The sequence below is a fragment of the Hemicordylus capensis genome, chromosome 2 (assembly GCF_027244095.1).
Source record: "Hemicordylus capensis ecotype Gifberg chromosome 2, rHemCap1.1.pri, whole genome shotgun sequence".
NCBI lineage: Eukaryota > Metazoa > Chordata > Lepidosauria > Squamata > Cordylidae > Hemicordylus > Hemicordylus capensis.
Window position 1 is genome coordinate 115,721,284 of NC_069658.1, and position 144,179 is coordinate 115,865,462.

Here is a 144,179-nt window from a genome sequence, read left to right on the forward strand (position 1 = left end):
AATCAAATTATTAATAATAATAATAATAATAATAATAATAATAATAATTTTCTTTATAAGATAGTGGCATGACACCCACATTTTTCCCCCTTTGGAACTATGATTCTTTGAACTGGGCTGGTTCTCATATTAAGCTGGGGCAAATTTTCCATTCATGGATGCTATCCCTCCAGCTGCATTCATATATGCAATGAAATCTATCTGACAGTAGCTCACAGCTGCAGGCGATGCCACATTTGTAAGTTATTCATCCAGAGGTGGAGCCAGGCTTCTCACAAAAGAGCTGCTCGCCAGAGAGGCTGCTGTTTAAAATGGCACTATTAAAATGAATAGCTTATACAGTTGCTGCTAGACTAGATAAATTGTACATGGATTGTGCGGCCACTACAAGCCTGCTGTGCTAGAAAATTAGTTATTTGTTTACAAGTAGTTAGCAGCCACTCTTCTGCCACTCAGAATGGGGACTGCTTTTCATTTGACAAATCGTTAATAACATGCTCTAATGCCATAGCTCCCTGTTGCTGTGCAAGATTTCATCCTGCGCCGCTCTTGTAATGTTTTTATTTTCAGAAGAAAAACAGAATGCCATTTCAGGTCAGGCTGAAATCAAAGAGAACCCAATTGCACTTCCTGGAAGATTGTATTCATCTTTGTTATGAACAACATAAATAGGAACAGTCAAGGGTAATGATATGCCTCCTACCTTTAAATACTTGCCTACAAGAATAAAAAAATCTATTCAATTTTTAAATGGCTGCACGATAGATTAAAATATAATTCTTTCGTCTTTTCATTCTGAATCCAACATGCAGGAAGCAGATCAGGGTCAGTGCTCAGCTGTCTGAAAGACAGCATAGAGCTGCTGAAAGTTTATATTGCTACAACAACAGTATCATAATCATCTTGGGTCATTAGAAGGCCATCAATACAGCAAAATGGCAATTCCTAATATGTACATTCCCTTGGAAACATGTTAGCAGTTAGGGGAACCAGATTAATCTTTGCTCTCTGTGTGATTGCTTCATTAGAATGATCCCAAGGATATTTTAAAGTCATTTATATTTAATTATTACATATGTTTTGCAGAAGGGCTCTTAAGTTAATATGTCAAAGAAAGGGGTCATGTAATGTCTACAGATCCATGGGTTTGACCTTGGAAGGCAAACAGTGAATCATGTAATCTAGGAAAGGGTGTTAAAATATTCATGAACATGCCTTCTTTAGATATAAATCCATCATGATACCATCCATGACCCCATTGATTTGTTTTGCATGAACATTAATATTAAAACATTTTTATTATCTCCTTCAAATATAAAGCAGGAGCCCATGCAGTTACAGGGCTTGTTTGTGTTCCTCATCCCATAGCCAGTTGTTCACATAATGGGAACTTATTCAAAGTACCCCTCCCCCCTTGTTAGTTATCCAACCAGTCCAATCAGAGGGGGAATGTCCTAATGCTGCACTCTGGAGAGGAGATTTGTTAGTACTGTAGGAGTAATTGTTATGGGCCAAGTGATGGGGCTCCATTGCTCATCTAGACTGCATTGAACTGTCTTGATATGTCTTTTGACACAGAAATTTGTATCTGCATATGTTGACCCCAGTTTCAATCCCATGAGTCTAGTTTCCTAAAACCAGAGTTAGACTGGAACCTGAATGTTCCATGTCCAGGTCAGTAACCCAAAATGTTGGGCTCTGTAAGCAAAATGCGTCAGTTTTTAAAAAATACAAATGAGCATTTCGATTCAAAGCACCAGAATAATTCACAAATAATTTGGGAATAGGCTATTGATTCAGTTTGCTGACATCTGCACCTAAGGTTTGCAATTGTTTCACAAAATCTTATTCCAGTGACAAAATCAGAGATATAATAACAGTTCATTCACTGTATAATTGAGGACCCAGCTTTACATGTAAATCTGCGCATTTAACACCATTTCAGGTTCCTTTCTTAATGCCCGCACCCCAATTACACAGATTTTCCCCAATACTCTTGCAGACCATTGTTATTATTATCCTGCAAGATGAGCTGCAAAATGTGTGTGTGTGTGCGCACACGCATTCCATTTTTATGCAGAAGAAAACCTGCCATCTGCTCCACCCTTTTCTTCTATGGATTCTCTTTGATGAGATTGGCGGCTCTTTGAGCTAAATCCACATCTGGAGACTTTGAGTGGGTTACTGATACCTTTCTATGATACTACATGCACATCTGCTATGATTTTTTAAAGAGTTTGATATTTCCAGATCATGAACACTGGTCTTTACCCTACCAATACATTGAAGTCAGTTCTACATTTCCTGTGAGTTCTCCCCTTATCCCACAATCAACTCTTGTATATCCTTTCAACAACACTAAGTCACAATAAAAATAGTATCCATGAACCATTAAACAATGCTCATACAATCACTATTTTCAAACCCTAACAAGAAGTTGCCATGCCATGATTTTATTTGTCTGTCTATCTATCTATCTATCTATCTATCTATCTATCTATCTATCTATCTATCTATTTTTATTGTTAAATTTATACCCCAACTTTCATTAAGAAAATCCCAAGGCGGCTCACAATAAAATTTAAAAACATGATTATAAAAAAGACACATTAAAATATTGAGCTAAAAAGTATAAAAACAAATCTGGTTTTAAAAAATTACAACAAAAAATAAAATAAAATAAAATATATATTTTTAAAAAATTAAAGAAATTTTTAAAAATGAAAAAATAAAATGTTTTTAAATTAAAAATTAAAATTAAATGCCCTATGATGGGTGGAAGCAAGGATAACTACACCATTCCTATTCATATCCTCTCTATTAGTTGATCAAATTTATAAATACTATGTATTTCATCTTGAAATGTGTGTTTTATTCAGGTGCAGGAAATTAATTGTGCACTGATCCCCTTAACTATTGTCCAGACTTTTTCTTCCCCCTCATATTTTGGCCAATGAGAAGTACAGGACTGGTCTAGGACTTGCAAACTTTATATAATCTTGTAAATAAATCACTCACATTACCAATACTGGATTGGAGCCTGGATTAAATGGTGGAGCTTTAACAAGCACCACACACACACACCACGAAATAAACTCACCCCTCTACTTATCTGCAAAGACAGGGCAGTTCCTTTTTTCTCATCATTCTCTACCCTCTTATAGTGACTTGTTTTCCAAGTTTGGAATCCCAATCCCCAGGAGTGCTGGCCCTAGAAAAATCACACATTAAAGCCACAGCAACACAGCTCAGACTGGAGATTTCCTGGTTGTTGTAGTAGCTGCCACTGCTGAGTCTTCTGAGCTGGCCTTGTGGTAGCAAGCATGACTTGTCTCCATAGCTAAGCAGGGTCTGCCCTGGTTGCATCTGAATGGGAGACTTGATGTGTGAGCACTGCAAGATATTTCCCTCAGGGGATGAAGCCGCTCTGGGAAGAGCAGAAGGTTTCAAGTTCCTTCCCTGGCTTCTCCAGGATAGGGCTGAGAGAGATTCCTGCCTGCAACCTTGGAGAAGCTGCTGCCAGTCTGTGAAGACAATACTGAGCTAGATAGACCAATGGTCTGACTCAGTATATGACAGTTTCCTATGTTCCTAACCCATATAAAAATGAATGTCCTCTTCTTGTACTGGATGAGCAGCCCTAAGTAGTAATAGTGCATTGTCCTGGTTATGCACAGAGGAGAGCTGGTCTTGTGATAGCAAGCAAGAATTGTCCCCTTTGCTAAGCAGTGTCTGCCCTGGTTGCATTTGAATGGGAGACTTGATGTGTGAGCACCGTAAGATATTCCCCTCAGGGGATGGAGCCACTCTGGAAAGAGCACCTGCATGCTTGCATGCAGAAGGTTCCAAGTTCCCACCCTAGCATCCCCAAGACAGGGCTGAGAGAGAATCCTGCCTGCAACGCTGTAGAAACTGCTACTAGTCTGTGTAGACAATACTGAGCTAGATGGACCTAGCAGCTTCCTGGACATATGGCAGCTTCCTATGTTCCATAGCACATAATGTTCTCATTTTGTCAGGGACTATGTGTCATATGCTGACATTATATACCTTACATAATTTAAAACAATGTTTTTTATAAATTATGTAGGGTTAAAACCCTGGATTACTGTAAACTAGGTTTGGCTCATTTGGTTCAAGGTCACACCTAGCATTAAGCTTGGGATGGGCCTGGGATCGGTGTCTATATCTGTATCTATAAAGGTAAAGCTGTGCCATCGAGTTGGTGTTGACTCCTGGTGACCACAGAGCCATATGGTTTTCTTTGGTATAATACAGGAGGGGTTTACCATTGCCTCCTCCCACACAGTGTGAGATGATGCCTTTCAGCTTCTTCCTGTTGGAAAGTTAAAGGACTTTGCACTGTCTCTTGCCTCAGACAGTGGAGGACAGACTAGTAAGTCAGAGGGCTAGAGGGTCAAGACATTGGTCATCACCTCTCCACTGCTCTGATGCTATCCCTTTGATGTGTAGATTGCTAATCTCAGGGACTTTCTCCTTCCTCTCTCTCTTGCTACCTGGCTGCCTACCTTGCAACATGGCAAGGTTCTTTCCCTGCACCATTTGTGCAGAGAAGATGGAGAATCCATCTGCATCCACTTAGATAGATAGATTAGAGATCCTAAATCCTCACTTTCCTATCTAGAATGGAGTTCCTTAATAAATGCCTTTTATATTGATTTGAAACTAGGAATTGGCTCCAAGTTACATTACTCTCAGCACACACGCATGCCTAACTAATCTACCGCTGTGTTTGTGCCTCTGTGCACTCTGCTATATTGAGAAAGGGATTCTCTCACCACAGAGAATTTCCAACACTTCCTGTATCTCTGCTGCCCATTATAGGTGTTTCCCATAGTCTGAGAAACATACCAGCGGGGATTCGAACCAGCAACCTGTTGCTCCCTAGGCAAGTTATTTCCCCACTACACCATTAGGTGGCTATCTTGATCTTGATCTCTCTCTAAATCCAGATTCTTTGGTCTGTCAGTGAGAACAGGATTATATGGACTGAATGTGATTCCTTGGTTGCTTCAACAAATGGTCAGTACTATGCCCCTAGGAGTGGTCTTGTTGAAACAATTATTTTCTATTGCAGAGCAAAACGCATTACAGGTATCCCACCACATAGTCTCATGAACCAGTGCTATCACACACTGGTCATCAAACATAAGATGTATTATGTCTGAGCAACAGGTGATTCATGCTATATGATCTCTTAAATCCCTTCCAACACCAGAAGATCACTTCTACATCGTTTTGCCCTCAAGCAGGACCAACGATATCAAAGGCTTTCCCTGACATTTGTATTTAGCCCAAATCTTTACAGATAAGAATTCCATGATTACATTACAAAAAGGCCCCTTTACCAATGAGTTCAACTGACTTATTTTAAGTTAGACAATTCTGTCAAATAATTACCATCAATCTGTCCTCCTGTTTATCTTCTTCTGTGCTACCCTTAGCAGCTTCATGAAAAATTGCTTTGATTATAGCACTTACATAGCTGTCTTTCCTGAATTTCAATGGCCATCTACTTGTAGGCAAACTTGAAAGCATGGGCATAGTAACTCTCATGCGTTAGAAAACAGTGAGTGGCGCTCTACTATGTAAAGACTCTCATCACTCCAAATGGCTCATTGTCACCAATCCTGTCACTTTTCTCCATGACACCTCCATCTTGCTTTTCCAAAACAACTGAGAACACAGAAAAGTCTGATTTGTACAAATAAGAATACATACATGTGCCTAACTGATGCTGAGAACAGGATTAAGGTTCCTTAGGTAAAGAATATGGAGGTGGAGAGTAGGGATGTGCATAAAACCGGTTCTCCCGGTTCGGTTCGGGTCCGAACCGGGTCCGGACCGGACCGGGGTGGTTCGGTTTTGGTTTTGCCAGACCACCCCCCCGGTCCGGTTCGGTTTCGAACCGGTTCGGATCCGAACCGAACCGGTTCGGATCACAAAAAGTGGCTGGTTTTGAAGGGGACATTGTGTTCTACCTGCCACCCAAATTTCAAGTCGATTGGACCTTCCTCTGATTTTTTACAAATTTTTTTCAAAAAATAAATTTTTGCCCATAACTCACAATGTGGAGCCCTTAGGGGCAAAAAAGCTGGGGTGGGTGGTAGCCACCCATGGGTGTCCTCCACCCCAAAAATCCCAAGGCAATTGGTGGCTCCTAGTATTATTGGTGAATTTCTGAAGAAATTTTTTTTTCCCATTGGCTAGAATGGGGGTTCGGGGCTGCCCCAGACCCACCTCTGTGGGGTGGCAGCACCCCCAAAGTGGGTCCGGGGCCATGGCAAAAATGCCCTCAGTCCCTCCCAGCAATCCCCGTAGAGATAGGAGTGATGGTTCTGTTGTTTTTCTGAGGTATTCTGAGTGTAGATTCTATGATAGCTTATGAGATTTCCAATGAGACACCATGAATCCACTCTCATTTGCTATCACAGAATCCACACTCACTCAGAACACCTCAGAAAAACAACAGAACCATCACTCCTATCTCTACGGGGATTGCTGGGAGGGACTGAGGGCATTTTTGCCATGGCCCCGGACCCACTTTGGCGGTGCTGCCACCCCACAGAGGCGGGTCTGGGGCAGCCCCGAACCCCCATTCTAGCCAATGGAAAAAAAATTTTCTTCAGAAATTCACCAATAATACTAGGAGCAACCCAACAATTGCCACCCCATCTTTTTGGCCCCTCTCTCTGGGCGCCCTAACACGTAACACCTAGTCAGTCCATCTTAATGCCTACCTACTACCACCACTCCTATCCAAGCAAGTAAGAGGAGGACACTCAGAGAGACAACACCCACTCTCTGATCTAACAAAAAGGCCACTGCTGTGCTGCCTGCCAGCACAGCAGCAGCAGCGGAGCAGCACACTAAGCACAAGAGCAGCACACACAGAGAAGAAGCAGGAGGCGGAGCAGCAGAGCAGCAGACCTGCCGCTCTGCATGATGGGTGACGTGATGCCCAAAGGAACCACCGCCTCACTCAGTGCCTGCCACTGACTAGGCCCGACAGACAGAAGCCAGCCAACCTGCTCTGCTCTGCTCTGATGCTCCCCATGGATGATGCACACACACCCTACATCTGCATCCCAATGACCAGACCAGACCAGACCAAGTGCGCAGAGTCAGCACAGGCCAGCAGCCACCAGCCCAGCAACAACAACAGCTACTACTGCTACCACCACAACCAGTGTTGCCGCTACAATAACATTCCCAGTCCAGTCACGCGCGCCACAGCCTGAGCCTAGCACACAGCCAACAGCTGCTGCCAGCCAGTGCCTGGCAAGCCCAGCCAACATGAGGAGGAGAGAGCTAACAAGTAGACGACGCACGCACATCACCAACCCATCACGACGGCGCAACTGCAAGGGGAGAGGGCACAATTACAGGCAGGAGGAGGAGGAGGAGGAGGAGGAGGAGGAGGAGGAGGAGGAGGAGGCGGGCGAGGCAATCCTAGCACAGATTTGAAAGTTTAAAATCCACCAGGACATCTTCTAGAATCTAGACTTCTGTTTTTTCTACCACCAGCTGTAGTGTCTAGTTAGTCAGTGTGCTGTGCAGCTGAGCTGAGCTGAGCTGAGCTGCATGTGAGGAAGGGTGATTGTAGCTAGTTCTTTAGTTTCAGCAGACTGAGCATTGAGCATGGGCAGTGGCCTTGGGAAGCAACACAATTACACGACACTCACCTGCTGCTGCTGGTTCTAGAAGTTGCCTCTTCTCGTCTTCACCTCTTCGTGTGTGTGTGTGTGTGTGTGTGTGCAGTGAGTGCATGCCTTTTGCCTTGCTGGAAAGAAATGCTTCTCTGGTCCACCACCACATATCTGCTCAAGGACACAGAGGCCCAAGGCAGAGGTGGTGGCACCAGTGTGAGTGCATGTGTGCTGGTGGTGTTTGCCACCACAGGTGTTTTGTGTGTGTATGTGTGCGCTGCTAGCTAGGAGGGGGGAGGGAGGCAGGGAGGGAGGCTGGGAGGCAGGGGGGAGGAAAGGGGAGGGGGAGAGGGATGTAGAGGGGATTGAAGGGGGGAGGGTCCGGCTCAGAGTTGGTCAGCCACATATTTGTGCACACACGTGCTCACGTGTGTGCTTCGGTGGGAGAGACCAGACTCTCATCATCTGCCAGACCGGGGTTGGGGGCAGGTGAGGCGGTGGTGGGCTGGAAGGGAGGGAGGATGGAAGGTGGTGAAGAGGAAGGGGAGAGGATGAGAGGGGAAGGATGGAGGGAGGCATGGGGGGGAGGAAAAAAAACATGTAGACAGACACACACCACACTACACACAGAAAGCATCCACACACAGAGACAGTGCTAGGCATCCATTCACACAGACAGACAGACAGACAGACACACAACAGGAAGAGACAGACTGAGCCTGCACCACACACACACACACAGACCCAATTCCCCCCCTGCACAGTTATCAATCAATATGTTGTGTTGGCAGCCAGTTCATTGCTATTCTGATGGTTTTGGGTTTTTTGCCATCAGCCAACATCAACAGTGACCACAATCAAGATGAACATAAGATGATAATAATTCATTCGTTTCATTTCAAAAAATCACCCAATCATCTTCTCCATGTAAACCAAGCCCCCCACACATGATTTCTGGTGACATTTTCAATAAAATCAATTCATTTGGCATTCATCATTTTGTTCTCCCTTTGTCACCTTTTTTTCTTTCTTTTGCATAATTTTGAGGCTTGATTGTGACATGGGGTTTTTAAAGAAAAAATTATTTACATGTTTATTTACATACAGTATTTACATATCTACACTGCATTTTTGAACGTATACCCGCCGCTGCCGCTAAGTCTAGTACTCCGTGGGCTGTGCTACTTTGGGGGGGTGTGCCGTGCCCACGCCAGGTCCCCAAATGCTGACAGGTGGATAGATAAAGGGCCTGTGCTGGTCAGCATTGGGTTTCTTTTTAGGTGGGCGTGGGCATTGTAAACATCTGGCCAGTCGCAGCACTACAACTACTACTACAACTGCATCTCTGTGTGGGCACACTACACGCTGCGACTGGCTGGCACGGCTCAGCATCTGTCACGTCAGCTCAGCTAGAGGTGGAAGGGGGGAGGGTAGGGATAAGCACAGAGTTCGAGCCAGGCAGGTGACCAACCATGGGGCAACCCACGGTAATCACTCGCCCGTCTCAAACTGCAGCTTGGGGTAGCCCAACAGGGGGAGGTTCACCTTAAGGAAGACCAGCTGCTCCACCAGACCAGGGTCCAAGCGGGAGCGAGAGGGTGTCACCACGTCCCCGGCACGTGAAAACACCCGCTCGCTCTGGACACTGGTTGGGGGGCAGGAGAGGAGGCGCACAGCCACCACCGCCAGGTCCGGCCAGACTTGGCGGCGGCTCGCCCAGAACTGTGCGCAGTCCACGCCGTCTCCCTCCACAGGCTCCTCCAAGTACTGCGCAACGCATTGCTCAGCACTGGAGGGGGGCCTGGCAGGTCGAGCCTCCCGCATACCAGGCATGGCGCCATAGCAGAACCGCTGAAACCACTGGGCGGATCTCGAGTCGGTAGCAAATGGCTGCTGCGATGGCGCCGCCTGGGATGCCGCGCTGCTGGACTGGGAAGAGGGAGGGGAAGGGGAAGCTGACGCCGGCTGGCCGCCCATGCTGCTGCTGGGTGCGGGTTGGGCTGCGAGGGCTGCCCCCGCACCACTACCAACACCCTGGTCTCTGCGGGCCCTAGCGGCCTCCTCCTCCCTAACCTTCTCGACCAGGATGCCCTTCCACCTGGGCAAGTCGTCGGCACTCACGGCATTGCCCTTGAGGGCTGGGTGACAGAGACAAGCGAGGACATACTCCTCCCTGTCTCCCAGCACATCAACGAGCCGCTTGTCAACCCCAGACCTCAGCCTCCCAGCCAGAGCACGACCCTCTGGCGTGGTCAGAGAGATATGGAGTCCACCCATCAGCTTCTCGAGACCAACAGCTGTGGGCAGCGCTTGGCTCAAGGGAGTGGTGTCGCCACACAAGCCCTTCGTGGCAAGCTGGAAGGGCTCGAGTGCCGACACCGCCTCGGACATCTGCTTCCACTCTGCGTTCGAGAAGTCGCAGACATCCAAGGACTCGTCCCTCGCCAGGGCGACAAGGGCTCTCTCCTGCTCCAACAGGCGCTGGAACAGGAGGAAGGTGGAGTTCCACCGCGTCTCCACATCCGTAGGGATGAGATGGCGAGGAAGGCCAAGGTCATCCTGCTTCTGGCGAAGCAGTCTCCTGGACTTCTCGCTGCGGTGGAAGTGGGCGGCCAGCTTGCGGGACTTATCCACAAGCGTAGCCGTGGCAGCAACAGCACCTGCGATGGGGCGGGCCCCCTTCTCCTGGGACGCCCTCAGCTCCTTAAGGCCAAGGGCGTCCCTGACGGTCAGATGGAGCGTGTGTGCCATACACCGTATGTTCACACAGTCCATGACTGTCTCGACAGCGGCGGTAACGTTGGCTCCATTGTCGGTGACAATGAAGCCGCGGGAGAGGTGTGGACACCCGCCAATCCACTCCTCTATCTGGCGGTCGAGTACGGCCGCCACCTCCTCCGCGGTGTGCCTCGTGTCCATCGTCTCCACGTGCAGGACGGCCCACCTGTGCCGTAGTGCATCGGGAGCCGCGCCGGACCCGGAAGCATCGCCCGCGGAGGTCCCCTCACTCTCCGGTCCCCACCAGTGGGCAGTGAGGGCCAGGAAAGAAGCGTGCATCCCACTGACACTGGTCCAGAGGTCAGTCGTGAAATGCACGCTTGTCCCGGCCGGAGCTGCACGCAGCTCGGCCGACACGAGCTCCCTGCACCGGCGGTACAGGGAGGGGACCACGTTCCGGCTGAACGTCGTCCTTGAGGGGATGACGTATTCGGGAGCCAGGTATTGGAGAATACGGCGGAAGCCGTTGTTCTCGACCACCTGAAACGGCTGGTCATCGGTGGAAATCATCTCCCCTATGAGGCGGGTGAGGTGATGATGGTCCACGCGAACAATACGCTGGCTGCCCGAGGACTGCGTCCACCGCTGGACGGGCAGTGTAGCCTGCCTGCTGGCTGGCACACTGCCGCTGCCCGCCCTAGTGGCAGATGCACAAGGCGCACTAGCGCTGCCAGCCTGTCCCCTGAGACCTGGGTGGTGACGCTCTAGGTGTCTCCACATAGGCGTCGTACCCAGGTGCGCAGGGTCCCTTCCACGGCTGACAAGCATCCTGCAGTGGACACAGCGGGCGTGGAATGGGGCATCTTGAGGGACCTCAAAATGCACCCATGCACCACTGCCCTTGGCCTCCTGCGCCCTGGGCGCCGTCCTAGGCCGTTTCTCGCAGGGTGGCTGCAGTCCTAGGGGGGGGGCGGCCGCCGCTGCCTGCCCACTGCTGCCACCCAACCCGCCCCTTCCGCCCTCCACAGCGGAGGAAGGGCCCGGCTCAACTGGCATCGGAGAGGCAGGCCTCTCCTCCACCACCTCGCCAGACCGCTCCCCACCAGAGTGTCGGGCTTCACGAGGGGGGGCCCCACTGAGCGGCGAAAGGATAGGGGGAAGGGGCCCCAGAGGGAGGGAGAACCTGGCTGCATCGCTGCCAGCCGCACGGTCCTCACCGCCCTCTACCTGCTCTTCCAACTCCACAGTCTCCTCCACCTCAACAACTGGCGGTAGCTCAGCAGCACCTGGTGCCGCCGGCGAGGAGGGACCCGCCACAGCCCTAACAGTGCCTCTGCCTCTGCCGCGATTGGCGGCAGCAGGCGTGGGGAACTGAATCCTGCGCACCAAAGATGGGGCCGGAGCAAAGAATTCTCCAATGGGGAGAACTGGGGTGTCCTCAGGCTCCCCGCGTCCTCTCCCTCCCCGTGCCGCAGGCGCACCCCGCACCTGGCCTCTCCCACCTCTGCCTGCCAGCCTTGAGCGAGCCCTGCCCGCCACACGGCGCTCAGACATGCTGCTAGGTCAGAAGGAGGGAGACTTTAGGAGGAAGGCCAGACAGGGTCAAAAAAATAATTTGGAGGGGCTTAGGGGCCAAAAAAAAGGCAGCTGATTTGGAGGCGGCGGGGGGGAAGTTTGTTTTCAAAAAAGGAAGCCAATTGGGGGGAAAGGAAGACTTTTTGATATGGGGGGGGAAGCCAATCGAAGTGAGGGGGAGGGTGTCCTTTTTGAATTTGGGAGTCAACCACCAAGCCAATTGGGGAGATGGGTCTGGGAGGGTTTTTTTTTAGAAAAATAGGGGGTTAAAGGGTGGAACCCCGGTGTGGGAGGGTGGCACGGGCAGTTGGGTGGAGTAGTTGTGGTGTGGGTGGCAAGTTTTTAGCTTTTTGGGGGGGGGAGAGTGGATGGGGGGAGGGCACAGCACCTACCGGGGGTGGGGGAGGGATGCAGTCAACGCTTGGGAACCTGCAGATCAAAGGAGGAAACCCTTATTTAGTGAACTGGAACACAAAGTGTGGGTTCTGGGGGGTGGTTCTCAAGTAATGCTCCTGTGGGGGGAGCATCAAACTCAATGCAGCCTATTTAGTGACTCTAAATTGCACACAACCAAAACCAGAACCCAGTCACACCAACACAGAGGTTGAACCCACCCACTCTGTGACTCTGCCTGCCCAATGCCATGGCAAGCAAGCAGCAGCAAACACTTGATGGCAGCCTCATGGATTGAACATCATGATCATCATCATACGTGTGTATTGGCCCAGCATGTAGTGGCAGCATCAGAGCCCAGCCAGGACCCCACTCAGACTGCCCCAGAGGCAAGGAAGCACTCTGGCATGGCATGGGCCCAGCATGTAGTGGCAGCATCAGAGCCCAGCCAGGACCCCACTCAGACTGCCCCAGAGGCAAGGAAGCACTCTGGCATGGCATGGGCCCAGCATGTAGTGGCAGCATCGCATCAGAACCCTGGACCCCACTCAGACTGCCCCAGAGGCAAGGAAGCACTCTGGAAGGCACCTGTTCAAAAACCACCTGCAAGACGCATGCAATGCAACGCAACACACAGCAGCAATTTCTTTACTGGGCATGGGCATGAAGACACAAGTTTTACAACAGTACATCTCCTCTCCAAGGTTCCCTCCCTCCTCCCCACACCCAAATGCATTTCAGAATAGGGGTGTCCCTATTTAAAACCGCCAGCTAGGGAGAGAAAGGGGCAACAAAAGGTGCACAATCGCACACGCACTAACCCCTCTTCTTCCGGTCCTTCTCCTGCCACTCACTGCTGGTCACGGATTCGCCGCCGCCAGCCAGCCACCCTGGGCTGAGACACAGCAGGGCGGCCACACGAGGCACACAGGCAACCGGGGTAGTTCAACAACGATGGAGGGGCAGAAGTGAGGAGACAACACTATTTGTGTCGCTCAACTCACCCCCAAGCAGAGACAAAATCAACCAAAAACTATAAAAAGAAAAAAAAAACCGATGGCAGCCGCCAGGTGGGTAGGCTACTGTGTGCGGCTGCAGCTGTGGGAGAGGAGGTGGAAAGTGAAGGGGAGCAGAGAGAGAAAAGACTAAGAGAGAGAGAAAAGAGAGGGGGGGCAGGGACAAAGAGAAAGAGAGGAGAGAGAGAGAAAAGAAAGAGAGAGAGAGGAGAAAGAGAGATGATAGAGAGAAAGAGGAGAGAGGAGAAGCGCAGCGCAGCAGGGAGGGGGGATTCAGGTGTGGGGGGAGGACACAGCAGTAGCAGCGGTCCAAAGAGGTGGGGGGAGCAGAGAGGGTGTGTGTGGTTGGGGGCTAGTGTGTGGCAGGGGGCCTGGGGTAAGTGGAGAGAGTCGGGGGCAAGGAGGAAAAGAGGTGGGGTGGGGGGAGCAGAGAGGGTGTGTGTGGTTGGGGGCTAGTGTGTGGCAGGGGGCCTGGGGTAAGTGGAGAGAGTCGGGGGCAAGGAGAAAAAGAGGTGGGGTGGGGGGAGCAGAGAGGGTGTGTGTGGTTGGGGGCTAGTGTGTGGCAGGGGGCCTGGGGTAAGTGGAGAGAGTCGGGGGCAAGGAGAAAAAGAGGTGGGGTGGGGGGAGCAGAGAGGGTGTGTGTGGTTGGGGCTAGTGTGTGGCAGGGGGCCTGGGGTAAGTGGAGAGAGTCGGGGGCAAGGAGGAAAAGAGGTGGGGTGGGGGGAGCAGAGAGGCTGTGTGTGGTTGGGGGCTAGTGTGTGGCAGGGGGCCTGGGGTAAGTGGAGAGAGTCGGGGGCAAGGAGAAAAAGAGGTGGGGTGGGGGGAGCAGAGAGGGTGTGTGTGGTTGGGGGCTAGTGTGTGGCAGGGGGCCTGGGGTAAGTGGAGAGAGTCGGGGGCAAGGAGAAAAAGAGGTGGGGTGGGGGGAGCAGAGAGGGTGTGTGTGGTTGGGGCTAGTGTGTGGCAGGGGGCCTGGGGTAAGTGGAGAGAGTCGGGGGCAAGGAGGAAAAGAGGTGGGGTGGGGGGAGCAGAGAGGCTGTGTGTGGTTGGGGGCTAGTGTGTGGCAGGGGGCCTGGGGTAAGTGGAGAGAGTCGGGGGCAAGGAGAAAAAGAGGTGGGGTGGGGGGAGCAGAGAGGGTGTGTGTGGTTGGGGCTAGTGTGTGGCAGGGGGCCTGGGGTAAGTGGAGAGAGTCAGGGGCAAGGAGGAAAAGAGGTGGGGTGGGGGGAGCAGAGAGGGTGTGTGTGGTTGGGGGCTAGTGTGTGGCAGAGGGGTGTTGGGGGGAAGGGGAGGGGGCAACAACAAACAGCAAAGGAGAAACTGGAACAACTCGGGCAGCAGCAGCGATTAGGCTGGATGGGGTGGTTGGGGGAGGAGCTGGGCCTGGGCTAGGGTAGGGTCTGGGAGGAGGGAGGGTGGGGGGGGCAGGCAGGGGGGGGAGGAGGAGGAGGAGGGTAGCAAAATATATAAAGCAATATATATCAAGAGAACACAAGCCAGAAGTTTAAAAAAAAATTAAAAGAAAGACTATAACCAGCAGAAAAAACTTGGGGGTGGGGGTGTGGGGAGGGGGAACCAAACACAGACTCTGAGGGGGGCCACTAAGTGAACAGAGACAATGAAACCACAATTGCTGCAAATTAATAATAGCAAATGAATAAGTGGAACCAAGCAAAGAAAACTGGACTCGGTTTGGCAGCAGCAAACTTGGGAGAAGGCTGGATGGGGTGGGGTTGGGGTGGGGTGTGGTTGGACTTGGAGGGGCAAGTTTGGAGCAGGGAACCAAAACTGATTATATGGGACAACAAGAAACAACAACAGAATCCTCTGGGGGTGGGGGGGAGGGATTCAGGGAACCAACTCGCAGGGCAGCAGCAGTCAGCAGAAACAAACAAAATGGTACAATTTAAGCAAAACCAGCAAGCAATATATAACTGAAACCAATGGAATGCAATGTGAAAATCAAAAAGTTGGACAACAACAAGGCAGGACAAAGAGCAATAATTAATGGAAGAAGATTTAAAGCAATGAGGATGCAGTGGGTGGGAGTGGGGGAGGGGGAGGGTAGGCCCAAAGGATGAGAAGGGAAAGGGGGGGAGGGGGGGGAGAAAAGCAGACAGACAAGGAACAGGGAAAATTGGGGGAAATTAAGAAGAAAGTAAAGTGAAGTAACACACAGTATACAGACAAGAGACAGACAGAGAGAGGAGACACACAGAGAGTCACAAAGGGCAGGTGGACAAAGGATTAGACAGAGCACACACAGAGAGACACAGGACACAGTCAGGACTCACAGAGACACCAGAGCAGCCAGCAAAGGGCAAGCAGGTCTCAGAGATGATCCCACAACTGCAGCCAAGAGAAGTTTCCAGAGAAGAGGCTTGGGTTTATATAGGTTTGAAATTCCCTCCTTTGGGAGCCCCCACCTTTGCACTCCCCCCACGGCCAACAGGGTGCCAGCTCTCAACAGTGCAACAGCCAAGCAGCCTACCAGACCAAAGGACTCATTCTGGCCAATCAAGGATCAATAGCGCAGCCAATACAATGCCTGGAAATAGCATCACAAAATGGATGCAAGGAGGAGCAAAAGTTTCGGGAAGGAGACACAAAATGGAGGACACACTTTAAAGAGACACTGAGTGAGACTCAATTTCATTCCCGAACCGGTTCGGGAAACCCGAGCCGGTTCGGTACCGAACCGGCTCGAATTCGGTCCGGCTCGGTCCCCGGGAGGGCCCGATTCGGTCCGGGATCGAGCCGCCGGATCCGGACCGGTTCGGACGAACCGGTCCGGATCCGAACCGAACCGCACATCCCTAGTGGAGAGGACATATTTTGTATATATAGGATTGTGAAATTTTGAAATCTTGTGACTGATGTCAAGATTAACAAAGCACCAGGCAGCAGAGGAAATATGTGTGCTGCATGCTCCATTCAAAACTAAAGCAGCATAGGCTCTCGCCTGGGGGTGAGATTTTCACTGATGTCCCCTTCTGCCAGAAAAGGCAATCTGTGCCACCCAAAAATATGTCTCCATGAGACACATGACCCATGGGGATATATTTTCAGGTAGCACAGAGTACTTCAAGGAAGGGAAGGTCAACAAAAATCACCTTCCCATCACCACAAATGCAAAAACCACACTGCTATACTCTGGGATGTAGCATGCTCTGCACATGTACTTCATTGGTCTGGATGTCAACTGGTTTCTCCAATGAAGATATCAGGTAGCAGGGTCAGAAAAAGGCCTCTAATAGAGATTCTAGGGAGCTATCAGAAATCATAGTACATAGCACTGAGCTAAATATATCCTTGATCTAACACAGGGTGTGGCAGACATTTATATGCTTAATTGAAGAATAGATAACCATTAAATTGTAGGGCTCCTCTACATTAGCATTTCACGTGTGCCTCTTGTCATGTTGCAAAGTTGTCTCTATTTTCCTTTTTAAAATTTATTATGAAGTCTTATTTTATATATATAGTCTTACCCAAGGGCAGATTCATGCAGGGTTTAAAAGTATTACTTTTTATATTTTTGTAGAGAGCCAGCATGATGTAGTGGTTAGAGTGCTGGACTAGGACAGGGGAGACCCGAGTTCAAATCCCCATTCAGCCACGATACTTGCTGAGTGACTCTGGGCTAGCCACTTATCTCTCAGCCTAACCTATGTCACAGGGGTTGTTGTGAGGAGAAACCTACGTATGTAATACACTGCTCTGGGCTCCTTTGAACTTTAAAATAGGCTTCATCTTCTGTCATGGAAATCAGTGGCCTTAAAAGTGCTTCACTTTGACTAGGTTATGTTCTTATTCTTATTATTTTTCTTGTTATATAATACAATAATGATATGTATTTAAAGACTCAATGCAGTTCCTTACATTAGGTGGACACATGAGTGCAGTTTGGGAGGGTTGCAGAAGTAGGATGCAAAGAGCAACTGGATCATGCACTAAATATGAATTAGAAATAGTATAATAATAACTGTATTTAATATACAATAAATATTCAAATGTTAATAGTAAGTACGATGATGATGATGATACTGCTGCTACTGATGATGATGATGGTTAATTTTCTGCGATCCCCTATTGTATGCTACTAAACTCAGTGGTCCTTCTTCAGTCTGCCTATGTTTACTTCCTTCTATGAACGAATGGTCACTTTATAGCAGTGATCTTGCTGCATTCAGCCTCTCCTGTGTGTTACAACTGGATCTGTAACCCATGCAAGGAATCCTGCCAAGCTGACTTGCATGTGTTCTACAGGGCTGCCATTCCCAAGGGATGAAGCAACAGATGGTAGTTCTTCAAAAACCATGAATGCCACAGTGCAAGCTATTTATTCCCAGCTATGCATTTGTATAGGGAAAGGGGAATACGGCTATAAAGAGAATGAAATGAGCTTCAGTGGGTAATTGAAAAGAAGGCCATAAATAGCCACATATCACAGCATTCAGTAATCCCATTTGACAATACATTTAGGATGAGCGAACACTGTGGCTCTGGAAATTAGTTGATTGCACAGAGAACAATAGATTCAATCCCTGAAAATGCCTTCTTAGCCATCCACAATATCTCCACCACTACCATGATAAACAGCAAGCAAAATCACCTATAAAAATAAATAAGAATCCATCCCCAGGCTTCTGCATCGTCCTACATGGGGTGCTTCATCTATATGCATTTTGCTCAAATGTTACTGAGAACATTTTGTTGGAGATAAGTATTGCATTAATTAAATGCACAGCAATGTCAATAAAAATAACTGAAGTAATCATGAAAGCATGCAATGGGAAAACTACCTGGAAACTGTTGAAAAAGTGTCTAATTGCTTGCCATAGTATGGTTGTGAAACTCCTACTGTTGTTTTTAATATCAGTATATTGCACAAGAAGAACCACCAGAATGTCATCCTGCTGTGTTAGGTTTATACTGGTTTGCTTATTAAATACAATTAGTGTTGCCTTACTTTGCCTGTTGCATGTTCATTCTTTTTTAACCCTCACTGGCTGTCATGGGGTATTTCTGTGCCCCTAGAGGCTCAAAACATTAATTAATTGTTGATTCTTAATTCTAAAATGCTATCCATTTAGGACATTGTCAGTGACACCCAAGTAAACAAAACATGCAAGAGCAGGTTATTACCATAAATGATTTAGCCTCCATGATCAAAGAACTGCTGGGGTACAAGCATGCCCCATTAGGGGTACAGTCATACCCCAAGTTAGTTAACTTGCAAAACACCCACCATATGAGTGAAATATATTCTTCTAGGACTTGGTTTGCATCTTCAAGTTTTGTTTGGTTGACTTGTGAGTCAGGATACATTCAAAGTTCACCATAATGGCAAATTTGCAAAAAGGTTCAGCATTTTTACCTCTTGGCACCTAGCAATGACTGCCCCTTGTGAAACCCTTCAATATGTTTCGTAGGTGACCTATTTGGTCAGGGTGCATTCAAAGTTCACCATAATGGCAACTTTGGAGCAATCTCACCTAGCAATGACTATCCCTTAACCAATAACAATGTTATCTGACCCTTGTGTCACCACTGGACACAGGAAAAAGTCACTATCACCTGTTCTCAAGAGGAAGGAACCTCTTCTTGACCTTGGCGCTCATTCCTAGTCATTTCACTTTTGACCTTTCAAAATAAGAAGTTCCATATCAGCCAGTCATCATTGCCTATAAAACCGGGCTCCATTGCCCCTTTCCTACCAGCAAGGACAAAAAAGCAAGTAAGTGTGAAGATCAAACAAGAGAACAGGAGGAGGAGGAGGAGAGCAAAGCATAATGGATGCTCCTCCCACAGTAAATACTTCTGTGTACCTGTCTGCCATGGTTACCAAGCCTGGCCAATGTGGTATACAGAGTTACCCCATAACAACAATAATGTTTGCATGTTTATGAAATCTGATGAAGGTTAAGATACTTCTCAGTTCAGATCCTAGCCTAATGCAGGATTCTGTCACAATAGCTGCTCCAGTTTCAAACTTGCTCTTATGTTTGGTATTAGTATTTCCTACTCTGGTGCTGGTGCAGTTGTTTTAAGAATGATATGAGTTGCCTGGCAAAATATCTGTGTGCCACATCACATCTACTGTATATCATTTACTTAGCAACAGTCTCAGGTTAGAGCACCTGATCTGAAACAATCTAAACTATTCTGTCTAGCACTCTCAGAGGTATAGCATCACCTGTGAGATATGCATGCATCAGATCCAGTTTAAAAAATAACTTCTGAGGGAAATTCCTTTCAGAAGATCAGACAAGAGCAAAAGGTTATCAATGGCAGTCACTGAGAATTGGGCTATAGCTCAGTGATAGAGTGTCTGCTGCTGGCATCTCCAGAAAGGGTTGGGAAAGATCCCCAGATTGGAAAAGATCCCAGTCTAGAACTGCTGCCAGTCGACAATATTAGATCAGCCTTAGATGGACCCTAGATGGTGAGTGATGGAGGTGATCCCCCACTGCAGGTGGTGATGGGCAGCACGGTGCTTCTCCGAGCAGCTTTCAGGTGCAGGCGAGAGTGGAGGTAAGCACCAGTTCATTTACTCTTAAAGGTGCCTCTTGCCACCCCTCCACTGGCACCCTCACTGGCTGCTACTGGTTAGACATTTATAAACAACATTGAAGCTTCATACTTCTGAAGCTTCGTACTTCCCTGCCATGTTGATACCAAGTGGGCTGTGTGGAGAAGGGCAGAAACAAGAAACATAAATCCAGTCTCAGCAGTGCCTATGACTGGGTCCAGACATGAAGCTCAAGAAGGATGGGATTGGGTAATAGAATGGACTGGAGCACATCAGACTACAGTTGAGGGCTACCACTTTGAATGTCCCCTACTTACAATGAAGGTCCCTGCCAATAGATAACTAGCACCAAAGGGACAAAGGTTCTAGGCCAGTCCTCTACCTGCAGAGCTGGTTTTCTATTTGCAGGAATTTTTTATTTTAGGGGCATGTTAAAAATGCAGTCTGATATAGTGTAGTCTGCTTGACCATTTCAGCATTCTGCTGCTCGGTCTACTTCATGTCTAGACTAGGGCCTTGTTGAAACACATGGGGCCAATCCGAGTGATACATCTGAGCCAGCCCTGCCTCATGCAATTAGGGATGTGCACAAGCATGCCCCACTCCCCACCCACCTAGAGTGTGTCATTCTCCTTCTCCTAATCTCATGGAGGAAGGGTCCAAATATAATTTAATAGGGTATTTAGATTCTGTGTTGGAGGGTGGGGCAGGCTCAGACATCTCATCCAAACTTGCTCATAGCTAGGTGACTGAGACTAGGTAGTTATGGATTACACTTTCATGATATAACATTGCATTTACTCCTACCTTCTTGGTTCAAGCAGGATGGTTCTGCCAAGAATTTGGGACTTTATATCTGGACTTATGTCCTCTTCAGTGATGCAGAACCTCTCCTAAGAACTTGAGGAGTTTCACCCTCATTTTATTGAACTTCCCACACCAAACCTAATTGCCCATATCTTCAGTCTCCAAAACATATTTTTCTCCCCCCACGTGCCTTTCCTCTTCCTGGACAAAAAATTGCATGGAGTTGTTCCTCAAGGGTTATCTCTGCACCCCTGAGCACAGCTTCTTAACTTTGGCACTTTCATGCCTCATCCAGCTACCCCCTAACAGCAGAGCCTGAGAGTTAATTTTTAGCCAATTTTAAATCAATTTTCTTGCAACAGAAAGAATGAGCTCTTTTCAGTCCCCCATATTTTTACTATGATATGGACACAAAGGGAGGGTTTCAGTGTGCATTTTGCTTCCAAAGGTTCTAAAAATCTGAAAAGTATAATAGTATTTACACAAAAGTGACATCATATGTATAACAGACGCTTCTTCAATCTTCAGACATTAGCATTTAAAAGGGGCACACTGAAATAAAAAAAGAGCACACACTAAAAAGACAAAGCACCGAGACAGAAAAGAAAAGAAGGGAAAGAGGAGGTTTTTGAAAACATTGTTTCCCCCACATATTTCATGTTGCTGGCAGGTTGCCAGGGTCTAAATAGGACATACAGATGAAAAGTTAAAAAAAAGTTAAAAGTGCCCTGCTTTTTAGTCTTTATTTAGAAAAGAGGGTGGAAAGTCTAAAACAGGAGTGGTAAAGTGGAAACCAACTATCAGTCCCTGTTGTGCAAGGATCCTATGTACAGAGTATAGATTGAATTAAATGGTCACATTCAGACATAACACCAAACCAGAGGTAAACATGCCAGAGGTTTGAGTCTGTGGCCATCCAAATGCATGACATTGCAGTTTTGTCACACAACCACAGCTTGGTTTTTGACCCTAAACCTGAATTTGAACCTTCAGTTTGTAGTGAGTTTCACTACTGAAACCTCAAGTTCCAAAGGACCATTTTGTCTGAATTCTGTCATAGCCGTAATCTGGATTTTTTTAGAGCAGCCCAGAAATGGGTCAGCTATATGCCAGCTGTGTTTCTCACTGGCTGCCTAAGAGCTGTTGCCCCACCCTCCACAGTCTCCATACTCCTCTTGCCATTGCTTGGCAACAGAGATGCCACACCTCTAGCATCCATCCAATTATAGGAAATAACCACATTAGAGACAGCCATGTTCTCCTGTGTCTTATGCCCCCCTCTGTCTATCTGCACAAAAAGGATGGGATGACAAGGTGGGCACAGCAATTCAGGACTTCAGAGATATGTGTACAAACACATGAAGCCCCAGTAAAACCAGAAATTGAACTAGATTGTTTTCGCACAATTAGTACATGTGCCAGACTGTTGAGGGTGTGTGTGTGTGTGTGATACCATGGCACTTAGCAGAAATACCAATGTTCCAACCTCATACATAAATCTTCAGAAACCCTGGCCATGGCAACCTTCCTGTGCTCCAGTCATATAAAGAAAGAGACAACATCTAGTGTCTGTGTCTGTACATTGGATTGGATTTCTTGAGCAACCTGCAACACACAACTTGGTGCATTGCCAGGCATGCAGGACTTTTACTTGGAACTACCATACAAAATATGCTGACAGCTTCCATCCAGGGAAGGGGAGGGGGCACACGCGCAAGGAACCCTTTCATTAATTACACACCTGACCTAGCATGGCTGCTCAGCAAGGCATGCTTTCAAAGGTGTTGTATGTGATGTCTGGATGGGCAGCAGGCATTGATTTCCCTGGATGCCAGGACAGTGTCTGTATTTTTAAGGTTCCTGTGGATGGTATTGCTCCCTCTAACTCTACAGTGGAGTGCCTTCAACTCTTGGCTTCCCCAGACTGAAGGTGCCCCAGACTGGTATGGTATCATGCATACTGGCAAAGGAAAATCTACCATGTCCAGGATAACCCAAAGTTTGGGTTCAAATAAAGCTCCTAGTTGTTTTCAGTGGTTTTGTTCTATTTTTTTGTTCCAGTTTGTAGGGGAAGGGGGGCACAGCCCCTTTCCCTGTGGTGCAAGCATGCAGTGTCAGCCATACCTCATGAGTGGAACCATCCAATGAGACAAAAGGGACGTCCTCGAAAGTCCTGTGTGATGATAAAACATGCAATAGATGTACATTCCCTTCTCCCAAAGACTGCTCTCGCATTACATGCATATCAAGAGATATGCATGCAGGCTGGAAGGCTGTTGCCACCCAGCCCAGTTGCTAGATCCATGCAAGCCCTGGGCAGCAATCCCTTTCCCGGTCCTGGCAACTGCCATGAGCCAAGTGCCCCCTCTGACTGTCTGATCTCCCCACAACACATATCCTTGGGGTTTCTTTGCCCCACACAGCCACATGGCTTGCCAGGAATTGCTCAAATCTGAGGGTGCCCTGCCCTGGGATGCCCCACGGTGGCCAATTTACATACACTGCAATGCCAATCCCGGTCATTCCCAACTCTCCCCACCCGAAACTGCTCAGACACATGGAGCAGACCGGATCCTTGGAAGTCTGGAAGAGTTGAGTGGAGAAGGGAAGGTATGAAGTATGAGTTCTATTATTAACCAGAGATATTGGGAGTCCTGCATCAGTGGGGACCCTTATAGCTGGATAGCTTACATGCTCATGATGTAGGATATTCAACTATAGGGGTCCCCAATGATGTGGGTCTCTCAGTATCTCTGGTTAATAATAGACCGGAAGCACATTAAGTCTCATGGAGACCCGAAGCACATAGTGGCTCTCATAGTTTCCTCCAATGGACTGGCTCTCTCATGAGGGCAAGTGACATGAGAGCAGGGGTGTGTTGGGGCTTCCTGGACTGTTTGGCCTGGTCTATGAGTCCAACAGCATCCTTTGTCACAGTGGATCAACCCCCAGGATGCTTGCCTTCCCTCATATACATATCCCCTCTTAGGAAGTCATCATCACTATGAGTCCAACAGCATCCTTTGTCACAGTGGATCAACCCCCAGGATGCTTGCCTTCCCTCATATACATATCCCCTCTTAGGAAGTCATCATCATCCCTTCCTGTATTAGTAATTTACTGAATTAGTCATTTGAACAGTTTGTGATTTTGTAAACTTTTGAAATTATTGAATTTTCTTATTAATGCTATTAATTGTTATTGTTTGTTAATCTGGTCCGTGACCGCAATAAACATACTACTACTACATCCCTTCCTGGAGTAACAGAAAACTAATGCCTCTTACCATCCCCTGGTATCTAGGGTAGTGCATGGGCCAAACCTGGCCCAGTTCAGTTCCATGCATGTCGAGCTGGCCCCCAATTTGGTTCAAGGCCAAACTGGTTCAGGCATGGCTCAAGGGGGGTGGATCCAAAAACTCTCTCTCTCTCTCTCTCTCTCTCTCTCTCTCTCTCTCTCTCTCTCTCTCTCTCTCTCTCAATAAAATAAAACCGCCTGGTCTGAAGGCTTCCAGGGGGTCTCCAATGGTTCCCGCTCCACCTGCCGGCTTCCCCCTGGTCTTTTTAGGGGGAGTTCACAACCCAGGCATGCAAATGGCCACTGTGCATGCACGGCAGCCTCCAAAATGGTTCACAGAAGCAGGGATTTTGCTTCTGAACCAGCATAAAAAGACCAGGGTGAGGCTGGTGGGGGGAGCAGGAACAGTTGAAGATCACTCCTTCCCCACAGCCACAGCAGCACCCCCTGGAGGCTGCTGGACTAGGCAGTAAGTTTTCTTTAGTTTTAGAATCTCCAACCTGACCCGGGGATTCAGGTCGAGATCAAGCCGAACTTAACTTAACTGGGCCCAGTTTGGCTTGAAGGTGAACCATTGAACAGGTTCTCACATCCCTACTACTGGTATCAGTAATTGTGCATGTGCAAAACTGTATGGCTGCAGAGTTCTTGCAAGGGCAGTGATGCAAATGGTGTAAGGAAAAGGTTTAAATGTATTTTCCCTGCTGGGAACAGGTGATCAATGCTGAAAAGGCTCAATTGCACTGGGCACAACTCCTTGAAGATCGTGGCCAATGGTTGCCAATTTACTGACGTCCTGACATGGCGATGCATGCAGTATGGAGCTTTCTGGGATGTAGCCTTGGCAGACCAAGGGAGGGGGGGTCCCTCTGCCCAGAAGCCAGAGATTGTGAAACCGTGGTTAACGATCATCTGAGGGATGATTCCCAGCTTCACATATTAACCACAGGTCCATCTACCTGAGGTTTCACGCTATGTCTGAAAGTACCCTCTGGCAATTTACATTAAAATAATTCCCACTGTTTTGCTAAATGCATTCCTGGTTTTGTTGTTGTTGCAATAATTTAAGTGGCAGGATGCTACTACAGTCCCTGGATCACATCCCCACTAAGTTACTCATAAGCAGCCTTTTTGAAATTAATAAGACCATTCAATGGGAGTAATACTGAGTGCTAATTCTGAAGCCTATCAGACAGGTTGAGGGGAGGGGAATGCTGAGCTTCAACATGTAGCCAGTCAGTCAGGAGCAGAGAAGGAACCCTCCTTCTTCCCCTTCTGCACCAGACACATAGTTGAGAACACATCAGCTTTAAGTTGACAATTCTCAGATGGGGAACAAATCATGCAACTACAGTGTGGGGTAGAAGGAGGGCTCTCAGTACCCCGGGAGCCAATCAAGCAGCCCCTAGGGTGCTAGTACCCCCTATTGGGAACCCCTACTTTAACATATCATGGCTTTTGATACTATGAAGTAAAGAGACCCAAACATGTGAACCAGAGACCATTCTTGTTAGTTTCCCTGGTTGACAACCTAATGAAGCACATGCATAAAGAAGGGCTGCAAGGACACAACTGGAGCCTGAACACAACTCCCCATTCTCTACCTACACACACACACACACACACACACACACACACACACACACACAGAGAGAGTTTTATAAGCAGGCAAATTGTCCCTGCTCTTCCTGTGGTCAAGAAAAATTATTATTTCTGAAATATTCTCCATTTAAGAGTGCCACCTTCAAATAATGCGCCTCAGAGCTATCCCATGATAATCTTTTGTTGTATGGAACTGGACAGAGCTCTCGACAAGGGATGGGATCTCTGCTGTCCCCTTTCCCTTTCTTGCCTCAGCCCTGGCTCTAAACCTTCATGACTCCAGGGTTTCTCATAGATGTATTTCCTTACCTTTGCTAATATACCAGCAAATGCTTAATAAATGCAAAAAAAAAAAAAAAGGTGTGTGTGTGTCTGTCAATTTGTTTTTGTTGTTTTTTGGTATATCATTAAAAAACAGAGGACACACAGGGAAGAATAATTGCGGGGACACAACCTGCCTAGAGAGCAGGAGGCTGTTGATTTGAATCTCCGCTAGTGTGTTTTCCACAATATGGGAAGCTCCTATATCGGGCAGCAGCAATATAAGAAGGTGCTGAGAGGCATCATCTCATACTGCTTGGGAGAAGGCAATGGTAAATCCCTCCTGTATGCTACCCAAGACAACCACAGGGCTCTGTGGTCGCCAGAAGTTGATGCTGACTCAATGGCACAATCTTTCCTTTCTTTCTTTTTCCTGTGTGACATGATCTAAGAAAAAAAAATGCAACAGTGATTTTGTCGCTCTAGCTCAAGATGATTCCAACTCAGCTCAGCTGTTGAAATACCAATATTTTGTTTGGTCCAGGAGGAAGGCAGTTCAGTGTATGGGTAAGATTATAGGAAGAATATCTCCAAACCAAAGAACTTCAGAGTATTTAAAACTTCATTTCCTCATTTGAGAGTGTATAGTCATCACTATTTTGTTAAACAACCTGAAATTCTAAGCTTTATTCAGTCATTGACACTATTAATACGATTGCTCAAAACCAGGCTATGGGAGTGAGAACCACCAGATGAACCTGGTGGTTCTCTGGCAGCTAGCCCAGCTAAAAACACCTACCCCTAAACAACGTGAATGGAGCGAGTGCTCAGTTAACCTCGTTCTTTTGCTTGTGTGTCAGCCATGGCTGACACTCTTGGGGTTGGGGGGGAGAGGGGAAGGGGGACCCCAGGAAGGCACCGTGCACTCATGTGGTGCCTTCCTGGGCTCGGGGGGCTGGGGCACCGCACAGCGGCACTCCCCTTCCCCCGGAGCTCCAAACCTCCATGCAGCCAGGCGTGGGAGCAATGAGCAACTGCTTGTGTGCAGGGAGAGTGGGCTAAGTCCTCTCTCCCCAAACAGACCCCATCTGGTGCTTCACACTCACCGTGTGAACTGCCACATTACATTGTACATGTATACTGATGCATATTTTTTGTGCTAATGACTCTATATCTATTCATTTTAAAAGTGAATTTGGTCCAGGCCTCCTCAAATGTGGGGTACAGATTGCATATGTACTACTGTACATGTGTTGAATGCAGCAGGTGAATATGTGTGTACAGTGTACACAGATTGTATGTTCATTGAATATAATGAATGGATGGATGGATGGATGGATGGATGGATGGATGGATAATGTGTGAATAGGACTCTAGAAAAGTACTGAAAGCAGTAGGTGTTATGGTGGGTACCTCTGCTACCCAAGTTAGGGATGAGAGGAACCACTGCAGTGTAGAACCCGAAATGCTTTGCCATTCCAGCCTATCCAGTAGAATCTTGATTGAAAGCACCAAAGTACATTGAATAGTCTTTAGAAAATTAACAGGCTGATGCTCCTATTTTAGATTGTGGACAATGGCCTCTAAAACAGTACTAAACAGTAGCCTGAACCATGACCAAAATGGATTAACAGCTGCTGTGCAAATGTAAGAAAAGGAGAAATTTTCCTTGAGATACTCAAAGAAATTCTTGTGAAAAGCTAAAATATTGTTACCTCCCACTGTTTTTTGACTACTAGTGTTTTTCAGGGTTTATAGTTGCTTACCCTTGGGTAGCCTAGATACAATGTGTGTATTTCTGCCTGAAGCGAAAAAGAAAGGTGGGGGGGGGGAGAAAGGCCTAGAGAAAAATCAGCAGGGAAATAAATCCCATCATCTTCCATCTCTGGAAAAAGAAAGAACATTTCCCAGAAAGCTTTCTCCTTCGTGAAAATGTTTTGGTGCCCATCAGATTAAGCCGCTGAATTTCTGTTGAACAGGAGCATACATAATGAGCTCTTTCTCACGATCTATGAGAATGGATTGAAGGGGTATGGGGAGGAAAGGCTTGAAAAGCTTACTTCCCCGGCAGACAATCCTCTCCTTGTTGTTGGACAGGCGGATTGCCCACCCAGACGATTGCTGGTTTCTGCTGGCAGCAGAGAGGTTTGGGGGCCAGGAGGCCCCCGGAACTCCCATAACACACTGCATGAGTGTGTGGAGCATTATGGGACGTACCTTGATGCCAGCCAGGAGGCTGCTGGTATTAGGGGTGTGCACAAAACTGTCTTGGACAGTTTGGTTTGAATTGAACCAGATTTGAACCAGGGTGGGTAGGTTTGGTTTTGGTTTTGCTTGAACCACCCCCCGCCCTTTGGTTTGGTTCAAATTTGAACCCAACTCGAATTGGTTCTAAAAGGTTCTATATAGGGTATAATGGAGACTTGAACTGGCCCATTATTCCCTATGCAGAGCACTTATGGACACAATACCAGGGTGAGTGGTAGGAACCCATGGGCACCTACCACTCACCAAACCCCAAAGCAATCAGACACTCCTGTGACTTTAAATGATTTTTTGAAATTTTTTACATGTTTTACATTTCCCCCATATGGTACAATGTGAATTTGAGGATGCCCCATCTGCCCCCTGGGAGGGCACCAAAGTGGGTTTGAGGGCAAGGCACATTGTGCCACAACTTTGCCCTGAAGCCCCAGGGCGGTGGGGTTCAGAGTTCACAGCAGTTAGGTTACACACTGTTCTATTTCTGAATGGAGGAACAATTCCTATTCATTGCATTGAAAAAGGCTAAAATATTTTAACAATTATTTTAAAAAACCATGAACTCCACCAGCTTTGGGCTTTCAGGGGGAGTTGTGACCATACCCCAGAACCTAGCCCAGAATTAAAAGCAGCAGCCAGTCAGTAAAAACAGCAAAAAGGAAAGGAGGGCAGGCAGATGAAACAGGGAAATGGAACAGAGAGGCTTGTCAGGCCAAAGAACCTGTGACACACACACACACACCCGGCAGTGAGCACAGAGCAGGAGAGGCAGACACTTACTCAGAAAACAAAAAATCCAGCAGCAGCAGCACAGAAACACAAACACTCAGCCAGGAAACATTTGGAGAAAAGGGAGTGGAGGGGGAGGCAAAAAAAAAAAAAAAAAAAAAGGCAGAGGGAACTTGGGAGACTTCAACACCACCAGCACAGAGGCAGGCATGCAGAAGAAGTTTGCAGCCAAACTCTCTCACCAGCAGCAGCAAGCAGCAAGAGTGATTTTTGTAAGGCCAGGGCTTGCCTTTAAATAGAACTCAAAACTCCCTCCTTTTGGAGCCCCCACCTTTGCCCTCTCCCCTGGCCAATAGGGTGAAATTTTTCAAGGATTGACACCACTGGAAAGCCTATCAGAGAGCCAGAGACATCTGACCAATCAGGGAAGCAGGAACTTGGCAAATGAAATCAAGCAAGACAAGTGACACAAAATGGAGTCTAGGACCTAAAATGGAGGCTTGAACCTTCGAACCTCTTTGAACCAGTTCAAAATGAACCTGGCTCAATTGCTTCAAGTTTGGACAGGCATTGCCAATGCAATGTCCTGTTTGGTCCGAATTCGAACCTTCAAACCAAACTAGTTTGAATTCGAACTGGTTCGAATTTGAGCCTGTCTGCACATCCCTAGCGGGTATGTGGGTGCCACATGGAGCTACGAGGCACCGACACACGATCAGTTAGTCTGGGCTAGTGATGCGTTTATGCCCTTGACCCAGGCTAACAACTGGGTCTCCCTTGCCGCCATGCTGCTTCCACAATTTCTCATATGCAGGAAAAACTGGGCTGGGCTTCCCTAGCCCAGTTATGCCCACATGTGAGATCAGCTGAATAGAGTGATAGCATGATTCAATTAGCTCTGGATGGGGTTGTACTCCCCTTGAAAGAGGAGGTGTTGCTGGCCCTGGCTCTGCTTTTGGATGTTCAGGTGGAGGCGGTGGCCAGGGGTGTCTTTGCACAGCTTCAGCTAGTGAGCCAGCTGCAGCCCTTTCTTGAGAAGGCAGATTTTGCCCATGCGTTAGATATTTCGGAGCTGGATTACTGCAATGTGCTTTATGTGGGGCTGCCCTTGAAAGAATATTTGTAAACTTCAGTTGGTGCAGAATGCAGCTGCCAGGGTTCTCTCCGGAACTGCTCCCTCAGAGCATATTACACTTATTTTGAAAGAGCTGCATTTGCTGCCAGTTTGTTTCTGGATCCAAGTCAATTCAATGCTGGTTATTAACTTTAAAGTCCTTAATGTTTTTGGCCATGGGTACCTAAAGGACCGCCTGCTCCCAACAGTTTCTGCTTGTTCCCAAGGCCTTCTGCGCACCCAGCAAATTCATCAGAGAGTCCTTTGCTCCATGTTTTGATGTAGAGAGAAGCTAAATTGTTGTGCACATTGGACAGGGACTTCTCTGTTGTTGCCCCCAGAATCTGGAATGCTCTCTCAATGACTATCTGGTGTTTGACATCTGTGTGGCTGCTTCTGTCTGTCTATCTATCTATCTATCAAATTTATATACCACCCAAACTTTCGTCTCTGGGTGAAACTAGAGACTGGGCGAAACAGCTAAAGACCTTTTTATTTGTCTGGGCATTTACCCCTTATGGGTTGCCAGGCGTCTCATCTCTCCTGCTTCTGTTGACTTTTTTATGGTTGTAGAGTGTGTGGGGGTGGGGTGGGGGGGGGGTTGTTCTTTTTTTGTTTGTTTGTTGGGTGTTTTATGGTTTTTACTTTTTAACTGATTTTAGGGTTTTAAATGATTTTTATGGGATTTTATTTTATTTTAGCTTTTGTAAACTGCCTTGGGATGCTTTATGAAAGGTGATATAAAAATGGATCGATCAATCAATCAAATATACACCATTCTAGCAGGCTTAAAGGATACGGTTTCTGTGATGGCTTCATGGCTCCCACTTATTCCTCATTCTTTTCTTTTTCCCCAAGCTGGGTTGTGAAGCTGGCAGTTTATTTATTTTTATTTTTTTTACATTTTATATCCCGCTCTTCCTCCAAGGAGCCCAGAGCGGTGTACTACATACCTAGGTTTCTCCTCACAACGACCTTGTGAAGTAGGTTAGGCTGAGAGAGAAGTGACTGGCCCCAGTTTACAGTATCTCCCCATTCCTTTCGTAAAGAGGTGGGGAAAGCTGCATACCAGTCTGTGGAGCTGAGCTGTGCAAAGCTCTGGGGGCCTCTTCAGGTTCAGCCCACTTGCCCCTTTGGCCCCAAGCAAAGTGCTATCTGCGAAGGCCAAAGTGGGTTCAAGGCAAAGAAAAAGGGGCTGAACCCTACAACTCTCCAAAGTTTTGTATTGACCCCCTCCCTCAAAAAGATGAATATAATTAGTCTTTTTGTTTAAAAGGAAAACACAAACCAACCATAATTTCCTTAAGAACCTCACAATTAGGAGAGAATGTTTAATCTATAGGCAAGAAATGGTTATTGTCAATAACACTTGTTCCAATGATTGAGATGGAAGTCTTCATCGTATGTCTTCGTGAATGTTGTATAAGTTGTGTTAGTCCTTTTGTGTTGTGAAACTTGAATAAAAAGTATATTTAAAAAAAAAAAAGAACCTCACAATTAGTACTACAAACTGGATTGTGAGCACATCCCATCTACCCCAGTATATGATTTTGAATTTGTTTATTCTCAGATGCAGAAAATATGGACACTTGAGAAATCTAAGCAAATAATCCATAATCCAAACAACTGTGAAACTAGTTCTATGAGCTGAAGGGAGCTTTAAAATACCTTCTTGAACATTAGGACTGTCTCCATGCTTGCTTCATTCATTCATTCATTCATTCACTTACTTACTTACTTACTTATTAAACGTTTCTTATATACTGCCTCCTCCAAAGACTCTAGGCAGTGAACAACAGCAATACCAACAACAATTTTAAAAAATTAAGGAGTTTGCTACATGGCAAACTCCTTATGAAACTGAAAAGCTTGAAAGCACTTTCTGATATGTCATGGAGAATCAGCTGTTCCAAGGGGAAAATGCAAGCATTTCACCAGCCTAGTATATGAATGTAAGCAGCTCCATCCATCCTGGTCACAGAAACAATTGAGAGCTAAAATAAAGTAAGTGGAGTTCCTTTATTCAGATACTGATTGTGTATGATTGAGCTAGTATGCTGTTGCTTGATAGTAAGAATTAATACCAAAAACATAGTTAATACTCCTGTTATTTAGAAGCAACTATTAGAATAACAGAAATAGCAACTAACAACTCTTTAAGCAAAAGAACATGACCCAAAGAAAAGAAAATATGAATGAACAAATGGACCAGTTCCAGATCTGCACAACTTGAGACCTGCCAAGCCAAAAGTGTAGCCCACCAGTTATTTTTGGTGGTCCATTAGGGAGTAAATATACCTGGTTTTAGTACCTGCCTAGAACTGGAAAAACCAGGGAGGCAATGAACGGGGACTGGTAAGGCACACTTTAGGCAACAAAATACGGCTGGTGGGTAGTACTCAGCTAAGCTGAGTCACTAGTTGTGTGAGCTGGACCTGTCTCACCTGTGATTTCAGAGTGTATGGCCGCCTTCAGACAAAATGCCAAATTGGAGGCAAGCAAGGCAAAGGCTCACGTTCATGGTTGTCCAAATGGGTGAAACTGTGGTTTCGTCACAAAAGTGACCATAGGTTTCACTCCCCAAATTGTGAATTGAACCTTTGGTAAGTAATGAGCTTCGCTGGGTTGTACCTCAGACTTGGAGACACAATCATGTCATCCAAATCCTGCCACCTCTTTAACCTGGGTTTCATGCTGTAGCTGGTGCAAAAACCATAGAGAGGCCGGCTCAAACCAGCCCAGAAATGCAGCAGCTCTATGCCTGCTGCACTTCTTGCTGGCCGCCTCTCTGAGCACTTGCCCCGCCCCCCACCCCCTTCACTGCTATCTCCACACTAGTGATGTGCATGGTCCGGAGAAGTCCGGACCGGCACCGAAGGGGGGCCTTGTTTTTAGGGCGGGGAGGGCTTGCTTAGCCCTCCCGCCTCCTTGCCCCCGCCAGTGCCCGTATTTTCTAGTATAGGGGCGCTGGAAACCAGCCGCCCCCCCCGCCGCCACGGCGAAAGAACTCCCAATGCCAGCCCTCCCTCCCTCCCAGCTAGCTGCCCTCCCGCCCGCTCACCGCTCACCCGCTCACCGGATAGGAAACGAGAGGAGCTCCGGCACAGAGCTCCTCTCGTTTGGAAGGCCTCCAGCAGAATGGTGTTTTGCGCGCGCGCACATGCGCACGCCGCAAAGCACGCCGTTCGCCGGAGGCCCGGTCTACCCGCCGGGAAAGGGCCGGGTAGACCGGGCCTCCGATCGCTGGGTAGACTGGGCCTCCGATCGCCGGAGGCCCGGTCTACCCAGCGATCGGAGGCCCGGTCTACCCGGCCCTTTCCCGGCAGGTAGACCGGGCCTCCGATCGCTGGGTAGACCGGGCCTCCGGCGATTGGAGGCCCGGTCTACCCAGCGATCGGAGGCCCGGTCTACCCGGCCCTTTCCCGGCGGGTAGACCGGGCCTCTGGCGAACGGCGTGCTTTGTGGCGCGCGCATGTGCGCGCGCGCAAAACACCATTCTGCCGGAGGCCTTCCAAACAAGAGGAGCTCTGTGCCGGAGCTCCTCTCGTTTCCTATCCGGTGAGCGGGTGAGCAGTGAGCGGGCGGGAGGGCGGGCGGGCAGCTAGCTGGGAGGGAGGGAGGGCTGGCATTGGGAGTTCTTTCGCCACGGCGGCGGCGGGGGGGGGCGGCTGGTTTCCAGCGCCCCTATACTAGAAAATACGGGCGCTGGCGGGGGCAAGGAGGCGGGAGGGCTAAGCAAGCCCTCCCGCCCTTAAAGGCATACCCCCCACCCGGACCCGAACCAGGCAGGGCCAGACCGGTCCGGCAGTTCGGCCATTCTTTGGAATGGCCGCCGGACCGGTTCGGGCACACCACTACTCCACACTTCTCAGCCATTGCCCGGCAACAGAGAAGATGTGTTGCCACTCACCCAAAGTTTCAAAATATGCAAAAGGGAAAAGCCACATTGGGGGATGCCTACTTTCCACTATGTCCCATCCACTACCACCCCACTTTGGGAAGCTACAGAGAAAAGGGATGGGATGTCAAGATGGGCACTTCATGGTCTCCACAAAGTGTGATCAATTTTCTTGATTCTTTGCTGATAAAGTCACCCACCTTAGGCTAGAGTTGGACTCTACTTCTATAGGATCTGATCAGATAGAGGAGATTCCACCTTGTGACATTATATGGGACACCTTTGACTTGGTTGAGGATACAGACACAATTCTCTCAGGTATGGGTGCGGCAACATGTTGCTTGGACTCTTGTCCCTCCTGGCTGGTTAGAACAGCCAGTGGGTATGTTAATTCTTGGCTACGGGAGTTGGTTAACTCCTCACTACATGAGGGTTTTGTGCCAGCAGCCCTTAAAGGGGCGATAGTTCACCCTCACTTAAAGAAACCCTCCCTGGACCCTGAGGTCTTTGACAACTATAGACTGATCTCCAACCTCCCTTTTTAGCGAAAGTGTTAGAGAGGGTTGTATGTGCCCAGCTTGAGAGGGTCTTCGAAGAAACTAGTTATCTTAATGCTTATCAGTCGGGTTTTAGACCTCGGCATAGCACAGAGACAGCACTGGTCACTCTGGTAGATGACCTTCTTCAGGACCTTGACGAGGGTAGTGTCTCTCTCTTGGTCCTTTTAGATCTCTCAGCAGCTTTTCACACTATTGATCATGCTATCCTTCTTGTCCACCTGCGTGGGTTGGGTATCAGGGGCACTGTCTTACAATGGTGTCCAGTCAGTCTGCATTGAGGACAGATGCTCTGACCCATGGCCACTCCTTTATGGAGTTCCCCAGGGTTCAGTTCTTGCCCCTGTCCTCTTTAACATCTATATGAAGCTGCTGGGTCAGGTCATTTCCCAATTTGGGGTGAGATTTCATCAATACACTGATGATACTCAGCTGTATATTGCCATCCCAGACCATTCTGAGGATGCTGTTTCTGTGCTTACTTGATGCCTGGAAGCTGTTAAGGTCGGATGAATCAAAATAAGCTCAGACTGAATCACACTAAGACTGAACTACTTTTACTCAGCCCTCATACCGGCCAACAGCTGGATGTGAACTTTGCTTTAGATGGGGTGGTGCTGCCCCCAAAGAAGCTTGTACGTGATTTGGGGGTCCTTTTGGACTCGCTCATCCTGCTTGAACAGCAGGTGGAGGCTGCAGCCAGAAGGGCTTTTGCCCAGCTTCATCTGATTCGCCAATTACACTCTTACCTTGATCGGCAGGCATTAATGACAGTGACCCATGCCTTTGTTATCTCCCACTTAGATTATTGTAATGCTCTCTATCTAGGGCTACCTTTGAGGATGTTCAGGAAGCTACAATGGGTCCAGAATGCAGCAGCTCACCTACTCATGGGTGCCAGAAAATATGACAGGGTAACACCTCTCCTGCAGTCATTGCACTGGTTGCCTATTGGCTTCCGGGTTCAATTTAAGGTCCTGGTTTTGACCATAAGAGCCTTGTGGGGTTTGGCACCTGTCTACCTACAGAGCCGCCTCTCCCATCCAGTTACACCCTGTGGTCAGATCATCTCAGATGGCCCTTTTGTCGGTCCCTGATTTCCGAGAGGTTCGGGGTGCTAGGACCCATGAAAGGGCCTTTTCGGTTGCTGTCCCACTTCTCTGGAACTCCCTTCCCCTTCAGATTCATTTAGCCCCTTCCTTACTGATTTTTATATCTCTATTGAAGACTTTTATTTTTCGCCAGGCTTTTGCCCTGTAGTTTACCTATTTGTTGTTTTTTTTTGTTAGTTACTTTAGTTTTTAATTTAGAATGTATTTTTAATGTTGTCTTGCTTTGCATGTTTTTGTACACCGCCCAGAGTCTTTGGAGTGGGTGGTATATCAAATGTTTCTAATAATTTGATGCTTTGGCTCATGAGGGTGCAGTCCTGCAGAAGCTTACGAAGCCTCCGGACCTTCTCAGTGGACTGGTCCTCTGATGAGAGGGCTAATCCGTAGGTAGAAAGCCGAAACAGGGGCAGGAGTATGTTGGATGTTCCTGTCCTGCATTGATTGGGTCTGGCATCACAAGAGCATCCTTTGTCACAGTGGAACAAACCCCAGGAGACTTTGCCCACCCTCATATACATGTAAATATAGAAAAGAGTGCTGGTCTTGTGGTAGCCAGCACGGCGCCCCTTAGCTAAGCAGGGTCTGCCCCTGGTTGCATTTGAATGGGAAACCATATGTAAGCACCATAAGTTATTCTCCTCAGGGGATAGAGCCACTCTGGGAAGAGCAGAACATTTCAAGTTCCCTCCCTGGCATTTCCAAGATAGGGTTGAGAGAGATTCCTGCCCGCAACGTTGGAGAAGCTGCTGCCAGTCTGTGAAGACAAAACTGAGCTAGATGGACCTATGGTCTGGCTCAGGATATGGCAGCTTCCTATGTCCCTATATACATATTCCCTCCTCAGAAATCATCATGGTTCCTTCCAAAAGTAACAGGATAATAGTGCCCCTCTCCACCACCACCCTTACCAGTTAGTTTTGTGTAAGACTGTTTTGGCCATGGGGCTCTTGCGAGGGCAGCAGCACAAGTGCTGTGAGGAAAAGGGTTTAAATGCCATTTAAAGGGTTTAAATGCCCTTTCCCTGCCGAGCGGGCAGCCCACACCAAAAATTCCCAGCTGACAATGAAGCCATCTGGGAAATGAGCTCTGCAGTGCCATGCTGTCCCTTCCAGGTGCTGGCCACACCCCACAGGGGGCATGGCTGGCACACATGGCTGGGGATGCCAGGAAGAGGATTAAACATGAAACCACTCTCCCCTAACTACATACCTGCCAGCAAAAGCCACTGAAGAGAGAGCTTATGCAGAGCTCAAAAGGGACAGTTGCTCTCCCCCGGCTAAATATGAGAGCCATCAGTTTGAAATAGCTTCTTTGCCAAGGTAGCCATGGGTAATGAGTACATAACAGCTGGTAATCTCCAGGCTTGACTTCTGCAATAAGCTCTATGTGGGGCTGCCTTTGTATGTAGTTCGGAAACTTCAGTTAGTTCAAAATGAGGCAGCCAGATTGGTCTCTGGGGCAACCCAGAGAGACCATATTATGCCTGTCTTGAAACAGTTGCACTGGCTGCTGATATGTTTCCGGGCAAAATACAAAGTGCTGGTTATTACCCTTAAAGCCCTGAATGGCTTAGGTCCAGGTTATCTTAGAGAGCATCTTCTTTTGCATGATCCCCACCACACATTAAGGTCATCTGAGGAGATCCATCTCCAGTTACCACTGGTACGTCTGATGGTGACTCAGAGACGGGCCTTCTCTGTAGCTGCTCCTGGACTGGGGAATGCACTCCCTGCAGAAATCTGTAATTTGAATTCTTGATTGACTTTCAGGAGAACCCCCAAAATGTATCTGTTTGGCCTGGCTTTTCGGGGGTTTTAAATTGTTGTAAATGGTTTTAATGTTGTAACTGGTTTTTCAGGGTTTTTACGTTGTTCTGATTGTTTAATTGTTGTTTTTATGGTGTTTTATAATTTTTGCTTTAACTGTTAATTGATTTTTAATTGTTTTGTTTTAAATTGTAAACTGCCCTGAGCCATTTTGGAAGGGCGGTATAGAAACTGAATGAATGAATGAATCAATCAATCAATCAATCAATCAATGAATTTTGACACATGTTGAGGCATACAGAGTAGCTACAAATATCAATTTTGAACAATTTCATCAAACAACTGAAGAACAAAAAGAACTAAATACATATCTCTCAAAAGAGAACATGTTCTCCATAATTTACTCTTGTTGAAAAAGAAGGATTTTAAGTATTTGGCATATGTTTCTCTCTCCTTTAGTTTCACATTTAATACTTGATAACTTGTGAAATGCTCCCTTATGTTGCATTCTCTTTCTTTAGATTATTGTAAAGAACTGTAATTAATGTATTTTAAAAAATAATTTAAACATTTAGAAACAAAAAGTTTCATTATTTTATTTGCGTCTTGCTTTTTCTTGAGGGAAATCAGGGTATACAAGGATTCCAAGTGACCTATCCATGGACTGACTAGATGCTTACCTTCAGTAAGTTGCTAAATCATGTATCTTCAGACCATGCCTTGGGCTTTAAAATAGAACTAAATCTGAATTCCAGCTAGGCAGAGCTATAATACAGATAGGATATGGAGAAACCATCTGAGAAAATTCTCCAGAGTTTTTATTTTAGAGGAATGCTGAAATGTCGTCCAATTTCAGTTCCACAGCCTGAAATTCCTACTTGCAGGAATTCTCATTCTGGCTGACATACTGCACAAAATTGTGTGTGCATTGTAACATAAAGTGCACACAGTTACGCAAGTGCATCCTTGCATAAAAGCAAAAAATGCACAATTATAATTAGGAAATGATGGCTGTACTGTTGTGCAACTTCCTTTGCACAATTTTTGCATTTGCACAGAAGTGCACTTGTACAACTGTGCACACAGTATATTACAGTGCAGAGTATACCAGCCATTCCCTTTGAATTGCATGTTAGAGAAATTTCAGTATTCGGCTGCCCTGTGCTCATCAGAAGCCCCAAAATGTTCAAAAATCAAATGACTGAGACAAAGTTAAGAATTTTCTCTGTGCTATCCTCCTTTTATGGGGATCAAAGAGCTATATTCTGTCCAACAGTGACAGAAGGTTTATTCCTGATTGTTCCACATAATGAAGAACTCACCTGGCTTTTAAGAAAAGACTTTTCAGCATCATATGCACATTGCTTATGAGTCCCAGCATCCATTTCAGCTTGCATCTGAGTATCTGGGAAGCCAGAGGTCATGGGAAAAGTCAAAACAACACGTCCCAGAAAGCATCACAAGGAAGCATGCAAAGCAGGTGGACTGCTTCAATTATCTGAGCTCCATGATGAATGAGGACTGTGTCCGCTCCCAAAAGGTCTGTGGGATGCTGATAATGCTTCAGTCACTAGGACATGAATGGGGAAGAGGGGAAAATTTCAAATGTAGAGCTTGGGTTTGCATAAGCACATACACAGCTAACCATAGAAAAGGATAGAAAAAACATTCAGAAAATGAAGAAATCGAGGGAAATCTGCATCAGCAGCTAAGCGAGTAAGCCTCTTCCTATCCAAATGGTACCTTGAGATAAACCAGAGTCAGTGGCAGATTTACTGCATAAAGCAAAGAGCTTGGGAAAGCAAGGGAATGGAGGCAAAGGAACAATATTGTTATGTACTCTCCATTTCTCCATACAGTGAGAAGCTCCAGGGCAGAATTACTGGGGTTTGACTTCCTTTGGAGGAGGGATCATTGAAGACTTAAGGTGTTTTTGTAATTCCTGGTTTATTTATAAATAGTCAAGTAGAGCATCAGGAACCATGAGAAGATAGCACATCTGGTGCCTCACCTGTCAGATCCCCAGGTGCTTTAGGTGCTGAAGATAGTGTCCCAGTCTAAAAACTGCCATTTCTTTTGTTCGCTGACACACATCTCTTGCAATTGCCTCTCTTTGCTGCTTGAGGTGGAGGGAGTAACCTCTTCCAAGCTTTGGTAGACATTCCAGAGAGAGATCTAGGTTTTTCTCAACCAGCTCCCGTTAAGAAATACCGTATTTTATGGACTATAAGACTCACTTTTTTCCTCAAAAAATATCCGCCAAAATTCAGGTACGTCTTATACGTTTTAACAGTTTAATATGTTAAAACTCTGAAAAACTGGATTAAAATTAAGGTGCGTCTTATAGTCCGTAGCGTCTTATAGTCTGTAAAATACGGTATCTACTGATTATCAGAAATAGAATCTCCTTCACAAAAGAAATGTCTGGTCAGTGTCATTACAATAGGAAGTGCTTTGAGGTGCATATGAGGTCAGTAGCCATCAGGGTGCTATGAGTCATAAGCACTCATACTAGTAGAAATGAGAATCAGAATTTCCTTACTTGATATTCACTGCAAGAAATACTTGTTTTAACAAGGACAAAGGGGGGAAATGCTCATATTTTCATTGACCGTACTGTCTATCCTTAGGCCTCAGTAAGGTGGTATGCCTCAGTTTGGGCTGCCCATTTCAGACTGCAGGGAGAAACTTACATGACTGAATGCAGCTGGTATTCAGTATGCCTCTGAATACCAGCTGCATGGTAGCAGCAGTAGTAGAAGGGGCATGCCTTCATCCAGGGGCATAGCCACCGTTGTGCCAGTGGGTTCAAAGAACCTGAGTCGCCAATGAAAAGGGCCACCAAAACCCTGTGGTTCAGAGTGAACTCGCCCTTCCCACACCTGGGCTGCCGGGAGCCCGGGCGAACTCTCCGTTGGTTATTTCAGGCAGCACTAGACATTTAAAATAGGACGTTTCCCCCCTTTCTCTTCCTCCAGAGAGGGAGAGAAAGTGGAAAGTGGCACTGCCTGAAATGACAAGCTGAGAGTTTGCTCGGGCTCTCGGCAGCTCGGGCCACACCCCCTTTGCATATGGCATCTGGTGCTGCCTGAAATAACAGATGGAGAGTTCGCTGGGGCTCTTGGCAACCCGGGTGTGGGAGGGGCAAGTTCACTCTGGGCTCCTCTGGAGCCCGAGCCATGCCCCCGTGCGTGTGATGTGTGTGTGTGTATCTGGAGGGGGCTGGCGAGCGGGGCCGGACCCAGGCCGCCATTCAGCTGGCTCCATGGTTGCCTTCATCTTTTGCCTGTGGGCTTCCCAGAGACATTTGGTGATCCACTGCTGGGAACAGGACACTGGACTAGACAGGCCTTGGGCTTCATCAAGCAAGGCTGTTCTTAAGCTCTTATATTCCTTTTAAAAAAACAAAACAAAAACCCAAAACTGAACATATGAAGCAGAGGCTAGGCTAGAATAATTCTCCCTTATATTTATTTTTATGTGTGGATGAAATTTATGGTCAAATCTGTTCAGGTGATACTTTACCTGACCAGCCCACCCCACATGCACCATGACCGTGCATGCCTCTCCTCACCATCACATTGTTCTTTAATTGTGTGTGTAGAGTTGTGCGTGTCTAAACTGCTCTTCTACACTTTGGCCAAATACTACTGCAAAATATGGAATGCATGAAGAGAGGCAGTTCAGATGAAACACAGCCCCAAATGATCAAGGGATGGTATGTTAGAGGGGATACATGTGCTCATGGCATGCTCACATCTTTACCATGGCATCTTTATCATGGCATGCTCACATGAGGTTGGTTCATCAGGCAAAGTATTGTCAAACTGGCCCTCTGGAGACTGAAGTGTATTGCCAGATCTGAAACAGGTATACCATCTCAGGGGAGGAACTTAGCCTTACAATTGTATTATGTTATCAAAAGTATGAAAGGAAACATACAGTGGGCTTTTTCACATATCACACAGAACTTTGGTTGAAGCCAGGCTATTGTTTGAAAGTCTCTGAAACTCGGGAACACACACTTGTCCTCCCATTCCCATGCAAGTGTTTGCTTCTTATCTAAGTTAAAATAAACCAAGATTGGTTGTGATGTCCAGATCAACCAATCTCAGCTTATTCTAACCTACTTGCTTCAAATACCCAAGATCCGTTAGTTACTTCTAACTTGCATACAGATCTTGAATTATTTGAAGTAAATCGGTTAGAATAGGGAGTATACATCCCTGTGACTCAGGGATGTCACACAGAGCCCGACCTAATCTGAGATTCCACATGATGCCTGAACCAATGATAATCATTGCTAAGGAAACTACTTGCTTAATCAATCTTTTTGTAAACTCATGTTGGTTTTGGATTAGTTATGAAGGCAAAATTGGCCATTCTGCTGTGACTGGTGGATTTTTAAAGGTAAGAAATTCATCAGGTATTCATTGTTCCATCAGCTTCCCAATGATAGTGTAACACACATGTGATGCATTTGATTTATTAGATTAATAAAGTAGTGGAGCTGCTGCTCTGAACAATTGTTTTGACTTAGAAAAGGTCTTTGGGGAAGGAGCAAGGTGCTTCTGTTTCTCCCAATAGGTGGCAAAGGCTGTGCTGTTCAGCTGATATCAAAGGCTCCCTGGATCCTAAATATCTGTTGTGATCCTCCCTACCCATGCAACTCATTTAATTGTATTGTATCCCCGTCTGCAACTATAACTGTAGTCAGTTATAACATAGTCAGCTAACTATAATATGGTCAGATGAGGATTGATAATGGCTACATTTGCCAACATAATGGGAATGTGAGATCGGGGGACACTTACAAGAGATGATCAGAGGAAGCAAGGAGTGTTTAAGCTACTCCTAGTGCTCCCCTAATTCATCCCTGCTTCAAATGCCTCCAGCATGGTTTGTTTTTCTTCTTCTCAGCCAGGATTATTTCTGGTTTCCGCACAGGTGGAGGAAAATCAATGCAAATCAGCAGGAGGTGTTTATAGAGGAGAATCAGCACTGAGGAAAGGGCTTAAGCAGCCCTTGTGAACCTACCACTTCTCACCAACAAGTGCCCCCCTCCCAATTAACTTGAAGGAGTAAGCAGGGATGGAGGAGGGGCAAAGTTTTGATCCATGATTTCATGCTGAGCCTCCACGTGAGGTCAAGGACAAGCCCTTCCTCCTTTCCCCAGCTTTCTCCAGAACTGGGGAGAAAGCTGGGAGACACATTCTTGCCATTTGTCCTTCAGTCCTCACCCCAGTTTCAGGGTGGAAAGGAGGGCTTTGACTCTGCTGCCAAGGTGCTCTTCATACTGATTGGCACACAACATCCATCAGACCAATCATCCGAAGACTACTTCACATAACAGGAAGAGGTGACAGAGTATCTATGAGTCACTCACACACCCCGTTTCCATATTTCTGACTATTGTACACAGGAGGAAGTTGCACATTAAAACCCTGTCCCCTGCACAAAAAAAGGATATTCATGAACTGTTTCCAAATTGGAAATATACATATTTCTTCACTGGAGAGAGAAGCAATTTTCCTGTTTGCATGGTACCCAGAAAGATGAAATGAGGACGTATGCGTCACTTGTGCATCTTCTTTTGCTGCTTCCTCATAGTGTTAGAAGTAGCCCAAATTCTAAAGTGAATGTTAGATGTACAGAAGAAATTGAGTCTTTTATTTGTCCTCTCCCCGTTTGCCTACAGGCCAAGCCTATATTTGTTTAAACCTTTAGTTAATGCTCTCACTGAAAATATTTATGATTATGCAAATTGCCAAGTGAGTTTATTCCCTTAGGCTGAAGTCCTCAGAATGTTCTCAAAGTGCAATCACATTGATTTTAAAAGAGTTTGCCCTGCCACAGGGTTTTGAGGATTCAGCTACAATTGTACGTCCATTGGATATGGATGGAGTGGGCAAAATGCTGACAGTAAACTGTAAATGTTTAGTTGTGTTATTAATGCTGTTCATCTTGGCTTCAGCTGCATATCACAGAGACATAATTTATTTTAATACTTCCCTTAATCACCAATCATACTCTTTATGGTAAGTCTTTAAATTCTGGCATCCAAGTACCCAAGTTCACCAAGATGCAATAAGAAAGTTTTAGAAAGCCTTTTACGTGTTTTGCTTCATCAATTAATGTTCTTGCATGTCCCTTTATGCGTATAGGTTTTCTTTCTTTCTTTTTCCCGGGCCTTATTGCTAGTAATCAATCATTTCTTCTGATCCTTGCCACTTATTGAAACTATTCTGGCTCCCCATATACAACAACATTTAGTAAACATTACAAAATGATATGATGAGTATATTCATACAGTATAACAGTTACATATTATCACATACTACAGGTATTGCCTTACACCTGGTAAAAGGTCATCATAAAATGCAACCATAATATTAATTAAACAACCAACCAATAGCTGTCAGTGCTCTGTTAGGCCCAGGGTTCGATAGGAAGTGAAACTAGATTGAAACTGTAAAGGGGAAAAAAGAATATTTGACCTGATATCCCAGCTCAACTACCAACCTGTGAAAAGCATGGCAATATTGGAACATTTCTGCTTTAGCTTCATTGTATTATTAAAACAGAGGTTATTCCAGTAGACACTGGAATTATTCCAGGAGAGCACCACAAGGAACTTAAGAAAGGAAAGGGCAGCATCAGAGGTCACTGTTTAATTTTCTGATTTTATTGCTATTAGTTAATAATAGTAATGGGTTGCCCAAAATAGCATCACCATCGTTATATTTAGCCACTCTTCCAGCAAATGTACACTTTAGGCAAAGAGCACTTATCAATGAAGGTCTCAGGCAAGAAAAAACAGTATGTCCAGTTCATTGCTGCTGCATTTGGGTCACATGGTATGCCATCAGGACTATAAAAAAAAGAAGAAGAAGTCTAAGCTAGCTTTGATCAAGTAGTGTTCCATCCATCTTTTCCCTTTGTTCAATATGATGCATTAACATACTAATATCTAATACAGCCCTCAACAGCTTGGGTCCAGGATACTTAAGAGAGTGCCTTCTCTATGATGAGCCCTATCACCAATTAAGATCATATGGAGAGGTCCAGTTATGGTTGCCGCTGGGTTGTTTCATGTTGGCTCTGGACTGGGCCTTCTCTGTGTCTGCTCTGGGGCTTTGAAATATGCTTCCTGTTAAAATAAGAGCATTTCCTTTGCTGTTGGCATTTAGGAAGACCCTCAAGACAAATCTGTTTTCTCAGGCTTTTAAATGAAATTAATTTTAAACTGTTTAATTTGTTTTTATCTTAGTTTGCACTCTTCTACCTCAGTAATAGCCCAGGGAAAACCCTCGAGCTACCTAGAGAGGTCTGTGCTAGCCTGGTTAGGGCTGCTCGTGTTAACAGCCTCATAGAGATGTGCATGGGCTGGAGGAGCGGGGAGCGGTTGCCTTAAGGAGCTCCTTACCTGCTCCTCCCTGGCCCACTGCTTTTCCAGGTGCGGCACCTGGTCTCCAACTGGCCAAACAGGGCTGCAGCACTATTCCCTAAAGCCTCCGCATGATGTTGGCATGCACATGGCCGGCACACATTCACGCCAGCCATTTGTGGCCAGCAACACCATAATGACCACACAAATGTCTGGTAAGTGTGTGCGCTGGCCATAGGCATGCCAATGCCACGCAGAGGCTGCAGGGAACAGTGCCACAGCCCCGCATGGCCAGTTGGGGACCAGGCCCTGCCCCTTTAAAAGCAGTGGGGCAGAGAGAATCAGGTAAGGAGATCCTTACCAGTTCCTTAAGGGAACTGCTCCCTGCCCTGTTGAGCCAGCTAGAACGCCGGTGCCCGAGCCAGTTCGGCGATTCCCAGAGGAGGCACCGAACCAGCTCATGCACATCCCTACAGGCTCATAGAGTATTAAATAAGATCACATAAATCATGTTAGTATACAGCTGAGAACAGTTCAATGCATTGACTGCCTGCTGTCAAAATTCCAAATTAGTGATGTAAAGATACATGTAAATGTAAATAAAAGATTATGACTACAAAGGCTGGACTGTAGTGGTAATGATGGTAAGTATTAGGTTGGCTAGCTAAAAAAGGTTGCTCATGCCACCAAATGCAGGCCTTCAGTTTGAGACCATTTAGGCAGCTTTGCAAATAAGGTTGAGAGAGAAATCATCCATTACTGCTTCAGTCATTAGATTCTAGTGATTTCCTATCAAATGACAAACTGGATTTAGTGGGTCAAGTGTCACAATATGGCTTTTGGAAGACATGCACACTGATATGAGATTTTAGAAGAGAACTCTATATCCATCTTTTTGAGTATACTACCCCAGACATTGCAGCAATGAATTCTGAAGATAAATTCTGAATGCAGACAAACAAAATGTGATGTGGGAGAGCCATGATCAGATCTCTTTTTATTTACCTCAGCTGGATTGGAGAAGTGGCATGGGAGGAGTTGGCTTTAACTCTTTCTCCGACATGTTGTTTTCCAATCTACATTGCCCCCCTGCCCGCCACCAAATAGCTAACAGCCCTGGTGGTAGGGTGGAAGACCCATATTGCATCTGTCTTTATATCCATCAGGGTTAAGAGCAGTGTCAAAGAGGCATTTTTAGAAGAGGCATGTGCACAAGCCTGGTTTTTCCGGCTTGATTCAAATCCAAACTGGATTCAAACTGGGCTGGACCAGTTTTGCCTCCCTCTGGACTGGCTTCCAATTTGGTTGAAATTCAAACTGGTTTTTGGAGCCTTACCAGCAAAGGGGAATATTGGAAGGATTCCCCTTTACTGTTAAAGGGGCAGCGGGAGTGGGGTGCTTCTTAAATGGTTATTTTAAAAGCATTAAAATCAGCCAAAAGTACTGCCACCAGTGATGGCCAGGGGGAAGCTCCCCTGAACCCCACTGGCCTCCCCCCAGGGTGGAGGCTGGCTGCGGCCTGATTAGGGCCCAGTTTGGGTCTTCTTCGGCCCATGGTCCAAATGAGCCTTGAGTCCATTTTTTTTAACCTCCGTGCATGTGCACTGGCTATTTGCGTGACCCAGGTCAGAACTCTCCACCACCCTCCTGCAGCTGCTGCAGTGACCGGCAGCAGCAATAGTACTTTCAGGTAATTTTAATTCTTTTTTTAACCATTTAATAAGCCCTCTTCTCCTGCTGCCCAAGGGGAATCCTCGCCGGATTCCCCTTTGCCAGTAGGGCCCTGAACTGGGCCTGAACATTATTAACTTATAATATCATTTGAAGCTGAGCCACTCGAACCAAGCCACTCAAACCAAACGGACTCTAGTGCAAACTTGCTCTAATGTGAGTGAGTTTGCACATCCCTAGCCATTTTTGCTTGGGTGTAAGCCAGGAGAAGAAGGGGGAAATTCCCCTCCCCCATTTAACAGCCTTTCCCTCCTTTAAAGTAAAGAAAAAAGTAAGCAACTGGGGATGAGTAAATGAAAAGATGTTAAGAGAACCAATAATGGATTCCCTGCACATCGATTTGGCCCTTAGTTAAATGAGAGAATAACTTCTGTCACAGAGATAATCCAAAACATCTCCAAAGCTTAAGGCAGGAAATCCAAATGCCCAATCTCCACCATGCATGCAGTAAAAAATATGATAAACAAAATAATTACAGTGTTCTGCCTTTTTGTGGTTCTCTCTTGCATGATGTGGGCCAACACACCCTAGCTAACAGAACTGGTCTTGCTTGTCCATTTCTCCTTCCTTTCATATCAACTCCCACATCTCAAGAGTTTAGACTACTTTTTTACTCTTTTACTTTAGTTTTCTGTTCCTTTTTCTATTTGCCATTACCCTCCTATTCAGAGACCAGCATACCTGAATGGTAGATCAAAGCTCCGGAAGTTACTGTTTTCCATTAAAGCTTTCTAAAATTCATTTTTGTATTTTGCATGTCGATAACACTGCCATAAGAATACCTTTGTGGACACAGGTAGCCCTCATTATTTGCAAGGGTTCTGTTCTCGCCTATAGGCACAAATACAGAAACAGCAACTAACAAAACTTTAACCAAATGAGAATCCAGGGGTTAGGTTCCTAACAAAAACAAAGGTTGGGGTGGGGTGGGGGGATAAAAAAGCAAGGGAGGCAGAAATAAGAAGAGAAAATAATTGTAGCTTATTCTTCAAGTCTCCAGCTCTCCAGCAATGCTCCCCTCAAAAGCTGTCAAAATATTCACCATTTTTTAAAAGAGCCACAACATAAGTCTTCACTGTAAAATGGTGACTGGAAATGACATCAGAAGTCATTTCTGGGTCATTTCCAGCCACACAAAAATCTGTTTAGGCAAATTTCACCTATTGTTCTACCCATGGATAAAGAAAGTGAATCTCTAAGACTTAACTGCAGATATGTGAAACTGTGATCCATGAAGAGGGGAGCTGGTCTTGTGGTAGCAGGAATGACTTGTCCCCTTAGATAAGCAGGGAATGGGAAACCATATGTAAGCACCGTAAGATATTCTCCTCAGGGGATGGAGCCACTCTGGGAAGAACAGAATGTTTCAAGTTCCATCCCTGGCTTCTCCAAGATGGGGCTGAGAGAGATTCCTGCTTGCAACTTTGAAGAAGCCACTGCCAGTCTGTGTAGACAATACTGAGCTAGATGAACCTGTGGTCTGACTCAGTATATGGCAGCTTCCTATGTCCCTATGTAAGGTACTGACATGATTAAGGGAAATAGTATTTAATCTAAACTTATTGACTCATTAACAGATCCAGGACTGGACTCTAGAAAAAAAGTGAGATGATAAACATGGAATAAAATGGAGGGCATCAGCATTTCCAGGCAGATTCATGTACAGGCCCTTAAGAAGAGCCAAACAACATGCTCTGTTGTTACGCATAGAGTTTGGGCCTGATTAATTATTTAAAGTTAACTAGTTTCTATGTCATGATTGGAGCCACTGCTGTGCATGGTATTTCACGTTTCCCCCTCACAGCATAGTCACAACAGTTGTGTCCTCAAAACTTCATTCATTCATTCATTCATTTATTAAACTTCTATACTGCCCAAATATTTGTCTCTGTGCGGTTAACATAAAAACAATTAAAACACACATAAAAGTTAAAACAATGCAACGATTTAAAAACAGCCATAAAATTAAAAACAGACAATTTTTAAAAGCTGGGAAAGCTTGGGTAAAAAGATGGGTTTTCCGGTATTTTTTTTTAAATTGCCAGAGATGGGGAGGATTGTTATCTCAGCAGGGAGCGCATTCCACAATCTCGGGGCAGCGACCGAGAAGGCCCGTCTCTGTGTAGTCACCAGACGGGTTGGTGGTAACTGGAGATAGACCTCCTCAGATGACCTCAATAGGCACTATGGGACATAGTGAAGAAGACGCTCTCTTAAATACCCAGGGCCTAAGCCGTTTAGGGCTTTATAAGTTACAACTAGCACTTTGTATTTTGCCCGGAAACCTATTGGCAGCCAGTGTAGCTCCATCAGCAAAGGAATAATGTGGTCTCTCCGAGATGACCCAGAGACTAGCCTGGCTGGTCTATTAGCCTGAGGTTTCAGTCCTGGGCATATACAGCTAGCAGCTTCAGGGAAGCCATTTTCATTGGGATCACTGAATGAGGAGGAAGGACAGGGGTAAAGGGAGCTCACCAGTGCCTGTAGGACAACCTGGTGGCTCCCTCCCCTGTATTGTTTTGTGCATGCGCGTGAGTGTGTGTCAGCCATGCCGCTGCGTATGACATCATTTAGAAATTGAATGAATGCATAAACCATTTGCAGGGGGTGTGGCCACTATCATCAAGACAGGCTGTGCTGCCCTTCTGCAGCTTCCAGTCAGCACTTCAATCAAGCATTTTGGGGGTTCATTTTTTTTCTCTGCTCAGTGAGGCAAAGAAGCACCCAGCCAGAGCTTTAATGAAGCCTTGGCTGGGAGCAGCAGAGGGAATTAGTGGCTCATCTTGCTGATAGTGGGTATAGGTGGGAGCCCATCAATATAAGATTGCAGTTAATATAGGAAGAACCACGCACAAAAATCTGGCATGAGATATTACAGATGAAATTAACAGCAGTCCTGAAAGTTTGAGCAGATCGTACCAATGGCTTTATTTAAATTGCATTTTTTAAAGACATGGGAAGCATTTTAAAAATATGACCCTGCATTGCCTAAACCTAGAATTCTACTGTACTAGTCTGCATATTATTTTGCACAATGTACAGCATGATTGTCCGCATTCACAGGCAACAGCCTACTTCTGCAACTGGTTACTATAACCACTCCTCTGATATTTTCACTCATTTACTATAAGATCTACATTAGCTGCAGTGGTGGCCATTGAGAGCTCCGCTGGGGGGCTGGGGGAGGCTAGCGGTACCTTTGAAAAACCATTACCTGCAATACCGCCGCAGCTGCAGGCCGCCGCAAGGAGTGGTGCCCCACCCAGCAATCCACACGGCAGCTGCTGTGGCTGCAGCACTCACCTGGCCTCTGTGTCATGCACAGAGGCCATTTGCATGCACAGCATGGTGTTGCTGGCCAGACAAATGGCCTCCGTACATACGCAGAGGCCAGGTGAGTGCTGGAGCAGTGGCAGCCGTGCGTGGGATGCCAGGCTGGGCAATGCTGCTCGCAGAAGCTTGCAGGTGCTGGCAGCATCACAGGTAATGACTTATTAAAGCTATCTTTGGCTGCCCCGCAGCGCCGCCCTCACCAGCCACCACTGATTAGCTGTATACACAGGCACAAAGGAGTGAGCCCAGAAGAAAAAATGTCTCTCCTCAAAATCACATCTTATTCTTCCTTTAAATATGGATGAGTCATGATGTATTCAACACAGGGAATTGATTTGTGCTAGTTGCGTCTCAGTTGTTCTCTAATCCTTTTGTTTTTTTAAAAAGGAGCATTAACAGCTGCCCTCTGCCTCTAACAGCCACTCTCGCTTCAGCTGATGGCCGCACGCTTTTTAGAGCACAAATGCTTCCGAAGCAAAGTATGATAATTTGTGAAGTTGGACGTATCAGTGTATTGATTCTCCTCCCTCCCCTTAACATGAAAGGACCAAGGAGAAGCTAACAAATGACCAAATGGGAGGAAGGGAATCACAAAAGAGAAGCAAGGAAACATCCCTTTGCTTGACATTTCTCTTTGAATATTGTCAGTTTTCATATAATCTTGCACGCTATTATAGCATCCTCCTTTATGGTTTTATGCGACTGGAGTGCCCTCTGTCTTTTAATGTTGCAGTGTGCACCTAATTAGTCCCCCAAGACATAATACCTTCTTGTTCTTCAATAGAAGAGGCAGAGATCTGGATTTTAGTTTGGACTGTTTCCCACAGCAATATGCTAGCAATTATAGTCAGATTGCTTTCCAATGCTATCTCATTATAAACGTACACAGCGTGATTTATTATAGAATTGATATCAGCCAAGGATTGGTGTCTTCAGACAGACAGGTAATGCTTTCCTGTTTAAGCTCAGTTGGACGAGTTGGGCTACCTCATCTACAAAATTAATTTACATGCACTGGAAGCTGAATTCCTTGGATGCCTCCCATGAAAATTAACATAGGGATTTAATAATATATCCAAAGAATTAATTCTCAGTAAACTACTACTATGTTCAAAGGTGTTATTGCATTAATTAACACTTAATAATTAATACCTTGTGCCAGCAAGTCCGTAGGGTGCTTAGTTGCTCCGTTTTGTTGAAAACTACCTTTCTTCTAGACTAACATCGCATTATATATGCTAAGGAATTATAGTCTCCTAGGCATCCTGTCTGAAAAGCAGTTATGCAAGATAAGTGTTCAAGATGTACAGCAAAGAGATAAACAAATTATGAGCACTAGCCTATTTCCTGAAGAAAAGTGAGCCTCCAAGCCACATGTCAGATGGGGGTGGGGAAGGAAAGCCTTCGAGAAAATCATCTTGAATAATAAACACAAGTGGCAACTTTGTGAAATTGTTGATGCTTCTGTTTTCCAGAAAGGAGATTTCCATTTTTCTTTAAAGTAGCACATGGCCCACAATTTTGATCAAAAGAATGTTTGTGTGTGTGCTAAGACACTGTATATATAGCTTTGCACATGCTTCACACTGTGTGTTTATCATACAAAGGCGATGCACGCCACATGGTGCTTAGAGTTATTATACCACTCTTCTATGGGAATTCATTGTAGCTATCCCACCCCCCACAACACACACACACACACACACACACACACCTCCTTCTCTTCAGAATTAAAGCGTCACCCATGAGAGTTCTGAAAGATGCATGGCTAGAACAAAGGGAAAGGAATCTAGGGCACCGCCATAAAAGACGGTGCCGGCTGGGTTTCTTCTGCAGCCTGTAACAGTGCAAAGCATTAAACATTTACACATCTGCTTGTTATCAAAATCGCTTATCTTGTACTTTTTAAATAATACTTCCTTTGATTTTTTTTATTGCAGAATATGATCTTTTATTTGCAGGCAAGAAAATGCAGGAGAAATGTTCACAGCCAAGGCTAATCTTTTCCCCCTACAGAGAAGTAGTTTATGTGAGAAATCAGTCCCCGCCCCCCCAAAAAGGCAAAACATTTTCAAAATGGAATCAAAATATATTGCTGTTTGCCTCCTCGGTCTGAATCCAATTAGCTTTGTTTATACAATTAACAAATATTAGTTTTTTGTATGAATTCTTAAAGTTACTTGATGTCATACTTGGTTTACAAAATCACAGGTCTAGCCTAAGCATGAATTAAAGGGAAGCTGTAATTTGGGGAAACCACATTCTTGTACTGCAGTCTACCATTTCCTGCCTCTGGCTCTGACCTTCATGTCTGTGGACCAAACGACATGCTGTATTAGACATCATTTGCCTTCATGGTTGTTGGCTTTGGCCAACATCCTAGCTAATGAAACACTGGTGCTCCATGAGATGCACCAGTACTTCAGACAGAATTGACTAATTCAGCATCAGCGCTCATGCAAAGAGGGGGCAAATTTCAATGACAGCTGCTTCTCCCAGAAGCCCTCTGTGTCACCCGGAAATATGCCCTTGAGGGTTGTACTGCTCTCAGGACAGATTTATGGGTAAAACAGAGGGTCTTCTAGGTTAGGGAGGGTCACTGAAATTTGCCCTGAGTGCCAATGCTGCATAACTCCAGGATTCATCTTGAGCACCAGCATGTCTCACAGAGCACGAGTGCTTCATTAGTTAGGATATCTGCCTTGGTTTTTTCCCCTTTTGTAAATAGAAACTTCAGGGAGCCCAAAACAGATCAGGACTTCAGCACAGATGAAGCGGTGTTAACCCTTTCCCCTTGTGCCATATAGTCCCCAATACAAATATATTTAACATACATGCAAATGCACGCACAAGCACAGCTGCTACTGCCATTTTAAGCTCATTCTTCAAAAATAAAGCCCCAGAAGTGTTGTCACATTTTCTTGTCAAGTGTGAAAATGTCCAAGACCACAGTGTTGGAATTGTGAACAGTCTTCTGCTGGTGTCAGATCTGTTTGCTCTTTAACCCATGATAGTCTAAATAAGCACAATTATTAAGCATGGTGGTTAGAGTGCTGGACTAGGGCCGGGGAGACCCGAGTTCAAATCCCCATTCAGTCATGATACTTGCTGGGTGACTCTGGGCTAGTCACTTCTCTCTCAGCCTAACCTACTTCACAGGGTTGTTGTGAGGAGAAACCTAAGTATGTAGTACACCGCTCTGGGCTCCTTGGAGGAAGAGTGGGATATAAATGTGATAGATAGATAGATAGATAGATAGATAGATAGATAGATAGATAGATCTTGACAATTCACACTGTATATTATTTAGCAGTTATGCAAAAGTGAAAATGACTCTTGCTTCAGATCTGTAAAAAAAAAAAAAAGCTTACCTAATGAAAGGATCCAATACCTATACATTTACTATAATGTTCCTGTTGCCAGAAATTGACATTTTGGAAATGTATGTATGTGTGATAGATGCACATGACCATGGGCACCCACGTGCATGCTGATAAACCCTGTTAAAAGATGTCCCTGTATAATCTTATTTAATACTGTTCATTTAAATGGGTTTCACTTAGTCCTGGAACAGAGTCTAAAGCAGGCCTGCTCAGCTTTGGCCCTCCTGCAGATGTTGGCCTACAATTCCCACAATCCCTGGCTATTGGCTGCTGTGGCTGAGAATTGTGGGAGTTGTAGTCCAAAAACAGCTGGGGGGCCTAAGTTGAGCAGGCCTGGTCTAAAGTGAGGGATCCAGACATCAGATCCCTAGCATCCACTTGCAGCAATGAAAGCAGAACACAATCTACACCCTACCGTCAGAAATGGATGTATTTTGGACACTCTCATTGCAGTGCTCAACAAACCTCCTCTCCATTTCCCTAACTTAATGAGATGGCAGGGATGGTTCATAACAAGTCGCACAGTGGCAACAGGAACCATGGAATATAGCGATCATGACTCCCCATATCTATGGATGCTGTGTGAATATATGTGTGGAAGCATGCAGACAAGCTGGAGGCCATGGGACCGCCTTCTCATGGTTCCCAGGACCATTGCAACACTCCAGGTAAGCTCTCTCAGGTAAGTAAAGGAAGAAGGAGGAGATGAGAAGGATTTCTGTTGAGTTCTGCAATATTTCCAGTCTGTACCCAATCAAGCAAAGGGTCTGTCAAATGTCAGTGGGGCAGTCAGTAAAACAATCCAGTTCTCCTAAATCATTTCTAGTGCTGGAGATTTCTATAATCCCACCACCACTATTTTCAATATGACTAGCAATATTTTTCAGATGGATTTTGCTTATCCTGATTTCAAACAAAATATTCCATCACATTTTTATTGAACCAATAAATAAAAAAGGGGGCAATGGTGATTCACAATATATATCAAACGTTATTTAGAGGAAATGCAAGGATTTCTTATTTCACTGGCAGAAGGGATATAATAACACAGAAGTAACTTTGTGGAAAAATGATCCCTTTGCCTGAACTGTAGAGGAAATATTGAATCTTGTAAGTGCAGGCAGGCAAAGGGAAATTACCTGTGGGCACAATGATTTCAGCCTCTGCGTTGGGGATCAAGCAGAGGCAAGTGCTCTATTAACTGCAGGCTGGATCATCAGTTGTTCTAAAAGGAGACTGGGGAAATGATGGAAATAAATGAATGCCAAGTGTGAAATGTTAGAAAGCTTCTATTTTATTGCAAATTTGTGAGTGCTGTCCAAATCATTTTTGAAACATTCCTCTGAAGGGTAAACAAAATCATCACCTCATTTTGTAGTATGCAGTGCCATGTAATTTAAAATTGAATGGAGAATAATTTGAATCTATAGCAAGAGTTAAACAACATAATAAAGAGAACTCTTGCTATCACCATTAGAAAAGTATAATCAGATGGAAAGGTACTGAAGTAAAAATCACTAAAAATCCTTGCTTATCTAAAACTAGAGTTTTGGTACTTTAAAAAAATGAATGTTTAAAGGACTGTTGTTAAACAACCCTGAAAACAGCCACAGGTTTCCTGGAAATTAGGCTTGCTGAATATTCTCATTTTGAAAAAGTGTTCCTTGTTCCAGAATTCCCCACCACTACAGAAGAATTCTATAGATGATGTTGATGTGTGGTTGCAGACTCACCAGTGCTGTTGCTGCCTGCTCCATTGCCAAAGATCCAGTTGGATGGCCTGTCTGCAACTGCTAGCATCCAGAAATGAGAGCGGTTTATGAAGGCAAGCAGGAGGAGGTGAAGGCTGGAAAACTCCCTGGTTGGCTTCAGATCTCTGGGAACAGTGGAGTGGAGAGAGAAAACTTGGTGGACAGATGCAGTCTTCACAGAGAAAGACAAGTGTCCCAGTCCAGACAAGAGGCCAATCCTGAATCAGAGGAGAAAGATAGGTCCTGGCCCTAAGGGTAGAGATAACTCATTGGTTCTGGGGGGATGTTAAGACATCTCGCACAGGCTGCTGCCCCCATCAAAAGGCTCGCCTGGATCATAAAATTTGAGTAATAAGTTATTTCTGTGAGGGAGCACAGGGAGGGCCAACCAGTCTGAGCAAAGAACAGTAATGAGGACAAGGAAGCTCAGATCTTTTTCCACCAGATGACGTGGGCTTCTTCTGAACAAGTACTTTAGTGAACCAGTATGCAAAATAAAAGGGCTTGAAACCTGACCATGGGTCTCCATGTCTATTGCACTTTTCAGCTGGGCAGAATTCAGGGTGTACCTGGAGGGGTTAGTTATTGCACTTTCCTCCCAGCTGAAATTATCCTCACTCTAGAGCACCACTGATGTGTTGAGTATATGTTCCATATATTTTGGGTTTTTTGCTCCCCAATGATCGACCCACCTGACTAGATTGGCTGGGAGGGATTAGCTATATGTGCCGACACTGGCTAAGACTAGTTTTGTTGAGCATTTAGAAGAAGGCCTTCTTAGTGATTAACCCTACACTATGGAACTCACTCTTGACTGAAATCCCATGACTTCGTCTCTCCAAATCATTCATTCATTCATTTAACATATTTTTATACTACCCAAAACTCATGTCTCTAGGTGGTTTACAACATAACAAACAAACAAAAACAAAAAGTTAATCATTAGTTGAAACAAATGACAAAAAAATTAAAGCATTAGTTAAACTAAATGATATAGAAAATGTTAAAACATTCCAACTATTTAAATTTTAGAACAATATTTTAAACAATGTTAAAACTATTAAAACAATATTCAGTTACAAGCCTGCGTGAAGAGATACATCTTTAAATACTTTTAAAAAGTTGTCTGAGATGGGGAGGCTCTTATTTCAGCAGGGAGCATGTTCCAAAGCTTTGGGGCAGCAGCAGAGAAGGTCTGTCCCCGGATAGCCACCAGACGAGCCAGTGGCAACTGCAGATGAACCTCTCCTGATGATCTCAATGGGAAAAAGGCGTTCTTTTAAATACCCAGGGCCCAAGCTGTTTAGGACTTTATAGGTTATAACCAGCACCTTGTATTTTGCCCAGAAACTTATTGGCAGCCAGTGTAGATCTTTCAACACAGGCGTAATATGGTTTCTCTGAGATGACCCAGAGACCAACCTGGCTGCCCCATTCTGTACCAATTGTAGTTTTTGTACTACACACAAGGGCAGCCCCACATAGAGCGCATTGCAGTAATCCAGTCTGGAGGTTACCAGCAGATGTACCACTGTTCTGAGGTCATTTATCTCAAGAAACAGACACAGCTGGTGTATCAGCCAAAGCTTATAGAAGGCCCTTCTGGTCACTGCCTCAACCTTGGACACCAGGGAAAGGCTCGGATCCAGAAGCATCTCCAGACTGCATACTTGTTCCTTCTGTAGAAGTGTGATCCCATCCAGAACAGGCAGATCAAACTCATCTCCTGAGTTTTGACCCGCACAATGAGTACCTACATCTTATCTGGATCCAGTCTCATTTGTTATCCCTCATCCAGCCCATCACCAAATCCAGGCAGGCATTTAGGGAGGCTATGCCCTCTCCTGAGGATGTTGACATGGAGAAATAGATTTGGGTGTCATCAGCATACTGATAGCACCCTGCACCAAGTCTCCTGATGAATCTCCCAGCGGTTTCATTTAGATGTTAAATAACGTCAGAGATAACACAAAGCCCTGAGGGGCACCATACAAAGGTTCAGATTTTGAAGAACAACAGTCTCCAAGGGACACCATCTGGAACCTGCCTGAGAGATAGGAGAGGAACCACAGCAAAGCATTGCCTCCCACAACTGTTGGTTACAGCAGGAGATTAACTGAAGAGCATCACAGATTCCAATCAAGTTTATTTTATTCATTTATTTTATTTTATTTCAAATATTTCTCTACCGCCCAGAACGTACATCTCTGGACAGCTGATGCAGAGAATCTGCTTGGGGCAGGGGATCTGGGCTTCACACACACTCCCGGAAGGCATTTTGAATGGAACCACCAGTACTTCTCCCTTTTCACCTTCCTCCATTAAAAAAAAAAAAAAAAAAAAAAAAAATCTCCGGCATTTCCAATCCCCTTCCAGAGGCACCCTTTCCTTCTCAGCACTTTCAGTTTTCACTCTGTTCAGCCCTTTTATCGTACAACCTCTCTTGGACTCTCTCTGGAACAGTTTTAACCCCTGCTTGGAGTCTCCAACCAATCACAGTTCAGTTGTGTCTTTTCAAACTGAATGACTAGTGTTTTCTCATATGGAACTCTTTCTATTATTCCTTTCAGGAAGCCACCAAAAGCCTCAAGTTCTTAACAAAACTACTGCCTTTATATAGACAGATCTAGAACAAGCCAGCCCCCCAAAAAAGATCCCTTCACTATTTATCTGCTTCCATTCATCCGACATAGGACAAAATATAATTATCCATCAACCAGTTATTAATTAGGGATGTGCAGAACGTTCTGACTCACAATGGGCCATTTCAAATATTCTGAGCTTGGAACAGAACACCTTTCAAATGAAGGGCCTGTTCTGAGCTCAGAACGGGACAACCCCATTCCAGGTTGGAATGTTTTGAGTGTTCTGAGTGCCATTTTGGACCCAAGGTGGTGCTCTTCTAGCCTCTCTGCAGGCAGAGCACCAATTTGTGTGGTCAGTACCACCATTCAAATGATACATTAAGCATTTTGAGTGTTCTGAGCTCGTTTCATAGGAACAACGGACTCAACCGGTTGTTCTAATAGCATATTCTGGGCATTTGCATTATATTCCAAGCTTGGAATGAAACACAAATATTGTTCTGTTCACATCTCTATTATTAACCCTTTATATCATGGAATCTTCACAGCATCATACTAAAGGACTGTCTCCCTTTCCCCTCCATGAAATTGCTGAGCCACAGAGATCATCCAGTGAGTTTCTGCTCCATGTCCCACTACTTTCTGAGGTACAGCTGGTGGGAATGCATGAGAGGTATTTTCTGGTGTGTAAGATAAAACGTGGAATTCCCTGCTGCAGTGGGTCTTTCTGGCTCTTTTGCTTTCTGTTTTTCACCAGTACCTGAAAAGTGTTTTCCCTGAAAAGTGTTTATATTCAGCTAAGCTTTTGGTTTGTCACAGTTTTATGTGACAGGCTTTCCCGGTTGCATTTGACTTGCTTATTTTATCACTGATTAATTTATTTGTTTTTATGGTTCTTTTTATGAATGTTTGCCACCTTAGGCAATCATGTAACTGATCAGACAGGATAAAAATCCATGAATGAATGAATGAATGAATGAAACTAAAATAGATGACCTTAATATTTCAGCCCTGCCTCATTTTCCTATGGATTCATGTGCTGTATCAATGATTGAGTAGTTAATTTTGTCAGGTGGGTCACTGGATCAACAATGGATCAACAATGGATTCCATTTGAGTGAAGAAAGATTCTGCTATTGTTGTGATACATATTTTCCCCTCTGTATCCTAACATTGATCAAACTGTTGGCTATTATCTCTCTCAAAATACCTTAGACTAGCTGTGACCCTATCAGCTTCTGATGTCATTTTATCTTGAGTTGTAACAATAAAGAAAAGGAGTACTTTGAGGGATATATTACAGTATTTGAAAATCTAAGACAACATGCTCTACTCCCTCCCCCCAAACCAAACAAGAGTTACCTGGCAGGGTGGGGGCATTTTCCTTTACTTCTTCCTTTACCTCTCCCATATCAAACTCTGATACTCTAATATAGGTCATAGATTTGAATGAGATTCTCTTCCTTCATGCGTTCAATTCATCAGGCAGTGTTCTTGTACAGATACTGTTGAAATGAACAGGAGCTGAAGAAAATTTGCATATGGCCAGAACTGGGCCATAGGCAGCCACTGCTGGATCGTGCAAAATCTGAAGTTGGGACCAGGAGGGCAAAGGTGATGAACCAGAAGCCATGATCAGGAAACAAGGCAAGAGCTGAATCCAAATCCAGAGGTTGAAGCTGAGCAGATAATAGAACACATTGCAGAGCACTGAGCATGAGAACCAGGAAGATCTTGATACAAAGGAAAAGCCATACACCCAACAAGAAGCATTGATACTCTTCTTGGGAGGTTCCAGTGGTCACAGCCTGGGCCGGGTCATTCTAGGGCCTTGGAGCTCTATATACTGGTAATGACATTGCAAATCAGCAGTCTGCCACATGAGGCAGTAGGGTGCAGAGTCTCAGGTTTGGGGCCTCAACCCTAGCAGTTCATAAGCCATATGGACTCAACCATCCCTGTATGTGCAGCTATTAAAAAGATGTAATGTTTAATCAGACATCACAGCTGATGCCTTCTGGTTGATTCACATAAGCACATTGATTGAAAAAATCTGCAACTATCACATGAAATCCTATCAGAATTGGTAGCAGTATCTGGGGACGTGTCAAATCTGAAGTTACTTCTTCCATGTGGTTGCATCCCTAAGGATAGTAAGGCTGCTCCACCTGGTGTAATTAATATTCTATCCATAGCATTCACACTAGCAAAAACTAGACAACTTCCCCCTATTTCTATTATGGTGAGCTGTTCCTGACACCCTTGAAGATCACCCTTTGCAATGCTAGTTAAGGGAAAACTTTGCTGCAGTGGTATCTTTTAAGTTCTTGATCTGCTTCTGCATAATCTGATTTTTATACACTGTGCATAAATTATAGGCACTTCATCAATGTCTCATTATTTTTCTCCTAACAATTCAATGACAGTGATTAATTTCGGAAGATCCGTAAACAAAAACCTAGCTTGGGAATGCATTAAAGCTGAGTGGAAATGGTTGTGAGCACATCCGCATCCTGCATTAAAAATAAAAAGGAAGTGCATATTTAGCAAGGAAGACAGCAAACAGCAAATTATAGGACACACCGGCATACTTAGGGCTGATTCACACATTGTGATTGCCAGACATAAGAACTCCCCTGCGAACTATTCCCATGATTGAATATGCATGGAAATAATGTGTATGAATGACTCATATGCACAATTTGTTCTCTGATGTTCTTCTGAATTACAGATCTGATTCTGGAAAGTTGCTGTTCATGGGGTTGTCAGCAGAATTGCCTTCTTGCCTTGTCATTAGACTGACTGTATTTATGGGCAAGTAATAAGTATAAGGAGCCCAGAGGGGAGAAGATATCAACTTTGTGGTAACCGTAACATATAAGTAAGCTTTAGCCATCTTCTAGGGGTTATGATGGAGCTCTGAATTCAAAGATGATTACTTCCCCCAAATTCACAGTGAAGAGAAAGATTCAATTTAAGTGCATATATAATGCTGAAATGGCCGCCCTATAAAAGTTTAAAAGAGAAAATTCAAGTAAATGCACAGGGCTCCTCCAACCCTTTATGGCCCACTTGATCCTTTTAAGGCAGGTAATAAGAGAGACTTGTTTAGTGTGGGGGGTTTTATGCACATCCACAAAATATGGTAACTGTCAATGTAAAAATACTATGGCTGCAATTCAGCAAAGCACATGGCCCAGAAACTCAGGAGATTTTCAGAAGTGGCTCATATGAAGCATGGATGGAAGCAGCAAGGAGGGGAAAAGAGGCAACCATTTCAAAAAAAGAAGGCCAGGAAGGTCGCCATATCTTATATGCATATACAAAAGGAATGATGGATCATGGCCTTTGAGTAAATTAAGCAAGCCTTATGTTTTCTCACAAGGAATTTCCCCATATCCACAATGCACTCCAAGGATTAAGATGATTAAGATTATTATATTTTTTCCTCACCTTCCTTCCAAAGAGTTCATAGCAGCATTTTATCCTGACAAGATCCTTGTACAGTTGATTAGGCCAAAAGATGGTGACTTAGCCAAGTGGAACTTGTAGGTAGCAGAGATTTAAACATAGCTGAGAAATCCATACTCAACCCTCGAGCATAGCTTGTTCAAAATTACATCCTTCTGGTACTGCCATTGTTCTCTTTATTTTAAAGAGAACAAAAAAAACCCGCCTTGGGGTTTTCTTTTAACGAAAGGTGGTATAGAAATGTAAAAATAGATAAATAAATAAATAAAGTCCATCTCATTTCAGATATGAGTGACCCTTTTAAAATGTTTAGAGAAGATTTCTATTACTTTTGTTTTTTGTTTTGTTTAGTAAGGTAGACAGACACCAGAGACATACTCAAAAAACCTGTCTAGCAAGAATTTGGAGCTAAGAACATAAGAACAGCCTTGCTGGATCAGGCCCAAGGCCCATCTAGTCCAGCATCCTGTTTCACACAGTGGCCCACCAGATGCCACTGGAAGCCTACAGGCAGGAGTTGAGGGCATGCCCTCTCTCCCGCTGTCACTCCCCTGCAACTGGTACTCAGAGGCATCCTGCCTTTGAGGCTGGAGGTGGCCTATAGCCCTCCGACTAGTAGCCATTGATAGACCTCTCCTCCATTAAGTTACCCAAACCTGACTTAAAGCCAACCAGGTTATTGGCTGTCACCATATCTTGTGGCAGAGAATTCTACAAGATGATTATCTGTTGTATGGGAAAAGTACCTCTGTTTGCTGGTCTTAAATTTCCTGGCAGACAATTTCATGGGATGACCCCTGGTCCTAGTTTTATGTGAGAGGGAGTAGAATTTGTTCTTCCCCCAACCCTTTGCCCCCATTCCCATCTTTATCAGGATTTCCATGAAGTCCCATTAAGATATTTCTCTTGTCTTAACAATACTATTTTTTCTTTACTTCAGACCCCTACAGATATTTTGTCCATTAGGAATTCTAACCCCAGTTCTGGCTAATTTCTACAATTAGCCACTCCTTTTTCCTTTGTCCATCCCATCTAGAATATAAAGAGGCATTTCACACAATCATTTGGATGGAAGGCAGGGTTAAACCTACCTTCCCTCACACGATCCTGGACTGGCCCCAGCTGCGCCGTGCAGCCATGCACATGGTGCATTGGGGGATTTCCCCAGGGGATGGGTGCTCTAGGCCCATATCTAGAGTCAGCACATACTTGAAAGCCAGATTTGGTGCCACAGCAGCACCAGGATCCACAGGCAGGTGTGTGGGGGGGGAGGCGGGGTTAAGCCTACCTTCCCCCACATGATCCCAGACTAACCCCAGCAGCACCTTGCCACTGTGCACTTGATTGACAAACGGTAACCACTGTGGCATTCCAGAGGCTGGGGGCAATTCACAATGCACTGAACAATTAGCATGGTGCATTGCGGGATTTCCCCAGGGGATGGACACTCTAGGCACCCATCTCTGTGTCAGCATGGGTTGCAAGCAACCCATGCTGACACATGATCCTGGAGCCTGGGTTAACTCATTTAACTGAGTTAGCTCATTTAACCTGGGTTAGCTCATTCCTGGCTTTCAAGTGAAAAGCCAGGCTTGAAAACTAGGTTCAGTGCCTGTGGCAGTGCTGGCATCCACGTGGAACCTGGCGGTTCTCATGGGGAGCCAAGCCCAGGCTTGGCTGCCTAAGCTTGGGCGTGGCTGCTCATGAGAACAGCCTCAAGCCTCTAAACAGACTACATCACTTGCAAGTAACTGAATGGGCTCATGTAGATGGTCAAATGGGGGTGGGCTGGAGATGAGGCATGATCCCATCCTATCCCTCCCACATTACCCCCCAACCACCATCACCATTGGATGAGGGCTACCTGCTCAACTTCCACCAGGCTGTCGCCTCCTGCCACACTTTCCAAGAATGTAAGCCAACCTAGGCTGGGTCCTCCAGTATCCCACAATGCACATGTGAGCAGCAGAGAGACAGCCCTAACAGTGCAGCAGCTCTGCTCTTCCTGGCCCTGCAGGTCACAGGAGTCTTTGATAAAGATTATTGCTGGCAGCTGGAGCTGCAGTTATTGCTGACTGCATGTGCAGACGACCAAACTCAAGGGTAGAAGATTAGCTGTTTTTCTCCTACATTGGTTTGGACCTGGGTAGCAAAGCCGGGTTACACAGATCCAAACAGGGCAGGTGTGAGGGAGTTTCATGGGCCCAGATGACAAGAAAGAAAGAAAGAAAGAAAGAAAGAAAGAAAGAAAGAAAGAAAGAAAGAAAGAAAGAAAGCAAGCAAGCAAGCAAGCAGGCCAGGTTTGCTCTCTCCTACCCAGCTTTTATGGCCCCTGCTAACTGAGCAAAGAGGCACCTTTTAAAAAGTGGTGGTGCTCTTGTTTTTAGCAGAGGGAGAGCAACTGGCCCTATCCAGCCCCAGCAAAACATCCCTCCAGTGGCTGTTGCTGGTGTCTATCTTTTTTAGATTGCAAGCCCTTTGGGGACATGGAGCCACTTTATTTATAACTATGCAAACTGCTTTGGGAATGTTTGTTGAAAAGCAGTATATAAATATTCATTGTATTCGTATTCGTATGAAAAGAGCCCTATTGTCTAGTATCTCATGGCAAGTAAGCAACTAACAGAAAATGATTTTTAAAAAAATAAAAGTGGAAAGCACTGTTTGCTTTTAAAAAAAAATCCAGGTTACCCATGTACTAAATAGCTAACATATATTTGTGGGCAAGCAAATAATAATTGTGGGCTAGTAATTAATATGTGCACTTATTTGCAAGACTGATGTAGCAGGCTATTTGCACTAAAGAAATATATAATAGTTATAGCAACTACTTAACAATTAAGATAAACAATTATCAAGAACAATAGGGGTTATTTGGACTAGCATGCTTTCTTTCCGCCTTACATATGTTTGGTTTCGTAATGTCATTATTTAGAGTGCTGTCTGAATTCTGCCATAATCTGGTAAATAATGTTTACTAGTCATTACTCTGTCTGAATGGAATTAAAGACCACTTGGAACTATAGTTATCTGGATCTATTTGTCCTGAATAGTTTGATAAACTAATTCGCCAAGGCAGAACATAAAGTTTCAAATGATGTATTTATTATTAAGCACTACCATGGAAATGCAAAGAATAATTCCCTGGATCCCAATTGTGGGTTAGATGAAAGGTTAAGAAATCTTGATCTCAGTTTAACCAATTAAGCCTAACACTAATTCTGAAGTGGTGAAATTAGTCAAGAGAAGAATTGTAACTACCTCCAGGAGCCCCAAAGGGGTACTCATTTGATATCGAGACAGGCTAAAGGTGCTTTAATAGGGAATCTATGAAGTGTGTAATCACCTTCTCTGCCAAAACCACTTGCAGAGCAACTTTCACAAAACATCTCACAGATCCATTAGTAGCTTCATTCTTTAGTGTTGAGCCCAAAGGGGGGAAAGACAATGGCATTCCAATAAACATTTGTGTAAAGCACTAAATAAATTAATCAGCAATAACATGGATCATGAGCCACAACATATTAATCATCAACTTCATGTTGAAAAAGTGAAGACTACTTCAGATAACTTTTCCTGTCCTCCTGGGGTTTCCTCCCTACAAGCAAGTTGGGTTTTTTGGTCAGTTCAAGCTGGATATGCACATTCTATGCTCGTCTTCTGACTTGATCCATGGTTGCATTTGAGGCAGGCCTTAGCCCTGGAACACTGAAGCACCACACAACAGTCAGCTCATCTCCAGATTCTGGACTGAGCCACTGGATGAAAAAGTCAATTTGGGGTGACAATATACTTTGGGGAAAATCTGGAATAGATGTCTTTTTTCTCTGGAGATTCAGGCAGTATAAACCACCTGCTAAAAGCCATCCCTCACAGTGTGGATTGCAAAATAATTTCCTAATTTGCCCAGCTCAGCAACTGTTAGAAAAACAAAGTTTTAAGTCAGCACAGGTCACATTTACCAGATTTTAGGAACATAGGAAGCTGCCTTATACTGAGTCAGACCATTGGCCCATATAGCTCAGTATTGTCTACATAGACTGGCAGTGGCTTCTCTAGGGTTGCAGGCTGGAGTCTCTCTCAGCCCTATCTTGGAGGTGCCAGGAAGAGAACTTGGAACTTTCTGCATACAAGAATTCAAGTGCTCTTCCCAGAATGGCTCCATCCCCTAAGAGGAATGTATTGCAGTGCTTACATGTAGTCTCCCATTCAAATGCAACCCGGGCAGAGCCTGCTTAGCAAAGGGGAGAATTCATGCTTGCTACCACAAGACCAGCTCTCCTCCCACCTGTGGCTTCAGTCCTCCTCCACACTTTAGACAAATTGTCTACCTTATTCTGACATTCTCACACTTGCTTTTATCCTTGGCAGATTGGTATCACTAGGGATGAAGCATCCTGATTCCCCTCCCTGGAGTCTAGGATCTCCATCCCTTTTACAGGCCTCTGGGGAACATCCTTAGGGTAATGCTGGAAGAAATCACCTCCAATCAAGACATGTTTACCTATATAATAAGGTGCTGTACTAAAGCAGACCACTGGTCCATCTAGGTCAGCTGACTAGCAGCAGTTCTCCAGGGCTTCAGAATATGGCATTTCCCAGGATTGCCTGGAGGTGTGAGGGACTGAACCTAGGATTCCTCTGCATGCCAAACATGGGCTTGACCATGGGTTTCACCATCCTCTACTGCTGGTCCGGTTGGAAGAAAGTATGGCAATATGGATGTTATAAAAGTGCTTCACTTTTTCTCTGTCCTTCGCTAGCTCTCTTCAGATTACAAAAATCTTCAGACATCATACAAATAGGGGACCCCAAACCCATGCTCTGAATCTCTGCCTACTGCTGGCCATAGTTACAGCATTTATCTGCAGAAACAAATGCTGTATTCATGGCCAGATTCTTCCCATGTTGGAATGCTGAGGTGCCTCAGAGTTCTGCATCATGGGAAGAATCTGTCTACAAGTACAGCGTTTGTCTCTGCAGACAAATGCTGTAACCATGGTCACAGGAGGGGTGGAATTCTGAGCACATCAGCATGGGGGGATGCAGAGCATGTTCTTGGAGATTCTGTATATGACTACAGTGTCCGCAGATGCTTTCATGTCTGAAGAGGGCTAGTGAAGGACAAAGAAGAAGAGCTATGTATCATAAAGATGATTTGAATTCTCTCTGAATTCCATGTCAAATGTATGAATCTTCATTTGGAGTGCTCATAATTTTATGTTCACAGCAAGTATACAGCCAACTTAGCAACACAGCTGCTTGGCCACAATAAGCCTACTCAGTAACTCTGTAATTTTAAAATATTTTCCCTCTTTAGTTCCTTCTAAGAAATAATTAGCTCTAGTTAGTCATCATCAACCTGTTACTATCTTTTTAAAAGAAGAAATTAAATGGAAAGGATTATAGCATGAATTAATTGGACATTTTGTACCAGATCAGCAATTATTTTTCACAGAAAATTCTTTACTGAAGTCCATATTTTAGACAAATAGGCGTGGAGGACAAATTATTGGCACTAATAGCGAGATAGAGAATGTGAAAGTGTAACTATTTTTCCACTGACTAATCCAATAAGCAGCTCATGTCAGAACTGAGGGAGAAGGTTGCTGCTCTCCCTGAAACAAGGGAGAGATAACGAAGTAAGGTAAAGTGTGCCGTCAAGTTGGTGGCGACTCCAAGTGACCACAAAGCCCTGTGGTTGTATTTGGTAGAATACAGGATGGGTTTAACACTGCTTTCTCCCACACAATAGGAGATGATGCCTTTCAGCATCTTCCTATATCACTGCTGCCCGATAAAGGTGTTTCCAATAGTCTGGGAAACATATCAGTGGGGATTTGAACCAGCAACCTCTGGCTTGGTAGTCAAGCCATCCAAATTCAACTGGCAGAGCAATTTTAACTGGTCAGTCATCCAAATTTTAATGGATATAGGATCAAAATTTTGCCTAATTTCACTTATAGGAGAAGAGATCCTCCCCCCACCCCGCCGAGAGATAGAAGTATGCTGGCCAAACTGCAACATTATGTCTCACCATGGCCGGGTTCAGACATAGCAGCACACCTGTAGTTCCCGCAGCCTGAGAGATGAAGGGAAGTTTATTTATTTTTTGTATTAATTAATTATATAAAATAAAATAATTTTTATTTATTTTCACATTTATATCTTGCTTTCCCTCCGAGGAGCTCAGAGCAATGTACATGGTTATGTTTATCCTTACAATAACCCTGTGAGGTATGTTAGGCTGAGAGATACATGACTGGCCCAGAGTCACCCAGTGAGTTTCATGGTTGAATGGGGAGTGGAATTCGGGTCTTCCTAGTCCTAGTCCAACACTCTAACCACTACACTATGCTGGCTAAATGTAGTTGGCACTGCAGATGGCCACATATCTCAGTTTGATGGGAGTAGCTGAGCTGAGCCAGAGCTTTGCCCCCTCCACTCATGCCTCTCACTGAGGCCCTGAATGCTATCCCAGCCTGCCTTGTGGTGCCCTTCAACTGGCAAGACTTCCCTAGGTCAGCTGCCTCACAACCATTGATTCCAGTTGCAAAGGGGGTTGATTGCCTGGCATGAACCAGAGAGTCATGAAAAGTATGGGTTCAGACATAGCATGCATCTCTCACGACAAGCAGCACTTGATCTGGCAAGCCAGCTTCAAGCCTTGGTTACACATCTAAGTTTGACATCCTGTGTGAACCTTACATTCCTGCCTTTGTGTGGATCCCGATGATCATGGACAAGTCAGTTACTGACTTTGCAAAAAGGTTCCACAGTGTGTATGAACCAGACTTTGGGTTTGTTACAATTCATTTGTTCTTGAGTGTATGTACAATTTAATTGTGAATCATTGCTGCTAAGTTGTGCCAACTTTAATCTAGAACAGGGGTCCCCAACTGTTCATAATAAATTGTAGCTGGGGATGATGGGAGTTGTAGTTCAGCAACATCTCGAGTACCACAGGTTGGGAACTTCTGATGTAGAAATAATCCACCAGTTGTATACCTGTTATACAGAGGCTATTGAATCAGTATGTGTAAAATAACACTCAAGAATACAAAATATGGTTACCTCTAGTGTTGATTTTGACACAGATTGGCCAGAACTGGATCATGAATTCTGTGTGAAAACACCATAAGATTCACCGTAAAAGACCTTGCACTAATCATCTACATTTTCACTGCTTGTGCAGTCTTGATGAGTGATCTTCAGTAACCATCATTCAACAGTCCCAAGAACTGTTAAGGATATGATCAGCATTGAATCAGAGAAGGAGGCAATAAATATTGGATAGCGTATAGGCAGCATTTTCCTAGGACCGGGGTTAAGTCATCTCCCCAAGCTGGCTCCAGCAACTCATAAATGAGGAACTGTGGCAAAGCAGACCTCTTAAAACATCTTGTGGAAAGAAAAAGGCATGAGCACATTGATGGGAAGAAAGCCCAAGAGCTGTCAGAATGGCACTCTTACCTAACATGGGCTCAGCCAACTTGAAGGACAGTGTACTACTACAGAGGATTCTGGGATATAAGCATCACTGGGTTAGAATCAGCATGAACAATCTCTAAAAACCGACCAGTTCCCATGTAAAACAGTCATTCATTCATTCGGTTGTTTGTTTCTCAATCAATCATATTTATATATTGCCTGACATATGCATCCCTAGATGGTGTACATAAGTTAAAACGCAACCAGTATAGAAGAGGATAAAATGATAAAAACAATTTTATGATATAAAACAGACCATTTAAAATTAATTAATTAAATGCCTGAGAAAATAGGTGTGTCTTAAGGGTCTTTTTAAGAACATAGCCAGAGATGGAGAAGCTCTAATTTTGATAAGGAGAGTGATTTCAGCAAGTGATTTTCACTCAGTGTCTCAGTGTGAGAATCTTTTGAACACATCCACAGAAGGTCATCTCTGTCTGGGCTGGATGGTCTGAGTTAGTGATTTAGCTCAGAGGTGGGCAATCTCAGTCCTTGGGATCATCTTGATGGGCAACATCGAGTCCTCTAGATGTTGAATTGCTGAACCCTGGATTCACTTTTTGAGAGGTTTTTATACCCTGTTTTCAGGGAGCAAAGCTTTGATTCTCATACTGGAATTGTTCAAGGGTGGAGGTTTGGGGGAAGGTTGTCAGACAGGTAAATATAAAACCCCTCCCTATAGATACTTGTGTTAGGCTAGACTTCTTTCTTTTTTCTTTTCTATCTTGTAACCAATTAGGTGGGACCTCCTGGGAGCCCCTTCTCTCAAGCCTTAGTGAAACCGGGAGCTCAGCCCTATTGCACTTCTCTTTTGTCCAGGCCTAGCATAAAGTAAAGTTGTGCTGTCGAGTTGGTGTCGACTCCTGGCAACCACAGAACCATGCGATTTTCTTTGGTAGAATACATGTGGGGTACCTTGCCATCTCCTGCGCAGTATGAGATTATGCCTTTCAGCGTCATCCTATATCGCTGCTGCCCAATATAGGTGTTTCCCATAGTTTGAGAACATATCAGTGGGGATTTGAACCTGCAACCTCTTGCTCCCTAGGCAGGTTACTTCCCTGATGAATCATACCCCACCTAAAATGCAGCTGTGCTGCTTCAATGTATTTTGCGTATTCCCTTCTTCTCCATGTCAGTTAACTCTCTGCCTGTTTCAGAACCACATAACTTTGCCAAGGTAGGAACATAGGAAGCTGCCACAGGCTGAGTCAGACTATTGGTCCATCTAGCTCAGAATTGTCTACACAGATTGGCGACTTCCGGTTCCAACGCTGACCGAGCAAGACGCTTCTCTTTGAGTCTCCAAGTCTCTGAGAGAAGACCTGCAGAAAGTAATTGGGGGGGGGGACTCCATAACTACCCCCACCCCACTAGATTAAAGTGGGAGGTGTAAAAGACTCGCCAGCCCGGAGAAGTCAGCTCCTGTTGCGAAGGTGCGCGGGGAAGCCGCAGACTCTTCGCACCAGTCGAACGACAGGGCTAGAGTCAAGGAGAGTTCTGCAGTGTGGAGTTCAGGCTGCCTGAAAACCAAGCTCGGAAGCGTTGCAATTTCTACTAAATGCCAATGAGGTAACAAAGGGATTTATTAAGAATCTCATCTAAAAGAACAAGGAAAATAATAACTTGCGAGAGAGCTCTACCCAACAATGTTTTCTAGCTGCCTTTGGATGCCAAGGTACAGTTGGGATACTATAGCTCTATATAGAGAGTGATTAAGACTTTACAAGTATATCTACAGAGAAGAAGAGTTCTATCTTTACAGTATTTTCTGAAGAGAGGGAGGTTTCACACCCACTCTAACCTTTATGTTTTCAAACAGCTTCCAATTCTGCTGAAGTAACTTATAGTGAACTAAATCTTCCCCAAACTAGTCAAAGTAGTCTAAGATACCAAATTTTCAGTCTACAAACTCATTTTAAGTGTAAAGATTCGAGGTTGGACAACACGGAGGTGACTACAGCGAACTCCTGGGCGTCTTGTGATGTTTTGAAGAGTGTGAAGTATAGCTTCTACCCTCTTTTTGGTATAGTTGATTCTGGGTGTGAGTCTACAAATACGAACTTGAGGAAACCTGTGTCTATATAACAGAGTGAACAAATGGACACACTTTGAGTAAAGAACTCAAAAGAGTTAAAGGGTGAACTGGATTCAAAGTGGAAACTATACCTCCCCCTTTGAAGTTACAGGAGGGGTATACTGGCTAAAGAGTTAATCTTGTTGTAAATATCCAATTTGTTACTGTAGCCTTATATATCAGAATGTCTAAGAATAAGAATACTCCAACTGGAACCCAAACCCATATGGCTAGAAGACTATCAGTGGGAACGATTCCCCAAGTGGAAAGGTCCACTGGTGAAATTTGGGAGCTGCTTCAAGCCATTAATAGTAAATTAGATACAAATAACAAAGTAGTACAGTCTATGGTTAATGATATGCAAACTCTTAAAGAGGATATACAACAGATAAAACCAGATTCACAGGTCTTAAAGCAAGATATGTTGCAGTTGAATAAGGAGGTACAAGTGATGAAACAAGGGATCATAGACAATTCAAACAAATGTAACAACTTGGAAGAAATAAGTAAGAGACCGGTGGAGGATACTAAGCTAACTTCTAAAAAAGTAGAAGCTGTAAGTCAGGAGATAAAAGAATTGGAAAAGGAAAAGGGAGAGTTAGCTGACCAGCTTGCAATGCTGCAAATGGCACAGAGGGAAAGAATGCTCAGAATAAGGGGAATCCCAGAAAGTACAACTCAAAATTTACTAGATGTTCTGACAAATGAATTAGCTAAACTCTTGCAGGTGGACATACCTAATATAGAAGGACTGGTTGAAAATGCCTACAGAGTAAACAACACTTTCGCAGTCTCCCATAAAGTCCCTAGAGATTGTCTAATTCAACTTAATTCCAAATCTACCCGAGATCGTATTATACAAGCCCATTTTCAAGATAAATGGGAAATTAACGGTCAAACTAGAATGGTGATGAAAGAAATCCCAAAGAGATTTCTTATGAAACGAAAAGAATACAAAGATTTGACTGATATTGTAAAACAAAACAAAATCCCCTTTAGATGGGAGTTCCCTCAAGGGGTTGCCTTTACCTTTAGAAATAAGAAATATAGACTAACCGAAGACTTAAAAGTAAAACAATTTCTTCGTAGGTATAGGAACGATCTTCAGATTTCAGAGGATGTACAAAAGACACAAGGCGCTAAATAAGGGAGGAATTAGCAATATAAACAAATAGTCACTATGGAAATAAAATTCTTTTCTTTAAATGTAAATGGCTTAAATATAAAAACAAAACACCAAAAAATATTTCATGGTTTGAGAAAAAGGAAATTGGATTTGATTTGCCTACAGGAAGCGCATATAAGAAGGAGAGATAGAAAGTATTTACAAAACAAAGCACTAGGTCAGCAATTTGAAACCCTAGATATTAAGAAAAAAAGGGGCATAGTTTTTTATATAAAAGACTTCCTAGAGCCAAAATTGTTATATAAAGATGATTATGGAAGAGTATTGGTGGTAGAGATAAAGGTTGGAGATTTAAAATACATAGTAGTGGGCATATATGCCCCTAATGAGGCAAAAGCAGGATTCAATTGGAAAAACAACTAACAGTGATAGATAGGCAATGGATTATATTAATGTGAGACTTTAATGGAATTATCTCAACGCAGGCTGACAGAGATACAACAGACTTGAGGAAAAATGATGGGAAATTACCAAGAGCTTTTTTCAATATGGTTGAGCATTTCGGTTTACACGACATATGGAGAATTAAAAACTCAGATGCGAGGGAGTATACTTTCTTTTTGGATAGGCACAAGATGCATACGAGAATAGACATGATTTGGGCCAATGTAGACGTGTTGATAACAATTAAAGATATCGATATATTGCCAAGAATATTTTCTGACCATAATCCTATAGAATTAAAGTGGAAAATTGGAATAAAGAAAAATTATCAATGGAAATTAAATGAGTCCCTTTTGAATCAATCTAAAGTTGTGAAAGTAGGTTTACAAAAACTTAGAGAATATTTTGAGATAAATTTAAAGGACGATCTACAAATGAAGACAATATGGGATGCAAGTAAGGCGGTGATGAGGGGTGTTTTTATTCAACAAAATGCATATTGGGGGAAAAAGAAACAAGAGAATAAGGATTTAATCCAGATCCAAATTAAAGATTTGGAAGGGAAACTGATTGGGAAAAAAGGTGATCAAACTTTGATTCAACACCTAAAGGTATTAAAACAGAAATACTCCATGTTGACGGTGGAGGAAATGGAAAGAAATCTAAAAATTTTAAAACAGAAATCTTTTGAACAGGCAAATAAACCGGGAAAATATTTGGCCTGGAAACTAAGAGTTGAATGGCAAAAGAACTATATAACGAGTTTGAGCACCTCCAGTGGTATTATTAACCAACAGTCAATGATTAAAAGAGAATTCTACAAATACTATAAGGACTTTTATAAAAAAAAGAAAGGTTGAGTTAAATAAAGTAGAACAATTTTTACAATTAAGAAACTTACCAAAATTAAATTCTGAACAATGGGAAAAATTGAACTTTCCCATTTCTAATGAAGAAGTTAAGGATGCTATTAAGCGAGCAAAAGGGGGGAAATCGCCAGGGCCAGATGGGCTCCCAATTATATATTATAAAACTTTTAGTGAAGTATTGTCCCAACCACTACAATGGACAATGAATGAAATTATGATGAAGGGTTGGTTTCCTGAGTCATGGTGGCAGGCGACTATTACATTAATACCAAAACCTGGTCAAGATACATCTTTGGTTAAAAATTATAGACCAATTTCCCTGCTTAATAATGATTACAAACTATATGCTTCTATACTTGCTAAAAGAATGGAGGGGGTCTTAGCAGAGTTAATTCATGAAGATCAGGCAGGATTTTTACCTAAAAGGCAAATAAAGGATAATGTACGAACTGTCTTGAATGTACTAGAATATTATGAAAAATATAATGACAAACAATTGGCCATGTTATTTTTGGATGCAGAGAAAGCATTTGATAATATCTCCTGGCAATTCATGTTGAAAACTTTGGAAACTGTAGGGTTTGGAGTTAACTACATAAGGGCGATTGGGTCTATATATTCTGAACAAAAAGCAAATATTAAGGTTAATGGAGAACTTACAGATTATTTCAGTATTCAAAAAGGTACTAGACGAGGTTGTCCCCTATCTCCTTTATTGTTTATATTGGTTTTGGAAATCATGCGTAGGATGATAAGGGAAGAAACTAAAATACAAGGATTGACAATAGGGACACAAAGATATAAATTAAGAGCTTTTGCAGATGACGTAGTGTTATTTTTACAAGATCCTTTAGAATCAATTGATACACTATTGGAGATATTAGAATCATATGGGAACCTGGCAGGGTTCTATATAAATAAAGACAAGACAAAGGTATTAACATAATACATGAACAAAGAAGACAATGAAATATTTGCTCTGAGATTTAGTTTTAAAGTGGAAAAAAAGCTAAAATATCTAGGAGTGACACTTACCACAAACAATGCATTATTGTTTCAAAATAATTATATTAAAACTTGGAAAGAAATAAAGATGGATTTGAGCAGATGGAATAGACTGAATTTATCATTAAGCGGAAGAATTTCTGTTATTAAAATGAATGTTCTTCCCAAAATGTTATATCTCCTCCAGACAGTACCAATAATAAATTCAATGTCAATTTTCATCCAATGGCACAAAGATGTAAGGAATTTTGTCTGGCAAGGCAAAAAACCAAGGATAAACTTTAAAAATTTAACAGATGATAGGAAGAGAGGAGGATTTGCACTACCAAATTTTAAGTTGTATTTCGAAGCGATATGCCTAACCTGGATAAAAGAATGGATTACATTAAAAACTCCAAGATTACTGGATTTGGAAGGATTTGATTTAAGATTCGGGTGGCATGCATATTTATTTTATGACAAGGTAAAAGTAAATAAAGAATTTTTAAATCATTATGTTAGAAAAAGTCTATATATGGTATGGATGAAAAATAAATTTTTGTTAGAAGCAAAAATCCCACTTTGGGTATCCCCATTAGAAGTTATATCTAGAAAACAGAAAAATATGCAACAATCTTGGCCCATGTATCGACAATTGCTCGTCCTTCAAGGTGTAAAATACGAACTTAAAAAGTTAGAACATATGCAGGATTGGAATATTTCTTGGTTCCAATACCATCAAATCAATGCTTTATTTAAGCAAGACTGTAAAAGGGGTTTTAACCAACTAAAGTCAGAATTCGAACTACAGTTGTGCGATAAGGAAGAAAAACTTGTATCCAGGATGTATGGCCTATTACTATTGGAAGATACAAGAATGGAGGTAGTAAAAACCTCAATGATTAAATGGGCCCAGGACCTTGGTTATAACATTGATTTGGAAAAAATGGGAAAAACTTTGGATAAAAAATATAAAATTCACTGCTTGCTCTAATTTAAAGGAAAATATTTTGAAAATGATGTACAGATGGCATCTTATGCACAAAAAGTTGGCCGTAATCTATGTCAAATAAATGTTGGAAATGTAAGAAAGAAGAGGGTTCTTATATACATTTATGGTGGACATGCAATAAATTGAGAGGTTATTGGGACTTAATATATAACAAACTTTAAAAAGTATTCAAAATGACTTTTCCTAAGAGTCAATACTATTAGGAAAAGAATCAATACTATTAGGTATTGATAACCATGCTCTACCAAGGAAATATTGGACCCTCTTCATGTACTTAACTGCGGCAGCAAGACTGACATTTGCGCGCAAATGGAAAGACAGTCAATGCCCGTCTAAAGAGGATTGGATTCTTAAAGTACTAGAATTGGCAGAAATGGTGATATTAACATCACTACTAAGAAATAAATTTGAAGAATTTAAAAAAGAATGGGACCCTCTTCTTGTCTATTTAAAAATACATCACAAAATGGATTTTTGTCAGGCCTTTGAGGGCTAATAACAAATGTCTTAAAAACACCCTAAAGTTGTTTTTTATATGAATTACTGGGGAGAGAATGTTTAATCTATAGGCAAGATCCGGTTATTGTCAACAACACTTGTTCCAATGATGAGATGGAAGTCTTTATTGTTTGTGTTTGTGAGTGTTTGTATCATTTGTGTTTGTCCTTTTGTGTTGTGAAAATTGAATAAATAAGACAAAAAAAGAATTGTCTACACAGATTGGCAACAGCTTCTCCAAGGTACAGCTAGTTTAACAGCAAGGAGGCTGGCTAGGAGTCACAACTTTTATGGTTGTTCCATTCATTCCAAGTGCAGTGTTGGGATGTACTGTTTTTCTGAGCTAACATTTCTCGCAAGCGAGTCTGCTCTACCAATTTCTCCACATTAACAATGTTTATCTTGATTGCTAGTTAATAAATATCTATTCTTTTGCATTAAAATCTTGTGATCTCCCCTTTGTATCATTTCCACATGGACGCTCAGGCTAGCCCTAGCTGTAAAGAAACTGCAACACGCAAGTGTGTAAAGCACGTAAGAGCACCACATGGCAAGTTGACAACTGTTGAGTATATGGGGGCAGAGTCTCCCAATTTCTCCTGCAAATCCTCATGAACTTCCTTCATGGACATGCCCTTCAGGCACAAATACTAGAAGACTGTACACACCTCTGTTTTCTCCATTTTTCAGTTTTTCAGCTTACATGCTTCATAGAAATGTCCGTAGGGTGGAAAGGAACAAAACATATGGATACCAAATTTGCTACAGAGTCCTCTGAAGAGTTGTAGTATGTAGGGGTGTGCACAGAACCGTCTGGCCCGGTTCAGTTCGAGGCCAAACTGGCCTTGAACAGAACCGGGCCAGTTCGGTCCGGTCTCCCATGGACCACCCCCCCCACACACTGGTCTGGTCCCGGACCGGTCCGTTAATTTTTAAATTTTTTAAAAAGTCAATGAGAAGTACCTGAAGCCCCTTTGGGGGGCTTGCTGAAGCCATGGGGGTGGTTTGCGCAGGTTCCCTCTCCCCGCACCAGCCTTCCACATCACCGCCGCGGGCGGTTATGTAAAGCATTTTCGGCCCTTTTGGGCCTCCGTAAGAGTGAGTAGCTATGATGAGGAAGGCTGGCAGGGGGAGAGAGAACCCACATGGACCCCCCCCCCATGGCTTTAGCAAGCCCCTCGAAGGGGCTACAGGTACTTCTCATTGACTTTAAATTTTTTAAAAAATCGCGGACCTGCTGGACCGGACCCGGCGGTCTGGATCCGGTCCGATGGAACTGGGGGTAGTTCGGTTCGGTTCAACCACGAACCCCCGGACCAGACTGCCGGACCGGTCCGCACATCCCTAGTAGTATGCACTAACAAACTTTAATCTCATTTCTTTCTATTTATTTCTATGAAGTCATTGATCGACCCTTGTAAAAACAAAGATAGTGGAGCTGACCTACTGTGAATCCCTCCCTGCAAGTTCCCTTTCAGTTCAACTGCATGTTCCATGTTTTGCTTTCCCCTAAATCCTGGCCACTCCACCAAATCCTGGCCACTCAGTCACCAGTGCATTAACCACAAATTCCATTCTAGCAGCAATATCTATCTATCTATCTATCTATCTATCTATCTTCATTCGTTATTACATTTATATCTCGCTTTTCCTCTAAGCAGCCCAGAGCAGTGTACATGGTTATGTTTATCCTCACAACAACCTTGTAAGGTCAGCCAGGCTGGGAGATACATGACTGTGACTCATGCATGCCTTATCATCTCCATTTGTAAAAGATTTTAAAAACAAACCAACCCGAAGTCTTCCTTACTAGTAGTGATGAACATCATGAATTAAAGATTATGAATGGCTAAACTTGCACAATTCTGGGGATGACATTAAATATCATGCATGATCCCACACATGTTTACTCAGAAATAAGTCCCAAGCACTTCAAGGGGGCTCACTCTCAAATATGCATGTATAAGATTGCAGCCCTTGCGACAGCATATGCATAGTATCAGCATATGCATAAGATTGCAGCCCTAGATTCGAGTATCAGATATCTGGAGCTAGATTTTTTTTTAAGTCTGCACCAAAAATAAACGTGGACACAGAAGGGCAGAGAAAAGTCATTTTCTCTTTCTCTCTCATTCAAAGGACATCTATCCCCTTCATCTTTACCGGAAGATAAGCATAAGGGTTGATCTGTTAGAACAGAACAGAAGTGGGAATGGAGTTTTGAGAAAGAGTGCTCTCAGAGGACTATTCTGACATATGTGATGAGACCAAAACACTGCTAGTTAATACAAGATACAAAATGAGAGTTTTCTGTTTTCTTGTTAAGAAAAAAAAATACACAAACCATATGACACAGAAAATAATACATAACAATAATAAAATTCATAAATAAGCACTGTAAAAATAATCAGTGTAAAAATCACTGTAATAATAAATATATTAATCACATATTTGCAAACTTGTTTTTACAACATTTGCAAAAAAAGAAAAAAAAGGAAATTGCTTTTCACTAAAAATTAAAGAGTAAATATATGCAAACAAATCCAGCTCCAGATGGAAACAATATTCGTTAAATTACAGTAAGGTGAGCTATATTGAAAACATTGATCATGCTTAGATCTTTCATTGAAGAGATACATACTGTTTTATTCTCATTTCATTTTGTCCAAAATGTTACATATAGAGCCTATTCACGCAAAGAGGTTGTGTGGAGCGCCAGGATAGGCCCAGGTTTTTGTCCCAGGCTTTTACTGAGGTAGAAAAGTGTGAGTGCACCTTTCTGCCTCAGATCCCAGTTGTGTGTTCTGCTTGGGCTGGTAGCAGGATTCCTTAAAGGAGCCTCATCATTCAAAATGTTAATTATAACATTTATTTGTTTGTTTGTTCAATTTTTATACCACCTTTCATAAGGCATCCCAAGGCAGTTTACAAAAGTTAAAATACAACAAAAATCCATAAAAATAGCATTGAAAACCTTAAAATCTGTTTAACAGTAAAAACTATAGAACACCAAAAAGCAACCACCATTAAAAAGACAAACAGAAGCAGAAGAGCTAAGAGACCTGGCAGCCCCTAAGGGGTAAAAGCCTGAACAAATAAAAAAAGTATTTAGTTTTTAAAAAAGCAGCCACAGGTGTCAAAGAGTGGACATTCACTGGGAGAGCATTCCAGAGCCTGGGGAGAGCAGCAGAGAAGGCCCTGTCCTGTGTGCACAACAATTTAGCCTCTCTCAACATCAGCATGTGGAGAAAGGCCCCTCTGACAGCCTTGTTGCACAGGCAGAAAGCCTTGGGAACAGGCAGTCCTTCAAGTATTCAGGGCCCAACGTGTTAAGGGCTTTAAAAGTTTAACATGTTAATGTGAATATTGTCAGAATCACATTAATGTTATTAATGTGATTCTGACAATATTTTGTTATTGTTGTGAGCAAGGTGCAGGCCCACGTAGTAAAATACTCCTCCATACAAATATGAATACAAAAATCTCTGCATACAGAAAATGAAAAGTCAGAGAGAATCATTCTAGCCTAGTTAAAAACAGTAAGTCATTAAAAATAACCTAAAAATTGTTGTTGTTATTTTCTCACACTAAGCATTTTGCATGATCTCAAGCTCTGCTGTGCCATTTCTAATTCTGGAAGCTGTTGGGCATAAACTACATCTACCCTAAGCGTAAAAGCATTATACAAGTAGAATGTTAGTAGAAAATGTTAACTGGAAGTGTTTTCTTAGCATTTGATAGACTGACAGTCCTAATGTTGCTTAGAACTGCCACACTGTCTTACCCGATACTATTGTTATTCAGAATCTAAGTGGCCAAAAAGAAGCATGGCCTGGCAGCCGAGCTGTCTCCAATCACATATTTCCAGCTGAGATGTTCTGCCTTTGGGGCTGCCACAGTCCTCCCCCCTACCCGCCACCCCCTGCCCCAGGAGAGCCTGTGACAGGCAGAAATGCAACAATGCTCATCAGCTCATCACAATATTTCCATGTCAGAGAAGACTACACCTATTGAATCTATGCCTACCTTGCAGCTGTCAAAGGCATAAAGAAGTTCTGTCAGGAAAGAGCTGACACAGTTTGGCTGAATGCCAAAACATTGTATTTTTCTGCCCAGGTATCCTTTTGAACTAACTGCTCCCAACCAAGGCTCACTATTAACACTTACTGATGTATACTGACTGATCTATCAGGGAAGGTCAGCTCTGTAACAGCAATCATCACTCCCACTTCTTTTGCCACTGTGTGAGTGCACATATACATATAATTTCCCTCACATTGCTCTGAAGAGGATTCACCTTCCTTCACAGTTTGAAATTGGGCTACCTGTACTATGATTAGGATTTCTGAATGGGCTTGTTTCTTGACTGCAGTTAGATATAGCTCTCCATCTATTTTTCAGCTGGTCTGTGTGCAGCCTTTGATGCAGGAATGCTCTTGTAAATAAATTATTATAAGCTGAATAAATGATAAGGCTGCTTGTCCCATAAACCCAATGACTATTGCTTCCCTTACCTCTCTGTGACCTATTTTTTGCTCCTCTGGGCATTTCATAAGCATCTTCCACCTAATGCTTCCATACTCGCCAACATTTCACAGATGAAAAATACATGCTTGTAATATCTCAATTCTTATACCAAGGATCGATGCCTGCCCTCACCCCCATTGCTAAAGGCTCTGCGCTACCTGCTGCATGCTGTATTTGTTTACTATTCAGTAGCCTCTACTCTGCTGATTTAGAAGCTAAGAAATTGTTTTCCTTTCGGGTAAAGGTGTGCCTTAACACTGCATAGCCATTTATAATCAACAGTTCAAATTATACCACAGCAGAGTGTGAAATGGCTAGTTGCACATTGCATGGGGTCTTAAGGATCCAATGGGTTCTTGATCTAATGGGATAAATAAATATTACATGAAGCTGTGTGTGTGTGTGTGTGTGTGTGTGTGTGTGTGTGTGTGTGTAGTCTAGAATTATCTTCTTATTTTTGTAGCATGTGTAAATTTGATCATTTTTGAACTTATTTATAAGTGGATCTTCTGTGTGCTATTTTAATTGTATATCTCTGAAACATAAACGATTTAAATTGATCATGCGCTAGAGCAGTTTCCCCCCCAGATGTTGTTGGATTACAACTCCCAGCATCCACAGCCACAGTGGTCTTTGGATGATGGGAGTTTTAGTCCAACAACATCCCTGCTAACTTGGCAAAGAGGCACCTCTTAACATGGTGATTCTCTTTATTTAGCAGGGGGAGAGTAACTGGCCCAATCCACACCCAGGACAGTACCTTCAGTGTCTGTTGCTGGTGTCTCTCTTATGTTTCTTTTTAGATTATGAGCCCTTTGGGGACAGGGATCCATCTTATTTATTTATTATTTCTCTGTGTAAACCACCCTGAGCCATTTTTTGAAGGGTGGTATAGAAATCGAATGAATGAATGCATGCATGCATGCAGAGGCATATCTAGGGAAAATAGCGCCTAGGGCAAGCACTGAAATGGCGCCCCCTATCCAAACATCTGACACCCATCTTTAAGATAACTTTACCATAATATCAGCTCAAAAATACAAGTCAAGCTCCTTAATCTTTTAATATTTCAAAAACTATTTAGCAGTGGACATAGCCAGACCAAAAAATGCTGGAAAACTACCAATTTCAGTATGCTGGAAATCATGAAATACCCAAATACTATGTGAAGGTGTACTTGGAAAACTAAACAGAAGTTCCTGCCTAATTCTCTACTATGCATTGTAGCATCACTATTACATAAGTTTTAAAAATAAATGGAGAATTTGACATTTCCCAGATACTCTGAAAATAATTAAAGGATATGCAGAGTAAACTGTCACTGCTTGGAATATATTCTAGTATTTCAGAAAGACAGTTAAAATTAGAGAAAGAGAGCAAGAAACTCCCAGTGGGTCTTAATACTAAGGATTTCACACTGATTCAAAGACAAACTCACCATTAATAGTCATATTATTAAGACATCACATTTAACTCACTTATCACAAGAAGCAAAGTAGAGCAAATGAATACGATCCTAGCTCATACGCTTCAGCTCAGTATTCATAAACCCTGATTCTCTGTACATCGTGCCAAACTAGATATGTGTACAGTGACTTATATTATATTAATTTAATTTTTTTAAAATCTGTAGCCCCTTCAGGGGGCTTCCTAAAGGCTGGGGGGAGTGTCTGCAAAAGTTCCCCCTCCCCCGCTGGCCTCTAGAGCCTCGCAGGGACCATTTGAGCATGTGCAGTGGCCATTTTTAAAAATAATTTTCTTAAATGGCCGCTGAAAACAAAATGGCCACTGTGCATGCTCAAATGGCCTCTGTGAGGCCTGGCATGGCCTAAGGCCTCACAGAGGCCATTTCAGCATGTGTGGTGGCCATTTTGTTCTGGTGACCATTTTTTGTTATTTTTTTAAAATTTTTAAAAATGGTGCCCCCCTTCGAATGGAGCCCGGGGCACGTGCCCTGCCTGCCCCACCCCTAGATACACCGCTGAATGAATGAGTGAATAAACATCCAGGGTCCCAAGGCTGGGAACTCCTGCACTAGAGCCTAAACAAATGTATTCCTCACTCAGAAGGTTAATATCTAGAGGAGGGAAGCTAAACACCGAATCTAGCAATTTGCACAAACAAGATGTTAACCAAAAGCAAAAGAGAGGCACAAAAGTAAGACAATGATTCACCAGGGATGCATCCCAGCAGGTATTAAAAAATCAGGGAAGCAAAGAGAGAAGGTTGGAACACATTTGCAACTGTCTACTATGCATATGTGTAACAGTCTGTTCTTCACAATTATAAGCTATTTTAAAACTTGCCTTTAAAGTGTACATATGCAGTGACTGATGATGCATGGCAATCGGGTGGCAGTGATCATATTTTATTATATCATCATATTTATCCAGATATGCAAATCTAAATGATGATGTGAGCACCGTGAAAGGTTAAGACCAGGGCCTTATTATTATTCTTTCTTGTTTACACAGTCAGACAGGTGTTATTGACTGGTTTGTTTTATCCAGACATTGAGTCCTTCCCAAGGACCTGGGACGGCTGAATTTTATCATCAATACTGTTGGTTATTATAGATATTGTCGCAAAATATAGGCTGTTCCCAGTAAAGCTGCTTTTTGTAATTGGCTGATGGTGATTTCTGTGGCCCCTATGGTGTTGAGGTGCTCTTCAAGGTCTTTTGGGACTGCACACAGGGCGCCATTTACCACTGGTATTATTTTGGTCTTTTTCTGCAACAGCCTTTCAATTTCAATTTGTAGATCTTTGTATTTGGTGATTTTTTCTATTTCTTTTTCTTTTATTCTGCTATTCCGTGGTATTGCTATGTCGATTATTTTGACTTGTTTTTCTTTCTTCTCGACTACAGTGATATCTGGTGTATTGTGTGGCAGATGTTTGTCTGTTTGTAGTTGGAAGTCCCATAATATTTTTACATCTTCATTTTCTTCAACTTTTTCAATTTTATGGTCCCACCCATTTTTGGCTACAGGTAGCTTGTATTTTTTGCAGATGTTCCAGTGTATCATTCCTACTACCTTGTCATGCCTTTGTTTGTAGTCAGTCTGTGCGATCTTCTTACAACAGCTGATCAGGTGGTCCACTGTTTCATCTGCTTCTTTACAAAGGCGGCACTTGCTGTTTGTTGTGGATTTTTCAACTTTTGCTCTTATTGCATTTGTTCTTAGTGCCTGTTCTTGTGCAGCCAGTATTAAACCCTCTGTTTCTTTCTTCAAGTTGCCATTCTTAAGCCATTGCCAGGTCTTGGTGATGTCTGATTTTCCACTTATATTGTGCAAATATTGACCATGCAGGGGCTTATTTCTCCATGTTTCTGCTTGGTTCTTGACTTGTTCTTTCTTGTAGGCCTGCTTTGTTTCATTGGTGTTGAATAGTTTCTCGTTCTTGACCATTTGAAGTGCATCTTCTTCACTGTCCTTGATATATTCTTCAAGGCCTCTTTTCTCCTCCTCTACTGTTTAATGGACTTGCAGCATTCCTCTTCCACCTGAGCTGCGAGGGAGGTATAGCCTACCTACATCACTGCGGGGGTGCAGAGCATGATTGATGGTCATGATTTTCCTGGTCTTACGATCTAGCGTCTCTAGCTCTGCCTGGGTGCAGTCTATTATTCCTGCAGTGTATCTGATAACAGGTATAGCCCAGGTGTTTATGGCTTGTATGGTGTTCCCACCATTGAGTTTGGACTTGAGGATTTTTCTAACACTCCTGATGTATTCACTTCCCATTTTTTCTTTTAACTTCAGTGTGTGCGATGTTATCAGCCTGGAGAATGCCCAAGTATTTCTAAGGTTCTTTCTCTTCCAGGTTCTTGATATTGCTTCCATTGGGCAGTTCTATTCCTTCTGTTTTTCTTATTTTTCCTCTGTTCATTATTAATGCAGCACACATGTCTAGTCCAAACTCTATTGCTATATCGCTGCTGAATATACGGACAGTGTTTAGCAGTGATTCGATTTCTGACTGGGACTTGCCATACAACTTCAGATCATCCATGTACAGCAGATGGTTGATTTGACTGGATGTTTTAGATGTTTGGTATCCAAGGCCTGTTTTGTTTAGTATTTGTGAAAGTGGGGTCATGGCGATTACAAACAACAGAGGGGATAGTGAGTCCCCTTGGAAAATGCCTCTTCTAATGCTAACCTGTCCAAATGCCTCGCCATTGATTGTTAACTGTGTACACCACATGCTCATTGCTTTTTTAAATAAATATATGAATGTTTTTGCTGACACCAGTTGTTTCTAAACATTTTAGTATCCATGTGTGAGGTAATTAATCGAAGGCTTTCTTGTAGTCAATCCATGCAACACTTAGATTTGTTTTTCTTCTCTTGCAGTTTTCTAAAATCATTTTGTCAATCAGCAGCTGGTCTTTTGTGCCTCTGGTGTTCGGGCAATTTCCTTTCTGTTCAACTGGAAGCTGTTTGTTAGTTAATAAGTGTTGCATCACTTCATCTGCTATTATTCCAGTTACTAATTTGAACATGGTTGGCAGGCAGGTTATCAGTCTATAATTACTTGGAACTGCACCTTTTGCTGGGTCTTTCATGATGAGATGAGTTTTCCCAGTTGTTAGCCATTGTTCAATATCACCGCCTTTCATAATGTGATTGAACTGTTTTGATAGTTGTTTATGACGGCTTGTTAGGTGTTTAAACCAAAAGCCATGCAGTTCATCGTCACCTGGCGCAGTCCAATTTTTAATTTTCTTTGCTCTTTCACTTATTAATTCTGGTGTTATTATTAGATCTTGCATTTGTTGGTTACATTTTTTGACCTCTTTCATCCAGCCTTTTTTATTATAATCTATTGGATTGTCCCATAATTTCCGCCAGAATTGCACTGTTTCTTCTTTATTTGGTGTTTCTAGGTTTCTTGCAGTTTCTTCTATGCTTTGGTAGAGATGTCTCTGATTCGACTGGAAATTGGAGATTCTGCCTGTGTTGTGTAATTCTGGCTTCATATCTGCTAATCTTCTTTTACACTGCTGTTATTTGCTGCTTTATTATTTCCAGGACTTCTCTAATTTTCCTTGAATCTAGGTGGTATTTTTGGATCAGGTACTGTCTGGTGTTTTCATTCCTCAGCTTCTTGTCTTTCATATCTTTCAATTTACTAGCATCTGATCTAAGCCTGGAGATTTTATTTTCTAATCTAATCTTCCATTTAGGTGATGTACTGCTTTCTTTTTTGACAGGTCCATTGATCTTATATCCGAGCTCTTGTGTTGTTATTGTTGCTGCACTGTACATTAGTTGGTTTGTTTCTTGCAAATTATTGGTTGTTATTTCTGCAAGTGCAGCATTGACATCTTTTAATGCCTGAGCAAGTTGTTTTTTGGCAACTGTTTTAGAGCTGGAAGTCGAACCCTGGTGGTTGTTTGGTTCATGTGCTCTGTTATTTTTTGCTTTAGTTCTTGTTGCTTTTCTGTTAAATGGCATTCGGGTTTTTGAGGTGAAGGCAAAGGGGAGGTTGCCTGGTTTTGATTTTGAGACAGTTCAGCAACAGCTCCTCCACCTGCGCCTGAGCAACTTCTTCAATTGGTGATAATTCTTCTTCCATATCTTGAGCCTGTGTTGCTCTTTGCAGTTCTTCCAGCTCTACTCCTGTGAATACTTTATTTCTTATTATGAATCTTCTCTGGTCTGCTAGCCTTTGTTCTGTTATTTCTGTGTCTGGATGCTTCTCTTTCCAAATTTGGTACATACTTTTTAAATAACCTCTTCTAGTTGGACTAGACTTGTAATAGCAGATCATTATTTCCTTGTTGGCATTTTTCGTATTTTTTTTTCGGTTAAGCGACTTTTCTTCCAGTAGCTTTGCTGTCTCCAGCTCTGGTTGCTCACCTGAAGATCCTGAGTCCTGTTGCCCACTTGCCACCAGATGTCCAGGGACTATAGCATCTGGCGCGGTCCTTGTTGACCCGGGCGACGACCGATCCGGTATAGATTTATTAAAGTTACATCTCACCATATTGTTGATGGGGGAGGCACTCTTTGTCTGGCTCCTCTGGTGAGACCTGTTATTTATTATTATTATTATTATTATTATTATTATTATTATTATTATTACATTTTATATCCCGCTCTTCCTTCAAGGAGCCCAGAGAGCTCTACTACATACTTAGGTTTCTCCTAACAACAATCCTGTGAAGTAGGTTAGTCCTAGAGAGAAGTGACTGGCCCAGAGTCACCCAGCAAGTATCATGGCTGAATGGGGATCTGAACTCAGGTTTCCCCGGTCCTAGTCCAGCACTCTAACCACTACACCACGCTGGCTTAATTAGACTAACTGAAGAAGGTAGCATCAAGTGTAAATCTTTACCATTAAAGGCAGTACATTTTCAATCATTTAGTTATTATAACCTGGGTCCGGGTCATACATAACATGTAACTGCGGGTCCAATGGCCCTGCAGTTCCATGACCTCCCTCCCCCTGTTCTTCTGTCCGCATTCAGATGCTGTCTCTCTGAAGTCAGTGAGCCTACAGAAAGGAGAGGGAGCTGGCTATACAGGCTTCCTTCTTCTCAGAATGGCAGTCCGCATAGCCAATCGGGCCAGAGGGAGGGAGGAGCTTCCTTCCTCAACTCTGGCTTCATCGGGGCCCAAACTGTGTTACCAACACTTGTATGTAACACTGGTGCCACAGCAATTGACTTTGCGACAGTGTAATTCCACTCTGAGTGAAGGTTCAGAGTGGAGTTTGCTGAGGGAAACTGTGGGTCGCTTCCCCCTAAACTCCATTTCCCCTGGTTCCATTCAGGTTTGAGAACCAAAGGTGAAGGGACCTCAAGTTTCCTGATACATATGAACTGTCTGAGCATCAACATTTTAAAAAAGTGAAATTCAAAGTTGATTTCAGAATTCCTCCAGGAAGAAAAGTTTGAGAATTTTTAAGGGAAGCCAAATGTGTTTCTGCAAGACAAGAGTTTTATAACTGCTCCCCTTGTAGTAAACATGATGAAATCATATGCTGATTTAACTAAGAATTTATTTAGAAGAAAATCCATTTTTCTTCCCTGCTAACTTGGCAAAGAGGCATCTTTTAACATGGTGATTCTCTTTATTTAGCAGGGGGAGAGTTACTGGCCCTATCCACCCCCAGCACAGTACCTCCAGTGACTGTTGCTGGGGTCTATCTTGTGTTTCTTTTTAGATTGTGAGCCCTTTGGGGACAGGGATCCAACTTATTTATTTATTATTTCTCTGTGTAAACCGCCCTGAGCCATTTTTGGAAGTATAGAAATTGAATAAACAAACAAACAAACAAACAAACAAATTTTTCTCCTCCTTTCCCTCCCTTTTCTTTCTGACTCCACCCCTCACACTCTCTACAGGAACCCCACTGAGACAAACCTCCAAACAAGATTACTAGATTTAAGGGCTTACATACAGGTGAAACTCAGAAAATTAGAATATCGTACAAAAGTCCATTAATTTCAGTAATGCAAATTAAAAGGTGAAACTGATATATGAGACAGACGCATTACATGCAAAGCGAGATAAGTCAAGCCTTAATTTGTTATAATTGTGATGATCATGGCGTACAGCTCATGAAAACCCCAAATCCACAATCCCAGAAAATTAGAATATTACATGGAACCAAGAAGACAAGGATTGTAGAATAGAACAATAGAACACCCCCCCCCGATCAAAACAAACAAGGGAACTAGTCATTGGTTCACCTGGTTCACACTCTTGCAGTGTGGAACAGAGAACAAGGCCTCACAAAAATGCATGCCAAGCAGTCCATAAAATCTTCATGGCTGAGACCCCCAAATTTCCTGCTCCCTTAAACAATCCAGTTGCCATGTTTGGGATGCTATCCCAGCAGGGCCAGCCTTTGTGGTGGGTGAGCCGGGTGGTCACTCAGGGTGCCTACTTGAAAGGGTACCAAACAGAGCCTGTGCCCAATCACACACTAACCATGGGGGCATCAAAGGCACCCCTTGTCAGGTAGTATTTATTCTAGGGACAGCCCTGCCTCCCAGATTACCTATGTGATGCCACCTCTCTCATTTTCTTGTTCAATTTCATCCTCATTACCCATCTTCCCATGGAGTCTGACTTGATTTATTAGCCACATTTCCAGCAGAATTGAAGCCTAGGTACATATAACTGTGTAAGATCCTATGCATCCCTTTTTAGCTTTGCCTCCCTGTTGTTTATTATCTGTGCACATTTTTGATTGCAGATTCCTTGCAGCAGGACCTGCCTTCTCTGTATAAAGCTCCATGTTCATTGATGGAGTAACGGCAACAATAACAATGTACTTCACCAAACAGCTTTAATGTAACAATAGGTGAAAACAGAGGTTCAAAATGTCCGTGATAGCACTGTTCGCACTATTAAGAAGAGCCCATCACATTCACTGAGGTTTTTTAGGGCCAGGTGGGAGCAAACACTTAGCAAATAAAGAGACTACATGATGGTTCCTCCGTAAGGATCAACATTCCCATCAATTCTACTAAATGCCAGGAGTGCTGGACTGCAAATCTTGAGCTGTGACCCTAATAAAACAAATCACGCATAGTAAGGCCAGGCATGGTTTCGTTACTACATGCAGACTGGATTATTGTACTCTACATAGGGCTGGCCTTCAGAACAGAAAATTCAGACGAGCAGCAAATACTAGGATCATCTAGCAGATGTATGACCGGCACAAGCAGGTCTTCTCCACAGTGACACATAGCCTGTGGAACTCCCTGCCTTATGGAGGAGAGCTGGTCTTGTGGTAGCAAGCATGACTTGTCCCCTTAGCTAAGCAAGGCCGACCCTGGTTGCATATGAATGGGAGACTAGAAGTGTGAGCACTGTAAGATATTCCCCCCCTTAGGAGATGGAGCCACTCTGGAAAGAGCAGAAGGTTCCAAGTTCCCTCCCTGGCTTCTCCAAGGTAAGGCTGAGAAAGATTCCTGCCTGCAACCTTGGAGAAGCCGCTGCCAGTCTGTGAAGATAATACGGAGCTAGATAGACCAATGGTCTGACTCAGTATATGGCAGTTTCCTATTTTCCTATGTTCCTATGATATCAGGCAAACTCCATCCATTCTGGTGATCTGTCACCTGTTTTCTTTTTCTTTCTTTCCTTCTTTTTTGACCGGACTTCAATCTGCCTGGGAGTTAAGCCCTTTCTGTATCCCTCCAACTATACAGAATTTGATTCTGCCATAGACATTGCCTTTGCTTTTATTGGCTGATATGCTATGCACTGCGCTAGCCCGGGTGGGGCTGGTTGTGAGAACTGCTGGGATCAGGCTCAGTCTTGGAGCTCCTCGGCCAGGTAGCCCAGGTTTTCTACCCAGATAAATGTGAGATGGAAGGGCCCCAGAGGCGTAACTAGGGAAAATGGTGCCCGGGGCAAGCACTGAAATGGCGCCCCCCACCGCGCCCCCCCACCCACCCACCCCAACATACTACATTATACTTAGGTTTTTCCTCACAAGCGCCCGCTGCCGCCAAGCCAGGCCACTGACTGGCCGCCAGGCACCAGCAAAGCAATGGGGGGGGGGCGCAGGCGGCGTGGAAGGGACCGCTCGTGGGGAAGGGGGCACCGACGCACTCCCTTGACTGCTGCAGCGCTGCTGCACTGAACAGGAAACATTTGTATTAACAAGAAATTTTTAAAAAATTGGTCATGGCGGTGCCCCCCACGTGACCAGAAAAGATGGCGCCCGGGGCACGTGCCCCCCCGCCCCCCTATAGTTACGCCTCTGAAGGGCCCACATGTGCCCTCCTACCTCAGGCTGCTGGCAACCCAAGCTTCCAAATTACCAGGTGGTGAGGTAGGAGGGTTCCCTGCTGCTGGGCACTCCTTCTGTCTGGAGTGCCCAGCAGCAGGGAACTCCCCCAAAGTGCCATGCTCCTCTCATGGTGCATTGTGGGATGCAGTAGGATGCCACCTGCTCCCCCCCTCCCTGCAGCTCCAGCATTGCTCACGCAACAGTCATGTAGGTGCACAGCATGAGCAATCCCAGAGCAGCGAGGATCATATGGGGGGAGGTAGCTTGTGTCTTGCCTTCCCCCCAGCCCTCTCCAGCCCCAGCAAAAATGGTTGAGTGAGTGACCTTGGAGTGTTGTGCTGTACGTCAGCCACTGTTTTCTATTGCATTTTTTTTTTTTTAATTCTTTTTATGGTTTGTAGACCACCTGAGCTTCCTGCAGCTAGGACATACAAGCAGAATAACAATTTTAAAAAATAAATGCATAAAAACAGGAGAAGTTGTGAAGATGTTGGTATGTCAGGGCCTGCCCATGGAGATGAAGTTAACATCTTGAGAGCAGTTGCTCTTTACTAGCGATCATAAAACTGGTTAGATAATCCAGCACTAACCCTGCTTCACTTTTCTCTGGAAAAGTGCTGATACTTTGAAACTGCAAGGGAATTAACATTAGGTTGAACACGAAGGTTCAGTTAAATGCTATGTTAATTCTGTAGTAGTGTCTGCATGTCATACATGCTGATAGGCCTCCTCTTGCGTACATACCAGATATTCCCTTGAGCTTATAGCACAGAGTGAGGCTATTCATACACGCATGCAGCCTGGTTTTGCACATGCATGTGAACTGCCGAAATTGGGCCAATCCCAGCGGCACCATGGTGGCAAACCCGCCTATGAAGCCTCCCTTGAAAAATGGGGTTAGGAGAGTGAGTCTGAGGCTGGCAGGGAGGGAAGGGGGGATCCCCATAATGCACCACACACTCATGAGGTGCATTATTGTTGCTCTGTGGGGCAGGACGACACAGGGTGGCCCATCCTGGCACCCAAACCCTCAGAGCTGCCAGCAGCAGCTGGTGCTTGTGTGGGTGGGTGATTCGCCCTCCCAGGGATGTCAGAGAGATCGTCTGCCGGGAGCTTTCAGGCTTCCTCACTGCAAAATGGGTAGCTTTTTCTCAATGGTTGTGAGAAAGGGCTTAGTCATTCAACTCAGTGGTTTATATGGACACAACCCCATATGAGCTTGGACATATGAAATGTTAGCTGATATATCTGGTTCTGAATTCACACACTATAGCACACACTGCTCACTTCTATAACTGAGAACTCTTTCACTTCAAGCCCATAAGAGTAAATATGTGTGAGAATTGCCACCACTTTGAGTGTGATCTGTAGCTCGCTGCCACTTGATGATGACATCATTTTCGTATGCTCCCCACTGAGCCCTGCCATTGGGGCCATTTTAAAAATTTATTTATTTATTCAGTTTATATATCTAAAGTGGCTCAGGGCGGTTTACATTAAAATAATAAAAAACTGAATAACACAATTAAAATAAAATAAAAACATATAAACCAGATTAAAACTCATTAAAATTAAATATCATTAGGTATCAATATAAATAAATGACAGGCTAAAAAGATGAGTCTTTAAGACTCTCCTGAAGGCCTCCAAGGGATATAATCCTCTTACATCCACAGAGAGAGTGTTCCACAACCTAGAGGTGACAACTGAGAAGGCTGGATCCCAGGCCACCACCAGATGAACCCATGACACCTGATGATGGACCCCTCCTCATGATCTTAATGAGTGGTGGGGATCTTGTAGAGAAGGCGCTCTCTCAGGAAACCTGGACCCAAGCCACTCAGGGCTTTAAAGGTAACGACCGGCACTTTGTACTTTGCCTGGGAACATATTGGCAGCCACTGCAACTTTTAAAGAACAGGCTTAATGTGGTCTCTCTGCAATACCCCAGAGACCAATCTGGCTGCTAGGCATGTGCATGAACGGTTCGGTGCCAAACTGGTTCACCTTGAATCAGGCCAGTTTGGAGGTTTGATTGTGGACTGAACCAGGGGAAGTTCAGTCCACAATCATGCTGAACCAAGCCCAGTTTGGGCAGATGGTTTTGGCACCAAAGATGTGGCTGGGGGCGGGTGGGCAGAGAGAGAGGTACTGAAAGGGTCTGCTTACTCACCAAGCGCATTGCCCATGCCGCCACTCACTCCCCCCCCCAAGTGCAGCCCATAGCGAAAGCGTGCACACTCCTTTCTCCTTTACCAAGCCACTAGCTCAGCGGCAGCTTGGTTCTGGTCTCTATGCATGCACAGAAACCATTTGTTTGGTGTCTGCACATATATGGAGGCAAGAACCGAGCCACCGCAGAGTGGGTGGCTTGGTAAAGGAGAGAGGAGTGTGTACACTTTAGTTATGGGCTGCACTGGAGGTGGGGGATGAATGGCAAGTAAGCAGACCCTTTCACTACCTCTCTCACCACCCACCACCCCTTCACAGAAGCCAGGGTCCCCCACCCCTGACTCCTTACCAGTTTCCCCTTTACAAGTATTAGCCGCCGAACCAATTCATTCAAATGGACTGGACTGGCTGGTGGACTGGCTCGACCAAACTGGTTGAGCATAACGCGGCTCAGCTCAAATTCAATTCAAATTTGAGCTGAAGCATGACTTTTGGTTTGTGCACACCCTTACTGACTGCTGCATTTTGGAATAAGTGAAGTTTCTGAACTACATAAAAAAGCAGAGCTACGAACAGCGCATTGCAGTAATCCATCCTGGAGGTTATCAGCTGATGTACTACTGTTTACAGGTCATTCTCCTCATGGAACTGGTGGAGTTTTTAAATCAATCGCAGCTGGTAAAAAGTACTCATGGCTACAACCTCAACCTGAGGTAACAGGATGGGACCCAGTTCCCAAGCTATGAACCTGTTCTTTCTGGGGGAGTGCAATTTCATCCAGAACAGGATGTTCTATCCCATCTTGCAGATTACGACCCCTGCCCCACTGCTGCAAATAGGCACTTCCATCTTGCTAGGATTCAGCTTGTTTATTATCCCTCATCCAGCCCATTTCTGATGGTATGCAGGCATTCAGGGGCTAATACCATTTCCTGATTTTGCTGACAAGGAGAGATAGATCTGGGTGCCGTAAGCATATTCAGAACACCCGGCACCAAATCTACTGATGACCTCACTCAGCAGTTTCATGTAGATGTTAAAAAGTATTGGTGACAGAATGGAGCCCTGAGGGACTCCATATAGAAGCTCCCATTTTGAAAAGCAACTGTCACCAAGTGCCACCATCTGAAATCTACCCAAGACACAGGGACATTAACAATTAACAATTAGTAGAAGGAATTATGTAGTGGTGGTGGTGATGGTGGTGGTGGTGGTGTGTGTGTGTGTTAGTTAAATGCCACACCTCCACTTATATCCAGGTCTGTTACAAAAAAGGGGAACAAAACTACATGTTAACAAGCACAACAACTTAGACAATTACTAAATTGTATATGTACATCATGGAAGTACCTCTTTGGCTGTTTAACCTTTTGTGTATTTTTCTCCAGTGCACTGGATATAGGATGCATACAAGATTTCCTCTTGAAGATTTGTCGTACTTCAAGGAAGAGCAAGATCTCTTTGTAGATCTTTTGTGCTGCCAGAAGCATTTTTTTTAAGAGCTGCTGCTTTGTGTGTAGCACTGACCCATTTCCAGCCGTTCCTCCCCTGCACTGGAGTGCTTTCATTATTTCATAGACAATCAGAGGGTTCACAGGAACCTAGTGTGTGCGTGTGTGTCACCTGCTTCAGAAGTCTCACAGAGGTGAGGTGGGTTAATTTCAATCCCATGTTAACACTGCTGCCACTTCTGCTAATGGGCTTTCACAGCAGGAACCGGTGGTACAACATTATTTAATGAAGACTTACTGTGACAAGATAGGAAACAAACTCATGTCACCACTGGATTTTACCTAGTCAGTCTTTGAATCTTCAGACAAACTGCTGAAGGGTTCCCCCCCACTCAATCCAGCAAGCAGTACATTCTCAATCTTCCAACTGAGGGAGATTCCAACTACAAAGGCAGCCTTTCACACACCAACTTATTGTAAATGTAGGTTCCTTAGCTTGCCTCAGTGCTTGTAGTTACATTGCAGAGTTCTCAAATATATGCTGAGTTTTTCATTTCATTTCATCCTGCTGAATTCTGTCAACATGCTATGTGTTGCCAGCTGCAAGGAGAATTGCACTCAGCTGTGAGAGGACATGATGGCTTTTAACCTAGAATGCCAACTTCGCATGCCTATGCATGCTTCTCCCTAGTACCCATATGTAACCCTTGAGTGAGAACCAAAGGCTAGGTTCAAGCGTCTGGGGGTTACTTTCCTTGTAGAAAGTAACCTTCATTATCCCACAGAGTACTGCCATGCCTCCAAAAGTCTAGAAGCCAAGTCTTTGCTCTTACTCTTTGCTCTTACTCACAGGTAATCCAGGGATGTAGTCTGCACAGGTGACAGCAAACAAATTTCTCCATTTCATCTGGACTTTGTGGCTTCAACCAATTTGGATAGCCCACCAATTTGTAATTCCAGGAGTTCTACCTCAGTATCTGTGAGGGAGAAATTTCTTCCTGACATCCTTGGTTTCTATGTGCTGGGAACTTGATTCTGTTGGAGAATATTCAAATGCCTGATCCCCCATCTACAGTCTGACACAGTACATTCAGGAATGGAGCTATAATTGAATGGACAGGTTCAAAGAAACTGGCTGCCCAGCTCCTGGGAGCTGCCTAATTGACACCCTTGCCCTGTGGCTAGAGCCCCAGAAAGGTTGTGTGAGCCCGCTGGAGTTCATTCCCAGCTGGTGTTTGCTGGCTGGGTGCACTTTTTGTTTGATTTCTCCATGAGGGAGAGAACAAACAAAATGTCCACACAGCCAGCAAATGTTGGCTGGGAATAAGCCTTAGAGGGCTCATGCTGCCCTTCCAGGGGCTCTAGCCACGTCCCTTGTGCATGACATCATGTGCAAAGTGGGTGTGGTCCAAGTGCTGGAGGGTCCACGCGAGCCCTTCAGAACACATTCCCAGCCAGCATTTGCTGCCTGGGTGTGTTTATTGCTCTTTCTCTCCCCGCCCCCTGCATGTAACATCATGCAGGTGTGATGGGAAGAACAGCAACTGCCAAATCCAGTGGTGGCAACTCCTCCTCCTTCCACCCTCCCACTGGCCAATAAGTGAATTCTCTAGAGGCCCACTGATGATGCAGGGGTCTTGGGGGATGCTCCCATATGTAGATGGGGGTAACATGTGGTGACAGTGCAAGTCTCTCAGCAACTTCTGTCACTACTGTCACTGATTCATGAGTCAGCATGGCTGAGTGAGCCTTCTGACAGGCAAGGGGTCTCAGGTGTGCCTGATCGGGATGATGCCTCTGTATGATGCCTTTCTATGTGATAAAGCCACTTGTATCAGCACCATCTGCCCAGAAGCCCTAGAGATCTCAACCACATGATCACAAGGCACAAAGGGGGGGGGGATGATGATGTGGTTAACAGTTACCAGAATTACATGCAGTTCTGCTCACACCAGTAGTTTCCAGTACTAGTGATGTGCATGGTCCGGAGCAGTCCGGACCAGCACCAAAGGGGAGCCTATCTTTTAGGGCGGGGAGGGCTTGTTTACCCCTCCCGCGCCTCTTTGCCCCCGCCAGTGGCCGTAATCTACTGTAAAATTGGGGCGCTGGAAACCAGCCGCCCCAGCCGCCGCCGCTTCCGCGGTAGACCGGGCCTCCGGCAAAAGCTCTATAGGATAAAGAGCTCTAGTGCGTGTGCGCACGCGCCCAAGGCCCCAGTTGGGCCGGAGGCTTCTGTAAGAGAGGAGCTCTGTTCGCGAGCTCCTCTCTAAGTTCTTCTAACTTGGTGAGCACTCGTGGGGGGGTGGCGGGTGGCGGGTGGGGGGGTGGCAGGGCGGCAGTAGCCTTTCCTTGTAGGCAGTAGCCTTTTTTATCTCTAATTTGCTCGCGGGGGGCGCGGCGGAAGCGGCGGCGGCAGCTGGGGCGGCTGGTTTCCAGCGCCCCAATTTTACAGTAGATTACGGCCACTGGCGGGGGCAAAGAGGCGCGGGAGGGGTAAACAAGCCCTCCCGCCCTTAAAGCAATACCCCCCCACCCGGACCCGGACCAACCAGGGCAGAACCGGTCCGGCAGTTCGGCCATTCTATAGAATGGCCGCCGGACCGGTTCGGACACACGCCTATCCAGTACCATGGATAGTTTCAGAATCAGAATCAATTTTATTACAGCCTTAAGCAAATCAGAAGGAAAACAATCGGAAAAACATACAGCAGTACAATAAATATCAATAAGAATATCAAAAATATAAAAACAGACATGCAGATATAACTAGAAACACATTACAGAGAACCATGGCGGGATGTCTGTCTCATAGCCCCATAAATGAACCCAGCCACTATCCTGGTGACTTCATTATTAATGTCAGCCAGGCAGTAGTTAAGATAAAAGGAATCAGGCCTACCAGGGAACTGCTGTAGAATAGCAGCCAATAATTCTCTCCTAGAATCACGATATAAGGGGCAATATAGCAAGATGTGAGTGACAGTTTCAAGGCTACCCTCTCCTCACGAGCACAATCCCGAAGCAGTAGGACGTTTAGAAAACCTGCTTAGGAGTATAGCAGAAGGTAATACTGTACATCCCTAAATGTGTGTTTTATGCTACCCTTTGCCTCGAGACTGGATAGTTTCAGTGCAATTGTGTTTCAACTCAATAGCCACTTACATTGCAATTAAGTTTGTTAATCAATTCTTAATTCTGCTTAGTAAAGTAATCTCTAGCAATGACACAAGCTCAGTGGAACTGCCAATTCATTCTTTTTTATTTGGTGGTAATGATTATTTTATTTTATTATTTTATTCATTTGATTTATATACCGCCTGACTCCAAAGGCTCTAGGTGGTTCACATAAATATGATGATCTTGATGATGATGATGACGACGACAATGCCGACAATGATATTCAAACTTTGGAGGACCTTTTATGCCCCTTTCTCCCTTGCTATACTTCACCATACTTTAATCAGTATTAAGACTGGAACCACATACTCACCAGACTGAAGCAGTAGAATCTTGCAGCGCCAAATCAGCTCATATCACTTCAGAATGAAAATAGATAAATCACATTTTAATGTCCTTCTCCAGAAAAACTCCCTGCAAGCAGAAAACCAGGTAAGCTAGGACATCCCTCTGAACTGCATTGGTTTCTATTTGCACGGAGTTGTGAGTGTATGTGCGTGCATGTGTTTTAATGAGATTTTAAAAAGATATACTCCACCTGCATTCTGAAGTGGTTCAGTCCACTGCCTCTTCAGGACAATTATCATATTGTTCACCTGTAGATCTAAGTCCTCTCCAGATGTTGTAGAAGGGCTTCCATCAGCAACTTATGGACATTCATTAGAATGGATGTAGAACACCCAGTGCAGCTGTGTTCTAATTAACATGTCACTCAGGAGATTTTTAGATTCTGTGTCCTTTGGGGCCAGGGAGCTCACTTATTTATTTATTTCTTAGATAATGGTTTCTGTAAACCACTCTGAGAACTTGGGTTGAAATATATAAGGAGGAAGAGGAGGAGGCGGATCCTGTGATCATGATGCCTCTCTTGCCTTACACGTACCTTTTCCACTCTTCTATAATGGAATAAGATTTGATATTTTTTAACCCTCTGATTATTCCTTCTCCCCACAACATATGGTGCACTTTATAGATGATCCCAAATGCCCTAAAGCAGGGATCCTCAGCATTGGGCCCCCAGATGTTAGTGGACTTCAACTCCCATAATCCCAAGCCCCAGTGGCCTTTGGTTGGGGATTATGGGAGTTGAAGTCCAATAACATCTGGGGGCGCAATGTTGAGGATCCCTGCCCTAAAGCTTAAGCGCCTATTATTATCCTTACACACATATAACATATAATTGTCCTTACACACATATAACATATAGTTAGGGTTATGAGAGAGCTAGTATGTGCTCAAATTTGGAACCTTCGATCACCCGCAGTGATGTTTTAATGACCTTTTAAACAGATAAAATCCCTCATATTCAGGCTGAATTGGATTCCAGATTTGTTGCAGAGTCTACTAGATGTCCAGCAATTCCTCTTAGGAGATCAGATTGGATCATTTTCAGTTTGTGACAGCTGAGGATGTGGACAAGCTGCTTTTAATTGTACATCCAACCACCTGTTCTCTTGAACCTTGCCCAACTTTGCTCATTTCATCTGCTAAAAGTACTATCAGAGAGGATGTTACATATTATAAAACTTCTCTGAGGGAGGGCAGGATGCCTCCTTGCTTTAAGGAGGCTATTATTAGACTTATTTGAAGAAACCTTCACTGGATCCCTTAGAATTAGTCAATTATAGACCAGTCTCCAATCTTCCATGATTGGGCAAGGTGACTGAGAAGATGGAGGCCTCTCAGCTACAGAAACTCTTGGAGGAAACAGATTATCTAGGCCAGGCCTGCTCAACTTAGGCCCCCCCAGCTGTTTTTGGACTACAACTCCTATAATCCCCAGACACAGTAGCCAAAAGCCAGGGATTATTGGAGTTGTAGGCCAACATCCGCAGGAGGTCTGAAGCTGAGCAGCCCTGATCTAGACCTGTTTCAAACTGGCTTTAGGGTGAGCTGTGGAGTTAAGACTTCCTTGGTCAGTCTGATGGATGATCTCCAATTGGCTACTTACAGAAGGAGTATGACTCTGTTGATACTTTTGGATCTCTCAGCAGCTTTCAATACTGGACCATTATATCCATCTGTGTCACCTGAGGGAGTTGAGATTGAGTGGCACTGTTTTAAAGTGATTCCATTCCTACCTATCTGTTAGATTCCAGGTGCTGTCGCCTAGACACTGCTGATATGCAAAGCGAGAACTAAAATATGGAGTTCAACAAGGCTCCATACTGTCTCCAATGCTCTTTAATATCCACATAAAACTGCTGGGAGAGATCATCAGGAAATTTGAAGCACAGTGTTATTAAGATGCTGATGACACCCAAATTCATTTATCCCTATTAACTTCATCAGAAAATGGCATAACTTCCCTAAATGCCTGCCTGGAGGTGATAATGGGCTGGATGAGGAATAACAAACTGAAACTGAATCCAAATAAGATTGAGGTACTGACTTTGAGGGATCAGAACTTGAGAGATGGTTTAGATCTGCCTGTTTTGTATTGAGTTATGCTCCCCTAGAAAGAACAAGTATGTAGCTTGGGAGTGTTCCTGGATCCAAAACTCTCTCTGGTCCAGTGGTGGAGGGAGGCCAGCAGCGGCCTGTGTTCGGCCACTGCCGTGGCCCCCTCGCCCCACCCCCTGTGTCTGATGTCAGACATGGGGAGTGTTTAGCCATGCCCCCGCATTTGACATCAGATGTGGGGGCGTGTTGGGGCCATGAGGTGCAGCACCTGAGGGTCAGTGGCCTGGGTTCTCTGAACCCTGTCACCCGACTCTGGTCTCTCAGGTTGAGGCAATGGACAGGGGCACATTATATCAGCTTCGACTGATACCTAAGCTATGCTCATCTCTGGAGAAAAATGACCTTAAAACAGTGGTGCATGTGCTGGTAAACTACAGGCTTGACTACTGTAATGCACTATGTGGTGCTGCCTTTGTACATGGTCCAGAAACTACAGTTGGTGTAAAATACAGCAACCAGACTGGTCTCTGGGATAATCTGAAGAGACCATATAACACTGATCCTAAAAGAACTTCACTGGCTGCCAATATGCCAAGTGAAGTACAAATTTCTGGTTATCCTCTCTAATAAAACGCTTGGTGTCCGTCCGTGGACGGACACCAAGCGTGTGTTCGTGCCTCCCTGCCCTGTTTTGTGCCTGCGCAAAGCGCAGACGCAGAACAGGGCAAGGGAGACACGACCACCGGCACCCGGTGGCCATCTTGGGCGGCCAGAAGCGGCCGCCCTGAAAAAACGAAGCCTGGCGGTGGACGGCGAGTGGAGGAGGCGGCGGGGGAAAGCCAGGCAAGCGGAGGAGGCGGCGGCGGCGGGCCCGGCCGGAGCCGCCGACTCACCCGGAGAAGGCGGCGGGCCCGGCAGGGGAAGGCCAGGGAAGGCGGCGGCAGCGGCCCAGCGAGGCGAGTGGCCGCCCCGAAGAAGCGAAGCCTGCAGGAGGCGGTGGACGGCGAGCGGAAGAGGCGGCGGGGGAAGGCCAGGCGAGCGGAGAAGGCGGCGGCGGGCCCAGCCAGAGCCGCGGACTCACCCGGAGAAGGCGGCGGGCCCAGCAGTGGAAGGCCAGGGAAAACGGCGGCGGGGGCCCAGCGAGGCGGCGGGGTCGGCTGGGAGAGGGCGAGGGCGGGGGCAGGGGCTACGGGGAAGGCAGAGACGGCAGCGGAAGGCAGCAAAACTCTCCCCTACTAGCGCCCGTTATTACAACGGGCTAGAAAACACTAGTTACTTATAAAGCCCTGAATGGCTTGGGTCCAGGGTATTTAAGAGAGCGCTGTCTTTGTCATGAACCTAGTTTCCTATTAAGAACATCTGGGGAGGTCCGGTTATGGCTACCACTGGCTCATTTGATGGCTACTTGGGACCAGACTTCTCTGGCAGCCCCAGGACTCTCGAATGCACTCCCTGTTAAAATCAGAGTTTTTCCATATCTGGCTTCTTCTTTTTTTAACCCTTAAGATGCATCTGTTTTCTCAGGTTTTAATTAATTTTAATATGTTTTACATCATAATTGTTTTAATCATATTATCCCATTTTCCTATTGCATTTTAACTTATTTACACTGTTTAGGGATGCACAAGTTAGGCAATATAGAAATTTGATAAATAATAAAAAATATATATATCCTACTTTGCATTTTCTCTTCTGAATGAACAACAAATGGTTGTTTTTGAAGTATTATGGCTGAACATGTATTATTTTAGGAAACTATTTTTTAAAAAAATAAATAAATAAAAGAAGACACAATTTTATCATAATTATGGAGCACAGACTCTCAAAATAGAAGCTAGAACTATGAAAACTGATCGTACTAATTTACTTGTTGACAATACATTCGTTTGTCTTTCATGCCTTTCATTTGCCAACCAAGTGTGTGTGTGTGTGTGTATACACACACACACACACACACACACACACTCCTCTTTCTAATTATCCTTCTATCTTGTATAGTACAGAGAAAACAGGACACTGGAACTTGAGTTTAATGCCACTTTCTTAGATGAAAGAGAAAGATACCTGTCAATATGTTTTCACAATGCTTTGATCTCCCTATGGGAGGCTTTGAAAAGCTAATATGCCTGCCTGCAAATCCCCCTTTAGGGTGATTTGCAAGTTCTCCCGAGCCACTAAAAAGTTCTGTGGACCAGAGACATCAAACCACGTATAACATGACAAGAGTTAGAATCTACAACTGGGAGCATACTTGTGGTTTACAAATTATGTCTTAAATAATGATTGTGTGACCTTCAATAGAGGAGCAGAACATCACTGTTAAGCAGGGAGTGATAACAGATCAAAACGTGAGAAGAGAGTGATTGATACTGGTGTTAGTGCGTTTTTCAATGTTGTTCCTCATTATGTTGCCTCTTGTACTTTTTTTTTTGCTACTTGCACATATTCTCCTCTAATTAATCTGCCTCTTGTAGTGCATGCTATTTTTTGCTATTAGCACATATTTCCCTTAATTATTATACCAGTACTTGTTTTCTTCTTACTCTCTTGACATACTTTCCAAAAAATCTACCTGTCCTCTCTGTCAGGTTATAAACAATTTAGCTTATTTACTAATTTAGCTTATTTATTATTATTTATTTTATTTAAAACATTTATATCCCGCCCCTCCAGTACATTACTGTTCGGGATGGCTCACAACATTTATAAAACAGTTACAAGATAAAATCAGACTACTAAAATTAACCAAATTAAACAAGTTAAAAATCCAAGCTAAAACCACAATCAAAATTAGCTTCTAAAATCCCAAATTAAAATCTTAAAGCTAAAAACTAAGACTTATAAAAACTAAAGACTAAATAACCTACCAGATATACACAACAGGTGAAACATTAAAAAGCCTCTTTAAAATGATGTGTTTTTAGTTGTTTCTTAAAAACACTGAGAGAGGAAGCATGGTGAAGCTCTTCAGGGAGAGCATTCCAAATCCGAGGGGCCACAACTGAAAAGGCCTTGTCTCTAGTCTCCCCCCCGCCCAGTCAGATCTCTGTTAGTGGCGGGGCCATGAACAGGGCCTGAGATAATGAGCGGAGGGCCCTGGCAGGTCCATATGGGTGATTGCAGTTTGACAGCTACCCCTGCCCTAAGCCATGTAGGGCTTTAAAGGTCAATACCAGCACCTTCAATCTAGCCCAGAAGCGGACTGGTAGCCAATGAAGCTGATGCAGGATGGGTGTAATACTCATGAAGTGATGCGCACCCACGAGCATCCTTGTGGCAGCATTCTGAAACAGCTGAAGCTTCCAAACTGTCTTCAAGGGCAGCCCAAGGTAGAGTGCATTGCAGTAGTCCAATCTGGATGTTACCAAAGCATGAGTGACTTAGAGGTCAGGTCTGACTTCTCCAAGTAGGTTCGCAGCTGGTGCACCAGCCATAGCTGCTAAAAGGCACTTCTGCACACCGCTGCCACCTGTGCCTCCAAGGACAGCATTGGGCCCAAAAGCACCCCCAAGCTGTAGAATTTGACTTTCAGAGGGAATGTGACCCCATCCAAGACCAGATTTACCTCACTACTCGGATAATCAGTTTTACCAACCCAGAGCACTTCCGTCTTATCTGGATTAAGTTCCAGCTTGTTTGCCCCCATCCAGTCCAGAATAGCCTCTAAACCATGGTTCAGAGCATCCTGCCTCCCTGGTATCTGCTGACTTAAAAGATAGGTAGAACTGGGTGTCATCAGCATACTGATGGCACTGCAGCCAACACCCACGGATGACCTCTCTCAGAGGTTTCATGTAGATGTTAAACAGCATGGGGGAAAGAATAGGTCCCTGTGGCACCCCATAGGCCATAGGCCAAGGGGTGGAACAAGCATCCTCCTGCACCACCTTCTGAGTACGACTCCCAAGGTAGAAGCGGAGCCACTGTATAATCATGCCTCCAAGTCCCAACCCAGAGAGATGTCCCAGAAGGATACCATGGTTGATAGTATCGAAAGCAGCTGAGAGGTCCAGGAGAATCAAGAGTCACACTCCCTCTGTCTATCTCCTGGTGTAGGTCATCCACCAGGGCAACCAAGGCAGTTTCCGTACAATATCCAGGTTGGAAGCCAGACTAGAAAGGATCTATGTAATCAGATTCATCCAGGGCAGCCTGAAGCTGAGATGCCACCACACTCTCCAACACCTTGCCCAAGAAGGGGAGCTTTGAAACTGGTCAGAAGTTATTCAGATCATCTGGGTCCAATGAGGGCTTTTTTAGGAGGGCCCTGATTACTGCCTCCTTCAGCTGAGGGGGCACCACCCCCTGTCTTAGAGAGGCATTCACCACCCCCACCACCCATGGCCCAGTCCCTTCCTAGAAGCCTTCACCAACCATGAAGGGCAAGGGTCAAGCATGCACATGGTAGGCCTCAGCCTTCCAAGCAGCCTGTCCACTTCCTCAGGCAACACAGTCTGAAAAACATCCAATATAACAGGACCAGACAATGCATTGGCAACATCCAGTTCTGGCACCACATAAATCTTAGCATCCAAGTCAGAAAGGATGCGAGCAATTTTATCCACAAAATGTAATGCAAATTAGTCACAGTGGGCTGCCGATGGTTCTGTTTGATGGTCTTTGGGGTCCTCACCTAGGAGGCCCCGAACCACTCAAAAAAGCTCAGCTGGACGACAATGAGCAGATGAGAGCTGGTCTTGTGGTAGCAAGCATGACTTGTCCCCATAGCTAAGCAGGGTCTGCCCTGGTTGCATCTGAATGGGAGACTTGATGTGTGAGCACTGCAAGATATTCCCCTCAGGGGATGAAGCCACTCTGGGAAGAGCAGAAGGTTTCAAGTTCCCTCCCTGGCTTCTCCAAGATAGGGCTGAGAGAGATTCCTGCCTGCAACTTTGGAGAAGCTGCTGCCAGTCTGTGAAGACAATACTGAGCTAGATAGACCAACTCAGTATATGGCAGCTTCCTATGTTCCTGTGTTCCTATGAGATGGTGGCAGAAAAGTAGGATTTCTTCCCCTCCATCACCACCACAGAGCAGGTCCTAATATGGGCTCTAGCCTGAGTTCGGTCACATTCATTCTGAGTTTTCCACCAACAACGCTCAAGCCATCTAACAGCCTGCTTCATTGTCCACAACTCACCTGTATACCAGGGAGTCGCTTGGGCTCGGTGGTTTGGGAGGGGATGCCTAGGCGCAACCGTGTCAATCGCCTGACCTAACTCCTCATACCAGAAGGAGACCAGGCCATCAACAGGATCATCCACTCTCTCAGCAAGAAACTCCTCCAGAGCCATCAGGAATCCATTAGTATACATAAACCTCCAAGGCCGGACCATCCTAACTGGTCCCCCATCCCTTCAGAGATCTTTGGGGTCCACCCTCAGTCCAATCTTCACCAGATAGTGATCCGTCCATGATAACAGTATTGAAGCCTCCTGGACTATCAATGAAGCACCACTGTCCCTCATTGACCCAAAGACTAAGTGTATGGCCTGCCACATGCGTGGGACCAGAAATTAGTTGAGACAGGCCCATGGTCATCATGGAGGACATGAAGTTCTGAGCTGCACCAGACAAGGCAGTCTCAGCACGGACATTAAAGTCCCCCAGGACTAACAGCCGTGGGGTCTTCAATGTCACATCTGAGACCACCTCAAGCAGCTCAGGCAGGGAGACTGTTAGACAGCGGGGTGGGCTGTATTCCAACACAATCCCAACCTTGTCTCATGATCCTATCACTGCATGCTGGCACTTGAACTGGTCAGATTGGCAGACAGTGCATCTGGTGAGGTGGATGCTCCCGCGATGAACCAGGGCAAACCCACCTCCCCACCCACCCTGCCTTGGCTGATTCTGCTCCTGGAAACCTGGTGGACACAGCTGGGAGAGATTTACATCTCCCCCCCTCATCCAACCAGGTCTCCGTAATAGCACTTACATTTATATACCGCTCTATAGCTGGAAGCTCTCTAAGCGGTTTACAATGATTTAGCATATTGCCCCCCAACATTCTGGGTACTCATTTTACCGACCTTGGAAGGATGGAAGGCTGAGTCAACCTTGAGCCCCTGGTCAAGATTGAACTTGTAACCTTCTGGTTACAGGGCGGCAGTTTTACCACTATGCCACCAGGAGCTCCAGGTCCATGCATGCCAGGTCCACATGCTCATCCAGGATTACCTCCTGGATAGCTGTGGTCTTTGTATTTATGGACCTGGCAATTAATAATACTAGCTTCAGGCACAATGGGCCGCTGTGAGAGTTACTGGGGTCTCTTTGGGTGGGAGAAGGACCGGAGGACACAATGACTTTAATATAGCCAACATCCCTTTCTCTCACCTGGCCTGTCCTACCCCCACCGCCATATCACCCTCTGCCAAGGATATAGCTTCATAAAGTCTTCTGTGATTTCACAAAGTCCCACATGAGACCAATGCAGTGCAGGGTCTCAGGGAAGGAATGGAATTGCAATTAGCTAGATCTGGTCAAGGAGTGTGGAAAGTAATTGCTGGCATTGTCCTGGGTACAAGTGTATTCCATGCACTAGCATGAAGGGACAGATGTTCCTTCCTAAATAACTTGCAACACTTGCCAGTGAGAGCCAAGGTGGTGTAGTGTTTTGGGTGCTGGACTAGGAGTCGGGAGAGCCACATTCAAAATTCTCACTGAGCTGTGGCACTCACTGGATAGCCTAGTATCAGCCTCAATTGATTGTTTTGAGGGTAAAAGGGGAGAAAGGTCATTCCCATGATCAGCTAAAGCAGAGTAGGAGCAGGGAAACCAGAGTAGAGAGACTCGTGTGGAGCCATGGGACATGCTCCAAACCCACTGCTCCAGAACAGGGCTACCCAACATTTTAACTTTGGTTTTGACCAAATTAAGAAGGGGGCAAGTCCCATCAAGGCACTGGCAATGGTAACTCATACTCTTGTCATCTCTCGCTCGGATTACTATAATGCACTCTACCTGGGGTTGCCTTTGCAGATGACCCAGAAGCTTCAGTTGGTCAAGAGTGTGGGGGCCCACCTGCTTATGGGTGCTAGAAGATATGATAGTGTGACACGTCGTCTGCGGTCACTGCACTGGTTACCTATTTGTTTCTGGGTCCAATTCAAAGTGCTGGTTCTTACCTTTAAAACCCTTCAGGGCTTAGCACCTGTTTACCTTCAGGACTGCCTCTTCCGGCTAGTCCTGTCCTGTGAGATCTTCTCAGGTTGCCCTTTTTCCAGTCCCTGGTCTCAGAGAGGTTCATGGTACTAGGGCCCATGGAAGGGCTTTCTCTGTTACTGCCCCTTCACTTTGGAATTCTCTCCCCTCCTGATTCGGTCTGCCTCCTCCCTTTCAGCTTTTAAAACCTTATTTCTTACATTTCTTTTCCGCCAGGCATTTACCCTTTTATTTATGTGTTTGTTTGTTTGTTTGTTTTTAAAATCTCGGATACTGTTCTTGCTTTGTACACTGCTCTGAGTCTGTGGATTGGGCAGTATATTAAATCTGTAAACAAACAAACAAACAAACAAACAAACAAACAAATCTTACTTCACAGTCCCAATCATGTGTGCAATTGGGGCTGTTTGCAGAAGCTTCTGGCAGCCCCGCTCACTTCTAACCACGGAGTGCTGCCTATAGAGTGGCCAGGAAGCCGGGAGTTGCTGCATTGATGCAGGCAGCCTCTTTGCTGCCCATGCAATGGATTGTGGAATGCTGGAGGACTTCCTCCTCCAGATACAGGCTGCAGAGATCTCCACTGTGCTGATCATGTGGGTTCACGGCACAGTGGAGCGCAAGTGAGAATATCTTACATAGGCTGCCCTGAGCTTATGAAGGAAAGGAAGCATATAAATGTGCATAACAGTTAAGTGTAACAAAAATGACACAAGTTGGGGTACCTTAAAAACTAGCATAATTGATTGTGGCATAAGGTTTCATGGTCAAGAGCCCGTTTTGTAAATACATGAAGGGCTCACCCTTTTAAAAAACGTGCTGACTGTACTCAGATGAAAGTAAGGGCTCACCTATGTGTGCAGTTCCACAAGTATACCACCCCAGCAGGTATGTGGGACAAATAAATGAAACATTTCATAAGCAAGGTACATAATCATAATCCAAGATAGCGCTTTCAGCTGGTGTGGTACAATGGTGAAATAAGCCGCACACATTAAGCTCTACTCACATTTTACATTTAATGGCTGACCTACTGCACAATGTTATGCATGTGATGGAACATAACATTTGTGCAGTTTCTCAAGTGCACTATAGTGCAAGCGCAAAAATGGCAAAGTTGTGTGACAGTGCCAGCCCTGCAAGACAGTCTGTTGTTAATATTCTAGATTAGAAGTGGGGCTGAGGCTGGCTTCAGCTTGCAGCCCCCATATAAAATATCTCTTAGGTAGCAGCAAAGATAAATCTTATGGACTTTCTATGTCATCCCTCCCAGCCCAGATCTAGTGCTCAGTGACATACAGAACAGACTTGTAGGCCTACATGTTTGGTTTATGTATTTTTAAAAAAAATCTTTCCTAAATTTCAGCAGTGTTTCCAGGGCAGTTTATAAAAACAAAAGAAATAGACCAACAATAAAATCAAAATATAAGATACAAAGAACAATAATAAAGAGGCAGATTAAAAGCAGCAGTTAAAACAATGGTAAAGGCCTGGAAAAATAAATAGGTCTTTACCTGGAGCTGAAAAGACAACATCAAGGTGAGCCTTCCTGAGGACAAAATTCCACAAACAGGATTCCACTGCTGAGAAGGCGGCCTTTTCAGTTGTCCCTGCCTTACCAGATGGTGGCGGCACCTAGAGGAGGTCTTCCAAAGATGATCACAGTGCTGCGCTTTTAAATATTTAGAGACTTTTTTTTAAAAAAAAGCCACCTACATCTATTCTGCCTGCAGTACAACCACAAACCTATGCACATGGCACAACAAGTGAAAAACACTTTTCTAATCTAGACAGCTTGCTAATGAGAAATGAAGCCATGAAGTGTACCCAAGTACACTGGGAGAATCACACGGCGTGTTCATTAGTAACGACTTCAAAACACTGATACATGTAGACAACCATATGTGTGCATACTGATACATAACCACAGGCCAATTTGGACAGTACTTTCTGACTGGATCTTCTACAGTCTGTCTGTTTTTGGGTTTTTTTTTAAGCTGTACTGAAGATGAACTATAATCTGTCAACAACACCCTTCTACTATTTACATAAGCCAACCCAGTCAGTCTCCACAGAAGAGACTAAATGTAGGAGTGTGCACAAAACTGGAAACCTGGTTTGGTTTGAGTAGAACCAGACTCAAATTGAACCAGGTCCAGTCCAGTTCTGTGCACACTACTACTAGGCCTAGTCTGTCTTGAGTCCAAACCAATTCAGGCCTGGCTCAGGGCGGGGGGTGGGTGGGCAGGGGAGGAATGAAATTAAACAAAATATGAAAAAGGTGGATTTACCATCATTGCAGGACTTTGGGGGTGCTGCCACAGATGAGGGGGATCTGCTGAGGTTCCCCCTCCCCCCGCCAACCTCCCTGTGGTCTCCAACTGCCCTTTCCAGCCCTCTGTGCACTGGCGGTGGTCATTTTGGAGGCCACTATACATGTGTACTGCCTTTTGTGTGGCCAGGGGGGAGGCAGGTGGGGGAGGGGGAACCTCAGCAACCCCCCCCATGCAGCTGCGGCAGTACCCCCAAAGCCCCACAATGGTGGTCATCATTTTTTGTATGCATGTATGTGTGTGTGTATTATATATAAAAACACCGAACCAGCCCCACACTGGTCCAGTGGGTCTGACTCAAGGGAGAGCCCTCAAGCCAGGCCAGTTCAAGTACAAGCTGGCTCGACCTCCAGCTGGCTCACAAGTCCCTAATTAAATGAGGGGAAATCATATTTAAAATGGTACTGCATAGAGCTGATTGGGAATGTCTCTATGATTGCTACCATCTTGTCACGGATTGAAAACAGGGCCAGTTTAGACAGTCTTATGAGCAGGACTGAGAAACTTGGAAACATTTCTCTACCCATTGCCATTCACTCCCCTTTTAAACCAGAGTTCCTCTCAGAATTCACACATAATACCAAACCACAGTTAATTAGGGCAGAGGATGGAATTCCTGTATGTGAAACCGTGGTTTTGTCTCAGAAGCATCTCAGTTTCCCTTGTCAAACTTCAATTTGAACCTTTGATTTGTAGTGAGTTTCATTGCTCCAACCTAAGGTCTGGGGATGGCAGTGCTACATCCAATTGCAGACTCTGCCATAACCACAGTTTCATGCTCTTTCTGGAACCAAAATCATAGAGAGGGTGGCCCAGACATACCCAGGGATGCACCTGCTCCAAGCATGCCATATTGCTTGATGCCTGCATCTCAAAGTACTTGTCCCACCCCTGTCTCAGAGCTACTGAAGCTGTTGCCCAGCAATGGGGATACCACCATTTCCAATCCCAAGCATCTAAGCCTGTCAAATTGAACATTCACATGGGGGGGGGTCCACTTCCCACTATGTGCCTATCATATGGCAGGGCAGTGATAGCCAGGGTTGGTTGAAAAAGGCACATCCAGGAATTCTTGAATGGCTCAGCTCTATTTTTTGTACAATAAAGTTGGAGAAGGGGGGCAGCCCCTGCCCTTGGGTGCAAATGAGCACTATCCCCAGTCCCAGTGTTTCCCTAGTCTGCCCACCCAGAACTGCCCAGATACATGAAGCAGCAAATTCTCCTTTGGGTGCATGGAAGGCTTGCATATGGTTGCCTGTGGAGGAGGGGGATCACTGTGTAAAAGTTCTCTTATTAACCAGAGAGAATGGGGGCCCCGTACAAGTGGGGGCCCTTTATTTGGATGGCTTACATCATAAGAGCACAGTCCAGTGGAGGACCAAAGGTCTTCAAGTCTCCAGACCTCCCCAGTGGACTGGCTCTAACATGAGAGGGCTAATCCCTGGGTGCCAAGCCGACAGGATTGCAGGAGTTTGGCTTGGTGTCCCTTGACTGATTTCCCGGGGTCTGCCATTGCAAGAGCATCTGTGGTCACAGTGGACCAGGCCTCAGGATCCTTTGCCCTCCCTCATATACCTATTCCCTCCTGGGAAGTGGTCACGATTCCTTCTGGAGTAGCAGAAAACAGTGCCCCTCTTCATCCCCCCCTCCATTGCCAGCAATTGTACTTGTGCAAGACTGTTTTGGTACAGGGCTCTTATGAGCGCGGCGGTGCTATTGCTGTCAGCAGAAGGGCTTAAATGCCATTTAAAGGGATTTAAATGCCCTTTCTCTGCCAAAGGTGAATGGTCCATTCTGAAAAGGCACAAGCACTCTGGACATGTCCCCTTGAAGATCATGGTGAATGGCTGCCACCCGGTGATGGCTCACAGTCTGGTGATGATAGAGCAATGGAGCTTGCTGGGATGTGGCTTTGGTGGATCAGGAAGAGGGACTTGCTCTCCTTCTCTGAAACCAAAGGTTGCCGGAATGTAGTCGAACCAAAGGTTGCCAGGCTGTAGTCGGATGTAATGCAGTTCACAGTTACAAAAATTAACCCAGGGTTCAGCAAACTCTGGTTTTATGTTACATGTGAATGTGGCCAGTGTCTTGACTAAGGCTGCTCAGAACAGGCAGTAAAAATGGAAGGTAGGAGTGTTCTGCATTTTCAGGGGCTTGAGCAACAAATGTTTCATGAGGGGCAGCTTACCCCATGGATATCACAGGCTTTCTTTTCTTTTCTTTTCTTTTCTTTTTAAAAAAAACTCATTTCATGCTACACTTCTGTGAGTGGTATGATGGAGCACAGTGCTGGAAGCTCTGGAGCTCTTCCTAGAAGATGAATCCATCCAGTTTCCATTTTTTCTACTATAACACAGAAAAAATGCAATTTTATTAAGCAGTTGAATTGCTGGAGCATTCTGGGAAATAAATGCTGGCTGGACAGAACTGGCTTGCAGGAAGAGACCCAGCACTTCCAGAGCTGCTGCTGCAATAACTTCCTACAGAGTTACAGCATACGCAGCCACACCTTTCAAAACATTAGAAGACAATGTACAAGAATTTCTACCCTCCAAAATTGCCTGTTGCACCCCAAATCCCTTTAGCAGCCTTTGCATTTTGCTGAAAATGCTTCTATGAGTATTTTTGGATCAGCTCTAGTACTGCTCAGAAACCAGTGGGGGAGCATTTCACTCTCCCAGGATATTCTGTTGCAGACCTTAAAGTTGTCATACTTCAGCAAAGAAAGAAAAGAAAAAAAGAAAAGAAAGTTTCAAAGGAAGACTCCAAGATAAAGGTGCTGAATAAGAATTCATTAGCAATTCTGATATTGTGAAACTTGGTACTTCTCTTTTTGTTATTCCAGGAGCTGGCAACCCTACATGTGCATTGGCAGGATGAGGAAATGCCTATTAAAAGAGGTGCTGCGTGTGCAGTTCCTGCCCATGAACTAGCTGCCAGAAGAACCATGTGCACCAGGTTGGATACTCCTCTTTACAAAGAGGTCATGGTGCTGCTAACGGTTTAGAAGGGACAACGGGGACCTGTATTTAGTCCCTTCCTCCACATCTTCCTGCCAAGCAGCTGGTTGGCTCAATTGCTGCTCTTCCAACCAGGTTTAACACACACCTTCAGCAGCAGCACAAATACATGGCTGGATTGGGCCATTGTTTTCCATTGTAATTGTCTGACCAAACTGGGCTCATATAGTCGCAGGGGCAGATTAAGCTTTTTGCCGCCCATAGGCAAAAAAGCTTTTGTCACCCTTGTACCTTAAACAAAAAAGGTTTGCCCTTTTTTGTAATAAGGTTTGCCCTTTTTTGTAATAAGGTAAAAGGAGGATACTTTCTCCTCACCCACCCCACCCTTGCTGCACTGCCCACAGAGAGGGGCGGCAAAATTTGAGGAGGGGCAAAATTTGCTGCTCAAATTTTTCTGCCATAGGCAAATGCCTACTCTGCCTCTCCGTTAATCCACCACTGTATAGTCTTTTAAAAGTCTGTGTTATGTGCTCCTACAAACATTGTGTTTCTAAAGTAACCACTTTCATCTTCCTTGGAAACCAATTTTACACACATTGGCAGATAAATGAAGTTCTTAACATTGTATATGATAATTCAGACACACTTGCCCAGCATAGATTTATGAACATTTTCAAAAGCTATTTTACATCAAAGTCTATATTACATGATTTCACTGTGCAGTCCCTCTGTCAATTTTAGAGCTAGATATTTAAAACTCATATTTAAAAGCAGGGCCTTCCAGGATGATGTTTTGCTTTTGTTTACATTTGATAAAAGTATTGAAACAATTACATTATTCTTCAGTAGAGAAGCACACGGAAATTGCTCTCTCTCTCTCTCTCTCTCTCTCTCTCACACACACACACACACACAGACACACATTTGGTTATGATGTTATCCGTTTTCAGCACCTGTGGAATGATGGGATATATATTTCTTAACACATTCATAAACAAACATAGGTGTTGTATTTTATCCAGTAATCTTTTTTATTTTGTTGTTTGGACATTTAACCCACTGGGGATCCTGTAGAGAGTATGGGAGAGGAGTAGAAATAAAAAAGAAGGAAAAGGGAGAAGAAGGAAAATGGAGTTGTTTCTGAATAAATCTCAGTTAAGCAAACACAAGATTGCTTTGAGTTTATGAGAGAGGCAGCCAAATGTTAGCTCAGCAGGAAAACTATTATTCCATTATGCTTCTTCCTCAGTAGATTGTCTTCCATTCACTGCCAAAAGGTCCCCTTTCTAAAGGGAACTATTATAAGTTCTGCTTCCCAATACATCCATTATTGGAACTAGTTGACCAATCAGCCCTTTCAAAGAGACAAGATTCCATGAGCTCAAATTGCAGGAAATTCCCAAAATCAAGTTACCCTCTTTGTAGTATATAGCAGTGTCAATGGTCTAAGCTGCCCAGAGCCTGTTTTAGGAGTTCCCCTATCATGCATACTATACACAGCATTGTTTTTGTGGGTATTTATGAGTTTCTAAGCTGCTAATGGAATCCAGGCTGTGGAAGCCAAATATAACCTAGCACCAGCTGGTTGTAAAAGCTGTTTCATTCTCCAAGGGAGCTCTGGTTAAAATATTTGTGACTTGAAATAAAGCCCTGCAAACTGTTACTTTTATAATTGAAGGGGGGGAGAGATAATTTTAGTTTGGAAGAAGAAGAAAACACCCTTAACATGTTTTTGTTGAGATCTATTAATTTGAACAATAGCATCTTATTTTGAAAGTGTGATCCCAATTTCTTGTAGAAACAACCCATCATTCTGCCTGACATCTGAAACATGGCCATAGTTACCTACTTTATAATCAGTAAAGGAAATATGTCCTTACCAGTGAACTGCTCCAAGACTGCACAACCAATCAGTGCCAACAGGGTGGCATTTGAAAGTCTTTGACAGATGCATAACTTTTGCTGTTTAATTTAGCAAAAGTTGCCTATAGATCTCAAAATACAGAATGGGAAGTTTCCTCTATTTCCCTAACTGTGTGGTCTATGGTGTGGCTGCAATGAGCAGCAGAACCAGAAGTAGCCAGAAAGGTAATTAACATGACCAAAATCCCTGGGGCTAGGGGGCTTTGGGAGGAAGGCAGTAGTATGCCTACTTTTCCCCACATGAGTACAGGCTGTCCAGTGCTCTGCTGTGCTGCACATCCACATGATCAGTGCAGTGGAAATCTCTGCACAAGGAACTGGAGAAGGAAGTCCTCTAGTATCCCACAATGCATTGTGTGGGCAGTGGAAAGGCTGCCCGCATCAATGCAGCAGCTCCCAGCTTCCTGTCCACTCTATAGGCAGCACTTGGTTGTTGAAAGGGAGCCGGGCTGCTGGGAGCTGTCACAAACAGCCCAAATCACACACACGATCAGGGCTGTAGAGGTAAGAAGAGGCTGCTTACCTTTTACCTTGGTTAAAACCAAGGTAGAAGGATGGGGTAGCCCTACTTCAGAGTGGCTGGGTAGGAGCAGGTTGTGAAGCTCTACACGAGTCCTGAGGTTCTACACTGAGGCTCCCACTGAGGTTCTACACTGAGGCTCCCTACTTTTCCCCACATGAGTACAGGCTGTCCAGTGCTCTGCTGTGCTGCACATCCACATGATCAGTGCAGTGGAACTCTCTGCACAAGGAACCGGAGAAGGAAGTCCTCTAGTACCCCACAATGCATTGTGTGGGCAGTGGAAAGGCTGCCCACATCAATGCAGCAGCTCCCAGCTTCCTGTCCACTCTATAGGCAGCACTTGGTTGTTGAAAGGGAGCCGGGCTGCTGGGAGCTGCCACAAACAGCCCAAATCACACACACGATCAGGGTTGTAGAGGTGAGAAGAGGCTGCTTACCTTTTACCTTGGTTAAAACCAAGGTAAAAGGATGGGGTAGCCCTACTTCAGAGTGGCTGGGTAGGAGCAGGTTGTGAAGCTCTACATGAGTCCTGAGGCTCTACACTGAGGCTCTTTACCCTGGGTTTCCCATTCCTACTCAGCTTTGCACAGCTGTCATACCTTAGAGTGTATGAAACGGGTAGTTGACTCACTTGCAAGAGTAACAAACACACAATAAGTCACCAAAAGACATAAAATAGCTGATTAAAGCCAAGTTTGGATATTATAAACATGGATGGACTTCAACATTTGGCTGACCAAGCAAAAGACTTGTTATGGGTACTTAAGCATATGCACCTATACATGCAAACTGATGATTTATGCAATCCTTCTTCCACATAATCCACCTTCCCCATTTGTGGAGGGTTGAACCAACACAGGCACAGTTGTACATGTATATCATATGTAGCTCATGTTATAAAAAATGTGCAATGTGTATTCAGGGTTTTGCGTGTCCTCCCTTCTACCTTCCAGTAGTTAGGGCAGCTGTTATGGATCTGATATATTTACAATGAATGATGGGTGAACCCCACTCAGCTCAATTAAGAATCAGCCCAATACTTTATGAGCTTTCTCTGCAAACACGTGGAAAACATGTGTTTGGAAATGCAACCACCTCAACCCCAACAAATGAGAGCGAGAGAGGGTTTTAGATGCTAATGGAGGCAGCAACCACATAAAACAAGAAAACACAAAGATAATTCATCAAATAAAGAAGATACTTACCAAATAACTGGCTGTTGATTTGGGTGGTATGGTCATGTGCTTTAAAGCAATCACACAGGATTTCGTTTAGAAAAAAGAGTCTATCTTAAAGAACATTGTAGTGCTACAAAGGAGCTGGCTTTATAATTCACATAGTTAGATATCAATCTTAGGGATTTAACATTAAACTTAAATTTGCAAATGCACTTGCAAAAATTTGGGCACCTTATCTGTAGGGGTGTGCATGGAACTGGATGTTCTGGATCGCTTTGAGTCCAAACTGAACCTGAACTGGACCAGGCCAGTTCGGTCCGGCACCCCCTCGAACCCCACCCCAGTCCGGGGGTGTTCACAAGGGTTTTTTTTGTTTTGTTTTTTTCACTTACCCCCTCTAGGGGAGTTGTTCGAGGCAGTGTGTGTGGGTGTCTGCAGAGGTTCCCCCTCCCCCCGCTGGCCTCCCTTAAGCCATAATTGGGCCATTTGGTTGCTCTTTGGCTGCTTGTCATTCCCAGGCTATGCAAAGGCCCATTGTGCAGGCGCGGCAGCCTCCAACATAGCCACCATGGGGAAAGGCCAGCAAGTGGCTGAAGAGTGACCGAATGGAGGGGGAACCTCCATGGACCATCCCCCCCACCTCAAACAAACTCCCCCAGAGGGGGTAAGCGAAATAATAATAAGTTTAAAAACCTCACAAACCCCCACGGCGGTTTGGTCTGTGGTCGGACTGAATGGGGTGGTTCGGTTCAACCCCAAACAGTCCAACTGAACTGGTTCGACATCAGATATGTTCGACATCAAACCTGTTTGCACATTACTACTTATCTGCAGTATGTTCATGATGCATACACAGAATCCAGCAAAATCTCCTTTTGCAGTCTCAGCCCAAGAAGTTGTTTTGGATGGCATTCAATCTGTAAAGCTTTACAGAATGTTAACCCAAACTAGCTAATTATAGTGACATCATTATTTATATTTATAATTACACAATCCTAGTACAGAAAGTGGTTTCCAGTCTTTATTTCCTTCTCATTTTCATAACACTCTGTGACCTGCCCTGTGACATCAAATCAGTCTAAAACCAATGTAAGATGTAGGTTTCCAGGTTCAAGGATCTTTCCACTAAATCATCTTCAAGAAACATTATTTTTATAATGAAAATTTCACATAATCATAGAGGCTTATGTATTAGGCAATACCTAATTTGTCCTTTTAATTTCAATGGGACTAATTGAATAATTCCCCTCATCATGTAAGTCACTAGTTCTGACTTGAAAGGGACTTTAAAGATCTCCTAGCCCAACCCCCTGTTCAGTGCAGGAATCTGCTATAGAATCCCAGATTTGATGTAGAAATAATAATAATAATATCAATAATAATATCAATAATAATATTGATTGTTTGTAATATTGATTGTTTTGTTTATTAATTGATTGTTTAGAAACAACTGGTGTCAGCAAAAACATTCAGACATTTATTTAAAAAGCAATGAGCATGTGGAGTACACAGTTAACAATCAATGGCGAGACACTTGGACAGGCTGGCATTAGAAGAGGCATTTTCCAAGGGGACTCACTCACTTGTAATCGCCATGACTCCTCTTTCACAAATACTAAATAGAACAAGCCTCGGATACCAAACATCTAAAACATCAAGTCAAATCAACCATCTGCTGTACATGGAGGATCTGAAGTTGTATACAAAGTCCCAGTCAGAAATTGAATCACTGCTAAACACTGTCCGTATATTCAGTAGGGATATAGCAATGGAGTTTGGACTAGACAAGTGTGCTGCATTAATAATGAAAAGAGGAAAAACAACAAAAACAGAAGGAATAGAACTGCCCAATGGAAGCAACATCAAGAACCTGGAAGAGAAAGAACCTTACAAATACTTGGGCATTCTCCAAGCTGATAACATCGCACACACTGAAGTTAAAAGAAAAATTGGAAGTGAATACATCAGGAGAGTGAGAAAAATCCTCAAGTCCAAACTCAATGGCGGGAACACCATACATGCCATAAACATCTGGGCTATACCTGTTATCAGATACACTGCAGGAATAATAGACTGGACCCAGGCAGAGCTAGAGACGCTAGATCGTAAGACCAGGAAAATCATGACCATTAATCTTGCTCTGCACCCCCGCAGTGATGTAGGTAGGCTATACCTCCCTCGCAGTTCAGGTGGAAGAAGAATGCTGCAAGTCCATCAAACAGTAGAGGAGGAGAAAAGAGGCCTTGAAGAATATATAAGGGACAGTGAAGAAGATGCACTTCAAATGGTCAATAACGAGAAACTATTCCACACCATTGAAACAAAGCAGGCCTACAAGAAAGAACTAGTCAAGAAGCGAGCAGAAAAATGGAAAAATAAGCCACTGCATGGTCAATATTTGCCACAATAAGTGGAAAATCAGACATCACCAAGACCTGGCAATGGCTTAAGAATGGCAACTTGAAGAAAGAAACAGAGGGTTTAATACTGGCTGCACAAGAACAGGCACTAAGAACAAATGCAATAAGAGCCAAAGTAGAAAAGTCAACAACAAACAGCAAGTGCCGCCTTTGTAAAGAAGCAGATGAAACAGTGGACCACCTAATCAACTGTTGTAAAAAGATCACACAGACAGACTACAAACAAAGGCATGACAAGGTAGCAGGGATGATACACTGGAACATCTGCAAAAAATACAAGCTACCTGTAGCCAAAGATTGGTGGGACCATAAAACTGAAAAAACTGAAGAAAATGAAGATGTAAAAATATTATGGGACTTCCGACTACAAACAGACAAACATCTGCTACACAATACACCAGATATAACTGTAGTCGAGAAGGAAGAAAAACAAGTTAAAATAATAATAAATAATATTAAAGGCAGAAAATAAACCTCAAAAAGGAGCCAGCGTGGCGTAGTGGCTAGAGTGCCAGACTAGGACCGGGGAGACCCGAGTTCAAATCCCCGTTCAGCCATGATACTAGCTGAGTGACTCTGGGCCAATCACTCTCTCTCAGCCTAACCTACTTCACAGGGTTGTTGTTTTGAGGAGAAACCTAAGTATGTAGTACACTGCTCTGGGCTCCTTGGAGGAAGAGTGGGATATAAAATGTAAAAATAAATAAAATAAATAAATAAAAATAGTGTGGAGCACTGAAATCTATCCCGATTTCATTGCTGCCCTGCTGGGCAGCCCAGGTTTTTTTAACCTGGGCTTATATTGAGATAAGAGGGTGCGTGCCTGGTTATCTGGCAGCATGGACTGCCTGCAACCCCATTCAGGTGCATAGGAGAAGGAGCACCCTGGCCTCTAGACTGCTTTCAATGCACCCTGTGAGCAGGAAGAGGGTGCATTGTGGGCTTTCTGGAAGCCAGGTATCCTTGCCCCTGGCTCCTCTCTCACCACACTGCTCACTGTAGTGGCAATCATGTGGCCGCACAGTGCAGCAATAGTAAAACCAATGGCCAGTCACATGGGGGAAGATAAGAAAGCTTCTGCTGTTCCCCCCTGCCCTCCTCAACCCCAGGATTTATGATTGTGTGAACTACCTTATTACTAACAAATAATGTTGCTTTATATAAGTGCAGTGATACTCTGTGAAATTTTCATATGGAAAAAGAAACCTGGAATCAAAACAGTCAGCCCAATAGTTTAGGGCTACAACAGGTTTGTCAGCCAATAATGTTGGTTTTTTAAAGGGACATTTACATTCCGAATGCTACTTCTGAGATTGGTTCTGCTTTGAAGTAACTCTGTTTCATAGGTATATTCAATATTGTAGCCCAGGCTAATGTGTACCATTTAGGCTGCCGCTTTAAATCATTTGTAATCTATGTGAGGTCAAGTACTGTTCAGACTTCCTTTCTGCTACAAATCATAATGCCACATTAACTACTTAGATGGTGTTAGTAACCAAAGGAAATCATATGAGGAAAGGGGGAGGGAAAGTTTGTGGAAGGCAGAAGAAGGAGTACTCTTCATTCAAGGAATCAAAGTCATCACATTAGAGGATGCTAATGCAGTGGTTCCATGAAAAGTAGGTACATAAATATGATCAGATGACGCTTGGATGCCATAAGTATGCATTATTCCTTGAATAATGCTTGTTTTAAAAGAAGTGAGGGTTTTAAAAAAATCAATTTCCCTATATTTTTCTTCAAGGAATTCATCCCAAACTAACTAGCAATACCACCTAGTTAGTCTTCTCCATAGAAATCAGCAGGAAAATGTATTTGTTACCTTGTAAATAGGCACCCTCTCCCTTTTTATTTTGTTCTTAAAGAAATATTCTCAGATATAGATTTTTTTTTAAAGGCTATGTGTGCAAGCAGCCCTACCCAGGTTAGGGAAGCTAGGGGTATGCACAATACTGGTTTGGGTGGTTTGGTTTGAATTTGAACCAACCTTGAACTGGGGGGTAGGTTTGGTTTTGGTTTTGGTTTTGCTCGAACCCATACACCCTCGGTTCGGTTCAGATTCAAACCCAACTCGAACTAGTTCTAAAAGATTCTACATAGGGTATAATGGGAACATGAACTGCCCTTTTATTCCCAATGCAGAGCACCTGGGGCACAAAACAAGGGTTGTGGTAGGCACCCATGGATGCCAACAGCCACCCAAACTCCAAAGCAATCGGACACTCCTGCAATTTTAAATGATTTTTTAGGGAAGACTTTTACATTTTTTTTACATTTTCCCCATAGGGAATAATGGGGATTTGAGTCTGCCCTCTTGTGGGGCAGATGCCCTGCCAGGGGGCCCCCAAAGTGGGTTTGGGGGCAAGGCAGGTTTGGCTACAACTCCCCTCAGGAGCCCCAAGATGGTGGGATTTTTTTTTTTTTAACCATTTTTGCAATCTCTTCAATGCATGTATTGGATTCCATTATGAAATTCAACCTGTGTGACCTGACCTAGTGACCTGTGTGTGAATTTGTTGATGCTGTTCTGAATGGAATCCATGAATGAATACATTGAAGAGAGAGAGAAAAGGGGGGGATCATTAAAAAAAAATCATGAACCCCACCGGCTTGGGGCTCCCGGGGAGAGTTGTGGCCAGACCTTTAGGTGATTGTTTGGGTAGTTGTTGGCACCCATGGACACCTAACACCCATCCCAATTTTGTGCCTCTAGTAGGCCACAATCCAACAGGCAGTGACACAACTAAAAAGACATCAAGCTTAAAACCAAAAAATGACCACAGAGACAGACCTGCCCGCACAGTGCAAAACTGCAAAACCAAGAAGACCAAACCATTCATCAACTACTACTACTGCTACTGCCAGCAAGACAGATCCTGATATTTTTTCTGCTCCTCTCTTCATGCATGAGGTGTGCCTACAAGGAAAATCTGCCTCAGACTGGCAGGTCCACACATCTTTGCTGGAGGCCACACAGTCCCCAGACAAGTGTTGGCACCAGACCACTGACTCATCATTGGTGGTGCGTGTGTGAGTGCTAGAACTAAACTGAAGAGGGAAAAGAAAAAGGGGGGACTATATACACATCATCTCATACTGCATGGGAGGAGGCAATGGTAAACCCCTCCTGTATTCTACCAAAGACAACCACAGGACTCTCTGCTCGCCAGGAGTCAACACCGACTCGACAGCACACAATATCTTTATATACACATTGCACAAATACATTATATACAAGTATATATACACTTCCATCTACAGAATAACTATACACACACTAAATATCTACACAAACCAAAGCTTCCAAAACACTATCTACCCAGAAAGAAACTTCTAGTCTCCACCACACACACACACACCAAAAACCTCCACACATACGTGCACACACCTGCACACACACACATCTATATAATACTTCTACATATTTACAGCAGCTAATTGACATTTTCTAAAAATAGTTCAACATATTCAAGTATTTACAGTTTTACACATTTGCAGATTGACATTTTTTAAAATCTACATTTTTAGAAATCTACATTTTTACAGTCCCTGGCCGCTGCTACCTTCCCCCACCCACCAGAAAAATCACCTATGTACACATTCAAAAATGTACATATTTACAAATTTACATATTTCCAAATCTACACATTTACAAATATACACAGTGCTGCACCTAGTGTTTGTCTGTGTGCCCGTGGCCCCCTGAGTGCTGATGGCCAGGTGGAACCAGAGGTATGTTCAGCATCATGGGTTATGCCAGTGGCTAGGTGTGTCCAGTTGTCACAGCACTACCGGCATGCTGTGACATGGCATGGCTGAATAAAGAAGGGGGAGGGGAGGGATGAGCAGAAGTTGTTGCCAGGCAGGTGTCATATACCATGGGTCAACCACGGGCCAATCACTTGCACAGCTCAACTGCCAGCTCAGTCAAGTAGGGCAAGGTTTACTTGAGGAAATCCAACTGCTCCACCAAGCCAGGATCCAACCGAGACCAAGCGGATGTTATGTTACCAGCACATGAAAACACCCACTCGCTCTGGATGCTGGTTGGGGGAGGTGCACAGCAAGCACCACCAGGTCTGGCCAGACATGGCAGTGGGTTGCCCAGAACTGCTTGCAATCCATCTCTGGGTCTTCCTCCACAGGCTCTTCCAGGTACTACCGTATGAACCCAAGGGTCTGGTATACTGAGCCTCCCGCAGGACCCCAAGGCACACTCACTTAACCATTGGGCTGATTTAGCGGGAGGAACTGCTTGCTGTGTTGGTTGGCACCACTGCCTGGGATGCCACACTGTGAGACTGGGAAGAGGAAGGGGTGGGAGACGAAGGTTCACCCACACTGCTGCTGGCTGTGGGTAGCACAGACTTGGGAGTGCACCATCACCATCCTCCTGGTCTCTGGTCTTATGATCCTCCTCCTCTCTAACTCTCTGGACCAGGAGGTCCCTCCATCTGGGCAAGTCATCTGCGTAAACAACATTGCCCTTGGTGGTTGGATCACAGCAACAAGCCAGGGCATACTCCTCTCTGTCACCCAACATAACAACCAGCCTGTCGACAATCCCAGCCCTTAGCCATCCAGCCAGCGCACGGCCCTCTGGCATGGTCAGTGAGGTCCAGAGTTCACCCATCAGCTTTTCAAGGAAAATAGCTGTGGGCAAGGCCTGACTCTGAGGAGTGGCATTGGCACAAGTCTTCATTGTGAACAAGAAAGGCTCGAGTGCCGACACAATCTTGGACATGAGCTTCCACTCCGAGTTGGAAAGGTTGCACACACCCAAGACCTGTTCCTTGTCATCTAGGGCCACCTCCTTCTACGGCAGGCGTTGGAGCAAGAAGAAGGTGGAATTCCACTGGGTATCTACATCTATGGGGATGAGATGGTGAGGAAGGCCATGCTCATGCTGCCACTTGCAGAGCAAGCACCTGGACTTCTCACTCTGATGGAAGTGAGCTGCAATCTTGTGGGCCTTGTCCACAAGTGCAGCTGTGGCAGCAACAGCACCTAACATGAGACGGCTCTGATACCTGGATGCCCCATATCAATAATATGCTGCTTAAGGATCACTCTGGCATTATCATAGCCCAGGGGGAGTACAAATTCTATTGACAGTCCATATACTTTTAATTTTTCAGTGATTAAGAGGTTCGAAGCCCTACACTAGTTGCATAGCAAATTTTCAATCAAAATCAAATCTTTTTTGTTTTGGTCATTCGACCAGAAAAACACAAAGTACAAAAGCTTTACATAAAAGCAAACTTTACATAAAAATGAACTTGGTCAAACAAAATAGTTGCATAGCAAATTTTCAATCCAAACTTTCAGATGCTCCTGAATGTAATACAAGACTATTATGAAGGCAGTTGACATAGTATACCTGGACTTCCAAAAAGCTTTCAACAATGTTCCTCATCAAAGACTCCTGAGGAAACTTAGCAGTCATGGGATAAGGGGACAAGTACATGTGTGGACTGCTAACTGGTTGAAAGACAGGAAACCGAGGGTAGGTATAAATGGAGAGTTTTCACAATGGAGGGAAGTAAGAAGTGTGGTCCCCCAGGGATCTGTACTGGGACCAGTGCTTTTTAATTGATTCATAAATGATCTAGAAGTAGGGGTAAGCAGCGAGGTGGCCAAATTTGCAGTTGATACCAAACTCTTTTGGGTAGTGAAATCCAAAATGGATTGTGAGGAGCTCCAAAACAATCTTTCCAAACTGGGTGAATGGGCGACAAAGTGGTAGATGCGCTTCAATGTTGGCAAGTGTAAAGTGATGCACATTGGGATAGAAAAACCCCAACTTCAAGTATACATTGATGGGATCTGAGCTGTTGGTGATAGAGCAGGAGAGGGTTCTAGGGGTCCTGGTGGACAGCTCGTTGGAAGTGTTAACTCAGTGTGTGGCAGCTGTGAAAAAGGCCAATTCCATGCTAGTGATCATTTGGAAGGGGGTTGAAAATAAAATGGCTAATATTATAATGCCCTTATAGAAAACGATGGTGCAGCCACACCTGGAGTACTGCGTAGAATTCTGGTCACCACATCTAAAAAAGGACATTGTAGAACTGGAAAAGGTTCAGAAGAGGGCAACCAAGATGATCAGGGGCCTAGAGCATCTTCCTTATGAGGCAAGGCTACAACACCTGGGGCTATTTAGTTTAGAAAAAAGACGACTGTGCAGAGACATACAAGAGGTCTATAAAATCATGCATGGTATGGAGAAAGTAGATAGAGAGAAATTCTTCTCCCTCTCACATAACACTAGAACCAGGGTCATCACATGAAATTGATTGCCAGGAAAACTAGAACCAACAAACGGAATTACTTTTTCACACAATGCATAATCAAATTGTGGGATTCTCCGCCACGAGATGTGGTGACAGCCGACAACCAGGATGGCTTTAAGAGGGGTTTGGATAACTTCATAGAGGAGAGGTCTATCATCGGCTACTAGTTGGAGGGCTATAGGGCACCTCCAGACTCTCACCAGTTGCAGGGGAGTAACAGTGGGAGAGGGGGCATGCCCTCAACTCCTGCTTGTAGGCTTCCAGTGGCATCTGGTGGGCAACTGTGAGAAACAGGATGCCGGACTAGATGGGCCTTGGACCTGATCCAGCTTGTCTATTCTTATGTTCTTATGTTTTTAAAGCTGCTTCCTGGGTGACAAAATGCAAAGCATTTTTTCTTTGGCTCCTGAAGTTCACTGCTAAAGCTTGAAATATGGAAAAGCACTGAATTTTGGAAAAACTGCAAAATGCAAAACTGAGTGAACTTTGTGCCTATATTATGTCTATTCTAATGTAATTTTCAGTTGTTTTCTTACAGGCGCTCCTTTGAAATCAATTTAAAAATTCAAAATATGTTCCACAAATAATGGTCTTGTATATCTAAAATATAAAGTTTCTTGTGCCTCACTGACTCACTCACTCACTCACTCACTGACATGAAACTTGCCAACTAAACCATGAAAGACAAACATGGCGTTTTTGCAGGTAGGTTCCAAACATTGCCCATACTATCAAAAACACCAAAACCCCTGGAAAACTTCATTACTGCCCCAGAAAATGTGGAATAGCAATCCCATTGCATGGGAAATGATACCTCATAGAGCTAGAAAAGGATTAGAGTCACAGAGTGATGGCACATGAATATGCTTGCAGACTCCAAGCCTTCATTGACTCACACACTGCTATGAAACCCCAGACCAAACCATGAAAGATGGAAACATGCTGTTTTCAAAGGTAGATTCCAGACCTTGCCGAAACTGCCAAAACAACAACAACAACAACAACAACAACAATAAACAACCCTGGGAAACTTCATTGCTGTCCCAGAAAATGTGGAAAAATCATCTTATTAGAAAGCATGGTGAATGATACCTCATAGAGCTAGGAAAAGCAAAAGTCACAGGGAAATAAGATGATAATGTGCTTGCAAACTACAAGCCATTTTACTAGTATAATTATAAAGTTAAAAGGACCAAAGGGTAACTGAGGCCAGCCTTCACCATAAGGCAAGGCTATCTGAGTGACAGTCATGAGGTCAGGGACCAGGGTTCAGTTCCTGCCTCCTTGATGACCTTGCAGAAGCCTGCACGTGGGAGATCATATTTCGTTTTTAACAATTTCTTCACTTTTATTACAAATCCTTCAGGACAACATCAGTCTCTAACTCCATATTCCTGCAGACCCTAAAATACTGCAGTGCTCACCCCAGTGAAGACCTGTAGGCACTATTGCAATACAACTAATAATTCTTAAAATGGCAAATGCTGCGTGACAAAAAAAGTTATGTTCACATTTGTTACTATGGCCAATATTAAGTAGAACGGAAAGGTCTGAATTTATGAAGGAAGATTACAAGAACAGCTAAGAGGAATAGTAACTGTCTTCATTTATTAGAAGTTATAATTTAAAGCTGTGCAGGCACTGTACTGAAGGTTACTACTCTGCCAGATTCCAGGGTTTTGGCAACCAGCACAACATACCAAAACTTCCTTTATGCTCTTTGGAAACACCTACAACCCAAAGGAATTAAAGATGTGGGCTTCTTAGCAAAGTAGAATGGTTTTCAGAACACCAGTTCACAAATGGAGAGTTTCTTGAAACTCCACACTTCAAAGTATGAAAAAATATATATAATGAAAAACAAAGTACTCTAACTTAATATCACCACCTGAAATTAGTTTTTCCTGTATTGACCTCTCTCTCTTTATATACAAAGAGTACCACCGAGAAATCACTAAAATAAAGCCTGAATTATTTGTTTGGTTCCATCAGATTGCTACAAAATAGCAGCCAATTCTGAAATAGCAAATGTGAAATATTTCTGTTTAAGGGGACATTAAAAATATCATAAATCACAACAGGCCAAATCTACTAAACATTTTGGAATTGGGAAGTTAATATTTCATGTTGTTCATCTCAAAGGCTAGAAAAGGAAAGTGGACATTTCCACTCAGCTATAGCAAGGGGCTGGGGGAGAAGATAGCAGTAATAAACAGGAACTGAATGCTTAGCTCCACAGGACCATCAGTTATATGGAGTTAAACTCATGGAGTGGAACTTTCCCAACATCTTTATAATTCTATAGTTCCTTGCACTGGGCCCTAAAACAGGGCTCCTGAGGGTTTGGGAAAACTCTTGAATGCTCTGCAATGGGGCACAGGGGATTGTGGCTGGTAAAGAAATAGGCAGATATCTGATACATCTGCTTCTTGTGTGAGCAGAAACGTATTTGTGTTTACATTTAGATCTTGCTCTTCCTCAAGGAGGTCAGAGTGGAATACATGGTTGTTTTCACAACAAACTTGTGAAGTAAGTTAGGCTGAAAGATAAGTGACTGGTCCATAGACACCCAGTAGGTTTCCTGACTGAACAGGGATTTGAACTTGGGTCTCTTCAGTCCTGGCCCAACATTCTGGTATTAGACACCACACTACCTCTTGAGCTCTATGGAACGACTCACAGTTTTCTACTAGGCCCAGTTTGGGCAACAAGCGAAACTGAGGCAGGCTTACCTGGAGTTAACCTTGGAAGCCAAGGATCATACCGCTGATAATCTGGCAGCTCTGGTATCATTGCCTCCACCAGCACTCTCCCTCTTCTTCCTCTTCCACCAAATGTGTCACTCAACCAGCAAACACTGGTTGTGAAATGAGGGGCTGTGTGCTCATGTGAGAAACTTCAGCACAAACCCTAGGTAGCATTTGGATGGCACAAAGGGTCAGCGGAGCTCCAGTTCCCGTAGCCTGCCCAACTTCAAGCCAAGGGTTCAATCTGCAGTTTGGAGGCCACAGTGGAACTGCAATTGTGAGATTTTCCTGCATTTGGACAATGAGAAATGCTAACCTCAGGTAAGTGTAACTGAGGATTGGCATGTTGTCTGAATGAGGCCCTAGTATTGCTATCCAAAATGCTATGACACTGATGCCAGCTTCTTTCTACTTCAAAAAACTTGTGCATTTGTTCAACTGATGACTACAAAGCTTAAATTAGACAGCTAATTAAGATAAAACATTAATAAAACCATATTGCTATCACTGAGGAAATCAGGTAATTAGAATTAATAAAATGTATTTTTTCAGCAAATCTCTCTTTAAAAAAACAAAAACAAAACCTGTTCAGCGAGTCTCTGGTGGGGATTGGTTAGTGTTTCTTTCTACACCAATTTCTACATCAATTTCCCACTTCTCAGCCTGAGCCTGGTTCTGGGGTCTGGGCCCCAGATCTTTTATGTAATTAGCAACACCCCTGAGGGCAATACTGGACAGAATAATTCTGTTTGTGCTGAAACTGGTCTGTTGGATCATGCTGTTAGAACTTGATATTAATTCCTACCTCCAGCTAGAAATCATGCTATCTCTTGGGCTTCATGCTGTCTTCTGGGCATGGTCTGTGTCTTAGTTTTGTTTTACAGTTCACTGGCTTCCAGAGGGATAGTGCTAATTTTTATTTTACTGTCTTTTTTGCCTGGCTTCTCTACTGCTACATGTAGCACATGCCGTACTACATGTACAAAAGTTTTTTGTACAATATCTTTTCCATTATTCTTTTGCCTGCCTATGCCTGTGGCAGTTTTTCTTCTGAATCACCTTCATCTCATGGTACCTTTATTTTTGTGCGTAAAAGCTTTGACAGTCATAAACTCCGGCAAATCTATTGCTAGAGGAGAATTCTCTAGAAGCAAAGTAGTGAGATTGCTTCTAGACCTCGTTACTATTTGATTTGGAAAAGTGAATTTCTGAGCCCTGATTACTTCTCTCTCCTTGTTACCACAGATGGGCCCAAAGTTTCCTTAATACATGGGAGCCACTGTTTGGTAAGCATAATATTTAAATAGGCCTCAAACATAAGTAGGGCATAAGTAGGGGAATTCTATGGCCATAGAATTAGCACCCTGTTGGGAGCTTTTATGAAGAAGATTCACACAGCCCCTATCTGGTAGCTCGGTCTTGTATAAAAATTGTTCTAGCAATGCAGGAGCCATTCACAGGAGAGCAACTACCACATAGCCAGGGTGATGTTAAAGGGCTCCATTGAACAGTGGAACATCAGAATTCAAATCTTGACTGGACAATGCTGCTGTCCTCTGGACTGTCCAAAGCCGAATACTGTGCATCACCACTTCAGAACTCTTCACAGGGCACCCATCTCCATGCAGTATATCACACTTATGTTGTGGTGGAGGGACTCCTTTACAGGAAGAAAACCCCCAAACTGCTCCAGCAATGGAAAGGGGTACAGTGAGTGTAGGGAACTGGAGATAGACCTTATAGACCTCTATGGAGAAAACACTTGAAAGGACTCTACTTCCCAGTGCTCTCTGCAAGATCTTCACTTCACAGGGTGTGGGGCTCTGCTTCTCATTAATGAGGCGTTCCTTCCTCATTTAAAAAAAAAGCATGCATACTGCTCAGAAATGGGCAAGCTGCAAGCAGCTGCCTCTGCACAATTCCAAAGGGGTGGTGTGCATTATTCGGCTTCAGATGCGCAGCCCTACTAGATAAGTACTGAGAAATAGAAGAAGCCATAATTTGGAGATTTGAATTGCTTTATCAACAAGGTTCCCTATTGACACTGCATCAGAACTCTGGTTTATATAGCTGAACTCTGGTGGTGGTGGGGAAATACAAATGATTGCTTAAGAAAAGAACATTGGACTAGTTAACTGTTATGGAGACTAATCTGTGCAATCCTTGGTTCTGAGAGAAGTTCTAGGAATTCATATTGAGAAGACTGGTAATGGCAGAAGCAATCCGGGCTTAGGGCTGTTCCTTTCCTACAGCCAACATTTACTGTACTTTGAACAGAGAACAGTAAGCCCTGTGAGCAAAGAAGCTCAGTAGACACCTCGCTGAGAAGAACAGACAGCTAGCCTCTGCCAGGCTGAAATTTGCATGCCATACATTGGAGCTACTGGTAGAGGATTCATCATTTAAAAAAACAAAAACAAAAACGGATTTGGATAGTCCTTTTCCTAAATGCCTAGAGGAGTGAGAGCTACTCATCACTACTCAAGATAGCTGCTTTCTGTTTCATAGGCTACAGCAGAGGCAGAAAGGCAGGAAAGTCTGATACTTACCAATTATGAATTGATGTTACCATGAAAATGAATTCAAGTCAATTGATGGTTAGCTAATGATCTCAATTTGTAGTTATGGTGTCTTTCTACATATTGATCCCCAAGGGGAGGGACCATATTTAACAGGTATCATCTACCTGGGGCATGAACTCCAAATTCAATCCCTAACATTTCAAAGGAGGACGAGGAAAGTCCCCTGGGAATTTTACACACAGCAGGCTTTACAGCCAGTTTACTGGGAGGCTTTACTACAAACTCAAAGTTGTCCCAAAACACCAATGCAAATAGTGGCTTTTTTCACTCTGGATATAGATCAAGCTATATCTAACGTGCAGTGAAAAACCTAAATTGTGTGTGAACTGTTCCCCGATAACTCGCAGGGACATTGGGGTAAATCTGGCTGATATGTGAATGCACCCCCTCCATTCCGGAGGAGAAATGAGTTAAAGAGCTTTAATAGCCCTGTGTAAAACTTCCTAGTGCTATTCATCTGAGCATAGCATCTTTTCCTGTGGCTGTTGCTGGTAAAAGATTGTCATCCTCTTTGGGATCAGTCATCATTTTTAAAATTCTCCTCTATGTAAACCTTTGTGAACATCTTATTTAAATGTGGTATATAGGAATTCTAAACTAAACTAAACTAAACTACCCCTTGTTTATCTGGGAGAGGTACTATCAACCAATATAGTAGATCTGGACAATACTGTGCTAGATGGGCCGATAGTCTAACTCAGCATAAGACAGATTCCTATGTTCTTTTCCATACAGAAAATAGACTTTGTTTCTAATGGGCTTGCATAATAAGGTTACTCTACTAACGGTAGCAAGCTTCGCTTGAGTGACTGCTCAGAGCTGAGTAAACATCTTATACCTCCTTGAAACTACTGAGTAAGGTCTTTTCTTTTAAAATAAGCAATTCATCCTTTTTATATATGTATATATTTCCCTTTGTCCACTCTTGAAATCTGGATTTTATTTGCCAGGAGCAATTTTTTAATTATTTTTTAATGTACTCACAATATTTCTGTGTATGTTTTGTGTGTGTGTTGATGTTGTTTTGATGCTTTGTTTATGACCTATGGTTGGAACAATAAAAATATAAAATACCTAAAATACCTATGTTCTTTTCTATAGTGCTGAACGATATTTTCTTGAATAAATGGAGATTAATGTAGAGCCCAGGTTCTCTTCTGGTTTCTACATGCCTGTAATAACCTTCCATGTGTCCCCATTTTAGAAATCTCTTTAGATTATTTGGCTACTGTCTTCTTCTGCATTCATTCTCTCACAGCATCTTGGCAAGCGGCTGTTACCTGTATTGTATTTACATTTTTCCAAAAAGCCAAGCACCATAACGTGTTTGGTGTAACAAGATCAAGTAGTCTGTTTTCCCTTATTGCACATGAATAATGCACATCAAGGAGAGGAAACTGTTGGTATAACTGAGCAGATTTCTTTTTTAATTAATCTGTCAGGGCGCCTGGTTTCACAAACATTGTAACCCCTTAAGACAAACAGAAGAACCTTCTTAAATAATGATGAGGACAGGGCATTTACACAAGCCATCTGGATCCCTTTGGTATGCTGGGCCCAGTCCAACATTAAGTATTTTAATGCAGCCAAATGCAAGGTCATGCATAGGGAACAAATAACATAAGCCAAGACTAAAAAACAGGAGACTAACTCTGTGATGTATGCGAGAGCGCACAACTTTTGATGCTTCTGCTTAATTTAAAAGAGCCAATAGACCATCCAAAACAGAGACACAGGTCCTAGTTTCATTAGCATCCATTTACAAGATTCAGGTTAAGATATCTGGATGTCGCCATTTTTCCCCAGTAGACTTCAGCATTCAGTGGCTATTGCTGTGTTCTTGTGTGCGTGCACTCTGTCTCGTTATACTGAAACAGTGAAAAGCAATCAAATAGATCCAAAATGATGTACTCCCAATTCTTAGAATCATCCTCTGGGAATTTTGATGGTGAATATTCTCGACATATACTTTGGAAGTGTGGCTACTTCACAATATTTGGTAAATACTTCATACTCAGCATCAGCTTTCTACTTCCAACGATTTTGTAGTATATCAGCCAACTTTTGACAATATCTAACAGCTGACATGCAATAGTATGTGAAAGTGTCTGGTAGATATATCACAAACTTATAGCTAGTTCACATGACTCTTAATGGGGTAAGACAAGTGCCCTAACAAGCTTTGGGAGCTGTGTGCACTCCCAGTTTTTAGTCATGTGCTAGCAAAAGCCTAGGTGGGGGGGGGACACTGATCATTTGTGAGATGGAAGCAAAGTAGGACAGCTTTTCCACGAATCCCCGCTGGTACTATATCAGGCAGCAGTGATATAGGAAGATGCTAAAAGGCATAATCTCATACTGCGTGGGAGGAGGCAATGGTAAACCACTCCTGTATTCTATTTTTAAAAACCACATGGCTCTGTGGGCTCCAGGAGTTGAAATTGACTTAATGGCACACTTTACCTTACAATATATGATTCTACTGCAAATGGAATCACCCTGAAAACAAAAGGCCAGATTTGGGGTAGAATAAAATCACCCTGATTTGACCCAAATAAATTCAGGTAATTTGGGTGCAATTAGCGGCCTGTTTTGCTGGGGGGGGGGGCGGAATGGGCCTAAAAATGGTGCTTCTTTCCGGGGAGAGCTGGTCTGTCAATTGGGATCAGCGGGTAGACTAGTTCTCTGAGGCAGGCTGATGCACTAATTCTGGAGTGGAGGGCTGGTCTACTCGCCTATCTAAATTGGTAGACCAGCTCTACCCAGAAAACGAGAAGGGCTGGTCTACCAATTGTGATTGGCAGGAAGACCAACCCTCCACTCTGGAATTAGTGCATCAGCCCACCTCCAAAAGCTGGTCTACCTGTCATAAGAAGTTTAAGAACATAAGAACATAAGAAAAGCCCTGCTGGATCAGGCCCAAGGCCCATCTAGTCCAGCATCCTGTTTCGCACAGTGGCCCACCAGATGCCGCTGGAAGCCACAGGCAGGAGTTGAGGGCATGCCCTCTCTCCTGCTATTACTCTCCCACAACTGGTACCCAGAGGCACCCCACCCCCAAGGCTGGAGGTGGCCTACAGTCCTCTGACTAGTAGCCGTTAATAGGCCTCTCCTCCATGAAGTTATCCAAACCCCTCTTAAAGCCATCCAGGTTGCTGGCTGTCACCACATCTCATGGCAGAGAATTCCACAAGTTAATTATGTGTTGTGTGAAAAAGTACTTCCATTTGCTGATCCTAGATTTCCCAGCAATCAATTTCATGGGATGACCCCTGGTTCTAGTGTTATATGAGAGGGAGAAGAATTTCTCTCTATCCACTTTCTCCACACCATGCATGATTTTATAGCCCTCTATCATGTCTCCCTGCAGTCATCTTTTTTCTAAACTAAATAGCCCCAGGTGTTGTAGCCTAGCTTCATAAGAAAGGTGCTCTAGGCCCCTGATCATCTTGGTTGCCCTCTTCTGCACCTTTTCCAGTTCTACAATGTCCTTTTTTAGATGTGGTGACCAGAATTCTACGCAGTACTCCAGGTGTGGCTGCACCATCGTTTTCTATAAGGGCATTATATTAGCAGTTTTATTTTCAATCCCCTTCCAAATGATCACTAGCATGGAATTGGCCTTTTTTTACAGGTGCCGCACATTGAGTCAACAGCTGCCTCACATTGAGTTGACACTTTCAACGCTGTCCACCACAACCCCAAGGAGTGGCAGATCTACCCGCCAATCCCAATTGCTAGTCCAAGGAGAGCTGGTTTATCAATTGGGATTGGTGGGATTTAATTCCACTCTGGAATTAGTGCATCAGCCCACCTCAGAGAGCTGGTCTACCCACAAATCCCAATTGGTTGACCAGCTCTCCCCAGAAAGAAGCACCATTTTGAGGCCCGTTTTCCTACAAAGAGGGCCTCAAAATGGCACCTGAATAGATTTGGATCAAAGGTGGAGGGTGATTTGTTGAGGCAACTGGCCAAGCCAGATGTCTTCAATGAATCAATTGGGGTCCGCAATTCAATTCAACCTCAAATTGAATCGCAGATCTTGATATGTGCACACCCCTATGATCATCTGACTGGCTTACTGTGTAGTAAATTTCTTATTAACTCATTCATTCCTTTCACCAATAAAAACAGTCAATGTCAGCCCTGAACTGTGGGATCATACTTTGGCATCAAACTTCAAATTGGAAATGTTTGTGTTGAGCCAGCCTGCCCACAACTGCAGCTTACCCTAAGTGAGAAGGAGATGGAAACAGCATGGGGCGGCCGGGTGGGAGGCCGGATGGGGCTGGCAGCATCCCTGGGCCAGTCAGTAGCAGCACAGGCAGCTGGACACCAGCGGACAGCCCAACGGGGCAGGCAGTGCCCACTGGTGACATCAGAGAGGCAATACAGCTGACAGAGGTGGGGGTTGCTCAAGAGTTAGAGCAGGGATTGGAAGGAAGGGATCAAATTGAGGGGCTTGCTAAAGAAATGGGAGGTGGAAACAGGAAGGGAGGGGCTGGTGTGTTCGGCTTGTGAAGCCACTGTAAATTAGCCCAGCCTGTGATGAGGGGCAGACCAGAAGAGAGAACAGGCTGTAATCTCCCAGGGAGGAGCCAGCACATGAACTTGCCAAAGGAGGAGGACATGGTGCCACTAACCCCCTCCCCTTTCCTCTAAGACTAGGCCAGGAGCTGCAACGTACCCCCATTCAGCAGTCCAGGATAGATCCAGCTTGACAGTTTAGATTTTGAGAAACCCAGTTTTAGTGCTAAATGAGTTATGTTCATTTAGAGAATTGATCAGTTTTAAAATAATATAATCCATTTTATATATACCAGCTAAAGTTGCAGGCCAATCCTATGGTCATGATGCACCAGCATCCATTATTGGAGGACTCACACTCCTGTGATGTAGCCACAACCACAATTCTATGTGCTTCCAGCAGCAAAGACAAACTAGAATGCTGCTCCCTGTTGCCGTACTTGCAGTGGGTGGGGGGCGGGGTTGTGCTCCCATCTCCATAGACAGACACAGGGGGCCACCATCTTGCCTCCCATGGCATGTGATTTGGGCCAGCCAATTAAGCTGTTATCTGGCCTCCTACCACATGTGATGCAGGCTGGCCAATAAGGAATGGGTAGTGACTATCTAAGTAGCAGGCTTTGGTAAGGTCTGTCAGTTGCTCTTGGGCAAGGCAGCAGGAGGATCATTGCAGATGAACTGGCTACACCAAGGTGGCAGTTGTGCTTAGGAGAGCCTCCACTCCTCCTCCTCCTCATACATATATCACTGGTTTAACCACCCCTCCTCCCTTCTTATTCTCATTGAATATCTGGTTTAGTAAGGAATACTTTCCTGTCCATACAGAGTAACTGTTCCTAGGCTGTTTTTCTTTTCTTCTAAGAAAAAGTTTTTGTTTTAATATTTTCCTTTAAAATGGCACTTTGGAAAGTCATTTTGGGGGGAGTAGGGACTCATCATCCTGCTCTGACTGAACAGTACTGTTTTTTGTTTGTTATTTTGTTTGTTTGTTTTACGGCAGCCCACCTTCAGGATATAGTAGTTGCTTGTTTGTTCTTCTATTCTGTGTACCTTTAACAGCCGCATGAGAGACAGCCATTCATCACCACATCTTTCTCCACATATCTTTCCGCTGGCTTTATCTCATTTTGGTACTCAGAGGCATAGGGGAAATTCTCAGTACCTTTCCCCTGACATCAAGCTATTCTGCTGTCTTTATTTTTTGTTCTCTTCCCTTGCTCAGAAGCACCTTCCTCAGCATCCCTAGGTCATTTCGGAGAGACCATGTTATGCCCGTATTGAGAGAGCGACACTGGCTGCCGATAGGTTTCCAGGCAAAATACAAGGTGCTGGTTATAACCTACAAAGCCCAGAATGGCTTGTGCCCTGGGTATTTAAGAGAATATCTTCTTCGTCATGAACGCCAGCGCCCATTGGGATTATCAAGAGGGATCTGTCTGCAGTTGCCACCGGCTCGTCTGGTGGCTATTCAGGGATGGGCCTTAGTTGCTGCCCCGAAAGCTTTGGAATGCGCTCCCTGCTGAAATAAGAGCCTCCCCATCTCTGATAACTTTAAAAAAATCTTTAAAGATGCATCTATTCACACAGGCTTTAAATTAAATATTGTTTTAATAGCTTTAACATTGTTTTAAAATTTTAAATTGTTATGTTTTAACTTTTGTTTTAACTAACATTTAAATTTTTCTGTTGTCATATATTTTAACTAATGTTTTAACTTATTCTGTTGTTTGTTAGCTTTGTTGTAAATTGCCCAGAGACACAAGTTTTGGGCGGTATAAAAATATGTTAAATAAATAATCAAATAAATAAATCTGATTGCTGTTTCAAATGTTTATGTCTAAATGTGGGGTGCTCCACCCAAAATATTTTGTGCGAGTACAACTAATTACTTAACTCTTAGCCTTTAGGGTTTCCTCCCTGTAAAACATGAGTACTAATTGGTTGTTTGATCTTGTCCGTGCTGGTATATTTGTATTAGTTGTGCTAGAAGCCTTTACTTGTAGTAACTCAGATGTGGGTAGGTTACTACTTGTGTGTACTGTTATCTCATTATTTGGCTTATAGAGTGCAGCAGGCAATTGATACTACATAACCACTTTACACTTGGCTTCGTTTGATATACCCCTGGGTGGATTTCCCCGGTCTTAGCAGCACCAAATTGTTTTGCTAAAACTTCATGGTGTAAGAAAATGAAGCGCTGATCAGAGTTTAGCTTCACTTTGGAAAAAAAATACTTCCTTTTAAGAAGTTTACTGATGTCGTAGTGACTTTATCTTTGATGTATTGAAGTCTTTAATAGTGCTATCTATGCCTCTAAATAAAAAAACTATTTTTAAAACCCATTAATATCTAATGTCCTGCAAAGTCATTAGATAGTTCAATTAAATATATGAATCAGCTCAATATTCCCATAATGTGGGTTTGAAAGTGGTGACAGATGAAATATCTAGACGATTATGGCCATGTTATAACCTTACTGTTGGGACACCTTGGTTCCTTTTTTATATCTAAAGGAGATGCCTCTAACAGTGCAAGATGTTATTAGGGGCGCTCATTCATATTTCCATAAATTTATATTGCTGACATATTAATTATATGCTACATACAATTATTAAATTGAATTATAAAGAGTAGATTAAACCATAAAACACTGATAAAGCTAGGAAGTTGTATATCATTAAAGGGATCCAGAAAAGATGCTTTCAGAGCTTCTCTCAATCTGTTTTGAGTTTCACCACCTTATATAATAATTACTTTAATATCCTGAATACTTTAGAGTCATTTGAAATTTGGCCAGGCATTGGTTAAGTCTTGGTCCCTGGGGGACCCCACTTCTTATTTCCTTTTATCGTGAAAACTGAATTTATTTATTTTAATTCATTTAATAATAATTCATTTAATAATAATTCATTTATTTCTCCCTTGAGGAACTTCAGGATGGTGGTTCAGCATAGGTCTTCAGCAAGACCCCTTTCTTCTATGTCTTTAATATTTGTCTTTAAGTATGCTTTCCATCAAATGTGCCTCATGTAGAAGTTGAGTTGACTGCTTTGTGGTCTCCCAGATTTTCCTGGATCCCCCACCCCCTTTTGAAAATCATAGTTATGTGAGTACTTTTCAGTCTTATGGGGAAAACCTGATTGTAGGGACAAGTTACATAATTTTGTTGGGAAACAAGAACTTTCACATTTGTGTTCCTTCCAAACTCCTGTGTGGATGCCATCTGACCATCCAATTTGCTAATTTTAGTTCAAGATAGTTTAGACCATGGATTCTCAGCATTGGGTCCCCAGATGTTATTGGACTTCAACTCCCATAATCCTCAACCAAAGGGCACTGGGGCTAGGGATTATGGGAGTTGAAGTCCAATAACATCTGAGGACCCAGCGTTGAGAATCCCTGGTTTAGACCATCCTCATCTCCTCAAATTGGCCCAGTTGTCTGGCCTCCAAAAGCTCAATTTTGGAGTGGTATATATGGTCAATACCATCGACCTCAGATAAATGCAGTGATCTCATTTCGCTCTCCTGCGGTTTCCTATTCTTCTTGATGGTTACTTCACACTATCATCATCTGGGAGTCCAAAGGACTCTCTGGCAGGTTTTTTTCGGTTTCTGATATTTGGATAATGCTTGGGATTCTTCTTGAGACTTCTAGCTATAATCCTCGCAAACTCTCTTTGCATCCCTTGTTGTTTCTTTGCATTCCTTTGGCGTGAGTTTGTGTTTCTTTCTGTTTCTTGGGTGGGACTTCAATTTTCTGAGGGAGCTTTCTCCCCTTTTCTAGCTTTCTTGATTCTGCTTATTGGCTACTTTGGCATCTTCTTGAACTTATTGGTACCTGTTATCTTCCTGAGCTTGGCGGTACCTTCTTGCTGCTTGGCATAGAATTCATCTGAACATATTTTAAGGGGACCATAATCAACCAGGTACAACCAGAAACTTGAGCCCAGTCTCAGTCTTGACTGCCTACCTTGGGATGAGAGGGAAGGCCCCCCTCTTTTTTGTCATGAAAACACATCCCTACTTTAACCATGTTGTGGTAAAGTCGGTCTCATGGTGACCAGGACTTAATCCTGCTGGATTTGGCACTCACTCTTTGCGATTAGAGCCACCTCTTCAACAGCCCCCCACTTTGTATATTTATCTATGGCCATAGCTATGAGTTTTGAGCCAGCCGGAGAGCTCGTCAAACCAGCATGGGTACCCAGTTAGGCCTTGCTGGCGGTGCAGAGGTGGATTGGCTGCAAAGCTGGGGAATGACGTGGAGTCTTCTCCTACCACATTGCTGGATGAGTATAGTTAAATGGGGGCCCTGCATACTTTAGTGATTCATTCAGGAGGGAACAATATTGGCTTTTTGTGTGGTAAGCCTTTGATTTTATAGGCAATTGAGGTTCTAAGAAATGTAGTGGCCTGATGTTATGGATTAATTTTGGTTTGGTCTGGACTACATTGGAAGGGTCTGGGGACCGTTTGCTTTGATTGAGCCTGAAAAAAAAATGAACTGGGAAATCGGAAGGACCATTATGGCTTTGGGCAGAAAAGTGATTCTTCATTCTGATATTGTGGTCCAAGACAGTTCATTGTACAGGGGAGTTGGGATTCATTTGGCTGACTGGGGAAATGAACTGTTCCTCTGGGACCTGCAACATGGTATCCATAAAGTGTGAGTTGGGTGGGGTAAGTGTGGCTAAACAGAGGTTTGCCTTGCTTCTGTGGCAGCAGAGTGTGGGTTTGGGGTAGGTTATTTTGGTAATGGTGTTGGGCTGGAGGACCATTTAAGGCAGAAAGGAGCCAAGGAACAGCCTCTCAGGCTTTTGCGGCCCTTTGGCTGGGATCTGCCCATACTTGGAGGGTGGCTTGGTTTCACCATTCAGAGTTTTGTGGCCTGGGTTGGGGTGGATCAGGCTGCCCTCCCCTCAGCAGGAATAAACCCTGTGGTGGGACGATGTCAGGACATGTTGCCTGGCTGAATTGGCACCCAGCCCTTCACCCTGCTATGGTTCAGTCCTCCTTATCAGGTTGACCCACATGGGTGGTTGATATGCTAACTGCATCCGTTTCTTGAGATAAATGACTTCAGAACAGTAACACATCTGCTTGTCACCTCCAGACTTGACTACTGCAATGCGCTCTATGTGGAGCTGCCTTTGTATGTAGTCCAGAAACTGCAGTTGATCCAGAGTATGGCAGCCAGGTTGGTCTCTGGGTCATCTTGGAGAGACCATATCACTCCTATCTCAAAAGTTCTACACATGCTGCCAATAAGTTTCTGGGGAAAATACAAGGTCTTGGTTATAACCTAAGTAGCTTAGGCACAGTCTGGGAAGCACACTGACGGGGATTCGAAATAACAGCCTCTTGCTTCCTAGGCAAGGTACTTCCCCACTGCTTATCACCTAGTAATTTGACACTATGAGCTTGTGATACCCTCAGTACCAACAGCCGAGTGCATGCCAGCACTTGAAATATCTTTTATGGAGGTAGATTCATCATGTTGATGCAACCTTAAACAGGATGTTGGACATGTTGGCTCAGGGTTCTACCAGACAGCTCTGTAGGTGATCCTTTGTAAAGTTCAGAAAAATGGGAGGAGGGATGTTTTGAGCTTCTTAATTCAAGTAAGCAAGTCGTAGGGGAGCATACAATTCCTCCTAAGCTTTGCTTTGCTCATTGCACTCAAGGAGGTGCAATGAAGCGGGGCTAGGGAGGGCTGCGGTGAATGCAAGGAATCTCCTGTCTTCCCCCCCAGTTAAGCAGCAGTTATCTCGGAATCCTACATGCCCACACAAGTGGTGTCACGGTGGACCCTCAAGCTGGGATAGGGAGGAGGAAGTCCTCCCGCATCCCAGTGTACCTCACACGAGCAGCAGAATGGCTGCTTTCAGTAGAGCAGCTGCTCCACTTGGTGCAGGCATGCCTCCCCCCGCAGTTCACTGCCCAAAAGAGCAGCAGGCCAGCAGGAAGCCCAGCTTCCTGGCAGCAATTTCCCACATGACCACCTGCCAAGGTAGAACAACTGTTGGTTCATCCTACCTTTGTAAAAAGCCAGGTAGAAAAGGCAGTCTACCAGGCCTACAGCAGCCAGGAGCAGAGGACTCCCAGTCCTCCAGATGACATGACCAGCCTGGGGTAACACAGATAGCTTGTGTCATGAGAACAACCTCAAGCTGTTTCATTGGTGTGGGAGTTCCAGTGGCAGTAACCTCTTGTCAGCATGGGGGCATCTCCACGGCAGCATAAATTCACTACACTACATTTACAACTCTTCTGATGCAGAGGATTGAACATAGCCCCACTCAACAGCTGTAACAGGAGCATAGTGCCACAGATGGGTGGTGTTTTTTTGTTGTTACATAGTAAACGAGCAGTGAAAAGGTTAGATCTGAAGTCCACATTTTATTTGGAATCAACATTATCTGGAGACAAGATTGCACTCTGTGCTTAAAGCAGCAAGATAAAATCAACAATAATGGTTTTACTTGATGCACCTTATATGTATAGGCATTTTTGTTTTCTGTTGTGCTGCATTACCTCTCTGGGGAACTCCTATATACTGAAATGGCCCTGAGCTTCAAGAGCCACATTTCCATTGTAAACCCCAAGTGAAGCAACTCTTAAAACTCTTCTCAAAGAGACATACCCAGAGCACTGGAGATCCATGATTAATAACCACAGGGCACAAAACAGTACCCCAACTGGTGAATAGAACAGGTTTTATTTTTCCCCCGGAGTCATGGGATTTTAAGGAGATTTAATCAATAAACTACCACTAAAAATAAAGTGAAGTTTAGTAGTCTTTTCATTGCTGGAAAACAGGTAATCCATCAGAGACTTATTTGAATATAGGTTGAAGGAAAAGATCTCTGTGTGCTTTGTCAAGGTGATAGATACTCTGCTGGAAGAGCTAAACATGTAAAACAGAAGGTTCAGTTTTGCCTGTGTCAGTCAAGCTAAATTTAATCAGGAAATCTGAGTGGCAAGTATGTATATACACGTCTAAAATCATGAACCATATTCCTTGACTTAACCTGCCCATGATGAGTGGAGGGTGTTGTGTTTATAGTCTCAATATTTTTAATGATCTCCATTTCAGGGAAAGAAGGGACAGAAACAAATTATTGTAACATTAAGGCAATGCACACAAGTGGAAATTGTCATATTCAGAACATACTGCAAGAGTGAGGAAAGGGGGTGTTTGTACATTGTTTACACGACCAAAATGAAGACACAAGAATCTAGAAATGGACTGAAAAAAGGTCCATAAATAATGGATCTGTGGCATAATCGACAATGAGCAAAAACACTTATCCTTAAAACAACTACCTCACTAGTAGAGGTACCTACCATTAAGCTGATAGCTATGAGGGCTATCTGCTGCCTACGTCTTTTGGAAAAACTAATTATCTTAGTTGTTTGGCATGGGCAGTTGTCCTCCTCTATCTTAGATCAACTTGAAGACACCAGTGTCAGCTGCCTGTGTCAACCAGCTGAATTTGACCCCTCATATATGATCACTCCTAGTTCTCCCCCCAACATTTTTGCCACCCACACTGCCAATTTTATCAAGTGCAGCTCTGGAACCCGAACTAGCAGCTCCTCTACCTTACATTTGATTGTGAGAACCAGCCCTATGCCTGTCTACAGCATTCCCAATGATCTGCTAAACTAGAAGATGAGAATTGTCTAGCATAACTTGTTCTTGATAAACCCTACTAATCACCACATTCTTTTCTAGGTGCTAACAGTCAGACTGCTTAATAATCTGTTCTAGGATCTTGTCAGGGATTGATGTCAAGCTGATAGATTTCCTCCCTTCGCCTTTTTTTGAGCATAGGGACAATATTTACTTGTCTCCATTCTTCTGGCATTCAGCCATTCTCCAGTAAGTCTCAAAGATTAGACAGTGGTGGTTCTGAGATAACATCCGCAAATTCCTTCAGTTCCTGGAGATGTAATTCATCTGAATGAAATTCATCCAGGAATAATTCATTGGAGACTTAAACTAATTTAAAGTAACAAAATATTCTCATACCATCTACCAATCTTAAGGCTCAGTTCCCTCCTTTCTTCCTTTGTGCATTCGTTGCCTGAATGGGCTACATTTGCCTTGTAAGAGAAGAACTGGTGATCCACTTTGTGTTGGGATTCTTGGATGCTATATAGGTTCTTCATAGGGATGCATTGAGAGAACTGCCAAAGAAGCCAAAAACTAAAAACTAATGAACTCCTTAAAAAACAAACAAACAAAAACAACCCACTGGCTTGGGTGTTGTTGCTGGGTTGTTGTTGTTGGGTTGGGTTTTTTTTGGAGGGGGGTTGGGGGGGTTGCCCAATGTGCCTTGTGCCCAAACCCACTTTGGAGTACCAGGGATTTCCCCCCAAGGGGGGAAATGGGGCCACCTCAAATCCCCTTTATTCCCTATGGGAGAAATGATGAAAGATTTAAAAAATCTTTTAAAAAGCATTAAATATCACAGGAGTGTCCAATTGCTGTGGGATTTGGGTGGTAGTTGGCACCCATGGATGTATACCACACAACCTGGTTGTGTGTCCCTAGGTGCTCTGCATAGGGAATAATGAGTCAGTTTGAGTCCGCATTATACCCCATGTAGAACCTTTTAGAACCGGTTTGGGTGGGGTTCGAATTCAAACTGAACCAAGGGGGGATTTTAGCAAGGCCAAAACCAAACCTGTCTGCCCTGGTTTGAGTTTGTTTCGAATTGAAACTGAACAACTAGAGCTGGTTTTGTGCACACCCCTATTATCTTTTACCATTTCACCAACCTTTCCAGGCAATAGGCTTACCACTTTCTTGACCTTCCTCTTTTTCCAGACATATCCATAAATTTAAATCTCTTTTAGTTGTTGTTAGCATCTCTATTTCCCCTTTTTCCTTCTCTGCTGTAAAAAGATTTCTCTGTGTCCATCATACTGGTTTCTTGAGATGTCTCCCATTTTTTCTTTCTTATGAGAATTGTTTGTGATTGTTTCTCCAGTATCTTGCTTTTCAGACTCTTGTATCCTTCTTTGACTTGTTTTTTCCCTTTTGAATTTCTAGAAAGGATCCTTCCTAGTTTTTCTCTGAACTCATTAAAGTTAGCTTTCCTGAAGTTCAGGGTACAAGTCCGACTTCCTGCAATTTTTCTACCCATTGATATCAATTCCAAGATGTCATAGGCACTTCCCCCAGGGTCCCCCCCCCGCCACTTCCATAGGAAGGAACATAAGAAGCTGCCATATACCGAGTCAGACCATTGGCCCATCTAGCTCAGTACTGTCTTCACAGACTGGCAGCAGCTTCTCCAAGGTTGCAGGCAGGAATCTCTCTCCACCCTATCTTGGAGATGCTGCCAGGGAGGGAACTTAAACCTGCTCTTCCCAGAGCGGCTCCATCCCGAGGGGAAGCTCTTAGTGCTCACATTTCTAGTCTCCCTTTCATATGCAACCAGGGTGGACCCTGCTTAGCTAAGGGGACAAGTCATGCTTGCTACCACAAGGTCAGCTCTCCTCTGGTTGCCTCTGAGAGCTCTCTGTCCCTTCTCTGGCTACAGGGAGAATTCTGCTAACTGAGCAGCGAGGCACCTTTTAAGGTGACAACTCTCTCCTGTTGAATGGAGGAGAGCAACTGGCCCTGTCCAGCCCCAGCCCAGAATCATCCCCCAAGCGGCTTCCACTTCATCAACCAATAATTTCCTGTTGATAAGGACTACGTCCAGAATTCCTCATTTCTTCATGAGTCTTAGTCATTCAGAAGTCTCATCCCACGAAGTTTCAGTAATCATAATCAGTCTATGGCTGCATTCGCATGTAATGTGAAACCGGAGATTGCCAAACCCAAGGTTAATTTTTTCAAACCATAAATCGCATCACAGACATTTGCCCAACCACAGTCCAGAAACCTCCGCTTTCAGGGCAGGGGAGTCCCTCCCTCTTCCTAATCTGCTGAGGCTGCATCCCAGAAAGCTCTGTAGTACTTACATTGCCAAACAGTGGGCAAGCTGTCAGCATGTCTCCAGGACAGCTGCTATTGGCCATGATCTTCAAGGGGACATGATGAACATAATCATGCCTTTTCAGAATGGTCCACCCACCCTTAGCAGGGAAAGGGCATTTAACTCCTTCTAAATGCCATGCCATTCAAGCCCTTCTTCTGACAGTGATTGCACCACCACCCTCAGAAGAGCCCAGAAATAAAATAGTCTCACACAAGAACAATTTATGGTGGAGGGGATACTGGAGAGCACTATTTTTCTGTTACTCTGGGAAGAGAAGGGATCATGATGACTTCCTAGGAGGAGACATGTATTTTTATTATTTATTTTATTTATTTTTGCATTTATATACCGCCTTTCATTAAAAAGATAACCCCAAGGCGGTTTACAAAAGTTAAAAACATACAATAAAAACACAATAAAAACATCATATTAAAAGTACAAAAACATATAAAAACAGGCATAAAAACAACACAACAAATACAACAAATAGAAACACAGAGAAGCCGCAGTAGAAAACAATCATGTAAAAGCCTGGGTAAAAAGCCAAGTCTTTAAAAGCTTTCTAAAAGCCGTGATGGAGTCCGAGGAA

General features: G+C 44.2%; 2 long non-coding RNA genes across 4 annotated transcripts; one reads left to right on the forward strand and one right to left on the reverse strand.

The window, feature by feature from the left end:
- Positions 1-43,969: 43,969 nt before the first annotated feature.
- Positions 43,970-108,536, reverse strand: LOC128342289 (uncharacterized). 3 transcript variants are annotated; one of them, XR_008314892.1, is made up of 8 exons: positions 108,399-108,536; positions 107,622-107,753; positions 96,854-96,899; positions 54,874-55,140; positions 54,280-54,376; positions 50,910-51,026; positions 47,106-47,255; positions 43,970-44,177 (listed from the first exon to the last, which is right to left on the reverse strand). It is a non-coding gene; the product is annotated as an uncharacterized LOC128342289 (long non-coding RNA). The 3 variants fall into 3 exon arrangements; XR_008314891.1 differs by having other exon boundaries at positions 54,874-55,016; positions 96,854-96,954; XR_008314890.1 differs by having other exon boundaries at positions 96,854-96,954.
- On the forward strand, positions 65,998-67,106 carry LOC128342290 (uncharacterized). Its single transcript, XR_008314893.1, has 2 exons — positions 65,998-66,134; positions 66,914-67,106. It is a non-coding gene; the product is annotated as an uncharacterized LOC128342290 (long non-coding RNA).
- Positions 108,537-144,179: the final 35,643 nt, after the last annotated feature.